This window comes from Pogonomyrmex barbatus, unplaced genomic scaffold, assembly GCF_055798465.1.
Source record: "Pogonomyrmex barbatus isolate J1 unplaced genomic scaffold, ASM5579846v1 scaffold2, whole genome shotgun sequence".
In the NCBI taxonomy this organism is placed as follows: domain Eukaryota; kingdom Metazoa; phylum Arthropoda; class Insecta; order Hymenoptera; family Formicidae; genus Pogonomyrmex; species Pogonomyrmex barbatus.
Genome location: NW_028297116.1, coordinates 21,607,002 through 21,751,180, shown reverse-complemented (window position 1 = coordinate 21,751,180; position 144,179 = coordinate 21,607,002). Strand labels below are relative to the sequence as shown.

At 32.2% G+C, this 144,179-nt stretch overlaps 12 protein-coding genes and 3 non-coding genes across 34 annotated transcripts in view; 10 read left to right on the top strand and 5 right to left on the bottom strand.

Annotated features, from left to right (window-relative positions):
- LOC105430230 (galactokinase) overlaps positions 1-7,428 on the top strand; it is a 7,899-nt gene extending 471 nt beyond the window's left edge. The window contains exons 1-9 of one of the 7 annotated variants that reach the window (XM_025219082.2): positions 1,907-1,970; positions 2,067-2,144; positions 3,783-3,868; positions 3,962-4,164; positions 5,343-5,529; positions 5,698-5,840; positions 6,401-6,698; positions 6,858-7,179; positions 7,258-7,428. In XM_025219082.2, coding sequence (XP_025074867.2) covers positions 4,003-4,164; positions 5,343-5,529; positions 5,698-5,840; positions 6,401-6,698; positions 6,858-7,179; positions 7,258-7,327 — 1,182 coding nt within the window. In that variant the 5' untranslated portion in view covers positions 1,907-1,970; positions 2,067-2,144; positions 3,783-3,868; positions 3,962-4,002 and the 3' untranslated portion in view covers positions 7,328-7,428. Of the gene's footprint in view, positions 1-343; positions 481-1,906; positions 1,971-2,010; positions 2,145-2,852; positions 2,996-3,782; positions 3,869-3,961; positions 4,165-5,263; positions 5,530-5,697; positions 5,841-6,400; positions 6,699-6,857; positions 7,180-7,240 lie in introns of those variants that run through there. The other 6 variants (XM_089077626.1, XM_025219084.2, XM_089077625.1 and 3 more) reach the window with 6 other exon arrangements.
- LOC105430229 (uncharacterized) lies at positions 222-2,933 on the bottom strand. 2 transcript variants are annotated; one of them, XM_089077623.1, is made up of 9 exons: positions 2,792-2,933; positions 2,051-2,237; positions 1,847-1,982; positions 1,530-1,747; positions 1,410-1,470; positions 1,190-1,318; positions 796-1,134; positions 536-618; positions 222-471 (listed from the first exon to the last, which is right to left on the bottom strand). In XM_089077623.1, exons 1-9 carry the CDS (start codon positions 2,826-2,828, stop codon positions 345-347), a joined length of 1,317 nt encoding a protein of 438 aa, XP_088933749.1. In that variant the 5' UTR covers positions 2,829-2,933; the 3' UTR covers positions 222-344. The 2 variants fall into 2 exon arrangements, with proteins under 2 accessions (XP_088933749.1, XP_088933750.1); XM_089077624.1 differs by having other exon boundaries at positions 2,767-2,907.
- A 521-nt stretch (positions 7,429-7,949) lies between the features above and the next one.
- LOC105430231 (sodium-independent sulfate anion transporter) lies at positions 7,950-22,168 on the bottom strand. Of its 2 annotated transcripts, XM_089077622.1 has the most exons (11): positions 21,628-22,167; positions 15,245-15,576; positions 12,057-12,295; positions 10,938-11,139; positions 10,439-10,659; positions 9,709-10,054; positions 9,206-9,508; positions 8,849-8,994; positions 8,523-8,693; positions 8,284-8,437; positions 7,950-8,212 (listed from the first exon to the last, which is right to left on the bottom strand). In XM_089077622.1, exons 2-11 carry the CDS (start codon positions 15,429-15,431, stop codon positions 8,172-8,174), a joined length of 2,010 nt encoding a protein of 669 aa, XP_088933748.1. In that variant the 5' UTR covers positions 15,432-15,576; positions 21,628-22,167; the 3' UTR covers positions 7,950-8,171. The 2 variants fall into 2 exon arrangements, with proteins under 2 accessions (XP_088933748.1, XP_088933747.1); XM_089077621.1 differs by having other exon boundaries at positions 7,950-8,437; positions 21,628-22,168.
- Positions 22,169-28,821: 6,653 nt separating this feature from the next.
- Positions 28,822-28,903, top strand: TRNAS-GCU (transfer RNA serine (anticodon GCU)). Its single transcript has one exon. It is a non-coding gene; the product is annotated as a tRNA-Ser (tRNA).
- A 2,501-nt stretch (positions 28,904-31,404) lies between these two features.
- Positions 31,405-40,626, top strand: LOC105430233 (sodium-independent sulfate anion transporter). 5 transcript variants are annotated; one of them, XM_089075957.1, is made up of 10 exons: positions 31,405-31,561; positions 34,416-34,606; positions 35,066-35,203; positions 35,470-35,748; positions 36,129-36,288; positions 36,355-36,438; positions 36,768-37,070; positions 37,349-37,583; positions 37,863-38,095; positions 39,931-40,626. In XM_089075957.1, exons 1-10 carry the CDS (start codon positions 31,513-31,515, stop codon positions 39,948-39,950), a joined length of 1,692 nt encoding a protein of 563 aa, XP_088932083.1. In that variant the 5' UTR covers positions 31,405-31,512; the 3' UTR covers positions 39,951-40,626. The 5 variants fall into 5 exon arrangements, with proteins under 5 accessions (XP_088932083.1, XP_011641995.3, XP_088932081.1 ...); XM_011643693.3 differs by having other exon boundaries at positions 36,129-36,438; XM_089075955.1 differs by lacking the exon at positions 31,405-31,561 and adding an exon at positions 33,425-33,851 and having other exon boundaries at positions 36,129-36,438.
- TRNAS-AGA (transfer RNA serine (anticodon AGA)) lies at positions 32,012-32,093 on the top strand. The gene has a single exon. It is a non-coding gene; the product is annotated as a tRNA-Ser (tRNA).
- Positions 40,627-41,494: 868 nt separating the features above from the next.
- On the top strand, positions 41,495-58,039 carry LOC105430232 (uncharacterized). 3 transcript variants are annotated; one of them, XM_011643689.3, is made up of 8 exons: positions 41,495-41,937; positions 50,360-50,407; positions 51,084-51,351; positions 52,999-53,204; positions 53,683-53,884; positions 54,437-54,664; positions 55,192-55,502; positions 55,666-58,039. In XM_011643689.3, exons 3-8 carry the CDS (start codon positions 51,100-51,102, stop codon positions 56,171-56,173), a joined length of 1,707 nt encoding a protein of 568 aa, XP_011641991.1. In that variant the 5' UTR covers positions 41,495-41,937; positions 50,360-50,407; positions 51,084-51,099; the 3' UTR covers positions 56,174-58,039. The 3 variants fall into 3 exon arrangements, with proteins under 3 accessions (XP_011641991.1, XP_011641992.1, XP_011641993.1); XM_011643690.3 differs by having other exon boundaries at positions 51,072-51,351; XM_011643691.3 differs by lacking the exon at positions 41,495-41,937 and adding an exon at positions 42,121-42,324.
- Cluap1 (clusterin associated protein 1) lies at positions 58,031-61,330 on the bottom strand. The gene is made up of 6 exons (XM_011643695.3): positions 61,185-61,330; positions 60,903-61,099; positions 59,609-60,007; positions 59,151-59,389; positions 58,879-59,060; positions 58,031-58,676 (listed from the first exon to the last, which is right to left on the bottom strand). The coding sequence occupies exons 1-6, from the start codon at positions 61,204-61,206 to the stop codon at positions 58,387-58,389; spliced, it is 1,329 nt and encodes a 442-aa protein (XP_011641997.2). The 5' UTR covers positions 61,207-61,330; the 3' UTR covers positions 58,031-58,386.
- Positions 61,331-61,478: 148 nt separating this feature from the next.
- On the bottom strand, positions 61,479-62,676 carry LOC105430234 (large ribosomal subunit protein mL62). The gene is made up of 3 exons (XM_011643694.2): positions 62,408-62,676; positions 62,085-62,270; positions 61,479-61,938 (listed from the first exon to the last, which is right to left on the bottom strand). The coding sequence occupies exons 1-3, from the start codon at positions 62,558-62,560 to the stop codon at positions 61,681-61,683; spliced, it is 597 nt and encodes a 198-aa protein (XP_011641996.2). The 5' UTR covers positions 62,561-62,676; the 3' UTR covers positions 61,479-61,680.
- A 14,102-nt stretch (positions 62,677-76,778) lies between these two features.
- On the top strand, positions 76,779-105,791 carry LOC105430236 (uncharacterized). Its single transcript, XM_089076098.1, has 8 exons — positions 76,779-77,921; positions 90,109-90,188; positions 91,926-92,004; positions 95,320-95,492; positions 99,760-100,688; positions 100,994-102,646; positions 103,134-104,186; positions 104,394-105,791. The coding sequence occupies exons 1-8, from the start codon at positions 77,899-77,901 to the stop codon at positions 104,661-104,663; spliced, it is 4,260 nt and encodes a 1,419-aa protein (XP_088932224.1). The 5' UTR covers positions 76,779-77,898; the 3' UTR covers positions 104,664-105,791.
- wmd (serine-threonine kinase receptor-associated protein wmd) lies at positions 105,763-108,486 on the bottom strand. Its single transcript, XM_011643698.3, has 5 exons — positions 108,053-108,486; positions 107,178-107,476; positions 106,861-107,090; positions 106,393-106,529; positions 105,763-106,312 (listed from the first exon to the last, which is right to left on the bottom strand). Exons 1-5 carry the CDS (start codon positions 108,165-108,167, stop codon positions 106,098-106,100), a joined length of 996 nt encoding a protein of 331 aa, XP_011642000.1. The 5' UTR covers positions 108,168-108,486; the 3' UTR covers positions 105,763-106,097.
- A 2,219-nt stretch (positions 108,487-110,705) lies between these two features.
- TRNAF-GAA (transfer RNA phenylalanine (anticodon GAA)) lies at positions 110,706-110,778 on the top strand. The gene has a single exon. It is a non-coding gene; the product is annotated as a tRNA-Phe (tRNA).
- A 537-nt stretch (positions 110,779-111,315) lies between these two features.
- On the top strand, positions 111,316-123,346 carry LOC105430239 (uncharacterized). The gene is made up of 4 exons (XM_011643700.2): positions 111,316-111,786; positions 117,945-118,087; positions 118,617-118,905; positions 119,333-123,346. Exons 1-4 carry the CDS (start codon positions 111,717-111,719, stop codon positions 119,539-119,541), a joined length of 711 nt encoding a protein of 236 aa, XP_011642002.2. The 5' UTR covers positions 111,316-111,716; the 3' UTR covers positions 119,542-123,346.
- A 1,434-nt stretch (positions 123,347-124,780) lies between these two features.
- On the top strand, positions 124,781-139,608 carry ENGase (cytosolic endo-beta-N-acetylglucosaminidase). 6 transcript variants are annotated; one of them, XR_016139021.1, is made up of 11 exons: positions 124,781-124,835; positions 125,234-125,555; positions 125,629-126,075; positions 126,158-126,332; positions 126,725-126,943; positions 127,072-127,463; positions 127,906-128,091; positions 128,164-128,273; positions 132,762-133,043; positions 133,143-137,513; positions 139,379-139,608. XR_016139021.1 is itself a non-coding variant. In XM_089075965.1 (10 exons), exons 1-10 carry the CDS (start codon positions 124,796-124,798, stop codon positions 129,419-129,421), a joined length of 1,965 nt encoding a protein of 654 aa, XP_088932091.1. In that variant the 5' UTR covers positions 124,781-124,795; the 3' UTR covers positions 129,422-129,708. The 6 variants fall into 6 exon arrangements, 2 of the variants coding, with proteins under 2 accessions (XP_088932091.1, XP_088932090.1); XR_016139019.1 differs by having other exon boundaries at positions 132,762-133,300; positions 133,558-137,513; XR_016139020.1 differs by having other exon boundaries at positions 132,762-135,238; positions 135,796-137,513.
- Positions 139,609-139,847: 239 nt separating this feature from the next.
- On the top strand, positions 139,848-142,824 carry LOC105430241 (uncharacterized). The gene is made up of 5 exons (XM_011643702.2): positions 139,848-140,265; positions 140,478-140,764; positions 141,025-141,330; positions 141,511-141,648; positions 141,854-142,824. The coding sequence occupies exons 1-5, from the start codon at positions 139,992-139,994 to the stop codon at positions 142,097-142,099; spliced, it is 1,251 nt and encodes a 416-aa protein (XP_011642004.2). The 5' UTR covers positions 139,848-139,991; the 3' UTR covers positions 142,100-142,824.
- The last annotated feature ends 1,355 nt before the right edge of the window (positions 142,825-144,179 follow it).

Below are 144,179 nucleotides of genomic sequence, written 5' to 3'. Positions count from 1 at the left end.
ATTGGTATATATGAGAAAATGAAAATAAAAGGTAATAACAGATAAAGTGTAAAATGTTCATAAATTTTAAGTAAATTGAAACATTAATATAAAAGAGAGTTATGTAGTTATATTTTTTTTTATTTCTGTATGGAATTAATTTAATAAATGTTTTCAAAGTTTGATAAAGACATATTAAATATAATATAATTTTATAATAAATTATTATAAAACAAATCGGTCATTAATAACATGAATAATTTTAATGATTTTATAGAATTCTTTGGTCTCACAAATTTAGGAAAAAATATTAACAACACAGTTCAATAAGTCCATCTATATATATATATATATATATTTGTAGTTTATACTGCAAAATGAGTACGATGAAATCCTTGTCCCAGACTCTGTAAGATTTGTTGGACCTCTGTTTCATTTCGATGATAGAAGATATAAGCATCAAATTTTGTTGCCATGTTACAATTTGTTTCTCTAAAAACGGTAATAGATAACACAAGTAATTATATATGCATGATTTTGATTTGATAAAACTCACCCTGCAATGAATGCAAAATAATCTGGTATATTGATAGTACGTCCACATGATGAGATTTCCATGTAACTCTGTTTGCATATTGTCTAAAATAGAAATATTTTTCTTTGTCCAATGTATACTTCGGAATATTATATTTTATTAAAAAATTTTTTAAATTTAATATTTAAGATTTAATATTTAAGATTAATACTGCATTTATAACTTAAAATTTCAGAAAATAGACAATAATTTTAGAAAATCTGCTATGATAATTAATTTACCTGATTGTCTACTTCTCGAGTTACTATAATTCCAATTTCTAAACATTCAAATCGCACAGGCACTTGTTTCATTTCCCCCGACTTCAATAAGCGCCAAATAGCTTTCTCAATTTGTTTAACATCTCCTTCTGCACCGACATGCACAGAACCGCAATATTTCACGAAGAATCCGCCGTTTAATGTTTTATTTCCCGATTTAGAAATCTGACTTTTTTTAGTGTCTTCTTCCACCTGATCTGATCGTGATGCTTGTATTAACGACTTCATACTCTCAATACCTGAACTTTTTATAAGATGCACTATTGGTTCGTAAAGCTCACAGGATTTTTTAGTATAAAGCTGAAAGAAAATATTGACATTAGCATCAATTATTGTTTGGCAGAATATATGGTACCTTAATGATATGTAGCATTATCGGTTGTCCACTAGCCTTCTTCATAATTTTACGTAGTTTTCCCTTGCTATCGCCATTGATCACATTCTCGTTTATCTCATCCAGTACATCTCCAATCTCGACTTTATTCTGATTTACATGCGGCACATAAATAACACTAAATTTAAAGCATTTATAATTTTGAAAAATTACATTAGATACTTAGAGATTTTGATCTTACATCTTCAGCAGCTACTGATTTCTCATTGACGTTGACAATCAATGCTTTTTCCTTAGTAAAACTGTAATAACAACAAGTAAGCTTTACTGATTCCTTACTTTTACCAAAATGAATACTTACCATACAGAAATGCCTAAACTTTTGCAAGGTACCAGTTCCAGAAGTGCACATTTTGGCATTTGCCAGGTGTCATCTAAGAAAGTTGCATTTCTTATATTTAGTTTAAAAGTAAATTTACTGCACTGCAATAACACAGAGAGTAGTATTTCTCGTAGAATGTCATCTCCTAAAATGCTCTTTAAGTTGTAAAATTCCGTAGCTAAAGTTGGTATTCTGGACTAAAAGAGTATACAACCATAAATTTCTATAACTAATATATATATATATATATATATATATATATATATATATAAGTTGTATTTGTTACAATGCCTCACCAATATTTCTACTGGCATATGAAGGCATTTTCGCACTAGACAAATTCTTATCAAGAGACGAAGTCGTCCAATAGGTGTATGCACCTTCGCATTTTGTTTCACTTGCTCAACTACCAAAAGGAAGGTATTGTAACCGCTAAAAATCACATTGATATTAAATAACACACAGTGCATATTAAAAAAAGAATGAAAAAATTATTTCACCTGTAATTTTTCTCAGCAACATATTCTAACCAGTGCCAGGCATAAGGTATTTTTAAATATCCAACACTATCGAAACAAGGCAGTAAATCCTTTTGTAAGCAATTTTCTAAGCATTTACAGAAATGATACAGATCGTCATTTTCGTCAGTGATCTCTTTAGCATGCTCAATTAGCTTTCGAGTCCATCCTAAAAGGACAAAATTATTCTACAAATTCATTTATTTTGTTAAATTTTTATTATAGGCACAATAAAAAATTATCAACAACACTTGCATGAAAATAATAAAGGAATATATATTTTTGATAAAATTATTGACGAACAAAAATATTTCGTTTTTCAAAAATATATATGAAAAAATATATATGAATTCTAATACTGATTATCGACATGTGATAATAAATTTCGACATTCACAATACTCGTAGAAAATAATGAATTGACGAAGTAAATATTTTAAGTTAATTAAAAAATGCAATATTCAATCATACACACATGCACATTTATGCACATTATTTTATTTAAAGATTATTTACTATTAATTAAAAAAAATATTGGAAATTAAAATTCAATATTTTATATAAATATATATATATATTTTTTTTAATATATAATAAAAGTAAATATGATGATTATAAATATCATACATTTTAATCTAGAAAAAGAAATCGTGTGTTCAATCGTAAAACAGAATGGTGCCATAAATCTTCTGATCTAACCTGGCCTTTTTAATTGCGGCATTACCTTTCAGCTCCTTGATGAGAGGATCCGAGACCGACATGGCACATTCTCCGCGGAATATTGGCGTTAAATCAACCGCGGCGCGTCCATAGCAAATTCTCGCGTAAAATTATTTTATTGTCGCTACTCACGCGTCAACCGAGCCCTGTCAACGAGAACACCTGCATCGTGTTGGCCAGGGCTGTGCAAAAGGGAACGGAAATAAATGTGAGAAAAGGATTTTTATTCGTCCACAAATTCAGTATCAAAGAAGTTTAAAAGGAATTAAAACAACGTAACCGGAACTTGTAATGTTATCAGTATAATTAAAAAATAATCAATAAAATTTATAATCAGTACAAAAATAGAAAATAGTTACATATGATGCACCCGCTGCATCCCCTATTTACACGGTCCTGGTGACAGCGCGGGATCGGTGAATGGTGGATGGTGGATGGTAGTGGTAGAGTCGCACAACTGGATCACGCTCGCTAGAAATCGAATATCGCTTTTGCGGCAACACTTGACGAGATAGACTATTATAAAAGCTGATTATTTTAAGCACACTTTGAATGGCCTTATTAAATAAAAATAATATTCCAAGATTATTAATACTTTCTTAGATATTTTTTAGATACTTAACATAATTCATTTTCTGTGTCACGATATTATTACAACGTGTCCAGACATTACGCATGTTTAAAACACATATTAAAAAAGACATTAAAAATCAATAAAAATCAATAAAATTATACACATGGAAAGATCGGTTTCGCTAAAACGTTCAAAAATTCGGCCAAATCTGAAAATAATTTTATTACATTATCAAAATAAGTAGGATGCTCATATTGGCTGTTATAAAAAATTAAAAATTTTCGCAATATTATTAGCATGCTTAAGTGATCTGTATAATTATTTTGATGGTTTCAAGAACATTATTTTTAGATCTATATTTCATAAAATTTTTAGAAAACCGTTTTTCCCGAATACAATAATATTTTATAATTTCTTGCAGCGCCATTGAATTCAATTTCTCGTGTGGAGGCACATACATAGCCAGCGGTCGCACTGATAACAACATCGTTCCAATCCCCTAATCATGTAAGAAGATTTATATTATTAGCATCAGTATCTTCGCGACTGTTGACCACGGTGATTATCTACCTCGTCGCTTAATCTCCACTTCCGTTGTAGGTCGCCGTCGTGAATTTAAAGTGAAAAGAGTTCCGAGAACAATGGCAGAACCGATCCCGGACGTCAATAGCATTAAAGCGAAGGCGTTGCAGACCTTCGCCGAGAAATTCAGTGAGCAAGCCGACGTTTGCGTGTACGCACCGGGACGCGTTAATCTCATCGGTGAACACACCGATTACAACGAGGGTTTCGTATTGCCAATGGTAAATCTCTTGGAGTCATCACGTATGCCAGTTCACGCTTTCCTGCATTTTTCCCTCATCGTCTCACTCGAAATCGCATGCGTCGCGACATTTTATTTTGTCTTAGGCACGAGAGTCTTGGCATAAAAAAAAAAAAAAATGCAATGCGAAAGCAGATTCAGATTTTGAGTATAAAAGTTTTCCCTGCTCCTTCGTTCTCCTCTCCTCCTCCTCTCGAAATATACTATTCGTAAAATGAGAGAGAACTCGTGTGACGCAAATGAATTTAAATACAATCCGAAGTCGATCTTTATTCATGGATTACGTAATTAATTATGCAATGTTGAATTGTAATGTGAATTATAATATTATTTCATTATCACATATGTGCATTACTCGAAGATATTTTGATATCTGGCATGTACATGCTTACATAAATACACGCATGATAGACACTGACACAGAGTTAACTTGCGTCAACATCGGGATATCACGGCCACGTGATATTGTTGCAGCTTTTTTTCTCGCGCTGAATTGTCAGTTATGTAACACATATGTAACACAATGGAAGAATAGAAATAAGATTTATAGTGAATTATCCATGATATTTTGCATGCTATATATGAAAGTATTTGTTAAATGCAAAGCATAAGTGTTTGACTGATAAAACATCGAATGTAAAATATATGTAATATATTAACATGGGGTATTTTGTCGGTCAAAAGGTTTATATTGCGTTTTTATAATTAAATAATTGTATTTTAACGCGCAGAATAATTCAAATGATTGAATTTACTATTGTTTATCAAATGTCCATTTATTGTGCCATGTAATATAATTTTCGTGTAACATAAACGCTACTGAAATAACATAAATCAATGAAGCGTCGCTGTAAAATAATATTGCTATTTATTATAACATATCATTGATTATTCATAATTGCAAAAAGCTGTTATTGCATTTTTTTTAATTAGAAATATTTTCAGAGTTTTCTTTTTATCATATATTACTCGATGACAAGCACAAATATGGTTTAGAGATCTTTATTACTGATAAAAATGTAACAGCTATTTTTTAAATTTACATATATACAAATACAGATTTAAAATGATTTTATTAGGCTTTCCTGCTATCAACGTGCACGAGAAAATCTATCTTTACTGAAAATAATAATTTAATAATTTCAAAATAATCATTAGGCGTTACCGATGGTCACGGTAATAGCCGGCAAGTCTCACGGTGGTAAAAAAACGAGAATTCTTTCTTTGAACGACGTAGTCGGCGCTACAAACGAATTCGAGTTCGAAGCGGGAAGTCGAACTAATATAAAACCGGGAGAGCCAAAATGGGCGAATTATGTAAAAGGATGCATCGCCAATTTTATTTGTGAGTTGTTCACGATTTCAATTGTCATATAACTTATTCAAGTCCGTAATTCTGCATCGTCGATTAAATTTGTAAGAAATTTTTAATAAGAAAGGGTTGAATTATCTTTATTTGTGCAATTATAATAGCCTTGGGATATTTTTGTAATCAGCTAATCTAATATTTTAGGTGACGTCCCCGCGTTTAATGCCGTTATTATATCGACTGTGCCAGCAGGTGCCGGACTTAGTAGTTCGGCAGCTCTAGAAGTAGCCACTTATACTTTCCTGGAAACTTTGAGCGGGAAGAAACCGAAGAAACCAGAACAAAAGGTAATTGCAGTCTTTTGGTGATTGCTTTTTTCCTAACAATAATGACATTATAATGTGATATTAGATAAAAAAATTATAATTTAAAGAATTTAAAAAAAATTTGATTGACAATGTCTTGGATCGGACATAATGATGACAGCGGAAATATAAATGAAAACTTCTGTTAATTTATCAATAATTAAATTACAGAGAATCGGGAATTTGATATTTGTTTGCGCTTCATTTTATTTCAAATGATAATTAATTGATGTATCGGAAATATTTTTACCCATAAGTATTTTTATGCGTATTATTATACATACACGGAAAGAACACTTTTGCTGGCAAATCTAAAAATTTGGCTAGATGGCAGATCTGAAAAACGATTTCGTTAGGCTTTCAAAATTATTATATATGATTTCAAATTGATTGTTGAAAGATCAAACATTTTTGCAACATTATCATCATATTTAAGTGTTCTACAAAATAATTTTGATGGGCCAATAAAATTATTTTCATCTGTATCTGTATTTGATCAAATTTTTAGATTTGCCAGTAAAAATGTTTCTTTCCGTTTGTAGGCTTTAGCATGTCAAAAAGCGGAGCATGAGTTTGCTGGAGTCCCCTGCGGTATAATGGACCAATTTATTTCGGTGATGGGCCAAGAAGGCTGCGCCCTTTTACTTGACTGTCGCGATCTCAATACTAAACAGATACCCATGTTGCACATAGATAATTACATTTTTCTCATAACGAATTCGAACGCACCGCACAAATTGAGTTCGAGCGCCTATTGCGAGCGCAGAGACTGTTGTTACGAAGCTGCAAAAATATTAGGCAAGAAGAGTTTGAGAGACGCAAATATAAATGATATCCGAGGTAAGATAGAGAATTTCATATGTGTGTACTATTTAATTTTCTTCTGAATTTTATTATATTAAATAAATAATTATTTTGTATCCATTTTATTACAATGAAAATAATTAACGTAATCGCTGCCCATCGGTTTTCTATACATGGTATACTAATATATTTTAGCGTTGATATCGCAAAATGCGTCCGATCGTATTGTAAAAAGAGCTCGTCACGTGATCACGGAAATTCAACGAACTCTGGACGCCGCGGTCGCACTTGAGAAAGGCGACTTTCAGCAGTTTGGCCGATTAATGAATGAAAGTCACGATTCATTGCGCGACGATTACGAGGTTTCGTCTGAGGAGCTTGATACACTGGTCTCGGCGGCCAGAGAGGTGGACGGCGTATTAGGAAGCCGTTTGACAGGCGCGGGCTTCGGTGGTTGTACCGTAACTTTATTGAAAAAAGACGCGGTTAACAAGGCGATCCAACATATGAAAGCAAAGTTAATATCTCTCTCATTTACATTTAAAATTAAGTTCTTATTTTGTTTTATAAATATTCAGGTCATCTTCGTTTCTAGATATCCTGGCACACCTGCATTCTACATAGCGACCCCGGCCGGAGGTGCTCGAAAAATTGGTGTGAACTAATATTAATGTCAATTTCTTTACATACACATGTACATATTTTACAATAATGTTAACAATTGTAAGATGTACTTTGACATGATATTGATTTTTCAAGATTTAAACGTTGTGTGCTCCTGTTTATCGAACGCATATTCTTCATCATTCGATGCATATTAATACCGCCACAATTTGCGTGTTTATTTAACGTACAATGAGATTACGCGAGATAGTCCATTATTGTTACAAACGAAAAATGATCAAGATTACCATATATATCGATCAAAATTAAAATCATCAGCTGTCCTTAAAACGAATAATTACCAAACAGATTTAATTTCCTATATTTTCAATTTTATATATATATATATATATAATTTTATATACACACACACACACATATATATATATATATATATATATACACACATATATATATATATATATATTTCTATTTTATATGTATATATACAGAATTGACATATTTTCTGAACTACCAATAACTAACGCAAATCATTTTATACGCGTTTCTATCTAATCCGAATAAATTCGGAGAGATAGAATAGAAGTAAATTTGAAGTACACATTTTTTCAGCGTATAAACCGTCTTTCATCCGACCTTCCGTCTTTCGTAAGTACAAAAATATTATATCGTGTTTAGATTACATACTAATTTTATACTGGTTTGTGCTCATAAATATATATACGTACATATATACAAAATATTTAATTAGTTTTTCATTTGAAAACGTAACACTTTCATAATAATGTCTTTAATATACGTGTAGTGTCTTCAACGCCACGATATTTTCACTATAATACTGATGCTCTTTAAGGAAAAAAAAATATTATATCTTCAACTGCATATTTAATATCGATTGAGAGTCTCAGTTGAAGCATTCGTGTACTCTAAAATAAAAATAATATAATATTTAGAAAATTTGTACCAGAATTGAGGCATTCTATAAAAATCGATTTACCTTTAAGACAGTCGTTGAGTTCAAGTTCACTGGAACTGCACGTGAGCCCGGAGGGTTTCACACCTTTAAAGATCTCGATAACGCTCGGTTTCAAGTTATGAAAGATTAGAGGTTGGCCCCGTTTAGTAAAATCCTCTATCAAAGTTTTAATGCCCTGAAAAAAGGAAAAAATTAGTAATGAGTTTGATAGACGTTTAATTAATATAACAAACAAATTTTTTTTGTTCTACTTTCTTCACCTTTGCAGCGGTGAAATCGGCTGCCTGGATATGCATAGAATCTATTACAACAGGCACGGCGATACCTTCCCGCAAGCCTTGCTTGCTAATGACGGCACGCACATATTCGACACTTGGAAACACTAGACTTCGATCCGGAGTTATGACAAGATATTCACAACCACTAATACTCTGTAAAAGAAAACGATACATTAATGTATAATTTATAAATTATTATAAGAGACATATTTCTTCAATTGTTCTTAAATCTAGGATATAATGTAAAACGTTTACATGACAGAGAGTATTTACAATTATTTTACTATACATAGTAACTGTAAACTTACCGTAGCTTTATGAACTCGTAACGTCGGTCTGGCCGAGGCATAAAGTAGGAACAAGAGATTTATACCGATGCCGATCACGATGCCCAGTTCGAGTCGTATGAAAAGACAACATAGGAACGTGGTTATGGCTGGTATGAGATCAATTTCTGAAAATGATGATGATACGCTTTGTCAAAAAAAGAATACATAAAATCACGTTGGAAATGTAAAAATTAATTAGAATGATTTTATTCAAAATTTGCGATTATGGATATAATCGATAAGTTGTATTACAATATTTTGCTAGATAAATAATAAAAATTTTTGATTTTCAATTTTATTCCGATTGTTTTACCCATATGTCGATAAGAGACGTACTTTTACTTCGCCACATTGGCTTCACCACTTGGAACTCCACCATAAAGACAACCGCGGCGATGATGACGGCCGCTAGAGTGGCCTTAGGTATGTAATACAGATAGGGCGTTAGGAACTGCAACGATATAAGCACTAATAGTCCGGTGTAGACTCCACCGAGTGTCGTCTTTACTCCGGACGAGTGGTTGACCGCGCCTCGGCTGAGGCCACCACTCACGGGCATTGATGATACAAACGATGACACTACATTGCACACACCCAACGCCAACATTTCTTGAGTCGCGTCTATCGACTTACCCTCAGCTGTGGACGTAACATCAATTTAATTGTTTTAACGTACAAATTAAATTTAGACATCAACGTGTCGCCTTAAGGAAATTTTTATATTTTGCTTATAGTGTTAATTTCAAGTTTATTTTCTAGATTTTATCCCTCAATTATCCTTTAACGAAAAGATTTAATGTAACAATATTGAGCAGAATGTTGTTCGACTAAACACTCACAAAATACTTTGGCGATGGAGATGGTTTCTAACAGACTTAGCATCGGGACGACTAGACAGCCGGTGCCCAGAGAGGAAATCATGTCGATGAAAGTATAGGTCTCGTTCCCGACCTGAGCTTCGAAAGGTGGCAAACGGAATTCCGGTAATCCTTGCTTCACATGGCCCGTTAAAATGACGGGCGATTCTCCTAAGTGTTCCTCGAGGAGCCAGCACATTACCGCGCAGACGATCACGACGATAATGTTTCTGGCAGTGGAGATTAGCCAGAATAACTTTGTGATAACTTGTTGGATCCCCGATGGTACTTTGGTATTTTTTGGTACTACTGGCAAATCCTTTACTTTCTAAATAAGTAAAAAAATTAGCAGCTTGTATGTATCATATTTTTATATTTGTTTATATATATTATATTGTATTAAGAAGTAAAAATATCTCGAAACAACTTTTCCAATTGCTAAAATTTTCCTAAAGTAATAAATATTGTTACATTTTATTTTTTGGTACAACAAACAACTCATAATGACAAAATAATTAAAGTAATTTGAGCTAAATTGTATTTCTGAGAACATAATTAGAAATCGGAGTGAAATCTTAGTTAATTTTGATTTAATAAATATGCCATGAATAATCGAAGGATATAATTCAGTCATATCGTGCCTGGATTTGATTGCTTAAGTACCGAATGATAAACGGGCTAAACTGTCGAAACGCAGAAGTGTCGTACTTACTCGGAGAAGCAGAAGAACGATTATGCAGATGATTCCCAGAGCGGTATCCCAACGTCTCGACTCGGCGATATGCTCGAAGATACTTTGCCAGACTTGCACGAACTTGGTACCGGAAACTTTGAGACCAAGAATATCTTTCACCTGGCTGGTGGCGATGATAATCGATGCGGCCGATGTGAAACCAACGGATACCGGCCCCGATATAAAATCCAGTAAAAATCCTAATCGTTGAAAACGATACAAAAATACCACGCATTAAAATGCATTATAAACATTTTATATATAAACAATATATAAAATAAAATATGTATATGTAAACTGTATCATGCATGTAAAATATTAAATAAAAAATTAAATAAAAAATTTATCAACACAAAGATTAAATACGAATATATGTTGAATAATAAAAGCTATTAATTTGGAAGCATACGCGAATGCAGTGAATGCACAATATTAATTTTATTATATTAATTTCATTCTTTATGATTTATAACGTTACCTAGTTGCAAAATGCCCATTAATAAAGAGACACAACCCGAAATGAAACACAGTAAAACAGCGAAATCAGATCCTAGGTGGGCCTTTTGTAAAGTTTCTCTTGTTAAAATCGCGGCGATTGCGGTTGGCCCGACAGGTACGTCTTTCCAAGAGCCGAAAATTGTATACACGAAACAGGCCATGAAAGATGAATAGAGTCCATACTGTCCAAATAAAATATTTTTTATAATAATATTAATAATATTGCCATCTCATAAAAGTAGCACGCCATAAAACAATAATCAGATTCAGTTTGTTGCATGCGTGTGCGCCGTATTCTCTTGCAAAACTGTGAAGTTTTTATATCAAATATTTTTTTTCTACATTAAAAACAACAGAGTTATATGATATTTGATATTTTTTTTATGATGGAAAGTGATATGTTAAAATAGTCCACCCAATATAACCAATGCAATATAGATAGACAGTTTTTCATAGATAAATAAATATCAGATTTAGTTTCATTGTTTGCATATTTTAGATATCTCAATATTGCGCGTTGTGGCAACGTCTTAAAAAAGTAGACAAAAAAGAAAACGAAAACAAACCAGTTAATGACTAACTTTCATGCTAGGTGCCAATTTGCTTATGATCGTTACATGATAGCCAAGGTCAATGAGCTCCTAAATTGATGGATATTTTGATTTAATGATGTTTATCAAAGTTACGTCTAACAATAACTTCTAATTATTATATGATATTAATGAATGAATCTTTTTCATGGTTAATAAATTAAATTTTTTTATTACAGTCAAGATATTTTTTTAATGGTAGAAAGTAAATAAAACTTTTTGCATTAGATGTTAAGTTTTAATTAATTGTATTAGATGTTATGTTTTAATTAATAATATATATTATTGCTTTAAAGTTCTATTTAAAGATAAAAAGTTCTTAAATACGCAAGATTTAAATATAATAAATATATTGTACTTTAACTGAATATTTTATATAAAAATATTTAGAATATTTTATAGAATATAGAATTTTATGGAATATCATAAAATATTTTATATAAAATATTCGGTTATCTTAATGTCTTTTATTATCTTAAGCTACTTTGTACTTTAATGCACTTGCTTACCTGTAATGGTAATCCTGCGACATTAGCATACGCTATGGCTTGCGGTATGACGGTGAGGCCTACGGTGATACCAGCTACTAAATCGCTTACTATATATTCCTTCCGGTAATTTGGCAGCCACGTTAGGATCGGTATTCTCTTAAATAGTAGCTTCTTCCTACAAGACCTTCTGACTCGTCGAGAGAGCCATCTTCTTCCGGAAGTACATACAGCACTCGTACTACTAGAATCTTGAGGGACTAGAAATTATGACAACAATATATATAAATCGTTCTAAATCAGTCGCAAAAGATTACATATATAAAGAAATGTCGCAAATTAATATTTTTTTATAGAAAAATTAATAAATTTAAATAAAAAATTTTTAAAAACTGTGAAATTTAGCAGTTACAAAAATATTGTTTTAACTGAAGTATTTTCTACAAACAAAATTTATTGAGATCTCACAATGTTTGAAAAATACGATAGAGATATTCAAGAAAAGATCGACATTTAAAATAGTTAACAAATTAAGAAGTGTTATGTGTCATATAAGGAAACGATTCTATTACAAAACGTAATAATATTTCTACTTTGCATTAAACTTTGTGCACCGTTGTTACGTTGATATGTTAATGATGTCGATGCGGTTATGATTATAGTATAATTATAGTATAATTTATTTTTTTCACACTCATTAGTGTCGCTTCGTACGACCTTTCGTGTTCTTTAATTTTAGCGAAAAAAGTACGAGATACATAAGTTGAATTTAGGTGAGGCACACAAAGGTGCCTCAAGATAAATTATTATTTATATAAGCGTTTAAGCATAAACAGACCATTAAACGATTCAAGATTATTCGACAAGTGATAAATGCGTTAATTTTTTCAAACATTTTATAAAGTAAATGCTTATAAAGTATTTTTACAGAGAATACATATATGAAATGTAAGAAGGGATACTTCTACATGAATTAGAAAAAAAAAGTGATATCTTTTACATTTTAAATATTTTGTTCTCGATAAAGTTTTGCTATAATTACGAAACAGAGTAAATGTCAATGCAATTTTAATTAAAACATGACATGAGCCGTGTTTAATTTGTGTCACATCTCCAAGGATCGTTACGCACGAGAATTTAAGGATATTAAGTTTACGACGCCTGTTTCTATATTATTATCTGAACGAGATATCCACTTCCGCGAATCCCGCGTTTTCAATACGAAGAAAAAGGTTTCGTCGTATAATTGATTATCCGTGATGTAATATTACTTCACAATTTACATAAACATATATGTTTATTTTCAATTAACAATATTAGAAATTATCACGAGAAATGTAAATGCTATCTCAGTTAACAGTGAAATCTCGAAATCAAGATGGATAGCGCGAATTAAAAAACACAGCATTGCACTATGATAATTAATTCATATTTAGCTTTTTAATATAATCAAAATTAAAATCAGATGAAATCGCATCTATATATTGCAGCTCGTTGTATGTTTTGATAAAACTACATTTCATTATCCATTATACATAAATTTCGCTGTCTGCCATTAACCGAAGCAGACAAGGAAAAAAAATGTCAACAGCATTAAGCTAATTAAGTATAATCTTGCTAATTCAGCAGTAATAATAATAAAGTATACGTATATATATATATATATATACATACACATTTATTTCAACAATGCTATTATCGGGTCAAATTATCTTTCATTATACTTAATGCCATTCATACATTATTTTTTTCCGTATAATAATGACAGAAAGATATACAAATGAAAATTAAATTTATTACTGAAATTTTGTGTATTTAAATTAAAATAAAATATTTTTATCGTTATTTTCTTCATTATTGCAAGTAGACCATCAGAAAATATATCGTTTTTTAGACCATTCGTGGATGCAGTATCATTAATTTTTCTTCGATTTGAATATCATCTTGAATGATCGCACAAATGAAGGTATTTGTGATTGTAAATACGGATGTCGATAACGATCTGTATAAAGGAGTGTGGGAGATGATAATTTAGAATGCGATACGCCTGCGGCTGAGATGTTATAGATGCAAAATATTCCGCTCGAGATAAGCTTTGAAAAAAGTCGATTTAACAATGCCGACTTTAACATTTATAAAATTTTATTTTATATTGTTATATAAAATTTAATATAAAACATCTTATAATACGAATATGTTACTCTTTACAATATGATTATTGTAATTCAAAATATTTGTTTTTTTTTTTGTGTACTAATCAACATCCTATTATCAAAAATACAATTAGCAATATGCGAACGATGCACTTGGACAAATCTTTAAACAGTGCTCTATATTTTTTTAATGTGTATTATCTATATTTAGTAATCGCGTTATTATAAATTAGTTAGATTTGAACATTGTATTTGTCAAATTGCCGTAACTGTATTTGACTTCTCTGCCGCAAAGAAAATTTGTAGCACCTTCGTGATTTATAATATTTTATTATTTATTTCTCAAATTTCTCTAATTCTCATAAAAATATATCGAGAGATGTTTAACTTATAGAAAAAAATTATTTACGACTGACAAACGAGTCGCTGCGACGTTATATGTATAAATGCACATGCGCGATGCGAACGAAGGCAACGTGCCTTGAAACAATTTTTCCCCCTAACGCGAATATTATAAAACGCTATAAAAAAAACGACTGTTCAACCGTGAAAGTGAAGGTCGGTCTACGGTGCATGATTATTTTTGCAAATTTTTGTTCGATGTTCCCGCCACCCCGCATCTCCGCCGCGCGACGAGGTATCGCGCATTGAATCACACACCGATTATTTTCTCGTCTACTGTTGCGTGGATTAAACATCGGTAAAATTTTTTTACGCGAGTCATCGATGAAATCATGCATTCGTCTCCATGAAAATCATGTCGTTTAAACAAAATTTCTCAATTACAATTACAATTAAAGAAACAGCAAGATCGGTATTCGATCGGTCCATTATAAATATCTCATCTTTTCCCGAGCAAAAATCTGGAAAAACAAGTCGTTTTTTATTTCTCAATATCTCAATACAAATGAAGTGCTATTCCTAATTTTCTTCCAAGAGTAGGTGACCATACGAGAAAAGCATATTTTTCTTACAATTAATTTTCCCCATATAATTCCCCATATTCCAATTAAAATGAGATAGTATCAATGGTACGACAAATGGGTAACGACTTACCCTCGAGATTCACGATCTTCGCGTCTTTGGTGATGGCGTGAACGCCGCCAGGATTACCGTTTAGCGTATTCGGCTCGTTGTTGTTGCTGCGAAGAACGTCATCGAGCGCGTTGCTGCTGAAGCCAGTCAGCGTGACCTCCCTGCGGTTCTCCATTCCGAATTCCTCGTTGACGTTGTACCTGGACATGGTGCGACCTTTCGGGGGAGCGGCGAGATCAACGAAGTGCAATTCGGACGAAACACGTGGGACCGATATATAAACGTGCAGATCGGTGCGGAGCCTCCTCCTCAGGTGGACTCCATCCTGTCGGGAGCTCGTTTGCACAGCGACCCTGGCGTAAGAAAATGAACGGACTGATTTATATTACGCGTAACGATCCCGTTAATTTTTCACCTCTCGCCTTATCCTTAGATCTCCGTCAGATCACAGTCGCTGATAATTCTTGTGATAATCGATTCATGTATTTTTAATCTTACGTATCATCAGGTGCCCTCTCACTTAGAGCGCACCGATTTATTTGTCAACGGCAGATTCCATCCTATCGTGAAGCGCAAAACTTTTGGAAAGTCCATTTTTTTGAAGTATCAATTTTCACATAATTAATTTCATAATTTCTTTTAATTCTTTGTATATTTATAAATATAATTATGACGTTTTGCAACCTAGAATATAATGATTTTTACGATAAATTAAATATAAGGAGTTTAATCGTTTTTCTTTTAACAACTTAATGGAATAATTAGAAAATGCAATTTGTCTTTAAAATTTTTAATAGTTTAAACAATGACGAATAATAATTTAAAACTTTATACATTACGTTTCTTTCTTTCAGTAAGGCGAGTAAGGCATTTGCGTTGCTCTTGCGATTATTCAAACGCAGATTTCTCAAACGAATGGCAAAAAAGTGGCAATAACAAATGGTGAACGCGGCGATAATTGAGAAAATTTCACAAACAGCTTTGCGAAAACTTCTTATAAAATAATGGGTTTTTCTCTGATTGCGAGTACATGCAGCACGAATTAGGAAACAATTTATTAAAAAGAGCATTGCAAATAGAATAATTATCGAAACATATTCATAGGAATCCGCTAAATTACTTAAACTTTATAATAATTTTTTTGGATGTGGACAAATACATTAAATGTTTAAATAAAAAAAAAGTCTGCGGTAATAAAAAAAAGTCTACGTGACAAAGTTTAGAATGAAAGCAAAGTGGAAATTTGAAAAAAGAAACATTTACAATGTTATTTAAGGATCTACTTTCATCGATACTGCAGTTAGTTAGTGGTTATCGAACAAGATAATCAGCGTATACTTCGAAAGTATTGTAAATAGTCTGTAATTGTGCAACGATTAATTCGCGTTTTCTATTGGCGACGTGATTACACGTAAAGCTTATCGTCACGCTCGGTTATTCCGAATAACTGTAAAACACACGTAGCTGGGTGTGTGACACGCGATTTATTGTTTATAAAAAAAAAGCTTCAATGAAAGTTGTAATGATCGAAATTAACGGTCGGCAGGTAGGTTATTCATAGTCGAATGTGAGTCCGCGATACGACTCCGATAAAACACGGTTTCGCCCGTTAGCAGTTGACAGAATAATATTCTGAGATTTTATCATTGGTAATGTTACGGTCGTTATATCATCAAAAATGATACGGATGGGTAAAAGTCGTCACGTGACACGGCGAGGAAATCGATGTTACTTCGCCGCTTGTTCGAGCGCCGAGTTTATTACGAGGCGGAAGCGCGGCGAAACCGGAAATCGTATTTGATAGTATTTGATGTTACGGTAACGAATTGAAAAGCGTGCGCGTTCGGGAAATTATTCGAATTATTATATTACTCGTGTAATATAATATCGTCCGGTTTCACATACGAAAAGCGGAATAATATAATATTGGTTGGTATCCGGGATATATCGCGTGGAATATCGCGGTTTTGTTGAGAAAATTCCGCATTCGCGGAGCGGAATCTTGCCGATCTCGCGAGACGTTTACGTAATCAATTTCGTACTAAAAAATACTTCAATTAGCCATGCCTTCGTTGGATCGGATAAACGCCGCTCTCATTGCCTATCTATCGTATTAGATAATGCGATATTATGTAAAGCGATATCAAGCACATTATGGATGTCGTTTATAGAAATATAAGTACAATTGTTCGTAATTTCTTTACATTCAATGCATTCGTATGACATTAATATGAAAACTATGCGAAAACGTGGCGAACAAACAAAATCATTAAGAAAAAAGAAAAAAAAACAAACTTCACACGAATAAAATAGATTTCTTTGTTAGACAAAATTTAATTGAATCAATGTTTTTATTGTTAAAATATAACCGTATATATTATTGTAATATTAGAATGGAAATCTCATTTGCATTGGCGCAGTAATCTTTTTTTGAGATGATTAATAGAATATTTATGCATCGCGTTGCAAATTTTATTTACATGTGTACTTTGCACAGTCGTTATAAATAAACATACATTAAACGTCTTCGGATATGTTAATTTCAAATTCGATAAATTTGCATTTAATTACTGACAAGTTGATGTAATTTTGTAATCTCATTCAAAATTTTCTTCTTTACATCTGCTTATATAATACAGAAATGTTACAAACAAAGATATAAAAACATGTTGAAACAAAGATGTTGACAACAAACATGTTGAAACAAAGAAACATGTTGAAACATGTTGAAACAAAGATAAATGGAATTAAAAAATATTGCATTCTCAAATATTTTGAATTTTTTTAGCATTATAAAATAAATTTAGCATTATAAAATAAATGTCACTTTGACTATTCTGTATTGGATAATTGATTAATTGATTTTGAATACAGTTTTTTATTATAATTACCAAGTTTTTTGTTCTTGCAAAATGTAACAATAAAATGCGATTGTTATAATCAAACATTTTTTCCAGCCCAACATTTTTTATATCTAAAAACATTGTTTGATTAATTGAGGAATTTCTGAATATTAGAAATCTTAAAATATTCATTAGAAACATAAAAAGTAATTCAATATCTCAATAATGTACATATTATTTAATTACTGTTATCTTGATTACATTCTAATTACATTCTAATTACTGTTATTTTGATTTAATAGGTTATTTTTTTGTATAATTAATGGCATAATAGAAATGGTTATTAATATTCCATAAAGGTTTAACGCTATAAATGTATAAATGAAAAAAACAACTATTATTAAATTATTATTAAATTATTGAAAAATTTATCTCATTATAATAAAATCTGTAAATGCATATGTATATGTATTTACGCACAATAATATCAATGTTTTGTTTTAATCTAATTAGCATTTTTTAAATATGCTTAATAATTTCTTAGATTTTAACATTTTGCGAAGCATGTCATCATCATAAAATTCTTTGGATAAGATATTATAATATGAAAAAAATGTGTTATTATTCATTTTATTTCACATTATTGTTTAAAATAATATTCACCAATAGATTCTAAAGTCTTAAACTTTTTATAAACAAATGTATTAATCATGATGGCTACAGATTAAAGACTTATATCTCGTTTTACTTTATAATCAGTTGTAGTGATTATGTACTTATGCATAACAGGCTAAAAAAGTAATACCAGTTGAATAATACACATTAGCTAAGAGAGTTGAGAATTAATAACGAAAATAAGATAGAAAACTGATAGATTATATTAAAAGTATAAAATAACGTCTTTAAAAATTGTATTTGAAAGAAATGTATGATATCTGTTTTCATATAATTTAGGTACAATGATAAATGTTGCGCAAATTATTCTATTACAAATACACAATATAATATATTCGTATTAATCACTTAAAATTTTAGATATTTCGAATATTAAAATCTGTGTAAATCTCTTAACTTGTATTTTACGTTCCAACATTAATAAAAAATTATGTTTTTTATTTATATGCTCCTTGAATATTAATTTTTGTATTAGAGTTACATGCTACATATTAAATATAAGAATGCACTTTCTGTGAGAGTAAAATTATGTTTAAAATATACGAAAGAATTCAATTTTTAAATGAATGGTACCTTGCAATCGTAATTCAGCTAAGTTACAATTTGAAATGTCACAAATCATTTTTTTTTTTTTATGATTTCAAAAGTTAAGACGTTTCTGATGAATTTTTTAAATTTTACAATTGCAATCGTAGGAATAACTTGAAAACATTTTTATCATTATCGTTTTACTTATCGCGCGGTTTAATTGCGATTCATTGCTCAAGTATTCTGCACGTGACGAAAGAATGTTGCGGCGAATAGCTGTCCGTGTTTTTAAATGGATCGTCGATGAATCACTACCTGGCATTAGTCGAGGAAATGAATAGTTCACCTGGGAATCCTTGAGCGCCTTTGTGGTAGGCAGACGAGCGTAATTTCGAGTTTAAAGCTCGGAATGCCGAGCTATTTAACGACGCTAGCCAAAACGTTAAATTACCATCTCGTGTTTATGTCTAACTAAGCTCTATTATAAAGCAAGCGATACTTCCTTATTCGAACACGACACGATTCCCGCTAAACACAATTTGAAAAATCATTATTTATCGAAAGTCTCACGAGAAGAGCGTATTTGCGGGTAATATTGTTGATTTCTAATAACAAAGATTGCAAATTAATTTTCCAGTATTACTAAATAATTGTTTCAGGTGAAAAAAGCAATCACGCTGTTATATAAATAAATCAAGCAATAAAAATGTATATATAAGACATGTGTTCGATTTTTTTTCAACAAAGATATCGAGGTATTAATAATCTTTGTTAATAAGCGAATGAAAAAGAACGTCTTTTTGCAAAGTAAATTTCAGGAAGTTAGATAGAGTTTTTTTTTAATAAAAATCTAATTTAGAATTTGTCACAGAAGTATATGTCGAGAAAAACTTGATTCCAGATTTATCAAAACTTATTATAAGATATGGGAAGTGGAACGTTCTATATGTTCAGGATGGCTTTTAGATATCCCGGATATTATGAAATGTTTAAAAATTTTCGAACATTTTCCAATATTTGAAAAACTTCAAGAATCTAGAACACCTGTGAGAGAGAGACTTTCTAAGTGTCACAACTATTTTCAGATATTCTTTAGACATGATCTAGATGCCAACTCTGCGAAATTGCGATATTTGAAAATACTTTGGCGAGTGAAATTAATTATTAAGAAACATGGCTATGGTAGAAATTATATAGTGCCACATAGAAATTTCCTGAGCGCGATTGCAGCACGAGGAAGTGTACCGGAGGTCTATCAGCGGTTTTTACCTTTGATATCGTCAGACACCGTAACTGAAAAAATATCGCTTTGGTCAAGGCCCTCGCTCGTAAACGGAGCCGACTAATAGCGAATACGTTTACGAAACTCCCAAAGGAGACTTCCACGGATTTTGATTTTATCTCACGAGGAAAATACAATGCGTGCGAAGGATCAAATGCAAATTAGCGATTAAATACAGTGGAGACTTCATTTCCGCGTAATTTAAGTGAGTCCTTCCGAACCGACGGGAAATAGTTGGAAGTAACAATTCCAAACTCCTTTCAGAGGAATGCGAAGAGATATCGAAGTTTTGGTACACGTGGCGGTCAATAAAATTTGTCATTTCCAGGCAATTTAACATTTGATATACTCGCGTCGAAAACATCTGTCGGATATCCCAACCTTTCTTTGAAAGAGAAGGAAAAAGAGACGCGCGCGTGTGTCCGAGATTTCGTCCCTTCGCGAGCGAAAACGCGGCGATGAATTCGCTCGCGGTTCGCTCATTTCTCTCGTTTGCAATCGCCGCACGTAAGCGAGCGCGTACGAAAGTTTATTAGAAGGCCTATAATCCTACATAAGGCGGATGATGCTTTCTCTGGCGCGATTTCAACGCGTTATTTAGCCGCGTCGATCGATCCTCTCCTGCATAAGTTTGCATAAGCATAATGACGCGCAAAAATGCATGTTTCTCTCGCAAAAGTGTGCCGTCCGACTTCGTGATGGAAATTTGTGTTCGAACATCTTCGTTCTATACCCTTTTTATCCGTGCGAGCTGTAATAATCGACAAACCATATTTCTGACGTATATATATATATATATATATATATATATATATATATATATAAAAGCCGTTTGACAAACCATTTAAATAAACCCCCGACCGCGTTCACTCCCTTGGCGCTTCGCCAGAAAGACAGAAGGCTCCCATTTCATTTTATTTTACTTCACCACATTTTGTTTCATGTATTATTTTAAACTGACTCGCCTTCCTAAAACGCTCGCCTCTCAATCGTCTGTCTAAATTGACGAGATCTTAAGCTTATTTCTTTTTTTCCATATCTAATCTCCTTCTCCTGTCCTTCACGAAAGTACTCACTCCTAGTTTGCGATCGTGGTATCACACGCGCTGGCGAGGCGAGGCTCCTCGGCGTTCATCGGCGTGCATCGTCAACTCGGCAGAAGCGCGAAGTCCGGTGCAGCGCATCGTCTTCGCGACGACGCGCGCGTTTACTGCTCGTCCGTCGCGCGGGACCGCGGCTTTTCTCTCTTCCCGGTTTCTTCTCTTCCTCCACTGTCTACTTGCCTCCACCGTCGCCGAAACACGCTCTCTCGGTCCGTGCACCACGCGAATGTGCCCCAAAACGACGTGATGGCCGAGGGGCAGGGAGGGAAGGGGCGGGCGGGGGGGGGGGAGGAGGGGCTACCAGGGGGGCTCCGCGTTCGCGCGTCGCGCGAGTCACCGGATCTCTCGCAAGCGGGTCGTGTTCGCTCGCTCGGCTGCGGCCGCGCTTCATCTGACTCGCGGCCGCGAATTTACATTTGCACCGTACACCGCACGCCGTCCACCACCGCGCACGCCGAATCGCCACGTGCTCGCCGCGGCCTCTCGAAGGCGAGGTGCCGAAGTCCTCCCCCGCGTCCGATCCTCTCGTGCCCCCCGGGCATTACTTATCTCCCGCCGCCGCGTGCGTGCGCGGACTCGGATTCTTCCCCCGGAACGCGGGCGTCCTGACCGCAGACAATTTGCGATGCTAATAAGAACCGCCGGCAGATTCTCGAAGCTCATTACTCGATAATTTGCGATCAATATTCGGATTACTAATTCCAAAGTTGCTCAATAATGATTGGCATAAATAATTCATCATTCCTAAATAAAAAAAAGTTAATTAGGCGATCGTGTGAAGTATAGGGACACGTGATTTGACGTGTGATTTAATGTAAAATATGCCTCTCTTGCTATTATTCGAAACAATCGAGAGATAGGATCGTAACGTCAATGCTTTTTTGAATGTTAAAGTGCCGGAAAAATCGATTCTCGCGTAAAATCATCTTTAAATAGAACAGAGACGCATCACCGTGCTCAGTATAAAACACCTCGAAACGAGTGAACAATTTGCGAAAAACACACAATCGACAGACATAATAAACGTGATGTGCTCTACGCAAAGAATATTTATCGGAAAATCTGTAATTATCGTTGAGCACATTTACGCAAACGATCACGATGCCCGCCGGAGATATATCGTGTATTGTGAATTTGATCTTTTATAATACTTACAATATAACTGACGACATATCTGATTATGTGATGTTGCATTCATACGAATTACGTTAGAACAATTCATGTTCAAACCATAATTAAATGTAACAGGAAGAAGTTTGCAAGCAGATGTAAAATCACCACATGTTTACAATCAGAATGATTTATGTTTATTTCTCTGCTAATGTCTATTATTATATCAATCTAATTCTTATTTTTCTCTAAGTCTTAGAATTCTAAAAGAAAGAAAGTTGAACTAAGATTAAAGTTAATCTATATTAATAGAAATGGACATTAGAGTATCAATGCAATAAAGAATATATATATATATATATATATATATATATATATATATATATATAAATTTATTATTGATCAATACGGACAAATACAAATGTTAAAAAAACAAAACATCACAAAAAGATCTGCAAGCAATACGTAATTATACTAAGAATTCGTAGCGCAGCGTGATTTTCTACGCGCAATCAGTCTCCGCAGTGAAGTGTAGCGATCCTGAAAGTTAATCAAAAATACTCGGTACTCGGTATAATTCTGTTGATAGTGAAAAAATACGAATAATCAATAATAAAACGATGCAGCGATCAAATCTCATAATGCACTTGCATTTTAATAAGCAAGCAATATGTGCGATGTTTTATTGATATTCATCTCATAAAGCGATAAATATATTTACAACGTACGTATCCTTAAATCGTATAATTATAAGGAAAGAATCGTGATAAAGTAAAATTATTATATAATAAAAATTTTATATTAGTTTATTAATGACATTATTTAAAAATATCTATATATCTATATATTTCATAAAATAATATTATATAGTAAAGATTGTAATTTAATTATATATCTCTTTTTTATTTACAACACAGATATTCTTAATGAAAAACTGTTTCATTATTTCATATGAATTAAAATGTTGTTACAATAAATTATAAAATTGAATATTAATTGACATTATATGATCTTTTAATACTGTTATAAAAATGAACTTTTCTATTTGCCAATGCTTATGTTCCTTAAAATAAAAAGCTTTTTTAATAATTATATGTATAAGATAAAAAAATGCTTCTCTTTCTACATCTTTCTACATTTTTATCATATTATTTAAATTTCTTCAAATCTTCTAAAATAATAAGAATTTGATTTTTTGGAAAACGTTTTATATAATTATCTATAATTATTGTATTATTTTATATAATTATTACGAAAATAAAATTTTCGTTTCTCACAATAAGAGATTTTAATAATATCTTTTGTGAAACTTGAAGCTGAATGCGAAGCTATAAGCAAAATTTTGAACATTCTGACGGCATCTGGTGATAATCATTGTTTACCAACGGCGGCATTACATAATTTAATGCTCGGCATGCAATGTTAGCGATAAGGAGCGCAATCTTCCTCTAGTGACCAAAGATTTTTATGCCTTTGCGCTTGCTATCTCGCGATTGCTTCCGTTCTCTTACGTCACCACGTATGCACATCTACAATGTAGTCACATATTCTCGCACGTGTATTGCAGACAGAATATAATTATCATAAGTCAATCATAATTCAATAAAAATATTATTCTGAGAATACATTATGAATATTGAGAATATTGAGAATATGAGATTATATGTGAATACAAAATTTATGTACAAATGAATTGATTTTCGAAATTTATATGTTATACATAAACGCATAATTTAAAGGAGGATTTTCTTATAAGAGCAGTAAAAACTACGTATTTTTTTTAAAGAAAATGTTATATTGTAAAAATAAAAAAATGTACGTAATAAAAAATATTGTAAAAATTTTTCATTACGTACATTCATTACGCTCAATATGAACATATCGGAACTTTTGACATACATTTTATATATATATTTTTATAATACCGTTATCTCTAAATCATATAAATGGAAATTTAATTAAAGTTGTGTCTTGATTTGTTGATAAATTCTGACAAATAACTCGAAACAATTTGATAATTAAATTCATAACGTCCGTTTATCTTCATAGATAAAATATCTGAAGAGAAATAAATACGCTATTATTTCGTTCTTGAGATATATTTTAATATTAATACTTTCTTAAACGTTTAGGAAATTCTATAATTTTTAAGAAATTAATAATCAATAATGGGAAGCTGTTGGCCATACAAAAGTTTCAAAATAGAAACTAGATGAGAAAATCATATTTTTCAATTAATTTCGGTTAGATTTTAATTAGATTTAGTGAACATTTTTAAGCTCCGTTTTGTATACAAATGTATACAAATACATAGAAGTTAAGTTTAACATTTATTAACACAAATTTTACAATTCTATTGATATAAAAGTAAATATAAATGAAATATATAATAAAATATATAAAAATTTATACGCATTTTATTTAAAATGTTTTCTTTTTATATCTACATTGAGACAAGGATCTTAATTAATTTGATTATCGAATTGCGAAGAATTTGTTTGCCAGAATTTATCGAATCAAGATGAGGCTTCAATTAAATTCCGATTTATCCGATTTAGGTAGTATTACGTGATTTATACGTGAATATACATAACGTGATTCGGAAAGCAAGGCTTATATCTATATGGACCGTAACAAAACACGTAACGCAAATTCAAATCACGTCATTCGCGTAGTGCAATTGCGTAAGAGTAAGCACAATCCAATTTTCAATAGGAATACTACGCAAATGTATCTTATTACCATAAAGTTTTACATTCCAAGATATTATCTCTTCCGCTCGTTAAGCTTCATCACGGGATAAGAAAGAGTAGCTTAAGATGAGAATAATGTTAAAGGAAACGCCTTTCTTCTTCGTACTGAAGTGCTGTGTTTCTGCGCCAAAATTTCTCAAAGTTTGTCCCAGCAAGCGCGACCTTACAATTCAAAACTTGTATTATCGAATTATCTGAATCCTAAAATTATCCATATTTTAAACTTCAATTTGAGAAACATAATACACAAAGAAAATATAAAAAAGAGATGAAATAGTCAACAAGCAAATCTCGTTAAATCTTTTATTAGTAATTTTTTATTCTTCTTATTTTTCTTATTGTTTGAGGAACGAGTAAGGAATAATGAAAGTAGTAGTCCCGTTTATGCATAAAATATATTTTTAAAAAAGTTTCTTTAGAAATTATCCTGCAATTAATTTAAATTAAATTTTATTATTAAATTATGAAATCTACTCTTTTATTCAACGATAATTATGTTATAGAATAGTTGAATACTTTTTGTTACCTCTCTACCTCTCGTTGTCTCTGCACTTCAAACATAATTTGCCCCCGTTCCTCTAAGCAATTAAAGTCACATGAGGATCGTAGGCTTGTATTGAATTCTTTTCAGTTGAAAGAAAATAGTTTCACAACATGTTTTGTGCGTAACACTACGTTGATACGCGAGAACGAGAAGTGTATATCAATTAGCTGTTCATACATACGGACAACTCGCATAATTGAATCACGAGGGACATTATCGCAAACATATGTAAATACAACGTACAACGGAATTCGATCGCATTACATGAGTCGCATCACATTAATCGCATGCCATTTGATGTTTCAGCAACTATTGTTCGATTTTATCGATCATCTTGCAGTCGTACGGGGCATTGGGAAATTTTTGCCTCTTTATTTCTAATTTTTTTTTTAGAGCGTTAATTCAGATGATTATTTTTATGATACATCTGATTTCAAATATTCGATATATAACTATATTGAAATATAACGTACGTCAAAACGAAATCTTGTACAACAATTCCAATAATTTCAGTAATAATTGTTGCTTGCAGTAGTTGGTTTTACAGCAGAAAACAAAAATTCTACCTGCTAAGATTAAATTAGATCTTCGATTTTTTTAAATTATAAGCGTTATTATATGTATATATAAACAATAAGAATTTTTTACTATTCTTAATAATACAAACATGTAATAATAATTGTGTTATTGAACTGCTGAAAAAATATTTTTACATCACATTTACTTCAATATTTACGTTATTTAATCCACTTTATATACAACCTTTGTAACTTCGAAATGAGAAATACAAGACAGATATCCTGTTTAGACTAGAAAGTAATCTAGGACGTGAATTTTATTTCAAATGTACTTTACGTCTTAGCCGTTAAAGCTCAGTTTACATAATACTTTTCCCGGACAACATAAAGTCCAAAATCGAACATATGACACCTTAAAATAATCTAAAGAATGCCTTAAAAATATTCTTACGTCTGGAAGACATCTTTTGGATTTTGTGTTGTCTGGATGTTTTACAAATTAAATATATAAATTTAAAAGATATTGAAGAGATCTCTAAAGATAAAGCAATGCTGTGTGCTGTATATGGAAAATTTTATTTTCGTATATTTTTTTGAATAAAGACATGTCAACGCCTCGTGCAGGCTGTAATCTCATGTAACGCAGTATATGTAGAAAAGAACTATTATTCAATCAGGTGCTGACGTCACGAATACGGTAAAATTCTTAGCTTCTTAATCCGCTTAATCCTTCGATCGGTTTGTTGGCACATTCTTTGAGAAACGATGTGCATCTCGGCTTTTCCGTTAGCGCTCGAATTCCTGGTGCTCCTTCCTCTTACCTCTTCTGAATTACCGATGAGATTGCATAATCCAGGCTTTTCAGCGCATCCGCATTTTCTACAGACCGCTTGACTGACCATGTATCATGACTTGCAGTGTACATGACAGAATGATTTGTCATTTTTTTATATCTCGCAGAGATAATTCTGAATTCATCTGATATTGATTTTATCAGACAATATTGAGTTTATATCATGTGCAGATTATCTTTAACCTATCTGATAATACGAGAGATTTCAAATGTTTATAACGCAATTAACATAATTGACATTTTATATATATTAAATCTAAGGAAAAAAACACTCTTCAGAAGTTTTTTGATAATTTTCTAATTTTTTTAAACATTAGTTCTTTAATTATATAGAAAATGTCATAAATGCAATCTTAAACTTAAAGCAATAGATTCCTTCTCAAAGAAGGAATTATTCATTTTTTTTAATTTACAGGAAAGATTAATCTCTTTTAATTCTATTGCAGTTGTTAATTTAATTAAATTTTATTATACGAAGTACGCTTGGAATTATTTCTTTTAAATGAAATAAACAAGAAAACGTGAAATAAGAAAGAAACAAGAAAGAAGAATTAGTGAACTTCTATTCAGAAGCAACAAGTATCGTATTTGATTTGAGACGTTCCTAGAATTGTGTCGGAATTGGCCCGATCATACCAATTATTCGTGGTCGCTGAAGCGAGACAATTAGATCTCACACAATATTCCAGCAAATCTCACGTTGTACATACGATTGCGTAAGTTTCAAGGTTGTGCGATGAAGCTTCACATGCACAATGATTTGTGTGAAATGAGCTATTAATTAAAATTAGTCGCGTAGAATATAAAAAAATATAAAATAGAAAATATAAAAATGAATAATAAAAATAAAACTGTTTTCTATTAAGTATTTTTTTTAAACTAAGCAAATTTTTCGATTTTTAATCAACCTTTTTATAAAAAAAGTGAAGATACAGCTTTAAGTCCATAATTTTTATTTTTATATCGTAGAAATAAAAAAGTTGAAATTGTATTTAAAAAAATAACTAATAACTAAACAACTAAACTGAATAAATAATAAAATAAAATTCTTTATTTAAATTTAAATGAATTTTATTTAGATAAAGCATCCATTTTTTTAAATTTATTTTTACAGAAATAAAATATATAAAAAATAAAATATAGAAAAATTAGATGATAAATAATGATATTTCTCAATAAAATTTTTTAAATAAATGCTTAACTATAAATTTTTTGTTATTAAATTCTGTAATAATTATATACTCCATGAAACCAAAGGCAAACGAGACGGTTATACATTTTTTATATATTAAATTATTATTATTTAAAATATTCACAATTTCAATTATGGATGATTTAGGTATTACAACGGACGAATTGCTTCGGCAAATGCATTTCCTCTTGACACGGGACGAGGTGGCCGAGTGGTTAAGGCGTTGGACTGCTAATCCAATGTGCTCTGCACGCGTGGGTTCGAATCCCATCCTCGTCGTTCGCTTTTTGTTGGCTCGCGATGATTCCTATCTAAAGCTACGTTCAAGAATTGTGATATCAATTGAAATTTAAATTAAATTCGCGATTTCTGTTAATTTATCAATAATACGTGTAAATAATTCGATTCGACATTGTATACTGATTTAACGAATAAGATACGCATTTAATAACATATTTTAATTACTTTAACATCTCTGTAATTATAGGAAATGATTTGCTGTGAAATGGCAGTACATTATTCATATGTTTTTTCAAAGATAAAATAGCGTTTTTTCTTTTTTGATAAATAATTTTTGTACTAAATAATTAAAAATTACAAGGCTCCAATCTTTTCGTAAAAAATTTGTATTTAATTTAACAAGTATATGCCTTGCAATAATAGGAATATAAATATTGTAAAATACTGTTAACATAATTGTAACTGTTATGAATACTTATATAATCCATAATTTGCAGAAGAACATGTTTGAATGTATCTCTAAGGGGAGACATATCCGCAAAAAGATTACTCGGGAATAGTCAAGCGATATCTTACATAATATATATCATTATTGAGTTGCATGAATGATTTGTTGCAAAATCGATAGAAACCTTTTTGTCATGAATCGTGTAAGTAGGGAATGGAACAATTGATTATTTAGTACGTTCTAAAGAGAGAAGGAAAGCGATTGTTATTAATGGCAATGGCATGTTTTCTATAAATATATCGATACAATGTATATGTGATAATATATATTTATAAATGATGAGATATAATTTATTTGAATCTTATTTGATATCAAATTTTGATATCAAATGGTCACGTATTTATAATACATAGTCTACTAATAATTGGTTATAAGATCAATTTTATAAAAATGAAACATAATAAGAAAAGCAATTAATATGTGGTTAATATAAGAATAAATAAATATTCATATTTTTGATCGTTGAATGAAATTACATGTAATAATAATAATAATAATAATAATAATAATCATGCTCCAGAAAATAGAGATTCACAAAACTTGATATTTTTATAACAAATTTCTTGTATGCAATAAATTTCTTATATCTTTATTAACATCACAATATGAAATTGTAACTTAATTCTAATTTTGGCATAAAACTACGTTTTGCAACTAAATATTCATTTGTTTAAAACAGAAAGCAGAGTGTACAAAGTAAACAAAAAAAACGATATTGATTCCGCACGATGACAAAAACGTCAATATTTGTTTATTCTGTAAAATAAATTTTAAAATCATTGACACCAATTCGGAATAATAATCATAATTGTGTTTTCATACATATTTTTAATAAGTTATGCAAAAAAATATCATATGTTTGTAAAAATATACGAAATATTATTTGGTCAAATATTTTTTACATTTTGTCACTCCAAACCGTTATTGATACTTTTCTGTTTTGTTAAATATACGGTGATTAAAATTAATGTATGGATTTATTTCATTTGTAATTTATATTTTTTAAAAAGTATTTCAAAATAAATAATATTTAAAAAATATTTAATCTAATAGAAAAATTATTCAATAATTATGTAACAACGGTTACATTTGTTTTCATCTTTCTTTTTATGAAATGTTATATTTTTATGTTAATTTTTATGAAATAACAAAACCTTTTATATCAATAATCAAAGATATGCTGAATACAAATTAAATACAATCATAAAATTGTAAATAAATTTTCTTTATAATATTTTTTGCTTTATTTTTCTTTGCTTATTTTTTCTCTATTAATATTCCCTCATAATATGAGGGAATACCCTCATAATATGAGTTTTACCAATAATACATAAAAATAAATTGCTCGTTGCATTAAATCTCATGCCTTAATAATACGTTAAGATTATATATAATTACCTTGATGATACCGTACTGATAGATTTTTCTTGCAATTTCTTGTGTTAATTACAGCTTATAATATAATGTGCTGCTAATTTCCTATGACGTGATCGGATAATTACATAGTTCAAATCGAGAATTGATTTACATCTTAGAGCGTGAAATATATTTTTTGCAATATTAACCTTTAATCAATATATTATCTTCACATTTTTGCTTTATTGATCAATTAAATTAAATAAAATTCTATTTGCAAAATTTACACACATATTACATGTAATATAGAAATATTAAAAAATAAACTTTCTTAGTCAATTCTTTTTATTAATATAAATACAATTACTTTTTTTTATATCAAAAAACACCTAGAAACATAAGAAACACGCGTATTTTTTATTTTAATCTATACCATATCGAAAATTCAAAATCAACAAAGGGAGGAAGTGTATGTTTTCTTGTAAGTTATTCTTGAGAAACTGGTTTTATTATCGAAGCCATTATTCTGTCTTTAGGAATTAGAAAAAAATTAATAGATTAAAGACAGGCATGCGTATCACATGTATATATATATATATTCAGTGACATGACTCGAGGCCGCCACGAGGATACGCCACGTTTTTACGTTATCGTGGAGTACGCACGTGATCGAGCTCGATAGCGCGTGTTCTGTTTTATCGACCTTCTCTAGTGTATTCACAATCAGCCAAAGGACCTACTCGGTTGGGACCTTTCGTTTCTCTAATGCGTCTGATGTGTCGATATGTCACTTTCACAAAGAAGATTCGAAGAGACAATACCACTCCTTTCAAGTAAGTTCTGCTCTGATTTTTTTGGATGCTTCTGTTCTATCGACAATGATTCTCACTGGGATTTTCGATCTATCGAACTGTCACTTCCGTGTTATTCTTAATTGCATGCATCATTAGAAGCATTACTACGCAAAAGTAAACTAAGATTTAGTCTTTTCAACTTATGAGCATATACTTTTATATATATATATATTTTGTATTTATATTTGCAATTTGTTTTTATTTTATTTTAAATGATTTCTATTTTAAGTGGGAATATTCGCGCTTGGTTTTTGAGATATTATTTATTTAATTAATTTTAATTATCTATCGTTTTTATTATTTATTATGATGGGCCTTATTAAGTAATATTATATTTTGAAAGTAAAAAAAATTAAAATAGATTTATTCAAAATATATTTGCATCTCTTTACTTAATATTCTTGCTAAAGGAGGTTTCTCCTCGTCGTAGCAGTCGTGGCCGAGTGGTTAAGGCGTCTGACTAGAAATCAGATTCCCTCTGGGAGCGTAGGTTCGAGTCCTACCGACTGCGAAGTTGTCAAGTTTTTTTTATTTTTAATAACCATGGATATAAAATATGAATATAATAAATATAGAGTTCTCATAGGAAAATTTATATGCTATTTTTTCAGAAATAAATTTTTATTAAAAATTTTATTTGTGGAATTATTGTAAAAATTGAATACTGTTGTTACTGTTGAAACAGTGGATTTTTTTAAAAGAGAAAGTTAATTCAAGTTTTAAATAATTTAATGCAGAAATAACGAAGTCATGTATGATAAAATTAATGATTTAAACGCGAAATTATTTTTATATATTTCACATCTAATATATATATAATCTAATATATATATATATATATATATATATATATATATATATATATATATATTTATATATATATATTTAATAAAAAAAATTATTTAAATAAATATTTTGTATTTTACTTTGTACAAAACTGTTTTTACAATTTAATGTGGATCACATCTATAAATATTAAAAATATATAAATGTCACATTTTCATTTATAACTTTCAATTAATAGCCTATATGAAGCAAATAATTAGGAGACAAAAGAAATTGGCTGTTATGTCAAATAACTAACAGACAGTGCTGTTTCTTTGTTTTAAATCGTTATCAGAATCTCGCAGACAGCGGTGTATCCTATAACTGTTTATTTACCTTCTTGTCGTACGTAATATTCATATGTGCTTAGCAAATATGTAAGATCATTGACGCGTGTGCTGTGGTGATTAATTAAAATCCCGCTACTACGTACGATATCTCAAAGAGAGTAACTAATTAATCTTAGCCGCTTCGTAGCCGTTTTTCCTTCCTCCAGACAAAAGGAAAGTTTGATAATTATATCATGGTTGATGTTTTATATATATATATATAATTTAAATAAGAACATTTAAATATTTTCTCTTTATACAAGAAAATATTGACTTTATATTTTCTGTATAAGTTTCTTATATATATAAAAATTTGATAAACTTGATAAAAGATAGATAATATTTACTTTTTAACATCTCTTTAAAGTGAAGTTCCATTTTTCGAATTTTCAAAATAATTCAAATCAATATACATATATTAATAAAATATTTGCAAAAGTTTTTAATATTATATTTATGAGATTTAGATATTTTTTTAAGAGATTATATATAAATATAACACTTGCACATAAAATTTTATGATCTGAATGTATTTATAAAAAAATTTTCAATTAGAATTGCCAATAGATTTTATCACCTTAATTTTATATCTTTCATATGATCTCACGTGACGCTCATATATTTTTCACTGAAAATACGATGGCATTATCCGTTGCGACATCACATGACAGTTAATACTTCGCGAATCATGTCATTGTTAAACATTTTGCGGAGATGAGATTGTAATGCTAAAGCGACTATGTCTTCCGATTGTGGTTTGTTTGAAGAAATCTTATCTCGAGAATTATTTAATGTACCGTATGGTACATTAAATGTTATCACAATCTACTAATCAAGCACTTAAAAAATTATTGCATTCCTTCTCATAGTGGATTATCAAGAGTACTAAAGGTATCAGTGTTTGATGAACTCTGTGATGAATAGGAAGTCTTTTATCTGTAATTGCTATATTTCATAGACCGCGTTTCTTCTTTTAAGATTCGCTTCGATAAAGCTGCAGGTTTAGAAATACACATCAATCTCGCGAATTGTGAACAATTTGAGCAGTGGGAATTATTTTATTCATATAACGTGCTGAGGAAAAATTAAAATTCATCGAAAAACCATGGTTTTGTGTATGTATAATTAATTAATATAGGTTACCTAATTGAATGTATTACATTAAATTTATTTTCTTCAATAATTTAGATTGTGATTAGTTATTAATAAGCTATTAATAAGTTATTAAAGCAGCATTTGCACGCATTGCAATTTTAATATCATGTTTGCACAACTTTCGATATCGCAACTATCGTCAGAGCATTGAGAGGCGTGACCATGATTAGTTAATAGTTTTGCACAATTCTTGATATGACACAGCCGTGATAAGTTGACGACGTTTAGACCTCGGTGATGTATTTAGAATTTGACAAAAAACTCATTAAATAATATAATAATGTCTATAATAATAAATAAAATTCACATAACTTATTTTTATTTAATAAAATTGAAAATATATTTAATTATTATTATTCTTTTTAAATGTTTTATTATCATTAAACGTAATCGGATTGAATTTCCCACTTGCATTTATATTCGCATATAAATTTATTACAAGATTGGTCCTCGAATTTTTGTTATTTTAATTATCTTTGGAATTATTTTTGTTTTTACACGTTTGTCCTGTTTACAAATCATAGGGCCGAATGTTACTCTCCCTCAAAGTTGCAACCTCAAGGGGCTTCTCCTGCGGAGGATACCGATTCTAACATGGCTGCCTCTGTACAGTTGGGGCAAACTTCTGCAGGATACTTTGGCAGGGTTGACAGTGGGTCTGACCGCGATACCGCAGGGCATCGCGTATGCAATAGTAGCTGGACTTCCAGCTCAGGTGAGTACACGATACGAAGGTTCTTGCGATCGTTACATTGCTGCCGCATGCAGATTTTCTTCCGAATGAATGACACTCGAATTAAAGCCATTAATTTCAATGAATCAAGGTAAATAATAATATTCTCCAAAAAAATCATGATGAAAGCTAATTAAAATATACTATCTTAAGGTATTCTTTTAAATTAATTAAAACTGTTCGGAACAGTATATCAATTTATATTATGCAACTCTAAAAATAATTATTGAAATAGATTGTGAAAAATGAAAATTCGGCCCTAAAATTCACGGCAATCTTAATTTGAAAATGAAAAACTTGCGCAACTTGTCGAACTATTTGCAATTTTTCGCTCAGTTAATTGAATCTCTCGAGTATGTTGAGGAACTCCATCGAGTAACCGATCTAATCTACGGTAATTGGAAAGACGACTCTCGTTAGGTGAACTTTTGAAAACTTCAGTATGGCCTGTACAGCAGTTTCATGGGTTGCTTCGTTTATCTGGTCTTCGGTAGTAGCAAAGATGTCACGGTGGGACCTACCGCGATAATGGCTTTATTGGTGCAAAAGCACGTGATGAGTCTGGGAGAAGATCTCGCCGTAAGTGGCGTTTATTAACCTCGTCCAGCACTTCAAAACTCAATTTTCCCTCTTCGCTTTGTACAATTGTTCTTATTTCATATCTCTGATATTGTGATCAATTAATACAACTTATTTATTTATTAATATTAATAGTTTATTAGTATTAATATACTTTTGCTTTAATGTTGTTATTTTAAATTTGAGTTTTATTTAATTTATATAATTTTATTGCAAAGTATTTCACTTTAAATTTTCATATAAGATTTAGATAACATTATTTTCAGGTACTCTTATGCTTTCTATCAGGCATTGTGATCACAATCTTGGGAATGCTTCATTTGGGTTTTCTCGTAGATTTTATAAGTATGCCTGTAATTTGCGGCTTCACTAATGCCGCGGCGATTATTATCGCTACTTCTCAGTTAGGTACTTTATTAGGTATAAAAGGACGCAGTGATTCCTTTGTCGATTCCATTTCAAAAATTATCGATCATATACACGAAATCCAGCTTTGGGACACAGTGTTGGGAGTGTGCTCGATGATAGTGTTGGTTCTCCTCAAGGTATGATTGATTAAATAACTAATAATTAAAGATTGCTTTTAAATATTTTAAATATTTTCTTAATATTTTTTTATTAAAATTCCTTAAATCAATACTTTTCATTTACCCATGAAATATATCTGAAAATAGAATTATTAATCATCAATATCGCTTGTGGGCACTATTTATCAGTTTTCCCTTTAGTCATACAATTTTTAATCAATTCATTAACATTAATTTCTGAAAGATCCTATTTTTACTATTATTAAACGTCAAAATAATCCTTGTAGAATCTCTTTAAATTTTTTACTATAATAAATGTGCATTTAATTTATGTGCCATTATTTCAACGAGTATAATTAAAATGTAATTAATAAATCAAAATTTTTCATCGAAAATAGAAATTGCCCGGCAAGAAGACAGGAAGTCCTTTTGAAAAATTCATGTGGTTAATGTCTTTGGCAAGAAATGCCCTAGTCGTGATGGTTGGAATACTTATAGCTTATATACTATTCTCTCACGAAATCAAACCTTTCCAAATTACGGGAAACATAACCAAAGGTTTGCCACCGTTTGCTTTGCCTCCATTTATCATCGAACACGAAAATCGTACATATACGTTTGTAGAGGTAGTCGGTGAACTTGGTAGCAGTGTTATTTCAATACCACTCATTGCTATCTTGGAGAGCATCGCTATTGCTAAGGCCTTTGGTAAGTAAATATTGAATCACTTAATTTTGATTAAATAATAAACGTATTGCGATCGATGAAGATACCTTTCTCTGTAATTTTGTAATAATTATGAGAGCAAAAATCAATTATAAATCGTTCTCTCATCAGTCTCATCAGTCTCTTGAGTAAAACGCAAATTTTCTAAACTGTGTGATTCCTTTGGAGAAAATTTCTGTTTATTTCTTTGTTTAGATTTATACTTGGATCTCACAAATTGTTGCACTTTTGCATTGCTCTCTTTACTAATAATTATTTAGGCAGCAAAATTTTTTTTGCGTTATATTTGAAAATTTTCGGGAAATTTGCAGCGAAAGGGAAGACTCTTGATGCCAATCAAGAGATGCTAGCACTCGGCCTTTGCAACGTATGCGGCAGTTTTGTAAGATCGATGCCTACGACAGGAAGTTTCACTCGTACCGCCGTTAACAATGCGTCCGGTGTTAAAACGCCAATGGGTGGTATTGTCACCGGTAGTTTGGTGCTTCTGACATGCGGCCTGTTAACATCTACTTTCGAATTTATTCCGAAAGCCACGTTAGCAGCTGTCATCATAATCGCGATGTTCTACATGCTCGAATTACATACTTTCGTTACTCTTTGGAGAACAAAAAGTAAGATATTATTTTTCATAAATATATCCAGGTATCAGTATCAATATTACGCTACTTGTTAGATGCTTTTCGTTCTAAATATTTTTTCGGTAATTCGATAAGACTGTTCTTTTTTTTTATTGCAACTACATACATCGATTCTATCATGATTAACATGAGATGCAAAAAAAAAAATATTCGACTAAAAAAGCATTAAATATAGCTTATAAATTATCCGGTTAGTGATTAATTTAGTTTCCTTGAGATTAACCGTTTTCTCTTTCTCTGGGGTTGAACAGAAATCGATCTAGTGCCGTTGATAGTGACGTTATTATGTTGCTTGGCGGTCGGTTTGGAGTACGGTATGATCGCCGGGATTGCGGTAAATCTAATTCTCTTACTCTATTTCGCGGCTCGGCCCGGGTTATTGATCGAAGAGCGGATCGTTGATGGCTTGACCGTGCTTTTCGTATCGCCCAAGCAGTCCCTGAGTTTCCCAGCGGCAGAGTACCTCCGAGAGCGAGTAATGTCGTGGTAAGTCCCACCGCAAATCCGCGTAAGAAATGATTCGGACGCGCGCGTATACCAGATGTTTCGAAAACAAGTATAAAATACTTTCGCAATTTTTGCAACCCTGGCAACTTGAATCAAAAAATTTGATTGAACTCGCGCGACAAATAATATTTCTCTCGCGCGTGGATGAGATTGAATCTCGTAAAAAGCAACGCCACGCATAGACTTGACGTTTCTTCCGACGAAGGATACCTTTGATAAAGATTTATTTCGTATTTTGCGACTTTGTTGCGTGTCTAGGTGCGACAAGAGACCGGCAAGTTTACCGGTGGTAGTGGAGGGCCGTCACGTGCTGAGGATTGATGCCACAGTCGCGAAAAACCTGGCGCTACTCCTGTCGGATCTCGCCGCGCGGGATCAGAAGCTCATTTTTTGGAATTGGTCCGAGGACGCCAGACGGACTTTGATAAGTTACGACCCGTTACTCGCGACCTATTGTAGATCGTGCGCCAGTATAACGCAGATATTTTCAGGTAACACCTCGATCTCTCACTTTTTTTCACTTTGCGTCTCACGAAATTGTCCGTTTTGACATAGAATTTCGTGGAATTGTAACAGGAATCTTTGAGGCATTTATATGTCACCGATTTATATTCTATATTCTTCTAATTTAATTTGATCTTTTATAAAGAAAATTATATACTTCAAAACAAATTAAAAAAATTTATCGCGTAATTTTTAGTAATATGAATAATTTGGCATTTTTATACAACTAATATACTTTACATTTATTGGTAAGATAAATATAGCTGGCTTTTCTTTTCTTATCGAATTCTTAAATGAGGATTTATTATGAAAAACATTGTAAATATTTCATGACAGTCTGAAAACACAGAAGTAAAATGAACTTTAAAAAGCAGAGTTAGTTCGAAAATTTATATAAATTTGACTACTATATTAAAACTATAAATGTAATCTATTTTAAAAATTTTAACTTAATCGAGGTAATCTTTTTTACATCGAGTCCTACTTTCATATCATCAATCGAGATTAACGCCATGACGCATTAGTTCGCAAGTTTATGAACTGCATATTTCTCTTCCGGTTACTCAAGGAAAGAGGCCGGAAGGCGTTTCGAAATTTTCCGCGCTTTATCAGGCTCGACGTGACGCGCACGAGTTTGCAAATTTACGAGCCTCTGCTGCTCCTGCTTTCGCGGAGGACACATTCTCACACTATTCGGGAAGTTAATGGATTGTGGCGTCTCTGGAAATTTCCGTATTATGAGGCACGACGTAACGTTCGACAAAAGCACATTCGCGAATAAAGTCTATATTTTCAGAAGAAAAGAAAAAAAAAAATAAAAAAATAATTTCTCTTGAAAACTCAGTAGCAAGTAAATTTCGGAAATTACAATCGGAAGAGCTTCCCCGAAGCATCGTGAATTCACGAAAAATGCTGTTTCCAAAATGTCATAAAATACAATATCGGGAAAAAAAAATATTGGATCTAATCCAAGATAGTTTACTCGTTGATTATAATTGAGCACACTATGTATGTAACTGCGATCGAACATCGTGGGCATTTACGCAGCGACCTATATCATCACGTATGCGCATAGTGAATCACTTATGACAACCCCCTCTTTCTCTTCTCCTACCGCTGGTACCGGGGAGTATTACACTCTGAACGTACACCACATTGTTTCTGTCGTGTAACAGCCGCGACGGGACGGCGGTTGATACAACATCAGCCTCGCAGTGTTCTAAACTCGTTTCATTTCGCATAGAAAACAAGTCTCCACTTCAGACATACACAACTCACATTAATTAGCCTTAAAAGTGCCCTGTTGGAATCGATCAGTTTATTCTGAATTATACTCCATTTAACATTAATTATATATTATTATATTATAATATCATTAAAATTATATATTATTATATTATAATTACATATTATTTTTTAATATTATATTAAATGTGGAAAATTAAATATGAATATTGATGTTAAAAAATAATGAGATGACATGTACAGCCCATCCAATGTAATATATATGTGAGGCCTTTTGTCAAGATTATTTTATTAATTTCCCGATCATTCCGCTTAAAAATTTTAATATGATTAATGATTTATTTGAAAATATTTCTATGATTATTTTTTAATTATTTATATAAATGTAACCGACATTTTTATATATTTTATAATTTTAGAAAAAAAATTTGATCATATATCAAACAACTTTATATACAGCAAAATATTTATAAGAATTTTACGTGTTATTTACGATAATTATGAAATAATAACGATTTTATAATATAAATAATAATATTTTTTAGACAGTAATCAGATATCGCTTTTCTGTTTTCAGATGAAACCGTAATTCACTAATGAGCCGATAGAATTATTGCCACAACAGACATGTGTTCATTCCGTTTTCTAGGACAAATTATTAAATGCTATTTTTACTAAAATTTTTTATGTATAACATTAATATACACATCATGCAATAATATTAAATATAAATTTTACAAAGAATTACAAATTGTTTTATATATATATATATATATATATATATATATATATATTTACAGCGTTCTCTTTGTGCATTCCGTAGGAAATTGAAAACACGAACGCTGGTGTAAACGATAATGTGATCACCCGAGAAACACGTAGATTATTGACAATATTATTTTTATCGTCAGGAAAGCGACGAACGGATTATATCAACGACAGGGTTGTTATCCTTCATTTTTATTATTTCCCATTATAGAACGAGTGATCTTTTTCTGCGTCAGTTGTTAATACACTATCCAAGATTATTGATTGAAAATGTAAAAGACTCTCTGACCACAATCCTTTTCTTGGCTTTCTCTCTTTTCTTATATACACAGTATGTCCTGAATTCGCGGATTAAAATATTACAGCAAGAAAATAAAAACATTTCAATTTTTTTGTTCTTAGTAACCATAAGTAATGTTAAAATGTAAGAATTTAAAATTATTCAAGCGACAGGAGGTTAAATAATTATCTGTCTGTAAATAATAAAACTCATTTGATGCATTCATTTAGATTTTTAAAAAAAGACTGTTACTCTTCGTTTAAGCGCATTATCGCGTATAATGATCACCCATCAAAATATTGATCGCGAATTAATATGCATAAGCGAACGGCAATGTACTTTTTTGTATAATGTCAGCGAACGAGTGAAATACATGGTCATTGCACGATATACATGCAAGGTAATCGTTTAATATAGCTAGTAAACGACCATTTTTAAATTTCTATAATTTAGGAACTACTTAAAATAAAAAATATCATAAAAAATTTTATTACTTTATTTTTCAAGATTATAATATATTTAAATTTGTAAATTTATCATCTGGTATATGTGAGAATATAAAGCGTCTATTAAAATTATTTTAAATTCTATTAGCGTTTTCGAGTGAATTGAAAATGATTTAAAAAATCAATCAATAATAATTTAAGTATTAATTTTGCAGAAATTACGAGTCTCTGCGTACTGCGTTTTTTGATATTGGTTGCCGAATAAAAAAAATATAATTTCTTTTACTCCGATTTCGTCGTATAAAAAAATTGCCGCTTGTGTGCGACGTAAACTTTGCATTTGCATACCTGCATGGAGGAACCTTCCTCTTTTCGTCGAAATAAACAAATATCGTTTGCGAAACAACGTATATTTCGCGCTGCGAAATTTTGCCGATACGAGAGATTGTTTCTCATTCGTTAGTCGACCGTGAAATCTGTATGAAAGGCGGACGCGGCCTCCGGCAAGTTCCGTTTCGCACGCGCCCTTTCGATTGCGGGCGGACGCGCAGGCGCACGAATGGCCAATCGCAGCGACGGGTTGGTAGAGGGTGCTCCGATCGATGCGACGGCGGCCGAGCGCGTTCGCATCGCCGACGTTGGTTTGGTTTCGCGCGGCTCGCTCGGCGTGGTATTCCGCTGACGATTGGCCGATCGACATCGACCCGGTAGGCAGTGCGTGCGTGCGTGCATGCGTGCATGCGTGCGTGCGTGCGTGCCCTCTGCTGCACGCCTATATTCTCAGCGTGTCTCTGCGTGCTTATTTCCTCGGTCGTCCGCCTTTTCGCGAAATCGGCACGATTGATGGTGATCTCCACTCGTTGACTCGTCGCGCGAAATTTTCTCTTCGCCACCGAATGTGCCGCGGTAGCGTACCGTCCGTTGCATTTTTTTGTTTATCCACCCGATGGTCGGCAACGCTCGAGATCGTCGTCGCGATATGAACACGAGGCGCTCGGCCACGGCCGGTGATGACAGCTGTCACAGGGACGTCGGAGTCAGGACACTGCGGCCAGACGACAGGACACCGCGCGGACGTCGGGCGCCGATCGTGAGTAGCGTATCTTTTCCGTGATCTCTTATCGCGCGCGACGAGGGGTGGCTCGGCCCCGGAGAGCCGCTCTCCCTTTGCCCGTCTCACGAAGTGGCGTGAGGGTTGCGCGAGGGTCGCACCGCTCGCTGCACCGAGGTCGGCGTACCGCGCGCGCGAGCCCACGGCACGCTCGATATACCTTCATTTTCACCTGCCGCTCTTCCGCCCGTCTTCCTCTCACGCGAAGCGAAATTCACTCGAGAGATTTCTATCGTGCGAGAAACGCTTTTTCCTCCCATCCGTCTTGAGGATCGGCGCGACTCGCGGACGGTGTCGAATTCATCGAGCGTGCTGCGCTTCCTGGCTAGGGGTGGCATGGAGGAGATCGAGCTTACCACTCGTCAGGTAGAAAATAATGTTTAAGAACAGTTCCGAGAAATCTGTTTATATACGTTTACATATCTATTTATATATATGTATATGTCTTTCGACTTACAATGAGATTGAACAATGAACTCGTTCGGTTATGTGGTCATTGTACCTGTTTTTGGATTTCACGAGTTTTCGCAATTAGCGCGCGCATGATTTAATGCTGTGCATACCGAATTTTTAATACATTTCGATTTTCTTCCTCTTTTACTTCGATACTTCGCAACTTTTCCAACAAGTTGCAAGGAAATCCTTTATGAATGTGATCCTTTTGATCTTCGAAGGACCGTGAGAATGCTGAACTTAGTTACAGCATCTTAATTACTTCCCTTCCATTTTCATTTTTTTTTTTTTTTATTGCAATCTGTTTCTAGATTTCAATCTGCTTTCTTATTTCGAGTATTCTTAACTTTTTGATGTCGATGTTTCTCTTATAAAATTAAATTAATAGTCTGTATATTGAACTTTACAGCATGAGTTTCTTTAAATTTTTAATATTGTCAATTAAACTCTTGGATAATTTTTGTTTCTTGTACATTACAAAATATTAATGAAATATTGATAAAACATTAATTTTTTCTACTTGAAATATACTAAAATGTACGAAAAATGTCAGTGAGAATGTGTTTCAAATTATTAATAAATATATATACGTCTTATTTCTCGGACATTTTTTTTAACAGTAGAATTCTCGATAAATCCGAAATCAATTTTTCCATTAATGAGAATATCGGGAGAGAGAGGTATAAAAATTTTTCAATTCAATTTTTAATAATATAAAAATTCAATTTTTAATATTATATATTTTCGTTGATTAAACTTCAAATCAAAATCTTATTAAGATACATCCTAAAATGTGCTAATAAACGTAATTTTACAATTCACAGGCTTTCTTTTTCATTTGCTTGAAATTATAAATATTTTTTTTTATTAAGAAAAAAAAGCCTTTCTAAATTGATTGAAGGAACGTATTATTAAAAATAATGCACGAAATGTGGGTCACGCCCAGTAATATCCTTTTCGCATGCGTGCGTGTATATGTTTAAGATATATTTTTTTATATAATCTACCATTTATAAGTTCCCGATACACTTTTTTAAATCGAACACACATTCTTGTGTAAATTTCTTTTATTTTAGCAATAATTACAATAGTTTGATCTTTTTTAATTATAAAACAACAAAAGTATCTTTCACGTATTTGTCTTTGCTGCTTGGAAAATTTACAATTTACAATTTCTATTTTACTTAACTTTTCTGGGAATTGTATATGTCAACGGTAGGTGTATTTAATACACATATATAAAAAATACATATACCTCGTGATTCGTGTCATTTCTACTGCAAAACATTGTAAAATATTGAATGTTACATTAATAAAAAAAAATTACGCAAAATTATTTGCTTAACTATTCGTACCGATATAATTATACGCGTCTTTAATGAGGCATGATTTCTCGTTTTTATCATTGTTTTATGTCTTGGCAATATATGTGTATTGCTGATCTGTATTACATGTAACAAGATAAACTATAAGTTTAAACTACACAGAAGCTTGCGTGACAGGTTCGTGTATTTAATACGAAAAACCAAGTCGAATTTTGTCTTATCACCGGCGTCAGCTTTTACGTTATCGCACGAATCATTCTCTTAACACGATTTCCACATACGATATTTGATTGTGTCATGGTTTTAGCTAGATTTCGCCTGATTTTCATCGCAGGTATCACCGATAAACGGTTCGCCGATAAATGCGAGTAAATATCACATGATACTATTTCAATTGTCGATAGTGTTTTACCCGATAATATTTTGCTCAACATCAATTTGGGTGCTTTATTGTTTCGCTATTACAATTTTTTTTTTTTTGCGTGCCACGGCACGTATTTGCGTATTAAATAATGAAATTATTCAAATACATAAAATAATGACAAAAACGAAAAATCATGCCTCATTAAAGGCGCGTATAATTATATCGACACGAATAGTTAAGCAAATAATTTTGCGTAATTTTTTTTTATTAATGTAACATTCAATATTTTTCTTGATTATATCAATGAAATCATATAATGTGATGTTTTATCAATTAAATGAAAATGTTGTTAATTTCATTTACAATTAACAAGGATGGATAATAATATTATAGAAACATATTATTCTTTTATTTATTTATATATTCTTTACACACACACAAACACACACTTTCCTTTATTTCTATATTATTTTTATATTAGAATAATTCGGGAATATGCCGAGTATGATTAATGGGATATGTGGCGCTGTATAATTTTAAATTACACGGTATAATCTAAAACCCACGCGATACATTACAATATTAAACTCCCTTTTGAGATAACGTCTTCTCTTCGCTTTTTCAGAGATACGTCCGATAACTCGGAAACGTAGCAGAAGATAAATCATTTTCACCGCCATCGATAGCCACCGGGACGGTTTAGCGACCGATTTTTCCCGCTTTATGTAATCCCAAGCGGGTGAAACACACGCTCGAAACGACGAACCACGAACGCGTCTAGATAAAACAACCTCGAGATAAGAGGATTAAGTGTCGCTTACTCGCAACGGCCCGCTTCCTTTTACTCGCGCGCGTGTCACTTATGAAAAATCGCGTCCTTTTGTCTTTTCCCAACATCACGAGAGCATCTACGTTGTGTCGCGTACGACGAGGAGATCGGGATTGCGATACGAATATCGAGCAAGAATGTCGCAGAGGCGTTAACATTTAAATGAGCTCGTCGCATAGTCCACCTCGCGATTCGCGCAGGCGATAACGAAAACTCTTATTTTTACCTTTCCGCATGATACTTATTATTATAAATTATAAACGCGCAGATTATAAACTCGGCTTTCGACTCGGTTTTCGATTGATATCACCGGCGGATTTTTACCCACGGTGATTATCACGGTGCGGAAATTAACTCGAATGTGTAAGGTAATGTGTAACGTTTGTAGAAAGTTTATTTTCTCCTCTCAATGCCGAGGCATCTTATTCTCATGTCTCTGATGTTTACATGTATGTCTGATATAAAGGATTCTACATCATATTTTTTTTCGATTACGTAATCAATAACGGACCATCTTGTGTACAGACGGCGCGCTGAGTAATCTCCTCCAATTTTAAGCGGATACGCGAGCGTTATTGAAGGTTATTGATTCTTTTAATAATACGAATACGTGCACAGAGTGGCATAATAGGCTTTTTCCAGACGATCGATGTGCAATCAGAGCGCTCGAGGACACTCAGCATATTAAATATGCATGTAAAGATATAAATTAAAAATTTATACAACATCGCCCGTAAACCGAGTGAAAGCAGATAAATCGTGGAAAAAGTTAACACGGGAATTTATTTATGACACTCTGTTTCGTGTAAATTTTGATAAATTATTCAACCTCTCTAAAACGAGCCGCAAAACGCTAAACTGAAAAAGATTCATTTTATAATTTATATTATATTATATGAATATAAACGTAAACAAAATACACATGTTGCAGAATGATTGTGAAAAAGAAATATAAATAATATAAATAGTTATCCGTTTTGAATTTACTTCTATCATTCCAACTTTCATCATTTTATTGTTATATAAAAAAATTATATAAAACGCGATTTCTAACACAATTTCCTTTCTAAAACTTTTTCTCTTTATTTAATTTTGCTTGACTTACGCAGTTTGAAATTAATAATATTACGTTCTTCATTTCCTTATACTTTTTTACTCGTAAATTAATTTCTCATCTGCTGATTACTTTCGTTTCTTTTTTCTCTTTTCCGGATAATTCTTTAATTATAACCTTGATTACCTTTGTTTCCTTCCACAAAATATCTCGTTACTTAAATCTGCAATTAAACTGTCAGCTGCTGTCGTTGACGAAGAACTACTGCCGTGCAATTAGCGATGACGACGATTTCATTGTCAGTGCGCGCGTCGACGACCACTTTATTGTTTCCACCGTGAAATAAATCATTTCCACCTCTATACCTGCCTTAATGAATCGTTCATTTTCAGCGTCGTTAAATATCGAGATCTCGGCCAGGAACGCGAAAATCATAACGCTCTGCAAAATAAAAAAGCATCCATAACTCATTTAAAATCGAGACTACTGAATACAAGAATAATCATCTGTATCACGAATTTATTTTCTACAGCACGCTGCATATTCGAGTTGTAAAATTTATATATTATAAAAATTTACAGAATTTATATTTAAATATTTCTTTTAAACGATTTTAACGATATTTAATCTTGTTTTATGTTTCCTTAACGAATATTATTACACGTTAGTTATGAAAAGGATTAAAGAACGTCGTACGATATAATTCCATTCCGTCAGAGCGAACGAATTTTTTTACGTCTCTAGTTTTGCGTTCCGAGATTTTTCAGGACAATCGCTTCCAGTAGATTCTTTTGAGACGACGTCCTAACATCACTGTCAGGTATACAACGGCGGGATGGAAGAAACGCTAGTTTACTATCTTGGACGATGTCTCGTATTACCTACAGGTCACGACGTCAGAAAGCAGAGGAAATCTTCCGATGTTGGAACATATTGTGGCCTAGTAAAGAAATCGATTGGTGCAACAGGCGGAAGGAAATAATATCCGTTGCGGTCAAACTGACCAGATTGCCCTTAGGCCCTTCCATATTCATTTCCGTATATAAACGTTAAGAAATATATAACTCGAGGGGAAAAAGAGGAAGATGACTGTTGATTGCAATGCCACTATAATTTTCAAGCGGACACTTCCTTTTCACACTTTGTCATTTCACCGCTTTGGCCACGAGAGTAGCCGAGAATTTAAATAAAAAATAAAAGAGAATTTGTGAAAAGTTGAATAACTTGTCTTTTTAACAAATTTATTAATTTAAAAATGGATGTTAATTCGGCAATTTTAGCTTGATTGACTCAGAGTTCAAATTCCTGTAAAATATGCTACGAAAAAAGTAATGAAATATCTATAATTAAATTATTTTTTTTTTTATAAGTGAGCGTACGTACGTAGAAATGAGGAAATAAAATGTTTTTAATGAAAACGTAATGTTGGAAACTTCTAAAGATATATATTCCATGCTTTCAACGTAACACATCTTTACCTAAATTCAACATCGGTCATTTTCAAGCTTGTAATTTTGCGTTGCATTGCGTTGCGTTGCGTTGCGTTGCGTTGCGTTGCGTTGCGTTGCGTTGCGTTGCGTTGCGTTGCGTTGCGTTGCGTTGCGTTGCGTTACGTTGCTTCGCGTTGCTTCGCGTTGCTTCTTTGATGTTGCACGTGATTAAATAGAGGTCCGTTGTTCATTTGCATTATGATGTAAAATTATCCGTCGGCAAAAGCGTTAAACGATGTTGCTAATTCATCGCGATATCGCTCGGCGAGCTCGGTTTTAGGTCGCCTTCTTCATTTATGCAAAACCAGTGCAGTACAGTCGAAGCAAAAACCCGAGTGGTTGCTCCTCCGGCTTTTGTAAAAAGAGAGCGGATAAAGCTACGAAAAGCGAGTGAGTGAATGGAAATGGACAAAAGTCAGTACCGACCAGCTCGTACTGGCTGACTACACGAGGATTTATTCACTGCGGCTTTCTGCTGACGAGTTATGTCACCGCAGCATCACTGATCTCTTGTGTCAGATTATGTATCCTGTGTAATATATATATATATATACTAAAAAATGTTTTATGTTTAATAATTACGTATTTATACTTTTTTCTTAATATGTGTGTGTGTGTGTGTGTGTATATATATATATATATATATATATATATATATATATATATATATATACACGTGTGTATATATATATATTATTAAGAAGATATATATATATATATATATTATTAAGAAAAAAGTATAAATACGTAATTATTAAATATAAAACATTTTTTTAGTCAGAATAATTTATATTAAAGATATATAATATCGTTTTCTTGGATAATAGTTTTATAATATTATTCAAAAGGGATTTTTTAGAGTTTTTTTTAAAGACTTGTTTTTTTATAATTAATTTTAGTTCGGAAATAATGTAGAGAAAAAATATTAGGAGTATTGTTTTAAAACCTATCAACTTAAAATAAAATATAAAAGATAAAGTATAAAAAAAAGTTTTTATACTTTTATTTTTAATATTTTTAATATTTATTGCTAACTGCTGTTATATCCAGAATCGGATATTTTAGCGAGATTAACATGATATTTTATTTATTGCAACTTTTTAATTTAACATTAAAATTTTTAATAATAAACTTTAAATAAAAAGTCTATTGAAGACTTGAAGTTGAAAAACGATTAGAAGATAAGATTTTATTTATACTTATAAAGTTAACTGAATTTTCAAGTTACGATAATTTCTATTTTTGACGTAAATTGTTAAGATTTTAAATTGTTTTGCTAGATCCGAGACACTTTGTACGTATATACGTCGGATCTGTATTGCCCTTTTTACAAAGCGCCTTGTGTAAACGACGAAACCCGTCCCCGAAAGATAAATTGCAACGTAAATCTTGAGCGGCAAGAGTGACTTCGCGCGAGAGTGTATTTCTTTATATAGAACGCTCTCTGGAAACAAAGCAAGTCCACAAATGATAACGATTTTATTACAACGCAGACTGATATAGATTAGTTTATTAATGCCATATTTACCATGCTTATTCCATGATTTTTATTCTGCAGAATACATCTCGAATATTTCAAAGAGAATTAAACTTATATTTGCTACTTTAAATATACCTTCATTTTTATCATGAAAATCGTCTGAGAGCCACTTTATGCAATAATATTGTATGCTTTTCTTCGTAAAATTAGTTATATCGTATAATCTTAGGATAAATAATATATTTGATGTTTCCTTCGATGCGACGTGCAAAACATAATAGAAAAACAGCTTTAATGATATAATAAAAAAGAAATTAATTTTCTATGTGTTTGGACTTTGAAGAATTGTCGGCGCAGCGTGGTTTTCTATTATCTTTTTCTGTTTTTTTTATCAAATCACTCTGCGGTCGCACGCGACCCAGTCATTAAGATTGTCAACTGTCGTTAAGTTCTCATATAATTCGTGCTGAGATCTCCTCTTGAACGCTTGTACTGTTATATTAGCGTTATAACTTCAGCTTTAATCAAATATAAAATAAAATATTTTTATTTTATATTTGATTAAAGCTAATTAAATATTAAAATATTTTTAATGTTTACGTTTCTATATTAAATTAATTGTGAAAGAAATTTTGTAAGGAATTTGTTGAAACTTTAAATATAATCAATTTATCTAAATGCATGTGCAATTAAAAAAGATTGACCAGGGGCTAAAATAGGATCTAGGGGCTAAAATAATTCCAATTAAATTTGATTCTAATAAATTAGTGATATATAGAAGACCATGTAAATATTATAAATATTATAAAAAAATATAATTTCAAAATTATTGATTGTGTGTTTAGTTTAAAAAAAATATGATTACGTAAAATATAAACGCAGGATATATTTTGAAATATAACGTCACTATTGAAAATTTGTAGTATATATAACATGGACGTTAGTTATTTTTAATATTGTTATCTTTGTACGCATTCATGGTTAGTTTGAATGCCGCAATAACAGATTAATATGCATGTATATGTTAATATTACATAACATATGCGGTAAAATACAAATATAGACTCAACCAAAACTTTATTCTATAAAACTAACAAAAAAAAATTAATTTTTGTAAACTTTCATCATTTGTAAAGTTTATATTGATATATTTTAATAACACATATGAAATATTAAACATATCTAGATAGATAATCAATATTCTAATTAAATAATTAAGTTTTATTGTTAAGATTATTTTTAGATGTAACTGTACGAATTTTTAATGCACACAAAGTCAATTGCGTCGTAGAAATAGCCTCGCTCTGAAATGCAATTGCATTATTCCGTATAAATTCTGATAAATGTGCAAATTGCAAAATATTTTCTTTGGAATAAAAACTGAATAATAATGTAATTATTTTCAGGAGCTACTATCCCCATGCTTGGTAGCGGTTTTCTTGAAACCACTTTAAGTAAGTAATCAATTAAGCAAGTAATATAATTAAAATTTTCTCCATTAAGTCTTCTGTTTTTATTGTACAAACAGAAAGCTATCCAATAACAAAAATTATCAAGAGTGCAAATCTTAAATTAATTTTTTATAGTTCCACACTTTATTTTATTTTATATATGAACAAACATATATTTATATTTTTATTTTTGCACACATTTCTTGCAATAATCCATTCTTTTTTCTTATCTATTTCAAGTCAAGATTATAAATAAAGAATTTAATCTAGATATCGAAATAAATCGAGATACGGAAGATTGTAGAAGATTATTTCTAAAACCGAGAAAAATAAAAGTATTTCATTGTATTTTTCATGCTTGTGTCAAGTTGATTTTTCTCGACATTTTCCTCGTTTGTATTTTCCTTTCCGATCGTTTCCGTTAACAGTTTATCAGTTTCCCTTGATTTCCATTTATTTTACAATGTGCAATTTACTTTATGCACATATCGAGTACATGTAACGTTTTCTTTTCTTTTCTTTTTTTTTTTTTCTTTATTTTGTGAATTTTGATACGAGCTCTGGATAAGTTTGTGGACTTTGGTGCAAGCTTCCGTGTCGTCGGAGTTATCGAAACATTCCCGTATTTTGATTCGGGCGAGAAGAGCACGAGTGACTACCTGCGAAGTGTCGCTTACAGAAACTACCCCTCGAGCATGGGCTCGAGCAGGAGATCCGGCTCCGGCGGGAGCCGAGCGAACGCCGGCGTTCTCAAGGAACGCGCCAACATGTCGTTCATGCTGGTCGTCATGTTCTTCGCCGTGTTCGGCCTGATCGTCCTCACGGAGATATTCCTGATCGACGAGAGGCGCGGCGTGAGCATCGGCGGCACCGGCGTACTCGGGGGTCACAGGAGCGGTCATCGATTGCCAGCTGCGCCCGATCGTCCGGATTACGGGGAAGTAGGGGTAAGTGTCCGGAGACACGAACTATTCTTCGCCACCGTAGCGAGAATTACGTAGATCGACTTTGTTGATTCCGCCACGGACTTTAATTATTATCTCTTACCTTCTCCTCCGGAATTTATTTTCACTTCTTCTTTGTGTCTCTGACGTAACTTTCCTTGTTGACTTAGGGCGTGTAATTGCTACTAGAAATTGTAACGAATTATTACACTAGAGATATTATCTAGAATTTGATTTAAAATTTAGATTTTTTTTTTTTTTTAATGTGAGAAAAATTTCAAGTATTTGGAAAATGGAAAAAAGTTCATACATAAAATGCTCGTCTGCATTTTTTATTCTTATAATTATTCTCCAAATTGAAATTTTTTTTGTTTTTCTGCGTTCTTTGTAATGAAAGGTACAATGAAGCATATTTCCAGTCTTCATTAATTAGTGTTCTTTTAGAAATTCTCGAAACATTCCTTTGTTGCAAGTAAAGAATGGAGAATAAGAAATGAGGTCGTTGGCTTTATACGTTTCTCTCCTTCGTATGAACACGAACAAAGCGAACACATACAAAGCAATGGTAAGAAAGAGGGGGGGGAGGGAAAAACTCGGGTCGGGAAAAGCCCGAAAACTTTACTCACCACGTACAACATCGATTTCTCGAACGTACGCCTCGTTCCTTTACCCCTTCTTTCTCTTTCTTCATCGATATCTGTTACAACGTACCTGCTATATAGTTTATGCACCCTTTGCGTCTAGTACCGGACAATGATTCACGTGAACCTCCAAGAGCTTTGAAGGAAAAATAGCCCCGTACAGCAGCTTGCTTCAACGACGATTCTCAGCGTGGGTCGAAAAAAAAAGACATACTATCACAGTGGAAAAGTTTAACCGGATACGAGCGAGCGACCACCTGACAAATTAGTTTTCTCGATCCCACAGAACTTTCCTCATCCGTTTATATCTCCCGTCGAGATAAGCCGCGAGAAAAGCCCGAGTATTTTAAAACTCGTCTCGCAAGTCGACCGTCTTAAGAATCTTTGAGCTTGAGACCTGACTCGATCTGACTTCGAAAGGACAAACTGATTTTGCAGGCTTTTTGAAGTTGCTGTATTAATCAGCCGTGCAATAGAATCCTCTAGTTATGCTAATTGCAGGATCATTTCTGATTAAGCGCACCACATTAAGAGTATTAACAATTTTTTAATGAAATCGAAAATCTATAAAATATTTCAAATTGAAAAAATATTTCATATACTTTTTTTTTTTTTTTTGAACAAACTTCTGTATATTTAAAATTAAAAAAATATTTTATGTACCTTTTTTGAATAAATTTCTCCTACAAAGAAAAGTCGATAAATAAACAATAAATAATAATTTCTAAATATAACTTCTCCTGTTATAGAAAAATATAGTAAAATAAATTAATATCTTTTAATTTGAATTTTGAACGGAAGGCCTTTGTGAAGCATTAATTTTTCTCTTTTTCATCCTTATGATAAAAAAAATGAATCTAATGAGATAGATTTTGTATTGTTACTTTTCAAATGCAGACATATATTTATCATTTACATATATAGTGTTATCACAAAAAAAAAATGATTAATTTCGACATATCGATTGCTATTAACTTTGAAAAGAGAGATGTACTCTTGATGTCTTTAGGCCGAAGATTACGCCGGTTTGAAGGGTAGCTTTGACGAGCATGTCGGATTATTAGTACATGGGGAGGACGGGGGCCAGAAGACGGTGATACACCCGGATCCGCGTGGCTTACCGAGCTTACCCCCCAGCTTGGAAGCTCGTTTACCACAGCTGGATCAGAACCTAAAGGTCACGCATGCCGAATGGTTGCCGGTCACTAACACGAGGTGCATCCATTTGTACTTTATAATCACACACAATGAAATTAAGCACGCCCGTAGTTTTCTTTGATTTTTTAATTCCTTGAACTTTTCACATATTAACCGTGCAATGAATAAATTTTTATTTGAGGACATATCGTTTTTTACAGCTTTATTATTATTAAGTTTCTCTTTGAAAGTTTAGCATATTTTTTTATGTTTAAGCAGAGAAAATCGGTGTAATATTTCAGGATTAAAAAATGAAACAACAATAATACTCATGATTTTCTGTAAATAAGTCAATTATTATTTGTTTTATAATTTTTCTTGCTCGTAGCATTTTAGAAATGTTGAATTCGCTGAAAATTCAATTACGTTGCACAATTTCGCCTTATATGCATGTGCTGCATAACAAAAATTAATCATTGTTTTAAATTGCATCACGTATATTTTAAACATACATAGAGGATTGGATAGAGGATAATGAGATGTGCGTTTGGTCCAGGTTTAAATTTTTCGTTTATTCGGCATACTTCGACGACAGAGTTAGCGGCGCGGGCACGCCGGCTGGCAAGAGTCAAGGTGTAGTACGTGTGATTAGTGCTACTAAAACCAGAGGACCAGAGCGTGTCTGGTGTAGACTCTGGTACCGACAGCAAAACGGCGCAAACGTCACTGCCTCGGTTACAGTAGCTGCCAAAGTTAAGGTAACGCTCCTTCCAGAGAAACCATTTTGCTCCAAGATACCGAACTATTCCAAACTGGGAGAAGAACGCAGTGCCATAATATTATTTCAATATTAATATTCCAATCATTGTTGCTCTAGTATTCATTAGAATTCTGACATTAAGTCCATATGCAAACTATGCATAAAATAAAAAAATAAAGCAATGGTGTAATAACTGAAAAATTGAAACTTAACGTTAACAAAAAAGGAGTTTTTATTGACTGGATAATGAGATCTTTTTAAAAAAAAAATATTAAGCAAAATTAGTACTTAATTGTAAAAATAATTAGTATTTAATGATAAAAATAGAGAGAAATATTTGAAACTTGTAATTATTCCTTCTTTGTTTTTTTTTTTTTTTTTTTAAATATTCAAGAAACTTTTGGATATTATACATTCAAGATTGTTGAAATACACCCAAGGTACTTTCGAAAATTTTTTTATTTTTAAATAATATTATAAAGAATTCGAAACTTTTATCGTATGTTCGAAATAATTCAATGTGTCTCGAGTGTACTTTCGGTACTTTCAGGTGATTCGGGAGAACTGGAATCTCAAGTACAGTGCCTGCTTCGTGATATGTCCGTTGCCTAAAGAATCTCCGACGACGGATAGAGTACCGGAAGCGGTCAGTGTCGTGGCGAGATTGCGAGCGGTCCCGACGAATCGTATTCTCATACAAAATCGTCTCGAGAGCAGAACGAATGACAAAGAGGCTTTGGCTGTTTGCGTCAAGCCTTTGCATTATTATTACAATAGGGTACGTTGTTCGTCCTAAGTAGCGTCGTTCAATATTTAATGAACCATTATACCCGTAGGTATAAGGAATTTATAGACTTGTGTATTGTGCCTTTATTTCTTCGCGCTTTTATATTTTGTTATTCGTTTCTTAACATTAAATTTATGTATTGTCCACGTATCTATTATTATCATTTACGCTTTTGCACGCTATAATGCGTGCATTTCCTGAATAAAAATATTCTACTGGAAACAAATATTTTGCGTTTCTCTTTTATTTTTATTTCTCAATTATTTTTATTAAATACGATAAATTTAAATTTAAATAATTTAATAAATTTTGAAGGAGAGTATATATATATATATATATATATATATATATATATATATATATATTTATGTTTGGAAATAAAAACAAATTATTTTCTACGCTAATAAAAAAGTATATAATTTTAAATAGACATATTCTATTATTATATTTTATATTCTGTGAAAATTTTGAATTATATTCATATGAGATCATTCGTATTTTAACTTTGACATCTTTAGGTTTTGCAATTGGTGGAATTTATCGAATTGCACAGACTCCTGGGTGCCACCCACGTCACTTTGTATAACGATACTATAGGCGCGGCGGCCAGCTGTGCGCTGAAATATTACGAGAACAAGGATCTGGTCACTGTGTTACCGTGGCATCATCTCGACATGATTTCCCAACGGGAAATTCGCACCGAAGGTCTCTTCGCGGCGCTTAACGATTGCCTCTACCGATCTATGTACAAGTACGAGTACGTGGCGCTCGTAGATCTCGACGAGTATATTATACCGAGGCATAACGACACTATAATCGATCTGTTACGGTATGACACATTTGACCTTAATAAACTTTATAGTCAATACATTAAGGTAAATAAGATATAACATATCTGGAGTGAAGATGAAAGATTTAGTAACGATGTCATAAAATGATAATATGTAAAGTTATAAATAAGCGTTAATATTTTATGGAAAATCCGTTTCTAGGTGGATGGGAAATCGAATTAACATCAAGTCCACGGGCGCATTTTCTTTTCAAAATGCCTTTTTCTACCTACAATGGGCCGATGATCCATTTGTGGTAACTAGTCGTACTCCTACCGAGGCCGGTTTAATCACTCTGAAGAAAACACGGCGCAGGGCCAAGTTACATCCGCACAAGCAACGCTCCAAGTATATCTGTAAACCGCAGGACGTGGTGGAGGCTGGTAATCATTTCGTCTGGGAGTTTATTCCGGGTCATGGTACCCTGAATGTGCCTTCCGACGCCGCGATCTTGCACCATTATCGTGTCTGCGAATTTGGCGGCGACGACTGTATCAAGACACAGTCGACGATTGATAGAACGGCCTACAAGTATAGGGAACGGCTTGCCACGAATGTGGACAGGACGTGGATGGAACTGCGCGCCGAGTGCTCGCTTCCGGAGCTTGATCCAGTCCCAGCGTTGACACCGCGAATCAAAGCCAGCCCCCTAGACAAGTCGGTCAGGTAGCGAAAAACCATCGTTGAGATTCTATGGGACAATTTTACCGGCACGCCGAAAGTTGCGAGGACCTATTTCTACAACTACGGCGGCCCTTAATTTTCTCAAACTGAGCTAAGCGAACTCTCGTCTTTTTTTTTTTTTTTTTTATAAAATTCTCACTGGACCGTGTTTTTAAATTTGCGAAACAGGAGAATACGCTTACCAACGTGGTAATAGAGATTGTCGTGAAAATAAAAAAGTAAAGAGAAAAAACGAAACGCGAATTAATCATATTTTTCTACGTGACGGCTTCTTGAATGGTTAGCAAAATTTGGAAACAACCTGCCAAGTCTGTCGAGTTTGACGCTAAGATAGTGATGCTTCTCTCTTACAATTTTATACAAACTCTTATATCTGTGTCTTACAGTTTTTTTTGTTCATGCAATAAATGTGATCATCTGCGACAGATTGTATTATCGTTAAGAAAGATTGTTACGGAAGGCCTAAATTACGGGCTAGATGAATGAAGTTGGTGATAAACGACAAGTAACACTAAATATTATTCCTATTGTACCGTTATTTCGAGGGTTAAACCTTTTTTTAGATACTTGTAAATCCACACAACGTATCTTATGCATATCCATAGAATCAATAATTAGCATAGTAATATATGTATAATATGTATTTAGGTCTGTTAGAAATTAAATCTGCAAAGACAGCCTAGAATACAATATGTCCTGGAAAAAAACATTACTTCAGATGCAATCCATTGAAAATTTTAAAATCCAATACTAGAAAAAACACAAATTTTTATTTAAACAAAGAGAAATATCAAATAGAATGTTTTTCTCAATTCTTCCAAGATATTACAAATTTGTTTTAAGGAATAGAATCTTTATTTCCTTCAGCGTTATGCCAAGAAGAGGTTAAATTTATTTTAAGGATCTTGCTGGCTCACTGCAGCCATGTTTAATTATATATAATTAAGGATTAATTATATTTGATCAAGAAAAAAACAATTTAATTTTACATATATTGTTATTTATGATTTGATTATCAAAACAAAAGAAGAATGTTTTGCAAGTTTGTTCTATTAATTAAAAATATTGTTATGATGAAAAATATTTTAATATATTTGTTTATTATCCTGCTTCTGACATCGTTAATTCAAGATAGCTTCACTGAACCAACAGCAACCTTGATATAAAATTAAATTGAATTCATTTATTTTTACTCAGATATACAATATCTTTTTATACACAGAAGTATAAATGGCTTTGTGATACAATATATATTATGCAATTCGTCCGCGTTTGCAATTGTCTTTAGTCGAAAAAATACATTAAAAATTTCACACAATGCGAAATGAACTTTTTATATCTAAATGTTTTTTAAAACAAGATAACAACATAAAGAATATTGATTTTGTTGCGTAAAATTCTATGATTACTAATTCTCATTACTAACAATTATTTAAGTAACAAACATCGAAAATTTTCGTTGGATATATACAAGTAAATCAATGGTGAGACTTGAAAGAATTGCATAAGGGAATTTGATAGAAAAATTAAATGTTTGAAATACAATTTACGAGATGATAAAAAAAAGATTTTTTTCTCATCAACTGAATTGATACTTGTAACGCTGCTGTGGCAGATTTAATATGAAATAATATGAAAAGTCTTTCTATTTATTTGTTAATACAAAAGAATTATGTTTCTAACGCATATACAAGTTTATGTATATATGTGTATACATGTATACGTACACGATATGTACATGGAATGTAAAATAGATTTAAGGTACATGTGATTGGTGCTGAGCTATAGTATCGACGATGTGTCGATACTGATGATTATGTTGACGAAATTAATAAATATAATACTAGGATAATATGTATTTTAATTTTCTCGAATTTCCATTATTTTCACATTATTTTTTAAAAAACTGACAAATTACATTAATTATTATTTATTAATTGTTATAAAAGCATTAAAAAAAATGTGTATAATGCTAGGGAGTGATGTTAATTGGGAATGAAAAATAGACATTATTATATGTATTAAAAATTTATAACTGTTATATAACAATTTGTTATATATTGCAACTTAATTAACTGAATTATTTATTGAGTTAACTGAGTTATTTTATTAATAGTAATAATAATTTTTTGTAGCATAACAATGACAAGCTGCTTCGATCAGTCCTATTTTATTAATTTGTTAGAGACATCTTACTCATTAAAAATCATCATCCGAATGCCTTTCTATTTTACTGACGGCTCGCTTTTCTTGAGCAGCTTTGAGATTATAGTTGCTCATATCTGGTGCACCTACGGAATTCAGAAGATCTTCATCATCATCATCATCATCATCATCATCATCAAGATCGCCGTCAATCAATAAATCGCTATCACTGTCCAACGAGCCATCGCTGTCGTTTGATTCCTGAATCGTACCCCTTTGTCGTCCAGACATACTACCGTAAATGCGCCGCTGAGTATATTGCATCTTTGACGCTCTTCCAGTAGCTGGAATATATTTTTAATTATTTAAATTATTATTATAAATTATAATTTAGTTATTTAAAAAAAAATCAATTTAACACATATCTATTATACTGAAATATTTTGTATTTGATTTGTATTTGTATTTTGTATTTGATTTATATTATATTGATTTTCAGAATTATGATATATATCGTATGTTATTTTTTATTATAAAAATCATTACTTGGTTTAACATGGGCAGATTGACCAGATTTTTCTGTCGCCGTGGCTTCTGGATTTGTAAGAGGTGTAACTAGAGATTCCTGAAGATTCGTAGCGAATATAGAATCGTTTCCTTCTATCATGCTCTCGAAGCTGGAATCCTCAGCTCTCATTTGTTCCAGTTGCTTCTTGGTTGCAGCTTGTCTACAATTGCGAATAGTATCGTGTAACGTGTAATTCTATGTTCTTTACGATATGTATCTATAATGTATATATAATATTATTGACAAATACCGTCTTTCAAATCTCTCTTGTTCCATCTTTGCCGCGTCTTCATACAAATGTTCCAAATACGCTAGATACCGGAATTTCTGTAAATAATTATCGTACAAAGCTCTGAACTCGACTTCGAGCTTCTCGAACTCCTCCATGAATGCTGGACGGACTTTCTTCAATGTATGCAGTCTCTTTTGATTTCTATCGAGCTCCGTTCTCCTTCTCTCAATTCTCGCATCCAAGTTCTGTTCTGTATCCTTCAAAATTAAATTATATTACGATACATCCCAAAACCCAAGCATTGTATTTACAAAAAAATGTAAAAGATATATAAATAAATATAAATATAATTGTAATTACATTTATCCATCAGTAAAATTACCATTACATCATGGATGGAACATTTCATAAACGAGTAATTGAAAATATCAAACAAATTATTTTATCAGAAAAAGACGAGAAGAGGAGCCTTGTACCTTGACATTGTCGATCTGCTTTTTGGTCTCGTCGATCTCTTTGCGCGTGCTCTCAATAACATCTTTTAGCGCTACTTCTATCTCCGAGGTGTCGAACTGCCTCGCGATTTTGATATTGCGAATCTCGCGAAGTTCCACTTCTCGTCCGAGTAAGTCGAAGAGGGTTGCCCCGTTGATGGTCAACTGGCTCGCCAGCTGCCGTGTTGTTTTCAACTCATTAATTTTATCGGATATGTCGAAATTCATTGCGTTCTGATTACCGCCCGACTGATCTTGTTCAGTACTGCTACTGTTTTGTGCGTCATAAAGCAGCGCAGCAATCTTCAACATCTCTTTCACCGCATAGCCGTCGGCTTGATATAGCTTCTTTGTATTTAACTTTATATTTGTTTTCAATGCCTGGAATGCATAGGGTATGTTAAACTAATTTCTACAACAAAAAAAAAAAAAGAAAATTGAGAGAACAATTTCCAATTGATGAGGGAACTCTAGAAATAAGAATAATGTTCAGAAAATGAAAGCATTTTTTGCTTAAGGCTCCTGACTATTCAGTTAAAAACTCCGCATTGACAATAGCGACGTACCGTCGCGGTGAAAAAATAGCTCATTCATCCTTGTTCATCTCATTCTTGTTCTTCATCTTTACATAAGTGACGTGCGGGTAACGAAATTTTACGCTACGCTTTATTACATTATTTTGTGCTTAATCGTGAAAACGTGAGTTGTTGTGAGGTGTTTATCAACGTCGTAAAAACGGAACACTACAAAAGTTATCTTTCGATTTTATATGTGAAAGCATATTTTTCACAGCTCTTTCAACAGCTGTCAAATCGTGCCGGAATAGGCTTCATTTCACGTGCCTTTTATGACTATTTATTGACTGTCAGGAGGGAAAAAGATTGTAACGTTCCGTTTTTACAAGTGTCTTAAAGTCATCTCAAGTGTTATTTTATTACAACGTCTCTTTATTTGCAGGAAAAGTGTAGGAAATTTTTATGTGTCGTTTCTCGCTTATGACGTCACGATTCCAATATGGCCGCGATGACTAGTCAGGAGTCTTAAATTTATTATTAATATTATATCTGTCTTGTATAAGATCAGAATTATTTTAACTACATTTCAAGATTTTATGTATAAAGATTTTATGTATAAAGAATAAAGAATGTGATGTTTTAATCTAAACAGATGATAATGTAATCTCATTAAACAACTTATCAAATTTAGAGATCAGACAGGAGAAACTTGATTGAGGTAAAAAATCTTACATTATATATAATGTTTAAATTTCATTTACCATAAATTCAGCGATACTACGTATTAATGCCACACGTTGTTCCTCGGTGTCATGATCGCTGAGCATATCAACATCCGGATCGAATCGTTTAACCAGCCAGACCAAAATTTCTGCGACAAGGGGAAAATTCGGCACGCGAAAATTCGCGATAGAAATTAACCTGGGATAGCCCAGCACCCTCATTATCTCCGTGAAATCTATACAAGTAGACGAAAAAACAGTCGCATCATGGCTATACTTATTATATCTATTAATAATATAATTTTGATATCATTTACATACTGCGTAGATCTCGGTAAGACATTCTTGCGATGATGAATTAAAATTTAACACTGTAGTCAGCTGTAACTGTGCTTAGCGTTACTGACATAATTCTATGTTTTCCTATTCATGGCACGAGGGTTACCATAGAAACGTCGATCTTTACGGAAAATCGCGGGCGCAGAGTCGACCTTTTTAATTATAATAATAAATATACAATTTAAAATTGCAATTTTTCGTAATGTAAAATAATAATTAATCGTTACAAGTATACTTTTAACATGAATTAACAAAAGAATTTAATTCCAATTTAAATGCTTTTCAATGATCTTATTAACATAACATTTAATTGTCTTCTTATCCTATATATTACATGAAAATATATTAAATGTATTAGATATAAGGATTATATAAATTTAATGCAATACATAAATCCTTTTTTTATTTTATTTCTATATATAATTATAGTATTTGCATATTTAACTTAATAATTGATTGAATAGCTAAATTAATCAATTTAAAAGTCAACAGGAACTCGTCTGTTTTGCTTGATTTGAGAACGAGTTCTCTTCTCATGTAATCTCTCCCTAGCAGCCTTTAACAAATTTTTCCTCTTCCTTTCTTCTGATTCAGGTGATGGTGTAGGTGGCTCTATCAAAGTGGCTCTGATCATCGCTCTTAATTTTTCAAGCGCATCTGCCAGATTCAAATGCTGAGATCTCGTCAAGTCTGACTTAATTATTAAGTAACCTTCTTTGTTTATCTTATTTTTATGCTGAAATAATAATTTAATTTTTGAAACTATTTTATCATATTACTTTATAGATAAAAATTTGAATGGATACTACTTTTAATTTTAATTAAGCATAGATTTTCTGAAAAAATACATAATAATGTAATATTGTATGTAATATCATCTACCTGTTCTGCTAACTTTGTTCGAATTTCTTCCAACAACCAAGTAGCACTGCTCAAGTGGAATCTTAAATCTACTTTGGTATTTACACAATTCACATTTTGTCCTCCTGGTCCACTACTACTGCTATATGTTATTTTCACTTTGTCCAAGGGTATGTAACCACTGAATTTCGCCTTAGGATCTGGCACCTGTAAGTAATGATCATCGTTCACTCGATATTGAAATTAAATTATTTAAAACAGAATAAATAGTAGCCAGAGCATTACGTTATACGAAAGATTCAATTTAGTATATAAATTTTCTAATAAATCAGTATAAAACTAACGAAAGTTGGAGTGTGCAGCTTCAATTTGCTTCCTGGATGCAAGTTCTCCAAAGATAAAGCGCTTTTAAAGTTGGAAGCTTTGCCACAACTGTACGATATATTTCTAACATTATTTTGTAAAATTCTTAAACATTGTCTCCTGACAAGATTCATCTTGTCTCGATTCCTATCACTCTTCAATGGAAATAACTTCTGAAGATTTGTTTTGATGGAAAGACACTTAACCTAACAACATGCTACCTTTGTCTTACATTTTTTTTTTGGGAAAAATTATCCAGCACCATCTAGACACAACTTACGAACTATTTGTGTTGTGAAGTTCTGTATTATCGATACTTTGTGAAGATAGCATGGAATACAACCACTCGTGGATTAATTATGTTACTCATTGAAAAACTTTACGAATATAGACACAATGAACCGGGAATATATGGAATAAAAAATAAAAGGATAAATGTTAAGTTTAGGAGTCTCACCTCCAATTTTCAGCAATAAAATAAAAACAATAAAAAGCGGAAAATTTCTCTCGACTAATGAACATTTTGATACTCATTGATTGTGTATTCAAGCGCAATTTCTTATATTTCAAAAAAATTTAATCTTCTATTTCTAATTTTATGCAATTAATTCTTTGCTCCTATTTCTTTATTATTGTGTCTGGGACTCTAAAGTTCTGCATAATGAAGAAAGCATTAGGAAATAAATATTAAATTTTGAAAAAAATTAATAATAAGAAATGAAAATTAAACGTAACGCATAATTTTTTATTTTCAAAATTTAATATTTCCTGTTCCTCATATTTTTTTCATTATATGCCTTGTATTTCTAAGAATACATATGATTTATATTTTCATTACCAAAACTAAAATGAAAGAATAATTGCTGAGAATTGCTTATTGCCATCGTAGTTAGTAATAGTTGACAGTGGATGGCAGTGGTCAGCGGTAATTTGTCAGATATTCGATAATCGATCGTCGAGGATGCGTATCGATCTCCAAAATTCGAATGATATCGCGATAGGAAGCGCGGGAGGAAGTCTGAAAACGATGAAAATTTCAGAAACGTCATCTCGAGATGGCATCATCCTTCGAGCGTTCTCTAAGAGGGCAGAAACGGCAGAGCGTTACCTTTTTTTTTTTTTCTTTCTTTCTACGCGCACTTCGACTTAAGCTGCGAGACGTCCCATTTTAATAATCGAATGGCCGGCCGCCGACTTTCGCGGTCGCGCAAAGACCTTTAACAGTCTCGTTGTTGTGCATACGCTTTAAGTATTGGCGCAATAGCGGTTTTGCAAGCGGATTGCGGCACGGAGTGCATTCTGAAAATCACGGTAATAATCGACGCGAGCCTTGCGATCCACCGCAAGGACACGGAACTCCGCGACGCGGCACTGCGTTTTTTCTTTTTCTCTCCCCGGCGAAATACTGTGACGAGGCCACCTCGCTTCGCGGGTTAACGCTCCGACACGGCGAAAACTGTCGATCTGTTGTTCGCCATCATTTTGTCGAGTTTGTTTTTACGATTTATTATCGAGGGAAAGTGAAAACGGATCGACGTCGAATTACTTCTTATAACTTCTTGTGAATGGGACATAGTAAATGTTATGTTCGTCGCCCGATAATGTCACCGGTAATAAATTATGAGAAGAATGAGATACGATATTCGGTAGTTAATATGATAATTTCCATTTTTCATGAGATCCAAGTCAGAAAGTTGCAGTCGGAATTGAGATGGAATATTCTTTAATACATACAAATTTATTTATGTTATATATTTTATTATACATAAGATTCAAATTTATCATGCAGTTTTTATAAAATTATATTGTATTACGAAATTTATATTGTGACGGAAATTATATCGTGACGAAATTGAATTTTGTTATACGCCACGAGTAATAAACAAATAAACATATGTCATATTATTAATAAAACTAAACACCTTTCTATGCATTTTGTTGTTTTAATTAATACGACAATACACTTTTCTTTCTCTTATTTTCGCATTAAGTATGTACAAATTAAATATACTACTTGCATCAACGTGAAAATAAGTGAAATAAAAAGCTGAAAAAAAAAAACATTATCGTGTGTAAGAGAATAATTAATTTTATTAGTAACATGTTTTTTATCCGCCCGTCAGTCTTTCATACTCTCGTGGCTTATAACAAAGTGGCGAGCTCGCCACGTGATTTCGGCAGAATTTTACAAAGTCAAGAACCCGAGTTCCCCGCGATGCGTTACGTAACGTAATTAAATAACGCCCTCGTTATTTACTCGTTATTTACTTGTTATTACGAAACCACCGTTGCCATAGCGATCTGAATGCGCACGTGTGCGCGAATACTTTTCAATTAATTCAGCGAAACGTGTTACACATGTTACACAGGGGGAGCCTGCGTTTTTACATAATATATCGGATTCAAGCGTAATTTCTTTATATTTCAAAAAAATTTAATCTTCTATTTCTAATTTTTTGCAATTAATTCTTCGCTCCTATTTCTTTCATTGTGTCTGGGACTCCAAAGTCCTGCGTGAACGCTTGAAATTACGCTTGCATATCGGATCTTAATTCCGCGCGGTGACGCAACGCCATAGCACCGCATCCCATCTCGTGCGAGATTTCCCGCAGGCCGTTAGATAACGGGACGATCGTTGCGGTTTTGTCGTCGCGTTCGAACGATTGACGCGATACGCCGCGCGTACGATTGATGCGCGAGCTAAGAAGAAAAGGATTAGCGGATTGTACACTTTGTCGCGTGATCATAGTCCGATGGAACGTGTGCTCCAGCCTCGTGTATGCATTACGATTGTCAATAATGAGCATCTAGAAATTTATGCAAATGCGCGAAATCCAAAAATACCGCTCGACGTTAACTTATCTCTAAATGACATCCTAACGTATAATTATATATAATTCTAGTTTAATTTATAATTTTTTAATTACACATCGTGCATTTATATCGAATCTCGCATTTTAATCTGATATCTTAATTAAAACAATTTTCTCTCTCTCTCTCTCTCTCTCTCTCTCTCTCTCTCTCTCGTGATAAAATTCAAAACTTTCAGGAAGGCAAATGAAAAGCCAAGCTTCGAAGGAAGCTCGATGGATATGATGTGGTATCTTGATAACAAGAATGAATGTAACGGAAACGGATAGTTGCACTTTGAGAAAAAGTGCAAAAATAAGTAATGATTAATTTATAGTAACGCTCGTCATTTCCCTCGGCCGAGGGAACGCTTAGATCCGGTTCCGCGAGCGGAACACGTGAGACGCCGCCTCTTCTTTGCCTGCATAATTAATTATGGAGATACCGGCAAAATGCCGGCAAAGACGCGTCGGCTGTGTGTACCAGGAACAGGCGCATCATACAATTAATTAGAATAAGATACAACGAGATCATTAATTCATCCGGCATTCTCCGGCTGACAATGTGTCGGAAAACTTAGTCATTTGCATGAGAGTGCTCGTCGCCGTAATATACCATTACGGGAATCGTAAACGCGCGGTTTTACCCACCTGTTGACGCCAATAACGTGACACTGCTACCTGCCCGATGACGCCAATAACGATGAGAGACTTGTTAATGTGAGTGATTCGTAGGACTTGTTACCGCCACTTTTCGTATATCCTTCAAATTTAATTATCGCGCTCTTCGCTGAAACAATTTAATCACGCGGATACGTTAAAGGATAATGTAATAAAAGTTGTAAAAAAATTGTACGGCAATAATTTTTGGACTTATAAACTATTGCAACATTATTTGCGATAATAATAAAAACGGGAGGACCGTTATTTGTTAAATAACGTGATTTTATGTATGACTAAGTTAATAATGTATAGTTGTTGCTATTATAAAAATATATTTTGTCTAAGCTTGATAGCTTTACATAACAGTAAGTGTAATATTTATTCTCAAATTTATTTGTAAAGGTAACCGCAACGTCAAAGTAACATCTTTGTATTTTGTTGCATTCTTGGTCGATAAGATTCTTGGGGTATAATTTACAGCTAGTTGTTCACGCCACGTTTTTCTTTCCTCTGCGACTTGATGTACGATGCAATCGTGGCCTCCGCGAGCTTCGTAGGAATGATTTCGGAATTGGAGACGAGATAGCGCACGTAAAAACTATTCCACGACCTCTCTATCTATTGCTGCAATGATACTTTCTCTTACAATGACGGAACGCATATATTTATAGAGAACTCGTACGCGGCATGTAAACGGGGAGCTGCACGATCGATAAATATACGCGACTATTTGACATTTCTACGGCAAGTTTGTAGGGAGCAAACTTGCGCAAATTTCGTTTGGAAGTTTATTTTTTTGCATAGTAATAAGATCGACGTATATAAATGTGATTCAATTGCACATGTCTAACGTGTCAATCATGAAATGATAGTGGCTTTTCAAGGTGGTAAATTATTTTTAATGCACAAATTATTTTATTATTTTCGTCATTGTAATAATTCGTCTTAAGTTATTAAAATTATAAAAGTTATTTATAATTTGGAAATATATATATTATTTTTTTTTTGTAATTTTGTATAGTAAATATATTTAAGTATGAAGATAACAAAGTAATAAACAAAATAATAAATTTGATACGTACGTACGTAAATATATGCGAAGTGTATTTTTAATTTGCATCTTAAAAACATTTCGTTGAATTTTGCGTGATGGAGTTAAAGCATATGCAAAAATACATATACATAATAAACGTTTAGCATTCCTTTCAAAATTGCTAGCCGTGACGATGCAACTAAAAATCGGTTTATATAACTGTCACTATTCTCTTTCACTCTTCTGCGTTCGAATTTCGAGAAAGCGTTGACGTTATATTTTGGGCATTTATTGAATGAATAATACCGAGAATACTGTTATCGAAGTTGATAGTAAATTTTGCGTAGACATTTTTATTACACGCAGCATTGGCAGTTAACAAAATTTATTTTAATACTAACGTTTTCGCTTTCGAAACGCATTTCAATAAACGATTTGCGATAAATATGTTTAATCTATATTATACACTCCTTAACAATAATAATAATAATAATAATAAAATGCATTAGGATAAGTGCATTAAGATAACTTAAAATATTTCAAGTTATTATATAATTTTACAGTATTATAATCACGCGATACTATGTTATATAATGGTATATAATCATACTTACACTTATTACATAATCATGTTTTTATCAGTACTAGTTTATTCTGACAATTTTAATGTTTTTTTAATAATTTAGAATAATTATATAATTTTGTTATTTTTGATTATTTTTTTAATAGATAGCATTGATAGCAAATAAGCATATTTTTTAATGAAAAGTAACTATTTTTTTATTATTTAGCGAATTAAATCGAAGTAAATTTGCAATCTTGCTGTCCGATAGAAATGAGCGTGAAATATATTCTATGTAAGAAACCGTTCAACTATGAAATACATAAAATAGAAACCTTTCAAATTCTACGTTCTTACGATTTCGAAAAATGGTCTTCTTAAACAAGAAGTACCAGCAAAAGCATTACATAAGCTTTCGACATAAGTTTTCGACGACGATGATGTTTCCCATAAAGATTTGCTCCGTACATCTTGCGATACGTGAAGTAATGTCACATTGGGTCAAGCATGGGTTCGGGTCACAATGAATATTCCGCTCGTGTGTAGATAAATATTAGCTATATTAGTATCTTGACATTAAGGAGACTTTTGCCCTTACGCATTTTTGCCAGATTATTTGCGGACGGAGGCGAGGTTTAATCTTTCCTTAAATTACGAGTGACGAACGATGATTAGGTAGTAATGAAGCTGATAAAAAAATCTGCATCGTACAAAAATAACGAAAGACCGGTGTGGTTGCCATTCAGTATGAATCTCAAAAAAGTATGATAATGATCTCAAAAAGTGAATCTTTTGCTTCTTTTTCCGGAACCGGATTTTACATCTTCGGAAGCCGCGTAGCACAACCTTCGAGAGCGGCAACCATTGAGAAACGGGAGGATTAAAATAGATTGAGAAGCGTTCTGAGAGATTGAATACTTATTCTTCAAAATCCGGAATTGTGATCTTGTGATCTTTATAGCGCCGCGATAAATCTTCGCGTTCCTTTTAAAATTTATATTCCGAGGGAAGGAAGAGAGGGATCTACCTTTAAATTTTATTTCTATTTATAGATGATCTTTACGATCGACGATTTTTTTCAAGTTACAACGAACTGTCCCCCGTGAAAATTTTGTTTATGTCGAGAAAGAAAAAGGATATCCGGATTGTTCCTTTTTCTTTTTTTAGAATGTAAAGGCCAGTCGTTGCGTCGACGGAACGCCCCAATATTATTCAGAGTTTCGAGGTAGCTCTGAATAATGCATCATCGCTATATATTACACTGTTCAGAGCTACATCCTGCTAGTCTTCGTCCAGCCTGAGATCACGTGTGACACGATTGTCAAGGTTGTTAGCGTTATATTATAATATTGTCCGATGCGCACAACGATGTGTAAAATCATCATTTGTGAAGCCGTGCAACATCTTAAATACGATTATGTTAAACTGCAAGGACGGAAATGTCACGTTTCGTTCCTAGATTAACTGAATTACCATATTTCGGCGCTATAGGATATTCGACTGAGGTCTTTCGACAAATCTCTGGATTTTATGCAATGGTGGAATATGTCGAAGTCGTTAAAATATCTTACGTTTATCTTATAAAGTTGCAACTTGTAAAATTTATTACACGTTACATGATTTTAATGTTAAAGGATCATTCCTTCGTCCCGGAACAACGTATACTTCGAGGCAAAAAATAGAATAGGTAGAATAAAAAAAGAAACAACATTTTCATTTATATTTCTTCCTTTTTAATATTAATACAATATCGTCAAGTTGTAATTATAAATATCACAGTCCGCAATAAAAATCAAGAAATCTTTCCATATGACTTCTTCTATACTTGGAATAATGTAAAAACCACTGCTACCCTTGAATCCTCAAGGATACCAGCGGCCTCGGGAATTTAAATAAAATTTGTATTTGGCATATAAGGCAGAAAGACCGTGAGTTTTCCTAAAGAAATACGCTTAATGATGTTGACATTTCACGCGATGCTCATCGGGAAGTGACTACGACTCGCTGCTGCTGACAAAATTGAACGGATGCACCGTTACATTTCCATTCACAGAATCCGCATGTGGCGTTACGTTACTTCGCACATCCATTTTCATAGAATTTTCGATAAAGGATATCAGAATCATTTGCAGGAGAGAGAGAAAGAGAGAGAGAGAGAGAGACCACGGAGCGTGTAAGAAAGAGACGCAAAAAGACAGATAATGGAAAGGTCATCAGAAGATAAGCCGGGATGTGGGGGAAGGATGGGCGAAAGATGGGAAGCGGAGGTGATAACGAGCGTGTAGCGAGAATATGCGAATTAATTCCTTATCCTTTCATTCTATGTAGCAATACATAGGCGATGCGGCGAGGCGCCCGGCGCATTACGAAGCGTATCTCGATAATCATTAACCGGCCGATCCTACGGAATGACAGGAACGCCGTCTCTCTCTCGCGTCTCTCTCTTCTCTTCTTTCCCGCAGCCGCGTTGCTTGCGTCATTTGTGCAAGAGGTGCTCCCCGTTGGTGCTGTGTCGCCTCTGCTGTACCACTGACGAGCCTGGTATCATCGTGAGCGGTAACGAGCGTTGACTAATGTGCGCGCGTGACAAGAGAGGAATGCGTGTTTCTTCTCAACCCTTTCGGAGGCATAAATTTTGCCATTATTCTGAATATTTTAATTAAATGGTACAGATAACAATAAACGGAGATTTTATCTTGAACCCCGATCTGATCTTGTCCGGTGAATGATTTGAAGCTGTGATTTATGACAAAAGAGCTTTAAAAATTTATAACACGTATGGTTAAAGGAGGAGTGCATTTGAATGAAAGATTGTATTTTTGAAATGTATAAAATGTCATGTAAATTGACGTTTTTATCATTTTTTGCACATTTTTGAGGTATATAAAAAGATTTTTGAAGATATTTAAATATCTAGAGTACAAACAAACTTTAAACAAGTAATGTTCTCCCTCGAGATCTATATGATCAGAATGACGTAACTAAAGAAATGCTAAAAAATTTGTGTTATACTTTGTGTTTGTTCATAGCATTTTACATGTACTGATATCACGGATATTATTTTATACCAAATGAGTATTTTTGGCAACATTTATTTTCGACAATTTTACTGTCAATTATTAATAGCGATTTATATCAATTCTAATGTTCTAAATTATATAATATGTCGTCTCTTTCGTATGTGTCTCAGCTGCCATAATATATTTCCTAATAGCAGCGAATATTGTAAGTCGAACTTTAGCCGGTATCAAGAGAACATCTGCATTACGAAACAAGAATGTCTATACGGAAAGCGGGTCGGTGTACGGTTCGTTTGTCTCTTTATAGGTTCCTGAATTCCTGAAGGCATGTTTGTTATTTTATTGGGCTGTCTTGTTAATTATCATATTGATAAATTAAAAATAAACGGAAAATTATATCGACTCTTTTATTCATAATTACACAGACTTTTTATGATGTAAAATATTACATTTTTATTGCATTTTATTACTCAATTATGCGGGACGAGTTACGCAATTCAAATGAGTCATATATTTTTATGGTAATAGAAAAATATAATAAAGAAAACAAACGAACGGAATTAAAATATAATGATAATATGATAAATTATATTAAAATATTTATTTTTTTTTATACTTGAATAAAAAAATTTATCAAAAACGTGATGATAAAAGTTTTCTGAATTTAAATCGTATCGAGCATCGAAGAGAAGTATAATGAGCATTCTTTTTCTCTTTTTAAATTTTTATTTGCTAAATTTTATTTAGGCAATTAATTTAAGGAATTTCAGATACGAGAAAGAATTTCGTAGCAGCCGTGCCCTTTTCCAAGTTTAATAAATTCACGCTGAGTTACTAGGAGAGAGTTTGGTGATTGAAAAAAAAAAATAAACTGCATGTCCTTGCTATGTACGAACTCGTCAGTCCTTGACTAACTTGGAATTGAATTCCTTCGAGAAGATATTGACCTCCTTCCTTCCGTGACAATCTGGTTTACCAACGCCGTCGCAATGACTAAACTTTTTCCAATCTTTAACATCCGATATCCTCTCACCGCCGCGCAAATGAGCATTAAGTATATGCTAAAATATCTTCCATCTCGCATATGATTTCTCTCGGAAGATCTATTATCTTGTTGATATATTTTCGGAAACGATCTCCTCTCAACCTTCTGCTGCAATTCGCCTCTTTTTCTTTTTATTCACAATCCTCTGGATCGAACCGACTGGCGGATTTATACGTAGAGGAGCAGACAGGAAAGATTGCATTCCTTACTAAATTTAAAAGACTCATTAATTATTACAGCATCGATTTATCATATTGTTAGAGAACTTGAGCGATGACTCGACGAGATGTTTTTGTATAATGATATAATACGTAATGATAATTAAGCCGTTACTATGCAATGGTACGTAAGGATAATCCGGCGCATATGTGCACTTTCTCAGAGTTTCTGCTCACTGTCGATGAAAGTAAATTGGACACGGGAGACTCGTGAATTGTCGCTCGTACGATATAGAGCCGGTTTCTAGTAGTCTCGTGACACGCCTCACGTAGATGTTATCCTGAGCTGAAAATATGATTTAGGTTCCCAGCCGGATACAGAGGGATCAACAAATTAATTATATGTCGGAAAGGTAAACAGATCCTACTGTCATTAATTGTGAAGTAGGAAAGGCTGAAATGAACCGAGAATTATAATTATTACACGAAACAGATTGCTATGTGTTGATATTTTAGTAATGATAAATGACAATTATTGCTGAGAAAGTAATTTTAATAATCGCTAAGGCAAATAAAAAAGGATCTACTTTCCTTCCGATAATAAAATGCTTTTATATCGAGTGGGTGTAAGTGTCTCTCGAAGTCTCTACTAAGTTATGTTGCGGCGTGTAATGTACTCGTTGAAGCTATTGAGCTAACTATTTGAATCGTCAGAAGTTAGGAAACAGCGATTGAGCAATTAATTTTCTGTCACGTGGCAAATTCGTGACGATTAATCAAAGCAGCATGGAATCAGGAAGCGTCGTGTATTCGAAGGAAAATTATACTTGCGGTTCGAACGCCTTTGTCCGACACTTTCGCTCGACTCTCGGGTAAACGATGATGATGATGATGATGATGATGATGATGATGACGACGATAATGATGGCAATCGTTAGCATCCCGACGTCGCTAACGACGGCGCGCTGGCTTGCGCGGGTAGACTCAAATCATTGATCACAGCGGCGAAAATCGCGAGTACGACTCAGTTACGAGAGACGTCGCATGGGACATCGCGCGATTACATTGCTAGTCACATGTGGATCGCCAGTCATTGAGTAATGCTCGTAGACACTCTCGCTGCTGCCGTTGCTGGTGCGGGCATACACGTTTACCCTGATACATATACAAATTGAATTGGCAAAAGCGAGACCATCGTTGGCATTTTTTTATTTATTTTATAAAATGTGATATTTTTTGACATTATTATTTTTGAGAGAGAGAGAGAGAGAGAAAGAGAGAGAGGGGGGGAGAGAGAAGGCAACAACGTGTGAAATATATTTTTTGAATTTCTTTTAAAATGATATTCTTTACTTTGTTAAAATCTATATATTTATTAATATATTTTAACAGAGTATAGAATTTATTATATATGAAAGTATTAATATAAATATGTATGTATGATGTATATGTTATATATGATGTATTAATATAAATAGCTATATTAACATAGTATTATTTTTCATATGCAATTTTTTCAATATGCATTTAGTTCTTCTTGCATTTCTTGCTATGAAGCAGAAGAAACGTGGTCGCGCTGCTTGATATTTTTTTCACGCATTCTTACATGCATTCCACACTTTCAATTTCAAGTTGAAACGGTAGTTAACAATGAAGAGTTTAATTGGACAAATTACATATTATATCACGCGAAGTTTATATTTAACGTATCACCCACTGCACTTGCTGCACTCGCACATATAAAATGAAGAAGCCCAAGTTTAACGGGAGAGAGGAGATTTAACAAGCTTAATAAGCAAACAAAAAATAAATTATTTATAAATTATTTATATTTTTATTATCATAACAAATGTTCGCAGACGTAAATATATATTGTCAAATAAATTGTTTCAGTTACGTTCTTGTATATTTGTGGAATTCTATATGTATTTTAATAAAAAAAAGAATCTCAGTTTCAGTAAAAAGTTGACTCGATTAACCGGTCGTCTATCGATATAAAAACGATAATATAAAAACATATTAACTATGTTATTTATTTTGTGACATACATACTTTGTGGAGCGTTTTACATAAAGTCACGATGGAAGCGTGCTACGATGCAAGTAACCTCAAAAAGACGAGTTCTCGAATTTCACATCACCTCAAATATTCCTCTTCTTTTTTCTGCGCAACGTCGTTGGAAAGGGATAAGAGGAAAGATGAAATGTACAGCCGTTTGTATTCGCAAATTAAATTATTTGCTCAGTGAAATCAGAGAAGATGTGACAGCGACCGTTTCATCGGTATATTGACTTCGTAATTTAATTGTTTATTTAAATGATGAAATTAATTACATACAACACGCAAACAACATTATATTTTTTCAAATAAACAAAATAGACTTAACTTTGTAATTATAATAAATTTAATTTATGATGTATTTGATATCAAAATATTGTGCAATAAAAAGTACAATGATAAAAATAATTAATAGCTGAAATAAAAATAATATAACATCAATATTTTAATAGAAATTCTTCTGTGATTTAAGATTATTTCTAAATAGGAAACGGATTGAAGATGTTAAAGATTTAAAATTTCCGAATTTCTCGTAAATCTTCACTTTTTCCTCTTTTATGCGACATTCATTTTCTTTTATCCTTTCATATGCATGACATTTTATTCCAATGATGCAATAAAATATTAATTATCTACAAATTTACTGGCGCTTATTAATGCGATATTCGCGAATTTTTATCGTTATTTTATCGAATCTCGATGAAAGTAGCTGAACGAAAAAGGAAAGAGAATGGGTGACTTCTTTCTGTCTCATTATAACACTTTCACTGCAGATCTCGTGATTGTCATCTGTGCAACTCGATCTAGTATCCTCACGACTTCTGCTTTTTAGTCCTGATTAGTTCTATGCGATTCTCGCAATGGAGAAAAGAGAATGAATTGGCAATGTAATAAAACATTTATTTTATTTTTAGTTGGTTTTTATTTTATCGACTTTTTGTTTATTTTTATTTTTATTCCTCCGTTGTATTATACGAAAAAAATAATACTTTTTATTAGGACCAAAAGCTAGACACGAAAATAGATTCGATGTCTCACGATGTATCAGGATTCAAATCAGAATTCAAATCAGGATTCATATTCAGAGAGTCACGAACTGTCTTGGCTTTAGAATAATCCAAGACTTCTATTCTGTATTTTTCTATAAAAGATGATATTTTCCCATTCATTACTTTGAGAATTCGTATTTTGATCGGAACGAAAATCATTTCAATACAACACTCGAATGAATGAATATTGTCGCAAGTGATTCATATGCAAGTCTTGATCGGCGAATCATCAAATAGTCAGCTATCAATTCGCAATTCTTAATCTTTAATTTTTTATTTTTCAACTTTCAAACTCTCGATTCTCGATTCCAAATTTCCAGCTTTTCACTATCCACTATTTATTGTCTAGTCTGAACTTCCAACTCTTAACTAATCGGCCACTCGATTTTTACGGAGAAATCTCTCCCGATACTTGAAGATTATACGTCAACGAGTACTTTTTGACTAGCTTCTTTTTCTTCAAAGGTCAAGGTCACAACGTGACATCAGGCCTTCACTACACTTACGTACTACTCATAACACTTGTATTTGGATGAAGACCCGTCTGCTTATCTATTCCATTTTACTGACTGCATGTTCCCGTTCAGTTTGCTAATTTTTTTATTGAATAAATTAAATCCATCTATTAACTAAACATATCGAGAAAGAGAAAGAGAGAGAAAGAGAATAGTGAGAGATAAAGAGAGGGGGAAAAAGAGGAAAAAGTTAAGTTAATAAATTAGAATAAATTAGAAATAGAAATTAATCATTAAAAAATTATTAAAAATTATGATTATTTTATACATATAAAAATAATTAATTTATTAATTTTTTAAATATTTTAAATATTTTTAAATATTTTAATAATAATTCAATATTTTAACATTTATCTACAATTTTTACACAAATCTGTAAAATTATCTGTAAATTTCTATTAAAATCTCCAATTACCCAGGCAGCAAAGTAACATTTGTCGTCTTCTTGATGTTATTTTTTATCAAATGACGTCTATTGTCGTCAAAATGACAACAAATAACGTCAACTTGTTATGTAGATAATGTACTAAAGTCTTCCGGTGATTAGCATTTCTATGCATTATTAACAGCTATCGCAATCATTTATACAAATACGTCTTTAATAAGATGAAGTGTCAACATTCCTAATTTCGCAACACTCATAAAAGCGGAAAATATTATAGGTCAGAATATCCGTTCGATGTTCCCGATATCGCGCGCAAGCATCAATCGGTTTCCTTGGATGGCATTTATTTGTGTGTGTGTGTGTGTGTGTGTGTGTGTGTGTGTGTGTGTGTGTGTGTGTGTGTGTGTGTGTGTGTGTGTGTGTGTGTGTGTGTGTGTGTGTGTGTGTGTGTCGTTGCCTTTCTCATGCTCATTATCCTCCTCTCGTTGCTGTTTCTAAGAATTTTTGTGATCTTCAATTGCGATCCGTCCCTCGCCATTCCTCGAACTATAGCCTGTCAATCGATGCGTTACATTGTCGTATCGTCACGGCATCCTCTCGTTTCCCGTATAATTTATTGTACAAAGATTTCGGAATGATTTCAAATCCAGCTTTTTACGCTTTTAAATATCAAATAAGCTATAATATATCGCACTTTGTGAAATGCGCTGCATTCTTGTCAGTCGCAAAGAAATATTCGCAATCTTCAGGAATTGTTTTATATAAAACGTAATTGAAAATTTCAAAAGGAGAATTAAACCATAAAATCGAAGTTGATTCAGAATCATCATTACATATTTATATATATTTACCAATATATATCAAATTTAATCTCAATTTAACAAATCTTCAATTTTTTTTAGTCCTAAAATTATAAAAAGATGAAGAATAAATTAAATCGATGTTAAAGTTAATCTATACATAGGTTAGAAATAGACAATAGAAAATGCTACAATTACAAATATTTTTGAATTACATGTTAAACGTACATTTCATCATATTCTTCATTTTGCAGTAAAGACACATGAAGAATGGGCTCCGCCCGGCGTAATTTACATTATTTCCATTTGTCCGCATTCATAAATTGTAACTTTTCATTTATTGCGGTAGAATCGCCATTACACTCGAGTTCAAACCGCGGGTTACCTAAGGGTTGATTACAGGGAGAGAACCCGTGTAAAAAGGTGGCCCTCGTTATCGCGTTTATTACAAACGATAAATCAAGCGGAATACGTGCCGAAAGATGTCCATTATCTCTCCCGGCATCGCTGCCGAGTACGAAACTGCTTTTGCATAAGTAACCACCCTGGATACGCGGCGAAACTTCCTTCTCGCCTTTCTTGTCGGGCGTGAGTCGACGGCCTGCCCTTTCTCGCTCTCACCTCCGCGCACGGAGACTTCAACGCCGCGCCGAGCTGACAGTTCGCATCGCGTTCGTTCCCTCTCCGTCGTTCGGATGCACCGGCGTATCTTCTCAGTCGCGCTCGTCGCGACGATTTTGAGCCGAGCGCTGAGCCGCTTTGCGCTGAATCCCTCTCTCCCTCTGTCTCTCTTTCTCTCCTCCCCCCTCTCTCTCTCTCTCTCTCTCTCTCTCTCTCTCTCTCTCCCTCGTACCCGCCGCCCGTTCGCTCTTGTATCTCTCGCTCTTGCTCCTGGCGGCGGCCGACGCGGCGGCAGCGGCGGCGGCACCTCTCGCTTTCACTCGCCGCGTGGTTGTGCAAAGAGGAGGCTATCACGGCGTCCGCGACGGGGCCTCTCAGTATTCGCCGGAGAGTCGCTGAAGATACGTGCTTCTTCTCGATGTTATCCGTACGACATCGCGATCAGTGAAACATCTGAGAGAAGAGAAGAGAGAGAGAGAGAGAGAGAGAGAGAGAGAGAGAGAGAGAGAGGAGGGAAGAAAAAAGGGAGAGAGAGAGAGAGAGAGAGAGAGAAAGAAAGAGAGAATAAAAGCTTGTGTGAGCGAGAATTTTCATTGAGTTTCATCCCTCTGTCGGAGGCGACAACAAGGAACGCGTGGACCGCGGCGTGCGCGGGAGAGGGCACGCGATTGTAAGAACGAAGACACAGACGAGCCAGTTGAAAGGGTGACAGAAATGGTGACAGTCGGCCGGCTCAGGTAAGAGTTCTGGTCATTAATCATTGAGTTGTCGTCAAAAACGAATGTATCCTACGGATCATCTGTCTTTTATACTTGTAACTAATTAACACTTAAGCGCATCATGCTTGGGATCAAGAGAGATAGCAACGGTCTCGCTTGCTATGAGTCTTCTTTTTTAAAAGATACAATTTTGTTGTGATTAAATTTACGGAATTGAGCCACGATTTCTTCTTCATTTGATGAAAATGAAGAAAATTGTTCTTTCACCGGAAAAGCGCGGAGCGGCATCGGTAGTGCCAAGGGTTCATCGATAGGCGTTACGTGGGAGATGATTAGTATGAGTTAACGCTTGTCACGATGATGGCTAAGTGTTCCGCAAAGCATGTAAAAGTAACTTTCTAATAGTCAAACGGTACTTCAATCATCCACTCGTTGAATTAGGGAGTCTGCTCAACTTCGGTAAATAAATCTCTTTCTCTTTCTCTTCCTCCCTCTCTCTCTCTCTCTCTCTCTCTCTCTCTCTCTTTCTCTTCAGTTAAATATATCTCACTTCTAATTGTTCGCAGCTAACTCTAAATTGTGAAGTAACACACAACTAAATTTAAACAAATTACTTCATTCTAGGTTACGTCAAAAAAAAAAACGTAGTTATGCGAGAAATAAGAGATAGCACCCGCATGCGTGTAGTATGTCAAGTCAAATAATAAAGTGACAATTTCATTTCGTAATTTCCAGTGAATATTCGCTGATAATTCTGTTTAATCTTCTACTTTTTATGTATAAATAACTAGAAAATCTGTTGCTCATTCAGGTATTTTTTTTAAATTACTTCTGGTTACGTTCAATGTACGGTCACATGCCGCGATCGCTCACTGGATAATAATTAATGATAAACAGTGAAGTCATAGCGTAGTTGTATATTCCGCTTTACTGATGAAGAAACAATCGATTGCTCATCGAATTATTCCGAGGAGATCAACATTTTAATTATACTCACATTGGCATACTTGTTCCATTTATTTTCTCTATTCTCTACACACACATGTCGATCGAAATTTTGCTTCTTTATTATTTTATTACTATTAATTAACTTTTTATATAATAGAGAAAACTAAAAATCTATTAAAAGTTTATATCTCTAATGTATCCTACCAATTATGATAGTCGCTCAATGGAGCTTAGAACACTATATTCTAGCGTAGATCGAAGATTCAAGTAGTGCAAGTATCTAATTAATCAGACGCGTTCATGTGTATCGTCATATGCATTATCTCACGTACAGAGAAATTCCGTGCTTCCAATCTTATGATTTCTATCTTTAATATCGAAGATATTAAGGATATAAAATTTAATTTACAAGAATTTAAGAAGTGAACGGAATTTAAACAGAAGTGAAGGGATTAAAAAAAGTAACATTCAAAGATTTAAATATCTAATGAGTTATCAGTGTTGGAATCCGGCTAATTAATTAATATTTTATTTCAAGGAAATAATACTTTTGACGTTCTCATAAAATCCGAAGAAATTTCCGTATTTTCGAGGAGATTCAAGGACCAAAAGTTCTAAATGCCTTTAAATTTAAATAATTTCAAATAAAAAACATTGTAAATCAAGAATTTTCTCAAGATAAATCTAAAAATTCTGGAATTTCGAAATTAAATGCGTTAGATAAAGCGTTAAGATCTTAAAATCTTAGACTAATTGGGTGGGTCCTATGTTATGTTATCAAGTACATGATATATCATGTAATTGGTAATGCTTGAACATAAATCAAAGATTAATTTTACTTGCACATTTCAGTCCAGAAATTACAGAATAACTGCAATATAAGAGAGAATCAGCTTACATTAGACTAATGGTAGTCCGTCTGTAATATATAATTATTTGTACACGCCGGATACAATTATAGTAACATTTTTTTTTCTTGTGCAATATATATATGCTTTTTATCAGTAAAGCATAGAATATAATAATGGAAAATCGAGAGTTGATCGAGTAGAAAACTGTTATTAATATCTTTACGTTGTGTAATATCATACGGTATTATAAATAACTACTGCAAAATAAGGTTAGTAGTACTAATATAATTTTATTTTAAATGAAAGAAGATTTTGTTATGTAACGTTGAAAAAAATTAATTGAGGATTTCATAAATATGGAAGACATAAATTTATCTTCTCGAGTATCTTTACGCTCTGTAGCGCAAGATTATTCTTATCGACATAATTTAACTCTCGTCTTCGGATGACACGACGTTTCGGTGTTAAGTAATATTTTCTGAATATTTTGAAGAAGACGATGTCAATCTCCTTTATGAAATATATACCTGTTATAACAAATTGATTAACATTAGTGAGTTGTATTAAATATCGTGATGTGGCAAACCGTAAAGTCGAGCATAATTAAACCGGATAAGTTATGGCATGACGGTAAATCTTTCAGCCGTGTAATTATAGAATCGACGCTTTTACGCTTCGCTAGCAAACATGCTGCGATATTACTCTCTTCGTCATCGAGGAGATACAATGCTTAAAAGGAAATAAAAAGAAAAAGAGTACTGTTACGTTTTTATGATCGTAATTGAAGGAAGCTGTGTATTTCGCGATCGATATGAAGTATCTTATTCTGCATTTTTCGTTGAGACTTTCTCTCTTGATTGCCCTAAGTATTATTATTTAGGATATTCTATGTATTAAATCATATGTATTTTATAATTACGCTTTACTTTAGAAAAGCCAGCTTGAAATAATTTGCATATCTAAAACGTGTTGGTTAATAACAAAATAAAATAAATCTGAGTAGAGTAAAATTTTAGAAAACGTTTTTTTTTTTTATGAAAGATGATTTTATTTTTAAATTGTTTAATTCGTTATTTCTTGATCTTTTAAATAAAAAACATTTTCGATTGTTTTTTTTTGTACAATTGTCGGATATGCATGTGTACATACATGTATACATGATGCCTATGTGTTATTATAAATAGAAAGTTATAGTTGTGCTTAAGGCCGCTATTATTGTTATTCTTATTGTGACTAGAGCTGTAAACACAACCGTTATTTTCATGCGGAATTTTGTGTGGTGACTAGTAATGACATTTCATTGCATAAATAACGTTAAGTACTATTTGCCACAAAGCTCCGTTTCTTACGGCCTACGAAGGCGGAGAATCTGTTTTGCTGCATCGCTAAAATAAATCACGTTCTCCTCTCTTCTGTCAATTTAAAATTCAGAAAAGATACGTCAAGTACGTATAGTTATGTTAACGTTAATGGATGCGTTAATGTTTTCTCCTAGCAGCAGCAAAATTATCGTTATGTGTATCAAGAGAGCAGTGAGTTGTACGTATTTTTTTCTTTACATAGAAAGGGAAGGAGAAAGCATCCGTGGAAATTACGAAACTATCTAAACCTTCTTACTGGCAACTTTTACTTAAAATTATATTATTAATAAAATATATTAAAAATATATACATATAGTTTAAAACATATCAAACATACATGAATATTATAATATTTAATATTAAAAATACATTTGATATATTAGATTATTGAAAAAAAAACATAATTCGTTCGAAATAGAAAAAATACTGAAAAACTGCAGAAGTTTTATAATTACGAAAAATGCGTTAATAAATATATAATAATTATATTCATAACACTATAATTTTTTAAAAATAAGTTTATAAAAAATTTATGAGATTATATAAATTATTTATGAATTATCTACAAATTTTATTTTATATATCGCTGAGTTTGTTTTCTTTATTATTTGTAGCATGAATGCTACACTTTAGATCGTTGAAAGATTGTATGATCGTTCTTACGTTTTTATACAAACTAACATCATACGATTCATGCACTTTCTCTCTCTTTTGCCGGCAATGTCTCTCCAGTATATTGTAATATATTCCAGTATAATTCAGTATATCGAGGTCTCTCCAGTGTATCTGTAATCTCAATCATATCCTTATATAGGACAAATCTGTCGCGTAATAAAAAAAATTATGTAGAAAATAAGAGATATTGTGCACTTGCAGCACGATCGTATAAAACATCCGTTTCGCCATCTCGACCGGCGGATGTGATCGATACGCTATATGTCGCAAATATTTTAGGAAAATATTTAACTGAAACAAGATCTGAGAATTTTTTATTAAAAATTAATTATAAATAAGGAGATAAATTGGTTTTTATGCGAAAGAATTTTTTTTCATACTAATTTGACACTTTTTGATGAAATAATTTGAACTTTAGTATACTAAATATTTTAATACTGTTGATATAAAGTAATTGGAGTTCGATTGAAATTTTTATTTGCCCGTATTGTCTAATCGCCAATCGACAGTCGTCCGTTCAATCAGCTAAGTTTTCGCAAGAAAAGGAAATGATAATGTTCAACAAACGTTTGTCTTTCTCTATGCCGTCTTTTTCGCCGTACAAGAGATTCAATCGTAATAATCACACCTTTTCGTCTTGGCCTGGGTCGCGATGCAAGCCGCGTTTACGCAATCATAGACGTCCACGAAGTTCTCGATCAATCGACGAGACGTGCGCACGAGTATCTACTTTCTAAAACACGAGGAAGAGCCAGTGGCAGCGCGAGAGCATGAGATTCACTTTTTGTCGAGAATGAAGAATCTTTATTTTATAGAAAGTAAAATTCTGTGCGCCAAAAATTGTCATAAAGCTGCGCTTTTTATTATCGGTCGTTTTATTTCGCGTCTGATCTGATTCCGATTGGCGATTAGGTAATAATTGTCATTTTTTTTATAAATCGCATCCGTTATACAGTCGGGATGAAAGTCCACGCGATATTCGAATTTCGAAAGTTTCTCCGTTGTTCCTGCATTGAACATCGTACGCGGATGTTCCTGCAACCGTAAGGTGTAGACGCGTCTTATTAATTGCCGGATGAGGTATTGTACGCGGCTCATGAGATAGAAAATCATGTACAATCGCAAATGATCATGTTCAATTGTCAGTGATGGATTTAGCCTCTGAGGGACCATATGTGCACAATTTCTGTTTTCAATTCTTATATATATATATATATATATATATATATATATATATACACACACACACAAAAGACAAACAGACTAGTCAAATGTGTAAAAAAATGTTATCGATTCGAATCAATTCGAAATTACAACAAGTATAATATAAAAATAGAAATTTTTTTTATATGAAATTAATTGAATAAGATAAAAAGAATCTAGTAATTAGAATATCTAAGACTAAAATTGAAGTTTATAAAAAATATAATTTCAAAATGTTTTCCATTAATTTTTTGGAGATTCTTTTATATGTATAAATAGTGCTACGATTTTTCTGTTACTTTACAATCGATTTCTGATTTATTTTTATAATAATTATTTTATTATATGTTTAGTAATCCTGTATAGTATGTAATAACAGATTAAGGGAATTTCAATGTTCTGGTATTCTTAAACTTTATACTATTCGTGCATACCCTTTATGTACGACATCGTTAATTCCGGACAGAAATGGGAAAGTAACGATACCCGACACGTTGTTATTAGCATCATCGTATTGTACAGGTGCAAGGTCAGTGATACCTTTCCGTTGCACTAACCTATCACGATCCACGTTAAAAGCCGTTTATCTGGCAAACGCCGTCTTGCGAATCATAGGTCACTCTTCTCGCAGAGTACATTGGCACATGAATGTGTGTGTGTGTGTGTGTGTGTGTGTGTGCGCGCGCGCGCGCGCACACACACACACACACACACACACATACACGCATCCAGTGAGCATTAAGTCGGCGATTAACAAGGTTCTATTGTGCTTAGAAACATTTCATAACGTAATCATAACAGTTTCTCTTAGATTCCGCTAGAGATCGAATAAAATGTTAAAACAATAATAAAAAGAAACGAGAGGAAGAGAAAGGTACAGGCAGCGCAAATCTATATAAAATAAAGGGAGTTAGACAATCATATCTGAGGACGTGTAACTTTGTTGATAAGAATAAAATACTTTCTCTGAAATTCCAAAGATTAGCCTTGGTTTCCCGATTAAATGTGACATGTATTACAAAAGTGTGCAAACATTTCAGTAGACGTGTGAAACTTAATAATCAACTTAACTGTCACTCGCGAATGTCCGAGAATAGCAAGCTCGAGGAAATTACGATACTAATTTCGTTGAAATATATGCAAACGTAACTAGAAATATATTCATTCACAGAAGCTAACAATTACGATTAATAGAACGTAAGTACTGATTACTACCCAAAGATTATACTGGTGATTAATCCTTAAAAAATTGTTTACAGTCTGTCAAGTAATATTGATTATAAGTTCTTCTTCTAATTAGATCGATAATGTCAGTATTTAACGGGACGTGCATGTATGTTCACAATAAGAATATTAAAAAGAATTGTTAATCTTTTTTCATCATTATAAAAAAAAAAAATCTTACTTTAAATTTATAATTACATTAAAACATATTTCTTCATAGATTAATATAAGTAGATTTGGGAATAAGAAATGGTTAATCTACCAAACAATGAAATTGGTTTAATTGATTTGTTTAAATAAATTAAGGTTTTAACGTAAATTATTCTATACTTAAATATACAAACGCAGCCTCGCATTCTCTTTCTCGCGTGGAAGTTTAGCAATCCATTTTCCTCTTTTAGCATATCGGCGCTAAATTTCTGTTGCACAGCGCTAGACGTCCGATGCAATAAGACGTGAGTTTTCAAATGCATTGCGAAGCGAGTAGATTTATGGGCTGATCACGCGCAATAACAAAGGAACGCGGTGATTCGCAATGAAGAAGGCTGCCGCGGACTTTTGTGCACGGCGACACAAGTCATTAGATCATTGTTACGCGGGCACGTCCAAGCGATTATCGCGGTGAATGCGGTAGATGTAATCACGAGTGTCACGATGAGATGACGATGAAATCAAGGAGAGCGGCTTTCCGTTACGAAGTCATCTGCATCTCTTGTCGCATTGTACTCGGTTGCAATATTTTTCCCTCCCTTCTGCGCACAGTTCGTTATTGATAGAACGACGCGGCTTTAACAAATATTAATCCCGTACTACACTCGCACGATTCTTAATGAGATAATTATCAAATTCCTCCTCAAAAATTTTCAAGTAATTCTATCATACGACGAGTTGAGCCTCTCTTTGAATGTGATTTCGTAATCGAAAAATTTTTCATATCTTGAAACATATATGGGCAATTTAGAATAGCTTTTATATTTTTTTAAAAATTTCTCCTTGGAAACTTCTTTAAATATCTGACTACGCGTTTAAAAGATTTCTAAAATAATGTCATTAACTATATTTGTATATAACGTAGAGAGGAAATTGGAATGATAACAAAATTTTATTTAAGCGTGTAGTGATTTATTTATAAAAGAATTACACACTGAGAAAAATGTCTGGTTGAAAATGGACAAATCAAAATTCCGGTTATCTCAACTTTTGACAGATTTAAAATTTTGACAGATTTAAGCAGATTCTGATTTATTCATTTTTAATCAGAATTTCAATTAATCCAACCAAACATTTTTCTCAGTGTAAAACTAATATCGAAGAATAATGTAAAATACTGATTATTAATTTTCATGTAGATTGAGATTTTCATAACATTCAAGATTTTTAAAACTTAAAATCTTAAAGAATTTCTCGGTTTTAATATTTGGCACAATTTGAGATTTTTGTAACAAAATAATATTCATGAGAAGATATGTTTTAAGATTAGATTTATTTTCATTATTTTTTAATAACGTACAATTATTGTATTTCGGCAATAGAATTATTATTCTATTTCATCAAAGGATTCCTTAATGTTTTACATTATTTTAATAGATGTATTGTGTTAATATATAACATTGCAACTGTATCTACGCAATTACTATGAAAGCAGTAAATGAAAATTCGTTTTATATACTCTCCTTTTATTATGCTCTACCTGTATTGCGACAATGTTCATTATCGCCCATTGATTAACAAAATGCCCATTTACCACTATTGATTCGCATAATTTGTCTTTCGTAAATGTTTATTACGATGACTAAATTGAACGTAATAAAATGGAGAAACCCGGAGACGGAGGCAGGATGATGATGTTATTCGTGTCGGTTACGGCAGTCTACGATGTTGTAACACGAAAGAATTCGTTTAGAAATGTTCCTCGCTGGGGCAGTCTCGATTCGCAAAACGATCACGTATTCAAATTAAAGTTCTCAATGTCAGCGCAATGAAATTTCTATCGAAGTGTCGAAACGCGTTGACCTTTACCATTGTTTTCTCGTCTGATGAAATCTGCCAAAGTGAATTCCTTTCTGTATTAACCTTCATTTCTTTTTTTCAATCTAGTAAAAATTTAGATTCTGCGAAATATATATATATATATATATATACATGTAAAAAAATTGAGTTACTAATGTCTTCAACTTAGTCTTGACATCCGGGATGGTACTGGATGAGCCAGTACCTTAGACCTTTTAAATCTTAATTCCAGCTCGAAAGAGCTCTTGATTCTACGATCGTCCGATGGAATTTCGTGAATTTGTGAGCAGAGTGTCGTAGTAGTGACATTATTACGATCTTATGAGAGATGACCTTCAGATATCACAAGACAGTCGTACCTTGTATCACGGGCAGGCTGCTTTCCTCATGGGGCGAATGTGCTGTCGAGATGGTCTCTAGGCGAATGTCCTATTAGCACTTTCACTCGTGCGTATTTCCTCGAGAGCATCGCCGTTATTCGCTACTTATCGTCTCGAAGAATTTACCACTGTTATATTCATTCATAGCGATCCATTTCATTATTTGATTACACCCTTGAAGAAGCGTCTTTAAACTTCATGTCTTTTATTGTTTCAATAATATCTTGTGATAAAAAAAAAAAATAAAAGATCTGTCTAATGAAATTTTTAAGTTTATGAGTAATATGATTGTTATTATAATATGATAATACGCACGCATGCAAACTATTAAATATTGTTATAAAAACATACATTGTATTCGCTAGATATTTTTTTAAATTATTATAAATTATTATTATTATTATTATATTTTTATTTTATTAAAATAGGCAGAATTATAGTTTACATATATGTGTGTGTGTGTGTGTGTGTGTGTGTGTGTGTGTGTAAACTATATAATAATTCTGTCTATTTTAATAAAATAAACATATAATAATAATAATAATAATTTATGATGATAATTAAAAAAAAATATGTAATAAATATAATGTACGTTTTTATAACAATATTTAATAGTTCTCTATGCGTTCTCTAGATTCACTTCTTTGACATCGTATTATTTTATTTGAAGGGAAACATTTACAGAGAGAGAAACGGCGCTCTTACGTGGTAGAAATCGTATTCTTAGGCGTATGTATGTCTAATTGGAATTCGACTTCTCTCGATGGCACTTGAGTTACCGGTATCACCGCTCGTGCTCGCCGGGACGATGCTTTTCGGACGTATGGTGGTCATCGCCGCCCGCGGCATGAAATCCCGCGGACCCGCGTGCGTATCGGATCCCCGAGAAAGATTTCTCCAGTTTCCGTTGACCCACTGACACTGAATTATCATTTGTGTGTGCACGCGCGCGCGCGCGTGTGTGTGTGTGTGTGTGTGTGTGTGTGGGTGGTGTGCGCGCGCGCGCGCGCTTTATGTGTTGACCTCTTGCAGTACGTACAACGGAAAGCTGTCGGATCTGCCATCTGTGCCTGTGTGTTTTATTTCGTAGGACGGCGATGTCATATATTACATTGTCGTACCGTACACGGTGGACCATTATTAAGACTGCCATCAGATAATCTTGCATGAAAATAAATAATTGCATAGTCTTCTTAAAGCTCATATATCGTTCGGTATTACCATAAATTTTGAAAGGAAGAAGAGAAACACGCACGGTATTTTATTCAACAATTTAAATAATGTTTAAAAATACAACACTTTTCATATTACATTCTATCATTTCTTTGTAATCAATCTTACGCTTTGATTAGAATTTTTTTCTATACAGATAAATAAATGAATGAAAAAGATAATATATAAAATGATGTACTAATTTTTTTTGGTTATTTTAAAAGAATTTAAAAAAAAATGAATTATAAAAAAATTAATGAGTGGTCGACAAGATTTCAGAATTTTAAGAGAAGTGAAATGCCATCTTTCAATAATTGTATTATTCTTTCTTCTTAATTATATTATCTTGTGTTTATTATCTAATCAATACAAGTAGCAATACAGTAAAACATACATACTCTTTATTTCATACGTATTTTTTGTCTTTTTCTTTGTATATATTCTTTTCTCTGCAGTCTACATCTGAAGACATCACGCGAAATTGATTTTTGCGCACTAAATGTTTCTTTGGGAGATTGGAATTGGAATTTCCGATTTCAGACCTCGTGTTTGTCTTTAATTTGACATATAACAATAATATGATTATACTATTTTATTATTTTTTCATATGTAGAATTATGTCTTCGCATTGAAGACACATAGCAAAAAATATAAAACTTTAAATATGCTTAGCTTCAATAGTAGTATTTTTATTAAATTTAATAACATTATCAATCTGTGTTTCCAAATTTTTTATATCTTTTTAAAAGCACACACATACACACATACACATATACATGCCTTGAAAAAAAAAAGACTTGTGCAAAGCGGCTACTCTCTCTTCATCTCAAGCTGGCCCAGCGAGCCTGCGGATACAGGAAGGAGAGGAAAAATGTGAGAGAAATTTTTTTTCTTAATCTTAATACTTAGGAGAGCTTAAGAAAATTCATAGTCTATCATCTGATTTCGATTAACCTGTAGATGTCCATTGAACAGGGAGACAACTATACATTTTACAGGTTCCTAATGTGTGTTTATTGTTGAAAGCGTCAAGACAGCGATTCTCAATCACATATAGCTGCATACGTGTCTCTATAATAATCTTCCGAGAGAATTATCTTTCGAGATGTGATTTGAAGTACATTCTCTCACGTACCTATCGTTACTTCGCGAATAGGCGACATATAAGAATTTGTAGAAAAGAGCCCTACGGCCAATGAAACGTTCTCCATGCAAATGAACTTTTCCTCGGTGATCATTTATCAGAGACATATCCGGTGAACCATATGGCCGTAAAAGATTGGATTATGCTTTCTCGTAAATCTGATATTTTATGAAATCTCTATTAAAGCGCGCAAAATTTCGCATTCGCATTTTACCCGAGACTCCATTATCTTATTACGGATTTCCTTTAAAATTGATTCCAAATATCGAACCATTCGATAATATAATATTGATTATTTAAATACTTTTATATATTTGCTATTTTATATTTTTACGGATTTTTTATGAAGGCTATTTATTAAAAAAAACTTAATTTTTTATGAATGTTATAGATTTTTTTAGTGCCATCATTACTGAAACGAATCGTAAAAATTATTTTATTTTAACTTGTGCAAAATGTAATTCGATTAGAGTAGTTCGAAGTCAGTATGAAAGTCGGATCAATCCTTATTGTCCGTGTGTAAGATCGAGCCTGAAATGAACACCGGTCGTAGCGGGCGCAAGCAGATTCTCGTGTCGAGAATGTAGCGAATTTTTCAGTCGGGTTGGTCTTGATCTTTTTTTCTCTTTTCTTTCTCGTTTCCCCTCACAGAGAAAGTTCATACCTGCAAACATTTATGGTGTAGTTGTACGCCATATATTTTCACGAATACGACAGATGATCCCGATACATTTTTTGCACACTTTTTCTTTTACATTTATATAATCTTTTCATAGACGTAGACTATCATACAAGAAATTGTTATCTACAATGAAAAATGTATTAATTCATAAATTTATTCAAAAATTTTTGTGATTTTTATTGACTATGCTATTAAAATATTATTTTATTAAAATGTTCATATTTTGTTATAATATATGTGCTAATATTTTTTTCTTGATAAATTATAATGGCGTCACTATTAATAGAAATTTACTTTTTATATTTAATTTAGCAATGTGTTTATTATGTTGTATTAAAAAAATCTAAAAAATATTTTAGTTTTAACAAGTTTAGATATCTTCCAAGCAACTTTTTAGAAAAATATAAGTAAAAAAGAGAAAACATTTATAATTTTATTGCATTGCTCAATCATCTTTGTAAAACTATTTCAATAGAATGAAAAAATGATAAAAATGATCTCTATTTTGGTTTCAGAAGCAGCCTGGTACTGCTGTGTATATTGGTAATCGTTGTGCCAGCACTTTTGTCGACAGTCAGCCAATTCGATATTTCCGGTAAGCGCATTTTATCGCAAAAATAAGGCATTACGTCTTGCGTTAATACATTACCCATTCATCTCGTACGCCATTCTTAGCGAAGTGACGCTAATACCCTGCGGCCTGATTTCGCCATGGACTTGCATCGCCGTAACATTTTCAATCCGTATTCGCGACATCCTTGCAAATTATTTAACAGTCTTGAAAGAAGAACTTCGCATGCTTAAAGTATCATTTTCTTTAACGTATAATGTTGCATTCGTCAAGAAAATTAAGCCGGACATTCTATGACACCGAGAATGATTTATGACGTATAGAGCTAACGATAATTATAGTTAATGTATGCATGCAGAAAATATGGAATCTATTAGGCGTATATATTTACTGAAATGAAATGATATATTTAATAAAATCTTACTATGTTGTTTGCAAACGCAAATATATGTAACATTTGCATTTTTAATGATAGAAAAATAACAATTGTAGAAGAAATTTTAAAACTTCATGGAAAAATTTAGAAGAGATATGCATATTAATGTTTTGTTGCATAATTATTTTTTAAATCTTTTTACCAATAGGATATACGCATAATAACGTAACGTATAAAAATAGTATATTTCATTTATTTGTTCTAAAAATATATTATTGTGACATTTTGATGATTTATTACACTTGGATAAATGTAATATCAATTATGTCATCTTTGGACAGAAACATTTACACAGAATAATACAAGAAAACGTGTATTGATTAGCCTTACAATTCTGAGAAATTGCTTGGCATTTTTCAAGATATATCTGTCAAATTGATCTTCTGAAGATTACGAATATATGATTAACGAAATAGCAATCTATAATTCTTTTATCGGCTTTTGATTGAATATAATGGAAGTTTTATAAAGAAAAAAAATCTTCGATACATGTATGTTGTATTACACGTGTATTGCGCTCTCTCTCTCTCTCTCTCTCTCTCTCTCTCTCTCTCTCTCTCTTCCTGAAAATAAAATATCTAGAGTTAAAATATTTTGTAATATATAATATATATATATATATATATATATATATATATATATATATATTAACATGAATTATTTGTGAAATATTTTCTATTTGCTTGATTTTTTTTGTTTTTTTCATTTGAGAATGAATTGCTGAAATACTAATTATGTAAAGAAGGAAGCCGACTGGTGTTACCAATTTGAAAGAAACGAAGAACAATAGTGAGATTGCTCTCACGTTGGCACGTAAAATCGGTTTATGAGACATCAGAATCGTAACATTGTAAGATGTACGTTACGAATCGAAAAGAGAAGAATCTTTCGTTAGGAATTTTAATAAGCGTAATCATTTATCTATGCTCTTTTTTCATTCATTTTTATCTTGCCACGTGTGTACGTGTTTGATGATCAATATCACTTCACAAAGATTTTAATTCAAAACAATGATGTTCATATCTTTTTTATTTATCTTCTATTTTAAATACATAAGTAAAATATACATATATAAAAATTTTTAATTCTTTTCATAAAAGGAATTATTGTTGATAGAGAAATTTTAAGATCTTTAGTAATAATTATTATTTAGGGAGCTAAATTTACCACTTAAAATGATACTTGAAATAATAGTATAATTTTTCATTAAAGAAGTAAATAATTTTAGATTACAAAAACATGTACAATGCAATGCGACTTAACTTCTAAATATGTAAAGTAAAATATGCAAATATTTGTAACAATTGGTACATTTTTTGTTACAGAATACGTTTATGGGATAGATCATGATTTGCAAGCGAGAGCACGTTCGGCCATCGAGGCGGAGAGATTCGCCTATCGATCGTAAGTTATTTTCTGTTTCGAAAATACGTTCGCTAAAAAAAATCTTTGTCGCTCGGTCATAAATTCTTGAGAAATGCATCCCGGTGAAAACGCGCGTACTTTCCAGTCATGTCATACGATTAACGACCGTAATACATTATGATCCGGTTTATTTTACTTTTACAAATTCGTGACGAAACGCAAAATTTTACCAAATTGGCTTTTATATAATCTGTCTATTCCAATAAAATTCCGCGATAGCATAGGAATTCCGAAGGCCGCGTATGCGCGCGCGCGCGCACGCACATCGCCGAATGTATAATGAATAATGAAGTCGGGTCACGATCAAATCGAGAAAAAAAAAAGAGAAAGAGAGAATAAAAAAAGATGCCATTGTGAGCGTCAAGGATAAACGGATCTCTCTCCGATCTGTAATTAATAAAAAATTGATTTTCTGGTATGCACAAAAAGCAGAAGTATTCGACTTCTAGCCGGGATGTTATTTCTCTATTATTTATACTAGACGCTTTTTTATAGCTTGGTATCGTGATACTTATTTCTTTTTTTAAGTCTCTCTCTGAAATTTACAAATGAATGGGATTTGGATATAACAGGTATATACATATATATAACGAGGAGAATCTTTCGAATAATCATACGTTAAATCTGATTTATTAGTCTTTATTATAAATAATTTAATATAAATTTATCAGACTTATTGGAGATAATAAATTATTTTAAATTGTATGCATTTATACGGATGTTAATGTACAAAATACTTAACAATTTTTAAGAATTACTATATGGAATAATCGGAAATGTCTCAATTTATATGACGTGATGATTGTGTGAATAGCAATATGAATGATAATGAAGGCGGATAAAGTGTTTTTTGCATCAAATACTGCGAAATTGATTTTATAAAATGTATTCTTTAAATTTGTTTCATCTCGTAAAAACGATTCTGGGGAGAATTTTTTTGAAGTTTTTAAAATACGCTTGATTATGCGATGCGGATTTTTAATTGATGTATTACTATCTATCTCATGACTGTCTGTCAGTGACATTCGCGGAAATTAACCAGATAGTCGGCCCGTCAACATTCTTATTTTAATGATTAAACATTTATTAACGGCAATCGCTGTAAAGGCGCATGAGAATGCAATCTATTTGCATCCCGGACATTTCCATAAAATATCGAGATATCAGACGTAACATAAACAAGATGGCTCACGTTAATATTATATAATTTATAATTCTTTACAGTAACTTAATGATTTCTCCCTCCCCTCCCCTATTTGAACTAAATTGGTATGCATAATAGAGATTGGTATAAAAGACGTTGACGTAGATATTACTGTAAAATTGCCAATAAGCGAATAATCGACTAAATGTCATTAGGAAAAAAAAAATTGATTTATGATTAAAAAAGTTGCTAGATCTTTCTTTTAAATAAATTTATTTTATTTATTTATTTCTGATAAATTTCTGTTTATCTCTCATCTCTACAGCAAATGTTATTTTTTTTTCCTAAATAATTTTAATTGCCAAAGTCCTAAATATAGTGCTCCAAGACATTTTGAATAATGAAAACGAATGGAAATATGTTTAATGTAGATTAATATTTTATGATATATGTCACATTCTCATGTTTTAAATTCCAATAAAAAAAAAAAAAAAAAAAAAAATATTACATTTCTCGCGAATTGTTCAATAGTCTGTTATTCGTTTAACTTCACATAGGAACCCCCCCCCCCCCGATCGCCGATCGCGAGCAACGGAAATAACTCATTTATCAGCGGTTCCGTCAACTTTTTTTTCGACGAGAAAGGATTTCTTATTTATTGACTCGATCAACGAGTTGTGTTGCACGTGCTGGCGACATTAGAGAACGACAGTGACGGTGGCGATCATGGCCACGTGCATACCGCGATGTTCGTGCGTACACGCCTCCTCCCGTGACCAGCAGCCTTCTCGAGGTCGAGGAAAGGGAATACCGACGGCAATGGTTGTGCGAGAAATCTTCCTCGTGACTGAAATGCCGATGCACAGATCGGCCGACATCGGCGGCTCCTTTCCTCGGCCATGAAAGTAAAAGCGCGCGCCGGGCGCGAGAAAAAGGGGGAAATGGAGCAGGAAGGACGCGTTCGACTTCTAGCGGAATTGGATTCCGTTTCTTCTACAAACGAAAGAACGCACACAGACAGCGAGATCCGAGGCGGGAAAACAAAGTTTCCTCGGCACACAGAAAAATTATTCTTCATACAGTCCTGCTAATCATCTATAATATAAATAGCTATGATATAAATAGTAAAGAAAAGCCTTAAATACCGATTTTATTTAATAAAGATTAATTCACTGAATTTGGAAATTATTTTAATTATAAAATAATTTTTATTCAAGGATGTCGCAGCAGTAAAGTCCATTTGCTGTGGATAAATTATTTTGCTTTAGCAACAAATTAAACATTTTGTTAGGAAATGTATTTAATGTATCTTATTTATTTTACGTACAAATTTCGCTGTTATAGTTAAGTTATGATTATAATAATGAATTCCATCACTTTCACATCGAATATGTAACCCAGTGAAACTTCCGTATTATTAAGATCTCTCTTCAGTACATCTCCATGTGTTTAACATCTTTTTTATGCTACTCGTCTACTCACAAATACAAATACGGTTCTTCATATTTTTTATTTGTTTACTTCGATGCGTTATAATTGAGACATTCTGCGTATTTGTTATATAAGAAAGAGATTAGTTAAGATAAGAGGAAGTTATAAGGAAAAAGGAGGAAGAGGAGGTTATAAAGAAAGTTTCATCCTGATGTATTAAAAGTATGGAAATTTTATTATAGAATGACCATAATTTTATTTCGACAGCCAAATATTCATTTTTAAAAAATGCAGAGAAGAATTCTTGCGATAATATCATAACGATAGCAATCAAAGGGAAAGGAAAAAAAAGAGAAGAAATATGTTATGTAAAAATGAAAGATATAATGGAAAGGAAAGAACAATGGAAATAATTAATAGCTATATTATGTTAACGAACGATTACTGTTTTATAGGAAAAAGATTGAATATATTACTGGGGCAAAATTGCTATCTTCATTTTATGATGTTCGAGTATCAAGTAATAATTTCCAGTAATAGACTATTACATATGATGTATTAAATTACTAGCGATATTCTTAGAAATTTTGAGTGACCTTTACGCTTTACGTAATGTTATTCTAAGTAATTTAATTTAATTTTTCGTGATTGTGAAATTAATACCGACCGTTTAATTGTTTGTTCAGAAAAAAATTCGCAAGGTTCGCTTCTTTTTTCAGGCAGGTGAACAAGTTACAGCCGGTGAACGCAACATGCAGAGTCCGGTCGGAAAGACCCTGTCCACCGAGCAAGTACAGAACGCCTTCCGGTGCTTGCAACAATGTGAGACACCCCGCCTGGGGTGCCAGAGGCTCCCCGTTCCTCAAGTTACTACCGTCGGAGTATTCGGATGGTAAGGAAATGCACAATGTACCTTTTAAACGATTAAATCAATCCTTCGATAAAATAAACATGTAGGATACTTTGTTATTAATATGTGAAAGAAGCAAATAATGAAAGTATTTCGTAAAATTTTCATCTTGTGGGTATGCCAGCACAATTGAAGAAAAGCACAATTGAAAAAAAAAAAAAGAGATATTTAATTCTGGCATACTTAGAACTCTAGCACTCTTGGAACATATTTGTTAAAAATCTAAGCACACTATCTTTTCCATTTAAATTAAAACTAACAGGACAAATTAAAGCTTTCAGAGATATTTTATTTGATGTGATGCAAGAAAAACTGTAATAAGAAACAATTTATCAAGTTCAGACATTTGATAAGTAGTGTACGGACACTTGATCTTCAATCAAACTCCTAATTATTAAAAAAAACTCAGCCTAATATCATTGGACATTTTTCATTCTTCTAATTAACCAACTTCATTATCGAAAATGAAAAGAGAACCTGCCTGCGTTATTAAAGAACGACAAATCAATAAATGAATCACGAGCTCATTTTCCGAGCCTTCGAGATTTCGCTTCATCTTGATCACACATCGGCGTTTACGAGGCGTTACGACCGTCGTTATAGTAATCGTATAGTATCACTGCCATCCCCGTGCTTGTGCGGCCTAATCGAGAATGGAAAGTGAAAATTGGAACGCGCGTGCTGGCCAAACGAGCGAGCCTAGATCCACTTTGACGAGCCCGTTTGGTATGGCGTTTGGTTTACGCAGCCGTTCTGAGGCCTTAGACAAGACGGATTAGCATGCGGAAAGGCGCGTACGCGTGCTCGGGGAGCCCGTTGAAATAGAGAGTTTCATGAGCGTGGGTCTTCTCCTTCCCCGCAAGTGTACACGCTACGTGTAGATCGTGGTTGCGACACACGCGGTACCTACGCGAACGCTATAAAATAATAGAGGATTTCGCCCGTGCACGACGCACGCGGCACGGCGGATCGTTTGTACCGGCCGTTACGTGCTCGCGCCGCGTAACCGACACCGTTACTTCTCTCTTCCATTCTCTCCCGTTTTTCCCGGAAAGAAAAAAGCCTCTTCCTAGTCCCGGTCGCGTGCTTCTTCACCGCGGCACGAGTATCGAGCACGAGTTTATGTCATTTAATCGATCTCCTCGATCACTTCCATTTTTGCTTCCGCGTATTCACTTTCTGACAGATCATGATGAGTACGTATATATATATATATAAATTTTGTAACGTCTATATATATATATATATAAATGTATATGTATATATATATAAACAATTTTGTAACGTCATATTTTCTAAGAAATAAGCGAGAAAAGAATATTTGACGCTTATCTAAATTTGTAATACGTATGGTAAAAATTAAAATTTAATCTGACATTAAAAGCACATTAGAAGCGATTTTATATATATATATATATATATATATATATATTTAATTATATATATATTTTATATATATATATATATATATATTTAATTTTTATCATACGCATTACAAATTTAGATAAGCGTCAAATATTCTTTTCTCGCTTATTTCTTAGAAAATATGACGTTACAAAATTGTTTTTATATATATATATATGTATACATTTATATATATAGACGTCACAAAATTGTTTATAATTTTGTTAAAATATCTGAAAATTTGCTCATGTTTAGATTAAAAAAAAAACTCGTTGAACTATTAATAAAATAATTATGTAATAATGTGACGTTTAAGCATAACGATAATACAGCAAACATTTTTTGTATTCTATTAACAAATATTTTACAATTAATTTTTTATATTTTACAATTTTTATTTAAAATATCACAATTTTTAATATTTTATAATTAATTCATAATTATTTTAATGGTGCAACCAAATTATCTTAAGTTTTATATCTGACCTAATTTTTAAATATTTCAATGAAACATTCTTGTTATATAGAAATCAATGAATGAAAGGATCAAACCTATAGTTACATGCGTTAGATTTACAAGTGTCAATTAAATTGATTACTTCAATGGAAAAATCATGAAGTTGAGTAACTCACAATCACTTTGTCGTAAGATTTTATAAATTTAAAACTTATAATTAACTTATAATAAACTTATAATTACATAAAATTACTCATATATTTATATATATATATCCGTATATTTTTATATGTTATGTATATATCATATATTTTTCCTTCCTTTTCGCGTACCGCAATCGCTGATAAAATTGTAAATAGAATTCGCGAATTCTTGTCTAAAATAAGCTAAACTTCGCATTAACTCAGCAGAAATTAAATTCACACTATTGAATTATTCGTCTGGACTTTCGACGATATTTGGCTACAGGAAGAGAGGGAAAGGCAGGCATCTGACGCCCATCTCTGGGAAAAGAATTCAAACGAAAATATGAAAGTGAGAAGACCGAAGAAAGTGACTGTGGTCTTCTGGGCAGTGGTTGCCAGACGGCGCCTTTCAACGTCGTTGACCCCAAAATACCTCGACGATCATTGAATGTCTTTCTATAAATTTTCATTACGCATTTTACGATAGAACAATTATTAGAGAAGCTACACTTTGTTATGTGTTACGAAACAGATAATTCTGCCTTAAAAATTTTTCAGAATCATTTCGTAAAAAAATTGGTCATTTAAGCTAAATTTATGTAAAATAAAATCGTCTATTATTTAATATAAGTCGGAAATTTTTAATTAACATGTATAAATATTACGCTGAAATTTGAATGTGCAAAATAATAAATGCACGATTCATCGTTTGTGTTCCGTATTCATAGTAAATTATTTCTATCTCGCAATACAATATATATATGTGTATAATTCTAAATGTGTATTATATAAACGAAAAATATTTAAAAATATTAAAAAAAATTCTAAGCTTATCTCTTCGTCAAATATGTGTATTTACCATACAAATAAAACGATTTGTTAAAACGATTTATACATCAAGTATAAATATTAGTAAACGATTTATACATCAAGTATAAATAGTACTTGGATCTTATTTTTTCGCCATTAAAAAAAATCTTGTTGACGAAAAGTAGTAGGTAGATAGTGGGTGCAGAAAAAGTGAAAAAAAAATCAATAACAATCATTTTCGTCGTAAACGCATTGTCGTCATCAATGATCCCGCGAGCGGGGAACGAGTTGTGCGCGTCACGAATGAAAGGTTCATTGTGTAGGAAGAAATCATGGCGCTGTGTAACACTTACTGCGTGATCATTAAAGAGCGACGCCTGTGCGTAACCATGACACAGAATTTTGACACACATTGCACTTTTCGAGACCCAACGAAGAGCCGCCTCCTCATGGCTTCTTCATCGGCAGTGTGTGCGTGAGTCATCGCGCATCCGCATTTGAAATATTTATTATCAAATTTCTTCCCACAATTGCATACATTTTATGACTTTAATCTTACATTTTCGACTTTTAATTAACGTAAATATACATAATGACATATTTCTGTATCTTTTTCTATGATTAATGCATTACTGCTGCTAATTATATTTTACCATGGGACCAGCTAGTACTATTTGATTTTATTAATCTCATTAGTGCCGTTCATCCTTTGTAGAAGAGAGTTAATAATTGTTTCAATAGCTGTACTCATTGAGAGAAGAAATTATTTTTACCCACAGCATAAGAACAAAATGAAATAAGCCCGGTCGAAAGTTGTTTGTTCGGAAAGTATAAATGAAATTTTACACCTCCTATGAGAGTATTATCTTTTATAAATTCATTTAACTATTGCATTAAACATATGAAGTAAATACTATACTATAATATTTTTTTTTTACTTCCCATGGCTTTGCATAACTTTCTTTATTAATATATCTTTCAATAACATATATATTTTCTCGTTAATAAATAATTTTAACTAATTTCTATATAACAAATATTTGTGGAAATTCATAAAAAAAAATTATTTATAAACGGTAACAAACAAATAAATTTCAAAGAGACTTTTCGGTTATTAACATAACCGAAGCGTCAGCACGAATAACGAGATAGAAAGTTAACGTTACTTTTTCTCCATTTTAAACTTGCAATTTTTCAATGCCATTGTTTTATTAGTCTATAAATATGTATTAACAGTAATATTTACAGATATAAATAAAAATATAATATATTCCGTTCAAGAATCAAGAGAAAGGGGAAAGAGAGAGTGAAAGAGAGTGAAACAAGATGACTACCACAAAAATTTCCTAAACTCTAATACCTTCGTTTTTTTTTTTTTTTTTATGTTTACGTAGGCCTCTCGAGACCACGTCAGTCGATGGGTACTCACAGTCTACCTGCACCGAGCGACGTCGTCTCCAGGATCCTGACGTCCACCTCGAAGGTAGGAAGCCACGAGGGCTTGACTAGTCTGTCCGGGATCTGGTCGGAGCTGGTGCTCCAGGATATCGCCGCCACCGTACGCTCCTTGGGTCCCGAGGATAAATGCTGCTCCGAGACGCAGCAGCAGCATCCGGAGTGCTACGAGATGCGCGACGAAAGATTCGGCTGCAGGGCCTACTGGCGATCGGTGCCGAGTTTAACGGTGCACGGATGTCAGTTCGAGACGAGGGAGCAGATGAACGGCGTCTCGGCCTATCTGGACGGTTCCGGTATCTATGGCGCGACCGACGACAAGGTGCATCTGCTTAGGACGTACGACGACGGCAAGGTCAATCTGAGCGCCTGCGAGCTGTGCAATCAAGCTGAACAAGATGTGCTCGGTTCGCTGCATCGGGTATTTCTAAGCGAACATAATCGCGTGGCGGAGAAGCTGGCGGAGGCAAACGTGCACTGGGACGACACGAAGATCTTTCTGGAGGCACGTCGCATCGTCGTCGCTCAACTTCAGCATGTCACCCTCAACGAGTACGTGCCGGCAATATTGGGGGAGGCGCAGATCGATCACGATCTCAGACCGCTCGCGAACGGCTTCTACACTGGTTACTCCTCGTCCAACAAAGCTGGTACATACGATGCAATCGCCCTGGCGGCTTTACGCGCTCTTGTATGGACGCGCTCCAATAAAAGCGGAGATCTCCCGGCTCACTTCATTTATTCTGCAAATGGCGTTGGTCTCGCAGCCGCCCCGGACGCAGCCGCCTGGTCCATACATGTCGCACGAGATCACGGAGTACCTGGATATGTCAAATTCTTGACTGAATGTTTGGGAGAGAACGTTAAGGTAAAACTCGATATTGAAAATAAATTCTTACGATTAAATTCCTTGTTTTAAAAAAAGGTAGCGATTACTGTTTTGGAATATCATTATTATTTTTATACATTTAAAAAAAAAATTAAAACGCCATAAAAATGTCAAATTATTTATATAACACAATTGCTCTTATAATAACACAAGATCCTAAATTAATCGTATATTATTGAATGTATAATAATACTGAACGCTATTGGTCTCCATAAAAGGAATTAATACTTAAGGAAATGACTTACTGTGATAATCTACATGTCTCAATCTTTGTTTCGATGCAGATCGAAAACTTCACGAATCTAGCGAGAGTAATGCGACCCGAGCACGCGCAGCAGTTAAGTACGATTTACGCGAATCTGGAGGACGTGGATCTTCTCGTGGGTGGTATTCTGGAGACTCCGGTCGCAGGCGTCGCTGTGGGTCCAACGTTCGCGTGTCTTCTCAAGAAGCAGTTTCTGACAATGAGAAATTCCGACCGCTTCTGGTACGAGAACGACATCCCGCCATCGGGTTTGACGGCGACGCAGCTGGCCGAGATCAGGAAGATGTCTCTCGCAAACATTCTGTGCGCCAACACCAACCTCCGCAGAATTCGCTTTCAACCGAGGCTCTTCATTCAACAGGACCAATATCTGAACAACAGGATTTACTGCGAGCAGTATGAAGCACTGAACGTCGCGGCATGGGCCGAAGAACCGTTGTCGTTCTCCACGGTGCAATATAACTCGATAAGCATGAGTACGCGCGAGCCGAAGCAACTTTTGCCGGAGATCAGTCCGGAGTTGCTCGCCGCCGCGGTGAAGAGAGCGGAGGAGGAGCTAATCGAGCGGAAGCAATTGGAGTACAATGCCTGGCTGGAGCAAAAAATCGCCGATCCGAAATCGGCCGCCGGCACGGCGGCCAGCTTTTCTAAAGCCAACAAAGACGCTCTGCTGCTCGCCAATTCATCCATCATGTACGAATTGGCCACGAACGAGATCCTGAATGGCGTGCACGGTCTCCGACGCAGGAGGCGCCAAGTCTTCGAGAATACGGAGAACATCCTGGGTTTCCCCAACTCGAACGAATTCTCCGATTTGCTGCAGAACGTCGACATCTCCGGCTTCCTGAATCATCATCACAAACCGACGAATCACGAGGAGGTCCACTGTCCCGTGGATGACTCCCCGTGTGATCCAACTACGCCCTACCGAACTCTATCGGGTCACTGCAACAATCTGCGTAATCCTAGCCTGGGCAAGTCGCTGACGACCTTTGCTCGCCTGCTGCCGCCTGCTTACGAGGACAACGTTTCCAAACCGAGAAGCACTTCCGTCACCGGTGCACCTTTGCCGAACCCCCGTGTGGTCTCCACCGTCATTCATCCTGACATATCAAACTTGCATAATCGTTATACTTTGATGGTGATGCAGTTTGCACAGTTTCTGGATCACGACCTGACGATGACACCCATACACAAAGGCTTTCAGGAATCGATTCCCAGCTGTCGATCCTGCGACTCGCCGCGTACCGTTCATCCCGAGTGCAATCCGTTCCCTGTGCCGCCGGGTGATCATTTTTATCCCACTGTGAACGTCTCGTCTGGTGCACGAATGTGCTTCCCGTCGATGCGATCGCTGCCGGGTCAGCAGCACCTGGGCCCGCGCGAACAGGTGAATCAGAATACTGGTTTCTTAGACGCATCAGTGGTCTACGGTGAGAATTCGTGTATCTGCAATATTCTGCGTGGCTTCAATGGACGCATGAACGTCACGGCGAATTCAGGTCGTGGCAGAGACCTGCTGCCACAGTCGGCAACGCATCCGGAATGCAAGGCCCAATCAGGATACTGCTTCATCGGTGGTGACGGCCGTGCTTCAGAGCAACCGGCGTTGGCGGTTATGCATACCATGTGGGTGCGCGAGCACAATCGCGTGATGGATGGTTTGCGCCAGGTAAATAAAAAAACAAACAACAAAATTACCTTTTAAAAAAATAAGCGCGTGAACTTGTCATCGAGACACCACCGTGTGTCTTGATTTTTTTTTTTCTATAGATGACTAGTTCTTTTTCTACAAGTGACAAGCGAAAGAAATAATTTATGTAGAAATTGAATTCATGAGAATATTATATATCGCGTGCTCTCGTCTTAAGAGTAAAAAATCAATTTAATTTTTTAGTAGAAAAATTTTTTAGTAGAAAAATAAGTAATTTAGAAGATATTTTTTGATATGTCTTTAATGCATATCTTTTATTTGACATTATTAAATTAAAGTAATTGAAATATGAATGTATTTTCTCTTTATTTCTCATTTGTTATTTCAATCTCAAGAATCTCTTTTTTTATTTATATTTATTTGTATTCTAATTATTTCCCAAACGGGAATTTCCCAAATGAAATAAATTGAATTTTTCTTTCATTAATACAATTTTCTTAAATAGGTGAATCTCCACTGGGACGGTGAAAAGCTGTTCCAAGAGACACGACGCATCATCAGTGCCATGCTGCAGCACATCACATATAATGAGTTTCTACCCAGGATCCTCGGCTGGAACGCCGTTAGCCTGTATGGCCTTAAATTATTGCCCCAAGGCTATTACAAGGAATACTCGCCCACTTGCAATCCCAGTGTCCTCAATGAATTCGCGACCGCAGCCTTCCGGATCGGTCACTCATTGCTGCGACCGCACTTGCCGCGCATGGATCGCAACTATCAGAACATCGATCCGCCCATCTTGCTGCGTGACGGATTTTTCAATCCGGACATGCTCTATCAGGAGAACATGATCGATGAGATGATACGCGGCTTAGTAACCACGCCGATGGAGACGTTGGACCAATTCATCACTGGCGAGGTGACGAATCACCTATTCGAGCAACGTGGTATCCCACACTCCGGCGTGGATTTAATAGCCTTGAACATTCACCGAGCCCGCGATCACGGGCTGCCGTCGTACAATCACTACAGAGCGCTCTGCAATTTGAAGAAGGCTACCACGTTCGAGGATTTGTCCAGGGAAATGGCGCCGGAAGTGATAGCTCGTATGAAACGCATATACGCCTCCGTGGACGATATCGATCTGTTTCCAGGCGGTATGAGCGAGCGGCCGCTTCAGGGTGGCCTGGTCGGACCCACCTTCGCCTGTATCATCGCCATTCAGTTTAGACAGTCGAGGAAGTGCGATCGTTTCTGGTACGAGACCGACGATCCAAATATCCGCTTTACCGAGCATCAGATGGCAGAGCTCCGGAAGACCACTCTGGCCAAGGTGATGTGTGAGAACATGGACCACCAGATGGACATGCAGAGAGCGGCATTCGATCTACCTAGTAACTTCTTAAATCCACGTGTACCCTGCAGTTCCATGCCCCACATGGATTTCGCTGCCTGGCGAGAAACCAGACATGGCTGTCAGATCGGCGGTAGAAATGTCGCCGTCGGCGAATCTGGTTTCCCTACGCCTTGTACCAGCTGCGTCTGCACCGCCGAAGGCGTAAGTATTCTGCCTGAATGAAGTTACGTCAAATCTCTCTGTTCTTAATTCCGACTACATAAATTTGATGATTTTGATCTTCTTCAATCTTCTTCACAAGCTATTGCCAAAAAAACATTCATCGTTTTTCTTCTATACAACCTAAAGAAAAGAATCATCTAATTGCTAAAATATAGAATTTAAAAACAAGCTTTTTTTTTCTTTCAGACGCAATGCGCTTCGTTGAGAGTCACGGATTGCAATCAACTTCTACGAGAAGCTTCCCGAGAAGCGATTTTACGGGATGATGTCTGCACCGCTCAATGTGGTTTCGTGTTGGCAGCCTCGGAGAGCAACGCGAGGCTACAACAGTTCACTACACCCAGCGGCTCAGGTTTCTCTGGTTTTCCAACGCATACGAATAATCTGAGAAGTTCATCGACGCCAGTCTCATTCAACGGCTTCAAGTTGCCCGATCTCTCGCAATTTATTGGTTGAATCAAAAGAGATAGGAAGACTTAAAATTCATAACTCTTTGTTTACTGATTATTGTATTGTATGCAGGAAACACACTGCCTTTACTTCAAGAGACTGTACGACAAACGCGATCCCAAAATTTCATAACCGGTTGGTCGTGCTCAAGCTCAATACTATAAAGAATAAACAAATACAGCGGACAGAGACAAGGAGACAGTAAGCATATTTTGAATATATGCATGACATAAAAGAAAGATAAAAGAAAGAGTACCTGTCGGCATGTAAATATAGATGATAAGGCGCATGTATTTAGTTCACTGAAAAAGAACGAGATCGCATCGTCGAAAAAACAAAGGAGAGCGGAAAGACATGCGAACGGGATACGCGAACTTCTTGAATTAGAGGAAGTAGTGATGGTTTTAAAATATAATTTCGAATACGATGAAAGCTTCTTCTCAACGAACTTTTGAATATTATTCGAAAGAAAAAAATTATTGAAAGTCTTGAATGCGTTGAAAAATGTTTCTTAAATGCTTTGAAAAATATATTTTTCCTTTCATAATACTTCATTGTTTTATTCCTTTATTTTAAATACACAAATAATAAATATATTCTTAATCTTTCAGATATCTAAACATCTCAAAATTTTCTAAACATTTAAGAGTTAAAGTGTTTCATAAGACATTCAAGTCTTCCAAGATTTTTTAAGACTTTGAAAAGTCTTTAATTTCGAGTAATGTTCGAAGAGCAATTTGAATTTTCATATAATTGAATTATTTGATAAATTTTTCTTTCGAAAGGATTCAAACATCCATCATTACCAGGAATAACACAGACGAATGCGCGAGCAAGACTCGTTATTGTCACATTGTACATTATGGTGATATTACGTTACCATGGAAATTAAGATCGAGAATGATTATAAGCATATCAAATAGATACGTGATATCATATGTGCTGTGTGGTACGTGTCAGCGTCACGTATCGATACGTTTTATATGTTTAAATGACGGACGGTATCGGCTCGGAAGAAATGCAAACGCAACGTTTGTTACGAACTTGTCTTTCTTTCTCTCGTTACACCTCTACCTAATTTTGTATTATAATAACGTGACATGTATAATGTTAATAAATGTTAATATTTCTTTTTTTATTGTTGTTTTTCCTCATAATATAAACAGCAATATTATGTCACCCGCGCCTCCACGGGCTCTGGAAATTGGTCCTCACTTTTAATTTAATTATAATAAAGCGCGAGGCCACGGTGGAGGCAAACAATCTCTTTCTAAAAAGATCTAAAAAATTATTTACAAGGATTTCTGGCAGCCCGAATAATAAATATTCGACATGTTTTATTTGCAGGATATTCATCCACTCGCTCGAGTTTGATCCGAGATGCTTTTACGCTTTCGGAAAACGTCTAGAGTTTTTCTTATCTCTCTTTAAAGTTCAAGTTTAACTGGGAGCAGGAACTTCTTGTTTATTATTAACCACAGTGGTATTTTCCTGTATTGTAGGTGTTTGTTCAATACAGCGCCACAGTCCATAGGTTTTTCCGACTACTGTTTGCCATAATCTTAAAGTACCATCTTCAGATCCGCTAGCATACAATTCACCATCCGGTGAAAATCGTATGCAGTGTACAGGCCCAAAGTGTCCCTTGAATGATTCTAAGAATGCAAATTTTATATAAAATTAATTAAAAAATTTTTTTTCATTTAAAAATGCTAAATTTTCAAAAATTTTTTACCTAGTTCCGCTCCTGTATTGTAGTCAAACTTGTACATTTTAAAATCTTCCCCACCACAAACAAAAATAGTACAATCCGGATGCAAGCTAGCACTATTTACTTGAGTTGGCACCATAAATTCCTTTATCTTGGTTAATCTGACAAAAAAATTTAAAGATTAAAATTTCATTTCCATATAAAAATAACGTTAAAATTTTCAGTATTTCAGTCGTTTGTAAAAGATTCGATTTTAATTCTTAGAATTGCTGTATATGATATTAGAAATTCTGACTAGTAAAATATTTCAGTTGGTTCTACAAAGTGGAGATTAAATCAAAGTTCACAATTTTTTATATCATAAAAATTGAAACTGTAATAAAACCAGAAAAAAAGCCTATGTAAGATGATTTTTCCTCAGAAGACTAAGATTCTATTTAGGTTATAGTCTCTCTTATTAAAGAACGATAACGAAAAGAAAATGCCACATACTCCTTGCTATTCCAAAAAGTAACAATATTAGAATGAGTAGTAGTAATGACATTCCCATCTTTCGACACCTCCATAGAACTTGGAATCGCAGGAAAGTCTAATCTCTTAACTTCTTGCCCACTGTTTCTGTCCCATACCCTCAATGTCTTATCGTCTGCACAAGTAATTAAGGCAGAGTTATTATCAAAAAAGGTAACATGTCTGATGCCACTCGTATGGCCTGAAAAGATCTGAGAAATAAAAATAGTTTTATATATTAGCCTGTTATATATTCTATTGCGATCATATTTACTGCTAATTCATATAATTTCACTTACCTGTGGAGCAGCATCTGGTTTGTTAAGATCATAAATACGTACAAGCTTTTCATTAGAACCAGTACACAAATGATTAGAGTCTGTACTAAAGTTGACAGATTTAACTATGTGATTGTGTTGAAAGGAATGAACCTCTTCTCCTTTAATCGCGTCCCAGACTTTGGCATTAAAATCTGCTGCACCAGTCGCAGCTCGTGTAGCTTCTGGATTTAATGCTACGCCCCACACAGCTCCTTTGTGTCCTTCAAACGTACCGATCCAATCTCCAGTGTCACCTTGTCGCAACATAGGTTTGCCATCTGAAAAAAAAAAAACATTATTTCAAAATATTTTGTCTATGTAAATTATTATGTTAATAATTTCATATAATAATTTCATGTATAACAATTAAATGTATCTCTCTCTCTCTTTAATGTTATATAAACATACATAAAACAAAACACGCACAAAAATATCTAAGATCTATTTAACTCCAGAAATAGTATATCAAATTTAACAAAATCTTAATTTTTTTCAAAATTTTAGCCTTCTCCATATATTTCATAGAACAGATATACCTTTAAAAAACAAAATATTTCACATAGACATTAAATAAGAACAAATATAAAATATTTGGAGAAGCTGCCTTGACGTTGCCTCCCATGAACAGGCAGGAAGAGATTCGCGCACCGTCAAGAGCACGCGACGTCTAACCTCGAAGTTCGGAGCCTTGGGGCAACCGGAAAGAATCGGGCCAAGGCGATCGAGAATCGAACGTGCCGATCATGTTGTACATACGATCGGGAGGAAGGAAAAAGAAAGACGCGACGATGCGAGCGGAGCAGCTTTGGAACATCCAACCGGTTCGATTCTTGGCGAACGAAATTTTGGGTTACCTTTGCACGCTGAGATGAGATAATACCCGGATTCGGTGACGTCGGAGAAGGCGAGGTGGACCACGGGTCTCGTATGACCGCTACATGTCAACGGGGTTTGCCTCAGGCTGGCCATTGTATCGCCGTTTGTATCGCGTCTCCAGGTTTTCTTTCCGTCCTCGCCTGCTGTCGGCACGTCCGTCCACGACGTAGCTTTGTGATGAATCTCACGAACGAACGAATAGACGAACGATGAGATCGGTAAAACACGCACGCCGCAACGACTTGCGACTTCCGATAGCTCCACATGCGCTCTCGTATCGCCACAACGCACCGTCACGAAGTGTACGAGGCTCGACGCTCGACTGACTAATTCTGACGGTCACAGCCGGTTGGTCGTGTTGTCCTACCAATCGCCATTAGTACCGGCAATTAAGTTCCGAGACAGGAAGAGCGGCCGTGCGCGCGCGTGACCTCGCCGCGTCCTCGTCTCCCTTTTTCTCACTCCTTCGGAGCACCGCTGCGATCGTTATTTACACGAACGGGAGTAGCATAAACTCGCCCTAACTTTGCAAATTTATGCATTCCGCGTTGACAGATCCTACAATTGAAATTTCCAAGGGACGCCTTGGCAATATAAATTGTGAAACTTGAAATCACAATATGAAATCATAATAATAATTTAAGTAATATGACAAGAATAATATATGTATTTATTATATAATAATAAATTGTATATTTAACCTCAAACATTTTCAGAATCTACACATAGAATATATAGAATATATAGTTATAAATTACGTATAAAAATATTATATATTTATAAATATATAATTTATTACATTATATTTACTACATATAATGATGAATATAATTTATTCCTGTAAAATAGAAAAGCTTATATTGTATCATGCGAGATATTTTCATATAGCGAATAAATGATTTAAGGGGATTTACTTCAAATACGAAAGAAATCTCTGTCGATTCTTTTTGAATTTAATGAAATAACTTCCCACGCGTAGAATCTTTTCAATTTGTACATTGCTGCACTGTAATTTTGTTTTGAGATTGCAGCGCAGCATTGCTGCGTGTAGAATATTCGCAATCTTGTTGATAAAATTAGCACAATAATGATATATTAGATCTAATTCTTTATGCATTACAATATACTTTCCGCATTTGAAATGAAATGAAATATACAACATTAGACATTCGAAAGAGAAGAACGGGATGAAAAGTATAAGAAGTTGAGTTATACAAAAACGAACCAATGATATTCGCCTTTTTGCAATGGCAAGAGAAAGATCTAAAATGCAAATGTAAATATATTCCAGACAGAACATTTCAGAGGTAAGTGTAGCAACATTGAGATTCCAGATGTTACTGCAATATTATTGGAATTTTCTGTACAAGTATATTTGATAATAATAAAAAAAAATTGTGAGAAATTACAATTAGCATTTATTTTATTTTTCTAAACAAACGGATTATTTTCAGTAATTTAAGTGAAGCATTATTGTTCATTATACGTTACAGCTAACGTTGACAGAATGTTTAAATTATCACATACAAGAAGCAAATGAGCAAATATATAAAGCAAGTTATATGTATGCTGCGAATAATAACATGTTATATATTATTCCACAATTGCGCAGTTATTCAAGGCTGAAACATATTTCAAATATTCAAGATACAATCGAGAAATGCTTTTAGTATAGATGGAATCAAAATAAAAATTAAATAAATATTTCCTTTTTGCTTATCTATTTTCTCCGAATTGAAAATAAAACAATAAACATACATTCGTTTAAGAAAAAAAAAAAATAATAAAAACATCAATGAGCACATCTGAGCAGACCTAAGACTTTTTTCAAGTCTTTATTCTTTAATTATATATTTTCGCAATTCTTTGATTTCTTTTTTTCTTATTACTACACTTTTATCGACATGGATTGCGTTAATCGTAATATTGGATTATCTCACCTTGACCTTCTAAATTGTTTCTTTCAAATCCTTCTTGAATCACGACCATGAATTAAAACAGCTCTCCCTCCTTTCTAACCAGTAACCTTAGCATTTCATAGAACATGTGTTTTTGTAACGTGTATTGATTATCAATCGTTCGATATGCTATATCCGAAGGATATAGCAGAAATATAAAAAAAAATTTCAATGCGACATATGACATATATAAATTCTAGATTATTCTAATTCATTTTAGAATAATCGATATACATAATATAATAATTAATGTAATAATTGTGTCACTTAATAATATAATTTCACTTAATAATATAATATTACCAATAATTATCTTAATAATTACACAGTATTTGCAAAGAAAGACAAAAAAGTAGAGTTTTCAAAAAAATATAGATATTATATAGATTATAAATTAAATATTATTTGTTATTAATATGATGAAAAATATTTTTTTATTTTTACATATTGTTTGTAAATGATAGAAAATTTCGTAACATATAAATATAATAATAGGGATTTAATATAAAATTTATTTGTTAATTAATTCGTGCTTTTTACAAAAATTTAGGCAAAATAAAAATTGAATCGAATAAGAATTATATAACTATGCATATGCTATACATAAATTTGTAATAAAATAGTATGTATAATATAGTATATATATCAATGTCTTTAAATAAAGTACAGACGAGCCGAAATAGCTCAGTTGGGAGAGCGTTAGACTGAAGATCTAAATGTCCCCGGTTCAATCCCGGGTTTCGGCAGTAGCAATTTTTTTTTATTTATTAAATTAATAACAGTCATTAACAAAATTTAATAATACAAATAACATACTTCATAAAAAAATATTAAATATTTTATATAATCAATATTTTATATAATCAAATTATAATTCTCTCTTTAATTTTTTGTTATTCTACATCTTCAAAGTTTAACTACTCGAAAATACTAAGACACCGAAAATGTGTATTTTAAACGTCAATTTTAATTAAAGATTATAAGATATACTTTTTAATAAATTTAATTTAAGATATATTAAAAAAAAAAAAAAACAGAAAAATCATTGAACACTTTGAAAACACTTTGAAGATTAGTTTCTCAAAAATATTAAAAATGTAAGTCGAGCTTTTTAGTATGTATTTTCCTCGGACTTTGAAAGCTGCATGCCGGACGCGCTTGTGAAAATCTGTTGTTTCAGATATATCGGACGTAGCCAGGCGGCAACGACAGGAAGAAGACGCGAGGACGAAGGGATGCGCGACGGCCTCGTCGTGCGCACACTCCCGAGGCGTCGTTAGACCCTCTGCACCTGCAAGCGAGGTTCGTAGCGAGACGATTGGCCGCTCTCAGTTGGATCCTGAGTGCGCGAGGGGTGAGAATGTCGACCGGTGGTAGACGCGCGTACACGTAGGGTGAGAAGCTCTATCGGGGAAATTACCTTCACGCGGCGACGGCGGTGGTCGCTGTGCCCGCATCACGCATCTCGAAGATCTCGCGCGCGCGCGCGCACGTGTCCGTTCGATCGCGGATGCAGCCAGCGTGAAAGCGTGGACGCGGAGGGGAAAAAACGCGCGTTCGAGAGAGAAAGCCCTTCGTGTCGGGGTAGCCGCGACGCGAGCTGCCACGAGGCTCACGTGCCTCATCTCTCCCGATCGCGGGGACTGGATTTAATCGGCTTCCCCGAATTTCACGCTTCGTCAGGATGAGACTCCCGCGGATGCTGCTCGTCATTGGTTACCTGCTGCGCTATCACGTCGCCCGCTCGATAGCCGGTGAGTATGTAATTGCAAGTATACATATGTTTCTCCCTTGCAGCTGCACGCCTTCAAGGTCCTAAATCCTCTCGCTTTCTAATCGTCGAATGAAAAAATTGTCTCAACTGCCTAATACATTTTTATATTTGAAAACGTACAAATTTAAAAACGCATGTGCTTGAATTTTGAGAGCAGGAATCACATTTAATGCTATCGGGAATTGAATTGCAATTCCCTTGTGAATTGCAAATAGATAAGCTTTTTGCAATGCGAACATTGGATATCAATTTTGCAGATTTAAAAGAATCTCTTGATAAGAGTACTTCATAAATAAAATGTGCAGTGTAGAAAGTAATAGATGAGATTTTTCATTTTTACTCTCACATTTAAAACTTTTCATCATACACCGTGAAAAAATAACGCGCGTTTTTTAAAATGTAGCATGTAAAATGCAAAATGTAACATGATATATTACTTTAGTATTAATATTATTTACTCTTTTAACTTAACATAAAAAATAATATTTTTTAGATACTATGAAATAAATATATCATAAATTGTTTAACCCACACGCGCATTTGTCTCTAATAAAATCAAATTATTAAATTAATATGTTTATTTAATTTATGATAATATATGTACTATATTTTATTATAACTTTTTTCATTATATCATCATATATTATTATATCACTTATTATCTAAGATTATTATGATATTCCTTGTGCACAATTAGCGATGAATAATTGAGAATGATGAAATAAATTTTAATATTAAATTATTAATATTTTTAATCCTAAAATATTAAATATTTTGAGGCAAGAATATTGATTCGTGGATTCTCCGTTGTATTATTATCTGGTGCGCGCGAAATAATAGCAAAATGCAGCGCAGATTATACGGACATCGGTGGTCGCTGCATATCATAGATAAGGTGCTTAACAATGCCCGCTGTTGCATTTACAAGTACATTTTAAGTATTCGCGACACTTGTAAATCCGCTTGCAAATTCGCAATGATCGTAGCATATCCGGGATATTCTCAACTCGAAGATTTTTACTTGTAAAAAGTAGACATTTTATTTATTTTGTCGCACCGCAATTTACAAACATATCGAATAAGATAGTTTGACCGGCAATACCGAATTAATAACGCGAGTTATAATAGCAATTATATTATGTTAAACCATTACGTTTTAATTGCAGGACATACTGTATCGAATTAATTAATTTTATATGGTAGCGCGAGGAAGGAGGTGAGGAGAAGTGAAGGGATAAAGCAACGGAGTTGATTCGCTGAATTAATGACGCTTTAGTGGACACCTCGCTAACGAGGAGCCATTGTTCACGATTTCAAAAGAATCTTCGAATGACCATCCCGTTGATCAAAGAACCGATTTGTTAAAAAGGTGAAAAAGAATCGGGTTGTTATCTTTTTTCATTCATTAAAAATCTTGTATGACTATATTAATTGGCACGCGTGCAAGTTACACGTAATAATATGTATGCATGAATATACGCATTATTATTATTTAAGTGAAATATGGTCGTTAATTAAATAACGCGTCTCTGATATTACACGATAACACAATGTAACAAATATAAAAAGTGGTGCGGCGTGCAAAAGCCAAACAATTTTTATTACATATTCATTACATGATAATCATTAAGAAAATAACTCATATGTATATAAATACAATACAAATTTATTTGTACTTTAATTATATAAATTATAAAAACTCTTGATAATTTTAAATACTTTTTTTACAATGTTTTATTATAAATAAATTAATATATTAATATATTATATATTAATATATATTAATAAATTATATATTATCAGAAATTCTTACTCTTCTTTTATTTTTAACAAATTAGTGCAAATAGTATAGTTATATATTAGTAGATGAGATCTATTATGCTATAGGTTCCGGGTTCGATTTCTGGCAGAACCAAAAATATTTACGCTCGTATATTACGAACGTAATATTTACATTCTTTTCGGAAGGCAATGGCAAATCACCGAAAGTGACTTTGCCATGAGCGTCTCTCTACCAAAAAAATTTGCCATTCGGAATCGGCGTTAAACATAAGGTCCCATACACCTGTGTACAATCACCATACGTATCACATGTATATGTGAGAGATCGCCATGCTCGGAGCAATAGGACAAATATCTATACTGTGATTACTAGGGTCTAATAAAATTTCTCAGTCATATTGTTGGAATAACTCGGAAATTTTTGTATTTTTGCTTTTTCGAATATGTATTCCTCTATCACATATTTCCATTAAAATGAACTGACGCATAGCTTAATACAGCGGTTGATTGATAAAATATTTTCTATTCAGACACATTTATTGAAAAATTCGCTGAATCATTCCATAATTTTGATATTCTAGATAACTAAAGATCGCAAATATGCGCAAATATATATATATTCAAAACAAAAAATACTATCTTTTTTATTTCTTTGCTCTCTTTTGTTAATTAAAAATTTGAGTGATATTCTAATATCCTAGTCCCAAGCCTTTGTAACTCATCACATGGTACTACAATGTTTATCTGTTTGCTTGACGTGCCATCCTATTTCCTTCACGTATCGATCTTTTGTCTCGCTCGTTACCTACACCACGCTTTATATCTCTCTTCACATTCGTCGCTTTGGTATACAATATCTCACCATCTGTGGATGCCTCAAAATCAATAGAGGTCCTTTTGGATATTGAATACTTTGAAATATTTGAATACTTTGATTAATATAAAAAACGATTTTTCAGTAAAAATGTTATATAATTACTAGTTGTTTTACAATGAATGAGTTGCAAAAGAAAAATTTCCAACGGAATGATCTCATAAAAGTATATAATAGTAGAATCACATCTTTTAATTCACTTTTAATTCACTTATTTTCAAAGAAATATTAAAAATACGAAAATTTTCAAAGTAAATAGAATAGCAAGCAGAAGAAATTTTGACAAAATGTTATGCAAATAAAAGTTAAAACAATTTTAAAAAAAGATTTAAATATTCATTTAATTAACATCCGCATAAAATAGTGATAATACTGTAATCATTTTGAAAAGAAGATTAATTGTGAGACTTAATTAAAATGCCTTCCCATCTATTTTTGATAACTGTTTATTTCTATTACTTAACATATTTTTAAATTAAAAAAATATATTATTTAAAATAAATATTATTTTTTCATAAAATTTGTATTTAGACTCTTCACAAGCATAAAATTGATCGAGACTACACCAATTTTATTCCATCTTATTCGATCGAACGACCGACCGATGAACTTTCACGATTATCTAAAATAATGACCTAATATACAAATAGAGCTCTCATTTAACAAGATAAAATATTTCAATTTTAACACAATTTTACATAAAATCATTAAGAAATATAACGATCTTTCTCTATCTTTTGCATAAATATTTATTTAGCTTTAAGTAAAATGAAAAAAAAATTCTAGCAAGTGCAAGCATTGTAATCTATGTTATGTTTTAGTAAGTTTTACAGTTATATATGTATTTATTTAAAATATATAGTGTTAGAGAATAAGTGGCACGCATGAGGCATGTGTTTGATGATACTCAAGTGAGATAAATAATAAATATTAAAATATATAATTTTTCATTAGTAATAAATTAAGTATAATCAAAAATTTTTGTTTTTCTTTTATTCGTAAAAAATTAGTACACAAATAGTTATACATTAATAAATAAGAATTGACTGTAATTATTTATTAATGTTGCTGTTTAAAAGAGATATTTATAAATCTATTATCTATTTTATTGTTAATATATCAGTATAATTAAGAACTTTCTTGTTATTGAAAAATTAATTCCGGAAGTGAAATCTGTAGAGTTTTCTTTTGAAAAGAATTCTTAAAAATATAAAATATAATATAATATAAATATACATTATATAATGATATAATTATATATAATTATTATAATAATTAGAATAGTAATTTATTAGACACTTCGAAAAGAATAATTATATTTAGTGATATTAATACTAGATATGAATTTTTAGAATTAGAGAATTATATTTGCAATAGAAAATTAAGTACATAGTACAATAATACTAAGTTATTTTTCATATTAAAAGTGATTATATTAATGCAAATTCGAAAGGTCAGTCCTTTACAACGAATATTATTTTTACTTTTATAATAGTAATAAAGGCCCCGGATGTTACGATTTCTCGTGCCGCGCGCGGAGCACCGCTGCGTGCAAATGAAATAGCAATATTACTCTTTGTCTGTTTGTTCTAAAATATGCCTTTCTTCTGTTGACTGTGATTTGTCCTTATCTTTATCAAGCAACTTACAGTCTAACCCAGAAGAATAGTATCCGAAGAATAGTTGATGTTCCTCTTTTTAGATAATTTCGTAACCATACGATTGGCGAACATTCATGTTCTTTCCATGATTTTGAAAAACTTTTTGGACTCTTTCTGTTTGAAGTTGTTTGAAGCCCTTTTTAGCAAATCTATTAAGTAATACGCATAAGTACAATACGTACAAGGTTGAGAAAACTTCCTTAATTCTTGTCATAACGATTCTTTCTCTGCATCATTTAAAATCCTCTTTCTTTTTGTTGTATACTGCTTTTACATTGAATTTTTAGCGGTAACGATTGACGATAACGATTAACTCATTGATTGAGAAGATGATAGGCAAAATAGGCATTTTGACTGAGAAATTAACTTGGAAAAGTTTATGTTTTTTTCTCTTTTGGGGTATGCGTAATCACTTTGATGCAGACCGCTTTTGCATCCGTGATTTTGGACAAATAATATTTCTTTTTTTGGCGAAAATGTACATCATATCTTGTACATATTTTTCTAAACAATTTACGTGACAAATACAATGTGAGGAAACTGTTTTTAATTTACTTAAAATCCAGTTGTAAAACAATGTTTCCTCTTCATTAGGACTTTTTTACTTAGCGATGGATTACTTTGAAGCAAAGAACAATTTGTCGAAGGAAATAACTCGGAAATTCTTTCATTTCCCTTTTTTTATATGTTGCGTAACTAATACACTGACACAATCTTATGTAACTTCCATGACATCGGACATTCTTTATTTAAGTATCTTGAAACAATTCATAAATCATTTTTCTCATACAAATTTCTGCGAGCAAATCTTTCGTTGTTGTCGTAATAAAAGAAAGAAGAGTTATTTAACATTCAAATAAATGAAACACAGTTTTCATAATTTTTTTAAAATCTCAGATAGAATATTTAATCTAAGAAATTTATTTTAAATTTCTCTGTTGAATCTGCGGAAAATTTATTTTAAATTTCTCTGTTGAATCTGCGGAATTGGAAAAGCATCGAGAATGTCGATTATACGTGTCTTTTAAGAGGAAGAAAAATAAAATCTATGAAATATTTGGATATTTTATAAGAATATTTAAAAATATAAGCGAGAAATACAATTAAGATAAAACAAGCAGTGATACTTATCAAATAAATTCGAAAACAGATTTTAATAAAGAAAATTTAACAAATTTATAAAATGTACTAATTAAGTTGGAAGTAAATAATGAACTAATGTTAAGAACGGACAAACTTAAAAATCTAAATAGATACAGTGTTTACCGAATGATAAATTTCCCTTTGTAGCATTATCCCTTAACCGAATGCGCCTCCCAACCGAACGTTGTAATTTCATTCGATTACTTCAATCTTAAAAACTGCTTTCTACTTAAGTCGTCGTAATTAATCCTTTTGCTTTTTTAGTAAGCTTTTTAGCGACGACTATATTGTTGGATTTTCTAACCGATGTAACCCTAAGGCGCAGTCTTAATTGCTTGCTCTAATTACGAAATTGGGTTATGGGACTGTATGAGTACGCATTCATATTACACGTACAAATTTCTGCAAACGGATTTAATTAAAATATTCCAGTTTTATGCGATTTCATTGTTAAAGAAGATAATGCGCGCTATACAATTGAAAGATTGCATGGCAATTATGATTTACGATTTAGCAATTATCAAGCGAGTTAAAATAACAACTGAGTGAGGTGAAACAATTTCTCATTTCTCTGGAAGAAGCAGTGATCTAACTAAGAAAGAAAATTTATTGATACAGTGACTGAAGGAAGCAATTCTTCAACTATTAATGAACTTTTGCTTATCATTTTGATTACAGCACCTGCAAGAGCGACAAGTCAGACTTTATTAAATAAAGTTGATAATACACTTTGGAACGATGACGATAAGGATGTCACGACAGAGGAGCCGCTTCTTAAAAAATGCATTGTAGACGGAAATTTTTATTCTCACAGTCAAACGGTAACTGGACAAAATATACTGACAATTTTCAATAGAGAAATTCTCCTTTCAATAATATTTCTTTCAAAAATAATCAAAAGATGGAAAAATCTTTTCTTAATATTAAGAAGGATTGCTATTTATTACAATTTTAGAATTTTTAGCATCACAATTAAATCTCTCAGATTAGAATTCTATTCCAATAAACTCCATCTAAATTCCATCTAAATTCCATCTAAAATTAACTAATGAATATAATTTATTTGGCTTTCTGAAATTTCGTTCGTAAAAAGACTTTTTTCTACAATTATTCATAATTGAAAGATCTTTGTTTGTATTGAGAAAAATTCTATTCTCAAAATTGATAAGAAACTATCATTAAAAAAAAAGTATGAACGTAAAAAGTAGAATTGCCATGTATTTATATAATATTATTCTAAAATAATTATCTATGTGAATACTAAATTTTATATACTGAATTTTTTTTATTTTATCCTCTCGTATTTTTTTCATCAACTCATTTATTAGACACAGACATTTTCTCTTTCAGATACCATCTTATGACTCAAATTCGCATTGCCTATGCGTCGCCGGTGAAGTTTACTGTTGGTGGCAAAATTATAATCCGAGTACCGCCTCGTCGCTCAGCCCTTCTGTGCGATCGACCGCGATGGAAAGCAATTACACTTCATCCCTGGGAACGAGTACGGATATCGTGGATGACTCCGAGGCTTCCGGGGATTTTGACTCCTCGGTCAGCAGCCAACAAGGACACATAGAAATTAATACCACTTTGTCGAACACAACGCCTTCTATACCGACCACTTGCCTCGTGATGGGTATTCATTAATTTTCCCTCTTTAATTATTCTCGTAATATTTTAATAGATTTTTTTTTTTTTTATACAAATCGATGTTCCTCACATTAAAAACATATTTTGAAAGATAAATATCATGACATGACATGTTACATATTCGTACAATTTAATTTAAGTAGATGTTTTCTAAGAAATTTTAATTGTAGCATAAAGATTCACTTTCCAAAAATTTTTTTTATTTTTATTATCCTAACAGACAATGCAATTTCATATTCACAGTATTCGTCTCGACGCGAAGATAAAAGCTTCCTTTTGTGTACTTTAAAAACCTATATTTTTCTTTTATATATATTATAAAAGCCGCGCATTCGTACGTTCTTCGTACATACGGTGGCTCCGGCTCTTTTATTCGTCCGATATTCGTACGCATCATGGGATTTGAATTATAGGAAGAGAGTATCGCCAGGGTGAGACACTACCACACTCAACGGGGAACTGCGTCGAATGCAGCTGCGGCTCCGAAGGGCGCATCGAATGCTCGCCGAGAGACTGTGTGGCACTGCGACCCGAGATATTAGTCGCGCCAGATATACCCGAGATACTCGATTTCGAAGTTTTCAACTTAGCGCGAGATCGGGACATCGAGGAGAATTTCTAAAGCATCCTCAAACTCGCCCAGTTCTGATTGCCGCGATATCATTACGACATTGTAAAAAGTCAACTAAACGTTTAATTAAATGCGATCTTGAAAAGACTGTTCCGTAAGAGGGTAGATTTCTGTAAAAGAAGATAGATATCTTGAGAATAGATTGATTCTAAAGTTTGGCGAAAGTTGGATTACCGGTTAACAAAATGAAATATAAAAAATAAAAAGAAGCAGATCTTGAATTAATAATTTATTAATCAACTAATTTATAACAATTTATTAATCAACTAAACTAATGAGTGATTGAATTATACATTTATATCGAATTCTAATTAATATTTATTTCAGATGTAATAATATCATGTTTTTTTTTTTAAATAATTCGAAATAATGATAATGATTGAATTATCAAATTTGCACTTGGTGGTGAATTTTGATATTAAAACAAAGTTATTTTCTTTCGATCAAGGACGTGCCTTCAATTATTTGTCTTATGCCATGGATGTAATCAAAACGACGTGGAAGGCATAGTCCTAAAATGTCTAGAGTGTCTAGATTCTTTTTATAAAATCTTCGATGAACGAGTGAGAGAAAAGTGTCTATTCGTTTTTTACATAGACGGCCTTATCAAGAATTCTTTTCAGATACTAATAGATTGAATATTCTCCATGTAGAAATTCCTTGATAATTTATTCATCTATTTTACCAATTGTAGAAAGTAGGATTTATTATCTTTCATGTAAATACTGCGTGAAATCGATCTTATTTTAATTTGTATGATTGGAATTCGATTCCTAGATACATATCGTAATTAGTCATTTGATGTATTTAGTTTATTTAACAAATAGAAATTTTATATTTATATAGATCCGAAAAATGTTTTTGTAGACGACGGCCTATAATCTATAAATTAATCGTAATATGTACATGAGCCTTATGTACATGGACGTGTGGAAAACAATATTACTGACAATGAGCTTAGGCATTAATAGGCAACCACAATAATTAATAAAAAAATACTCTTTGCCATACCTCCGTCATATTCCAATATTGATACATAATCGAATATTTTAATGGAAATCGTGTAATTTATAATGATATAAATTACACAATCCCCATATATAACATAATATATAGCGCCATATATAGTCTTATATACATAGAATAATATTATAGAATATCAACGAATAACAAAAATCCCTTGTTGCAAGTTTATATAACATATTAGTTTATATAACATATACAACAAATTGAACAATAATAGAAGTTTTTACAAGTTTTCATAATTATAATTTCTTTTTTTTCTTACATATGAATTATTCAAACGAGAATATCATGTACCTATACTTATTGTTAGTATCAAATACAGTATTCGATCTGAACTTTATTTTACGTAAAGTTTACATCATTTACAACATTTTATTAAGTTAAATATTTATTTAATGTTTAATGCCGATAAATTCGTATAGCTATATAAGAGCCCAACTACATAAATGCAAGAATTGCATTAATGAAAGAAGATATCTAAAATCCCTAACATATATATGCATGATATACATTAAAGATATAACTTTGTACGCGTATATAAAAACAGTATAATATATAATATATATAATATTTTACTTATATTTAATATAATATATCACACGAGAAAAACCAAGTAAGAAAACCAACTAAGAAAAAAAATAACATACACTTGTGCATTATAATAACGTGCGATCGTAATTACAGTCAAATCTTCATATTTCTAAGATATATTAAGACCAAACAATCTTTGCCTTTAATTTCCACTCATATTCTAATGAAATACGCACAGAAATATCGTTTTAATTATTGTGATTATAATATTTTTATTCTAATGTTATTAAATAAATAGCATGTGAAATAATGTAAAGCAGTATAAATGTTAAAGGAAATGTTAAAAATATGAAAATTAAAAAGGCTAGAAGAAATATTAAGAATACAGGTATTACAGATTAAAAGATAATTAGATTACAGATATTAAAAATATGAAGATTCGATTGTAATGAAACCACAATTTTATATAGATAAACCGCGATGTTTACTTTTATAAACATCATGCGAAAGTCACGATAGGACTGTTATACATATACTTTTGATGACGACAAAAAAATCAGTTGTTTATAAATAATTATGTAGATGAGTAGTTTCCAAAATAATATATATACCACGAAAATAACTTTGTCTAAAAGTTTACAAGTTTAGAACAGAGAATTTGTTCTTTAATAAGGCCTGATGAAACATCTAATTACTGCTATTTATTTTGACAAAATTAAAAGTAGAACTATAATTTAAATGATAAATTTATTTCACAACGTTTATTCCTAATAATTGGAGAAACAAATAAATAAAAAAGTAAATTAGATTTTGTGTCTTCTCGTCTCTATTTAATAAAATAATTTAATAAAAATATCAATAATTTAAACGGAAAGTAGAAAAGAATTGTAATAAATGAAAAAATAATTTTTTGGAATTAAATAATTATTTTTTGCACTTACAAATTGATTAAAAGGCTTCTGAATATTAGCTTTCGCGAATATTAATTTTCAAAGAATATTATCTTTAATAAATGTTTTTATAAATTTTCTATTATTCTTTAAACCAAAATTAATAGAGAGATACAAAATCCAAATTTAGATTTTTATTTATTTATCTTTCTTGGAAATAATACATATCAATTTTATCACGCTTCTTCAATTATTATATTTGTTTAATATTTAGTAAGATTCGTTTATTAATCATAGTGTTTATGAGCAGAGTAATTAATAGCGTACATTGGATTGTTACGAAAGACATCGTAAATAGCAGAAAAAGTCGAAAAATATTTTTAAAAATTCCTCTACAAAAGTTATTAGTTATAATTAGAATATCTTCCAACACCAATTACTGACAATCCACATTCATCAAAATGATCATAATATAAAATTTCGACATAAATTCTGTCAATACTTTGAACATGTATTTATGAACATAATAGAAACATATTATTTTAAATGTGGAACTTGTATGCTTACAAATTACACTTTAAAAGTATATATAAATTATTTGGATGCTTTCTGTTTCTGTTTTTAAACAAAAGTATAAATGTCTTACATCAATAATGTTCGCAAATGTTAATTATAATTTCTAAATTTTGCCTAAATTTTTTGAGTTTCTATTTTTTAGAACTCCGAATTTATATGTTTTCTCTTATACGTTTTTGTTTCTCAAGCTATAATTTGTAAGAATTAAATTTGTAGGATTTAAATTTAAAGGAAAGAAGAACTTTAATAATATGTTATTCGTATACATACAATATACATTTCCAGAGGATTTTTGATACTTTTCAATTTTGTTTTAATTTATTAATTAATATAAAGAACAAATACATCTTTTCTATTCATAAATCTTGATGATTAAACATACAATTTTGAAATGATTAAAATGTTTATTCCTCTCGTCTTAGTTTTTTTTGCGTAATAGATTACACAAAATGCATTTCTAAAATCTCAACAACTGTAAGTTATTTAAAAATTTATTGACAGAATTTATAATTGTGTATGGTATTCTTCGCATATGTAAACATTTATAAATTTTTTAGAAAATTTCTCGTAAGACGAAAGTCGCACATCATCACGGGACCATTTTAATGAGAATAAGTAGATTATTCGTTACTGTTTTTGTTCATACCTAAATAACGATCTCGTATGTCTTCCAGTCATCTTACGTGGAATTGTATCTATATTGTATTCCTGAGATTACATGCTTATGTCTTCATAGAAAAACTGTATTCCAAATAAAGAAAGATCTCGTGAAATATGTTTGAAATATGTTTATTGTGTATTTTGCTATCTTTCATAGTAAGAAATATTCTTCTTGTATAATTTTTAATTGCTCCTTTATAATATCATTTTGACTTATAATATCATATTTGACTTAAATTCAAAAAAGGAAATGAATGGAGCTTGAGATCCTGTTTGTCGAGTAATATCATCTATTACATTCTCTTCTTTGAATATTCTCTGCTTATTACATTGCATGAAAATGTTTATATACATCAAAGAAATTGCTCTTAATTATTGTCGGTATTATTTATTGTTCTCATTATCTGTTCATTTTCACTTGTAACTTTATTTTAAAAGGAAATCTATCGTTTAACGCTGTGTGTATATTTAACGTTAGACTTTTAATTTTTACATGATATAACACCTTGCTTAATAATTTTTTGGTATAAAAATTGAAAATTATTTTTTTTTAATTTTATTGCACAACAGAACAATTTGGTAAATAGGTTAATGATATATGCTTTTAATTATCGATCAAGAAGCGGCAAACTTTTTCAATGTCTAATAAATGTACACAGGAATAAGTTAAATCATACATTGTTTTTTAAAAGAATTTATTATTTTTATTAGCATATATATAGTATATTTTATTTTTATTAGCATATATATAGTATAAAAGAATATACTATATTTATTACTAATATACTATATTTATTACTATATTAAACATATTATTACAGAATTCTTATTTCAGCCAAGTTCTTCACAATTCTATATAGAAATTTAAACTTCAAGTTAAAGAAAGGTAAAATATCTTTCGTTCGAAATGTTACGTTTTCTTTCTTAATATTACTACCATTTTCGCTTAGAACAGAATACCATGCAATCTATATTTATTGTATCTGCAGCTTTATTACGACTTTACTAACATCTCATAGAATTATAAGTTATTTATATTTATATTTAATAATAAATATTTATATTCATATTTAATATTTATATTTATATCTAATAAATAAGAATTTATTTAAATTATTTTAATATAAATAAAGTAAAATTTTTGTTATGATTAATTTTTATTATGATTTTATTATGATTATTTACATTATATATTAACAATTTTATCAAGAAAATCTTCAGAATACACTTTAAACGCTCGACGACTTATGTAAGCAAAACACGTGATACAAAATCCTTCTTAGAACCAGTTTACTTTGGAAAGTAATAAGTATTGAGTTTATTTTTATTAATTAATTTTTGTAGAAAGTGCTCATTTAATTTCTTTTTGCCATTAAAAATTCAAAAAATTATATAATTGACATTCGATTTTATGATTAAAGAAATCATCGAACATAACCTTTTTAAATTGGATTAGGTTATATTAGGTTAGATGCGATGGACAAACTGATTTATTAAAATATTTTATAATTAAATCTTTTTTTCTAATAAATTCTAAATAAATTTTATATGTTTATTCATTTATGGCACTTAGCAACATCTATAATTTATTATTAATTATTAGTATGTTATGTTTTACACTCCAAGTAAAAACAAAATTTTATTTTCAATGCTAATCGTTCTTTTTACAATGCAATTAATTAATTAAATTCTTTAAACTTTTATTCTTACGCAAAGAGAAATCGAATAAATGTATTTTTCTCAAAATTTAAATTTATAAATTAAACAATTGTCAAATAATAAGAATAATTAAGAAAATAAAGAGGATTTTTTCTTCATTGGGTTAACACAGATTTCTATTTCGTTTGCTATCATTCTTACGTGATAAGCTAGGCAGATAATGGTATCGAAAGATTAGATAATTCATATTACGATTTTGCCACAAAGAGTAGTATCGCTATCAAACCATAAACTATTTTTTTAATTTGTATTATCATATTATGTATATTTTCCGGTGATAGCTGGACAGGAAGAATCATTGAGTCAGTTTGCTCTAGTCAGGAAACTAGTGCAACTATCAAATGCAACAATATCAGAAACTACTGAGATGGCAAGCAGGGAGGCAATGGAATCACGGCCCTTTGACACATTGGCAGAATTATACGATACTTTGGATAATGGATTAGTAGAGTTATCATCGGCATATATCACAGAATCAGTGGACTATGTATATCGAGGTTTAGATATTGTTGCACAAAAAATTCCATTGGAAAAAGTCAACAGGGATGAACAACCTAGAACACTAGTCTGTCATGACATGAAAGGTGGTTATTTGGAAGACAGGTAATTTGAGAAAATATGTCCTTAATGTAAAATAAATATATATAAATTGTATGTCATGGCTTTTGTCTTACAGATTCCTACAGGGTTCTACCTCTTATGACTCTTATATATTTTATCATTGGAGTATTGTTGATACATTTGTTTACTTTAGTCATCACTTTGTGACTATTCCACCTTGTGGATGGATTGTTGCAGCTCATAACCATGGTGTCAAAGTCTTGGGTACTGTAATTACAGAAGGAAATAATGACACTTGGGACACAATACTCGCATCTCAAGAGGATACAAGAAAATTTGCAGATGCTTTAGTATTGGTTGCCAAATGTTATCAATTTGAAGGCTGGCTTTTAAATGTTGAAAATAAAATTAGAGAAGAGGATATTGATAATTTGATTTATTTCATTAAGTATTTAACAGAAAGTATTCATAACGAGATTGAGGATTCTGAAATTATTTGGTATGATAGTGTGACAAATAAGGGTGAATTAAATTGGCAAAACGAACTCAATGATAAGAACAAGTACTTTAATTTAATTTATTATTATCATACATATTTTATTTCTATACAATTTTATAACAATAATTTATTATTTTTGTTTTAGAGAATTTTTCTTATATTGTGATGGTATATTTTTAAATTATAATTGGACAGAATCGCGACTTATTAGTAGTCGTATACTCGCAAAGGAATTGGGTCGCGATATTAAGGATATCTATGTAGGATTAGATGTTTGGGGAAGAGGTTGCCCAGGTGGTGGCGGGTTTAATTCGGCATATGTAAGTATTACTTTTGTTATATCATGATGAACAAATCATTCGGAATATGCCAATAAATTTACTTAGAATATGTTATCTGTGTTCACATTAAACTTATATTGTGTTAGAGAAACTTGATGTATCTTAATAGTAGATTAACTTGTAATTTTTATCTGCAATTTGCTATTTACATTTTATCAACAAACTTTTCAAACAAATATTTTTCTCAACATTTTATCATATTATTGTATATTGACTTCTATATTAAGTTTTAGTTTTAGCTACAGCTAAAAATATAACATACATTTTATAAAATCTGTTTAAGCGATTATCTAGAATATTATAAATATATTATTTTACTTTCATTCCAGTAAACAAATTTAGATAATAAAAACAAATTTTTATTTTTACAGGCACTAGATTTAATACGAAAACAAGAGCTTTCTGTAGCCATCTTCGCTCCTGGTTGGACACACGAGTATTTCGGTCCAAGTACTTTTCAAGTTTTAGAAGATTTATTTTGGGCTCAACTTTTCCCTTATTTATATGTACATGTACCTATTTATGAGGATGACACATTTAAAACTTCCTTCTGTCGAGGTGCTGGTATTTGCTATTATTATAATGGCGAGGTAAATAACTAACAAGTAAAAAATATTGAATTTAATTCAAAAATGATAAAAAATTGTCTATATTAAAATATTTATAATATTTAATATTGATCTACAATAATTTACGACATACATGCTTATTTATATAGGAACATTTTGAACCGTATACGATAAATGGCGAAAGTACACCCGAAAAGAAAGCATTTTATAATTTACGAATGCAGCAACCACAATTAACAATTCCAGTGCCATATTTGCAATTTACGCGATCCACGCAAAGAATTCTTACTGAAAATGTAGAAGATAAGAAGCATGATAATGATGAAGATAGTAAAAATAAAGATAATGAGAAACAGGAACCACGAATAGAACGTATATACGAAAATAAAAAAAACATTATACGAATATGTGACAATGTCATTCAGTTTGAAAATAAATTATCTGCCATCGATGTCAATACTTTCGAATTTTGCGATCAATTTTCCTACAATGGCGGTGGATGCTTGAAATTAATTACCAGAGATCATAGATTATATCATAGGTGAGAATATATCCATTAAAAAACAGTTTTATAAAAAAATGTAACAAAACATTATTGTTTAACAGCTAATTACAGGATATATTAATAATCATTACGCTATATTTTATTATTTTATTATATTTTATTATTGTTTAATAATTAATTAATTGCTGGTTAACAAATTTTATATCATAATTTGTATTTTGCTTAAATCTTGATCTTTTATTTTTAAATTTATATTTATATTTTGTGTTGAGAATTCAAAGTATAGAAAACGGTTTTCTTAAAGAGATTTTGAGAAAATATTCTTCTGACTATTATTCACTATACAAATAAAAGTTAAGTTTTTATTTTTAATTATTATATCTATGATCAATATTACAAAAATAATTAAAATTAATTGTTTTCACAATATCACAAATATAGTTTTTATGTTGTATTAGTGTTATGCATGTTATTACAGATTATTTTTGGTTCACATTAATTTGAATCAAGATATTCAGGCGACCATCGTTTATGCAGAATCTGAAATTGATGTCTTTTCAAACAAAACTGACAAGAATCCTATTTTGATCTTGGGTAGCAATGGTGAATTAAAATCGATCCGATCTTATAATTCCATCAGAATAAACTCCAGATGGAAAAAATGGTAAGCTTAAAGCGTCATTGACACATTAGCGTTGACAATCAGTTGTTTTTTAACTGATTGTATTTTTTACAGTATATATCTGACGAACTTGAGGACCGTGGATGAAATCGGCGTGTCCTTCCTAACAGAATGCGACTGTTATTTAGGCGAGATTATTTTGGAGAAAAGGAATCTCTGTTTCGGTGAGTACGAAATATTTATGCATGACTTAACAGTTACATTAAAATTCTACGCGACGTCGCGACAGCGCGACAGTTGCGCATAACAAATGGATGATGTCACAATAAAATAAACATATCACAAGTCCTCGATTGCATGCTGAACCGCTTCTCACCGATTATACCGTAGATGCCCTTACTCCTACTCCTTTTTCGCGATTCCCTCCCGATTGAGAGTCACTTGGGTGAAAGGCACATATAAATTGTTTCACGATAGACTAGTCATTTGATTTTATAGATAAACACTTCGGCGCTCCACTGCGAGATCAGGTACGAAATTATTGCAACGAAAATATTTGTCATTGATTCTCCATTTCAATAAGCAAATTGTTCATAATGTCAGCAGATTAGTAACGAATTTGATGAGAAACTGATCTGTACTTGCTTTATATTTTGGCTAATCTGCCAACATAATTTAACAGCATATTGATGATAGGAACCGAATAGAATTTGTTAGACACAATAAAATTATGTAACTAAATTTACTTAATTTTTTAATTAAGTAATTGTTGTTTTGACAAATTTTATTATGTTATTTTTGTCATTATTTACATTATATCTTTTAGATGTATTAGATATATTAAATCTGTAAGCCATTCTATTGACAAGACTTTGCAGAATTTGTCCTCGGCAAACTTGGGAATGTTATTGAAAAAAACAAAATTACTCGCTCGATTAGCATTTAAAGATAATATTTCAATGGCGAAGCGAATATCTTTGATATCCTAAGTAATTTACGTCCTTATTAACAAGATTTCTATTACAAGGATATCTACATTCCTTGATAGCAAAATGTATTCCATAATGGCACGGTGGATGCAAATTCTATTATGGCGACTTAAAGAGAGACGCAACCGATTTGTTACACCGGATGTTACAAGTCATTGGCATTTGCATGCTCCCACGTTAAAACGAACGATTATCTATTCTTTGTGTTCCAAGACGGTCATGCAGCTACGTGTGTTTATTATTCACGTATTTATATATACATTGATTACGATGATGTGCCACCTACTGTCGAGAAGATGACACAGAAATATATTTGATTGCATGAAGCCTCTTTGTTGCAGTGCCAATCGAGTCGCCAACGCTTTCTAGCTTTGTGCAAATGACATACAGTGTTTTTGCAAACTCTCTTAAGCCAGACGCGAAGTTTTGAATTAATTTCCATCTCTTTAAAAAGTTTAAGAGAAAGAATAACCGCATCATATATATTTCGTATTTTTTAATTTTTATTAAGAAAATTGTATTACATGCGGATTACTATTTTGGTAACTTCAGTCTCTGTGGAATACAACGCGTGTGTATCTTTATATTTTAACACATATTTATAAAATATTTTGCATATGTATGTATTCATATTTATTCTCGATATATTGAAAAAATTCTTTTTTTCTTATCTAATTCTTTTTCTCTTTCTCTCTTTTCTCTTTATTCGTACGCGCGCCTACAAGCATAATAAAATTGAATGAATTAATATTAAAACTACTGAATAATGCCTAAATAAGGCAAATAGTACAAATTAAAAAATAATAATTGTAATAGAGTAAAATAATATTTTTAATATAGCTACACTGAGAAAAAAATGCTGTTGAATCAATAGCATTAGTCTAATTGGAAATAATTTATTTTATTTAATTAGTTAATGACATTATTATTGAAACGAAGATCTTGATTATTAAAACAAGAGCATGATATATTGTTTCATTAATAATGTCATTGAATTAACAAAATTATTTCCAATTAGACTATGCTGTTGATTCAACAGCATTTTTTTCTCAGTGTACCTTGCTAAAAATTATTTAAAAATAATCAGTAGTTTTAAGGAGTTTAATAGGATTTTTTATTGAATATTAAAAAAGAAAAATCAGGAAGGAAAGACGCGTTTGAAAGAACGTCCGTTATTTTCTTCCGGTATGAAATGTATTTGTAACGTGAAAAGCAAGAATTTCTTCCTATAAATCATTAATTTATGAATGAATTATTTACAAGGAATGAAGCGACCGTAACGTTTCCTCTGATTATTCGGCATATTCTGAATTTTTCGCGAAAAATGTTAATTATTCATCATTATATGCGTGATTATCCTATGAATGTCGGCTTTAATCGTCAATACTTTTTTTTTCAGCATTTCGCTTAATGACACATTCTTAAACGCTTCAGTCAAATTAGTGAATTATTGCGTAAAAAAAAAACGGAAATTTATTCAAGTCTTTCTAATTTATCATCCTCAGATCATTTGTAGTCAAATGAGAGAATTCGTCATTCAAGCTAGATATACCATTAATTTAACAAATTATAGCCAGGATTTTGAGAATTCCGATGAATATAAATAAATTTTATCTCATTCATATATAAAAATATAATTTTCTTCTTAGATGCTTTTTTTCATCTTTAAACATAACGAGGATATTTAATTAAGTATGTTCTGTTCCTTTTTTTTTTAGTAACTCAATTTTATGCATACTTGCGCATACTTTCTACTTTCCTAATTGCATTTATTTTTACAAGTTTTAAAACATTCGGCTTATAATAATTTATCTATCCATCTATTTGAGGAAATCTAGCGACCCGTTGGAGCGCGAATAGATCGCGGTTTTCTCAAACGACTATACGGTGCTTATGAAAAAGGTCAGATTATTTCATCCTTTAAGAATGCTGAGTCGCGAACATTCCCTCGCCGTTACGAAAAGTACACGTTCAACACGATCTCTGTTATTTTTTTAGATTTTCTTTATCTTGAAGTGTTTTTTTTTTTTTTTATTTTCTTTGTTATAAATTTCATATACTTTAATTTGCAGAAAAGGAAATAAGAAAACGAACAAATTATATTGACTTTCGCGTATTATCCTGAAGATTTACGTAGTAACATTTGTTCCTGGGAGGTGCTATCACAATTTTTTGCGCTTATTATTCCGGAGGCGGAGAAAACTTTATTATCTTTCATTTACCTTACATCTTATACCTCGCATATATATTAATATATATTTAGAGTAATATTGTTATAATAAATTAATAATTATATCCAAAAAATGTACTAAATTACCGAGGACAGACGTGTAAAATAGCAGAATTGAAAAAAAAAAAGAGAGAAACATGAAAGTTTAATCTTATTCGTTTAAAGACTGGAGGGAATTAAGGGTAATATTTTGAACATTTGAAAAATTGAGGAAAGCGGAGCTTATTCTTAGAAAGGATAGTGATTTATTAGTGTTACTATATTGATGTTGTCAGATCAAATGAGCTCCTGAGAGTACAGAATGACCGCAGCACGTCGTGACAGAATTGAATTGTCGATCAGAGCAAGTTGAATGTCGAAAACTTTCTCCCGTGGCATGTACCGCGTGCGCATATTGTATGTAAAATGTGCAAGTAGGCAAGGTGCGCGCGAGAAATTGATTTTACAGTGATATTTGTCGTACTTTCTACAAGCATGTACGTAGGGTGCTCCTTCGCTGAGCGCATCCGAATAAAAATTACCGAGGCGACGGACTTTTGCATCGTCGCGTTATATTGCAATTGCGTCCGCCCCTTCCAATTAACGTAGGAAGAATTCAACCGTGGGCGATCAGAAAGAAATCTCTCACGTTGCACTATCGGTCGGATAATTGTCGGTTGCGAACAGCCCGTTTTCGGCGACTGTGAGAGAAGTTCCCTTGATTAATATAGTAATCACTCTTTCTTTTAATTCCCATGTAATTATGTATGTATTATGACGTAGGGGGATTGTTGTTTGGGAAAGAAAATGATTAAGTCTCATGATCGTTTTATACTCACTTTTACTTTTTTCGATAATGACTACTATGAAAACGACGCATTGTTATTTTAGTAATAGCGCCATGCACGATTTACCTATCGATATTATTAAAATAAGTCACGGTCGGAGATGATTCGATAGAGATGATTGAGCCAAATTGATTTTGACCCCAATCTCGATCACTTTTACTCATATAACGAAGTAATTCTTAAATCTTAATTTTTTTTAAACTATTCTATTTATTAGTTGAATAACTTTTTCTTTTTAATTTGCAGCCATAAAAATTTCAAACTTCAATTTATTTATTTATTTACATTGATATTTTCTACACGCAAAGCGATATATGTACATTGCATTAAAAAAAAATTTCAATCAAAATTGGATGGAATAGAAAATAATCGATTGCTTAGTTAGTATTAAAAAAAATTGATAACAAAAAATTTAAAAAGAAATATAATTATCTCTCGCAGTTTTTGTAATGCGCGATGCAATTTTTATGTTATATAATTAATTTTGGAAAATTTGAGGGTATTCGAGAGAAATTATTGCTCTTTCTTTTGAGTTCAAGAAGAGAAATTATTTTTTTCGACTGTATTATTACATCGCTCTTCCGATTAACCCCATGAAGAAAGATGATCACAGCGCGGAACTTTCGCTACATTGGTTCGTGATTGCAATTTTACGTATGCGTCTAGAAGCACCTCCGCGGACAAATGGATCGCTCCGAAGACAATTTACAGAGAAAGAGAGAAAGGAAGAGAGAGATCCAGACAGCGGCAACGGCAATTCCAGGGCTCGGCTTCTTTTCTTTCGCGTTTCTCCAATGGATGCCATTTTAGAAAGGCGGCGGAGAAACCTCTAGAAGCGCGTACCGAGAATTCATCTCAGTGGCGTACCGTGTTATCGAGTTTACACGCTTATTTTAACATATATCGAATGCCAACGAGAAGAAGATTGCGCATAGCAGCCAATAGAAAGTCAGTTTTATCTTTGAGGAATAATATTTAGATTTGAAGTATTATTAATTCCAGTGATGTTTTTGATGTTTTAATTATAATCTGTCAAATACTGTTTAGAGCTGTTTAATATTTTCTTCCAAAAAGTTGAAGGAGGGCAGTAAATATATTAAGATTTACTAATCCTGGTTATACGGCAAGAAAGTACAATTTTGAGAATGAATTACCGAATGGATAGAAAATTGCTCCCAAAATTGCTTTCTCATCATATGGTCAAAGTGAGTAAACTTTAATATATATATATATAAATAATTATATCATAATATAATAATTATAAGTATAAAATACTTATATATATTTAGTTTATTTTAATAAAGGTTTAAAAAAGTTTTACGTTGTGGAATTTTGACATAGATATATAAAATGCTAAATGATTCAACTATTTGTTTGAAGTAATATGTGGGTAATGCATTTGATTTTAATGATTCCTTTCTATTCGCTACTATTACGCACGCGAGACTTTTACTGTTTTCAGAGAAGGCGATTGTTGACGATTAGCTCTAACGAGAAAACGTGCGAAAGAAAAGGCACGATATTACATATTACATGTTTTTATAATACACAAATTAATAGGAAGCATCGATGACAAGTGGAAAGATAATTTATACACAAATTATACGAGTTAATATTAGGCGTCGATGACAAGCGGGAAGATAAATTATTCATCATGCGAATTATCGTTGCGTCAACATTAGAAAATCGGAAGTGACCATTAAGACGATAGCGATTTCATTAAAAGTGGCGCAAGTGCCATCATTGAGATTCCAAGCTGATATAATTCCGTTTTACTCTGATGTAAGCGTATGCCACACTTAATTTTGTATGCGAGATGTCGAGAAATCCTGCTTGTAGCATACTGTTAGAAGAAGACATTATTATGCAGTAGCAAACATAGTGCAAATGGAAAAATTGTATGGTCGTTCTTAATGTTTCGAAAAACCGATCCACAGATTTTAATTTAACATTCAGACAGTCCGTTTGTTATTTTTTTTTACAATTCCAGAGGATCTTGAAGTTCTCCCCTCTTTTTATTTTGATGTAATATAATGTTTTTGAGGCTTCCTCCCAGTGCGTTCTATAATTTTGACTTTTACTGACGAAAAATAAAATTGAGGATTGAGGGAACAAGCGAAGTGGAATTTACGTGATACGTGAAAGATATATAACTCTGTCGAAAAGAAAGAATGTATTATTCTTCAGGAAAAAGAATTCTCCCTTTTGTAATTTCTCGATACGGATTCTTCCTCCTTAGAAAGAAAATAGAGTTTATTAGAGCGGAAAGAAAAATTGAGGATTCTAAGCTACGCAAACACCAAAATATCAGAGAGAACATGCCGCACACATCGCTTTCCCTCTCTCCAATATAAAAATGATTATACATTAATCGATTAATTAAAAATTTTTTTATGTTAATGCAAACTAAAATTATGAAAAAAAAATATTTAAATACTGAACCATATTATTTTATAACATGTCTATTATAATTTTTTCCAAAAATATATTTGTGAAGATCTAATACAAAGTAAAAAAAAAATATATATATAGTTTAAAAATATAATTAGTTAAAATATAATTATAAATTAAAAAACATAAGGTTATTAAAATTTTATTTTTTCTAAAAAGACAGAGCAGATATTGAATGTTTTTTCTGAAATTTGAGATTTTTGGTGATGAAATGTCAAGGTTCTTCTTGTTTTCTTTTTTCCTCTCTTTTCTCGCAACACACGAGCAGTGAAAAGTGAGAGATTCCATTGTCGAATTGTCGTAGATGTTACGTGCGTTTAACGGTTTCGTACGGCACTGTATACGGCGAGCTCTTGCCGCATGTAGTACGTACTTATGTAGAGGTAATGATGTGCAATGCGTGCTGCACATAGACAGGAGCAGACATTTCAACGACGTATATACCAGCAAGGAGGATACCGTAAAGAGGCGCGCGCGATTAACTTTTCAGTGTGCCGGACCGCATCCGACTACGTGGCGTTGCCGCGTTGCGGCTCGGCCTGTGTATTCGCCGTGTGCATCGCGGATTACTTACACACATATCACTCCGTAGCATTTAGCTTCGCCAGTTATATTTTATACTTCATGAAAAACTTCATGAAAATATATATATATATATATTTCTACATCATAATCTTTATCCTATTTAAAAGGTACTAACTGGAAAATGAGTAAGAAGAAAGTTTGATGTTTCAAGAGAACATTCTGTTCCAAAAAATTGATCCAGATTTATTGTTAAAAATTCAAACGCCCAAATAAGCTTTCATTTGATAATTGTTGATTTTACAATTCCGATTTTAAATAGAATGATTTGATTTGGGCTAATTTCGTAGTCTCAATAAGAAGAATAAATAAATTCGAAATTCTTTCAACAAAAAAAAAATAGGTTAAATATTTCAGTTTTGTTTGCTTTTGAAGCGTTACGAATTTTGTATTCTGTATACGTGCTGGTGTGTTTAACTGTAATAGTTTTCCAAAAATTTTATTTAGCTTATTGGAAACACGTATATATAAATAATTTAATTTTTTACTTTTCAAGATGGTATATGTTCCTTTAATATGACATAAAATATATTTTGACAATACAGTACAATACGGATAATTATAATGTATAAAATATAACTTTTTTGTGTAATAATTGAACATTATCTTGATACATGAAATGTTGTCAAAATTCTCGTGATTTACTATGAAAAATAATAAATTCTAGGTTGCAACATCGTGTTTTTGGAGCGCAGCCTTTTTACTTACTTTTAACTCTGTTGTTGTTACATGCATAAGTATATACGAGCGATACACGAAAGTATGTGCATCAAGTGCCTCGAGGCGAGAAGATATGCTCTAGAAGGTTACAAGAGTTCTTGATGTGTGTATGTATATGTTCGGAGCATAAAGAAAACTAATTAGTTAGGTACTGAAAAAAAGAAGGAACGGATGCCGAGTAAGTTCCTGTATAATGATTAGAAATAGTGGCAAGAGAAAAACATAGACTCTTTTAAAACATTTACCTTCAGATTATTTATCCTCTCTCTCTTTCTCTTTGTAATTTATGATTTGTCAAATATTTTGTACTAATATAATTGCAAAAGATAGATTTAAGATATTGAATATCTTTTTGTTTTTGAAATTGAAATATGTATTGAATCTTCTTTCTAAAAAATACGTAGAAAGAGCGAAGTTAGTAATGAAAAGGTTGAAAAGTTAAAAATTCTAATATTAATAATTTTATATCAAATTTATCTCGACAGTAGCTGTGAAAATTTAACGATTTTTAAAAAAAAAGATAATGAAGATAATAATAACATTTTACATGTAATTTTTTAAATAATAAATTATTGTTATATTAAAATTATATTTTTTTTAAATTGTTTTAATAGCTATCGAGATCAAATTGATAATACAATTGTAATTAAGATTCTGCCAAATTTAAGAAAATATACAAACATGTTATAAGTTTTTCATTTTTAAGACCATGTTTACGAAAATATTTATCAAAACTAAAACAAAACTTTTATTTATTTTACATTAATTGATTTTAATTAATTTCTGCATATACATTCTCTCTTTTCCAATAACGACGGATCGTTTCGCAAGAAAAAAAAGAACCGATTACTGAACAATTTTAATTGTCGAGAAAAATAGCACAGGAATGCGATTAATTCCTGTCGTAAAGCCGAATACGTCATAGTCGCATAACTCACGTATGAATGTATATTAGTGCATTTTCCATCGACGAAGATATGCGGGGTGATCGATCTCTCGCGTCAATTTCGCAAATTCCAGCGCGCTACGGCGCGGAAAGGAAGGGATGAAGGTAGGAAAAGCGGGCGGGTGAGAGCGCAAGAGAGAAGGAACCTGCGAATTAGGCAGGAGAGGAGAAAGAGAAGGAAGAGGAGAGAAAAAGAGAGAGAGAGAGAGAAAGAGACATAGAGGCAACAGATAGGAGCAGCACATACCTGCAATCTACCTGTATACTTACTTCTCGACGCGTGACTCCAGTTGCCGATCGAACGCTCGACAGATCGGTCTCGCGATAGATCATCGCGACTGCTTCGTCGTGAATCGACGTGCGAGAGGCGAAAGGAGCGCGAATCGCACGCGTGTGAACGTTTTCTTTAATTAATTTTATATTTGCGATTCAGTGTAATCGATGGACTATGTGAGGGATAAACGGTGATAACGCACGATGTGTTAATTCGCGATCATTCGCGAGAATCGTGGACCTTTAACTGAGAAAACGCGAACGTGTATAAAGGTCTTGTCACGTACATATGGCTAAGATGTATTTATGTTTATCTTTGTGTGATTTTTCGATATTATAATTATCCAATTGTATGAATTCGCGATTTACAATGAATGGATCGATTACGATTGCCCGCAAAAAGAAGAAAGTATTACAGAGCAGGAATTGGAGCCGATAGAATGTCGGTGAGTTTGAGTACCATTCGAAAATTATTATGTTTTTATATTGTAGTTTATATTCTTTTTATGATTATTCTGTAAACAGTTAAATGCAATAGTTGACTCGAAAAACCGCAAATAATTTTTTTTATATTGCAGGGATATGTTTATATATATATATATATATATATATATATATATTGATGTAAAAATGTCGAAATATATTTTAAAGAAAAGTGCAATTACATATTTCGCAGATTTGCATTACATTGAAATATATTAATTGTAAGCCAAAACAAATAAAATATCTCATCGTAAAATGTTCATTTTTCAACAATTTTATTTTTACAAATAGAATAATGAGGATTTATATATATAAATAATAGAAATAATTTTGAAATCTCGGAGATAATTCTATGCAGAATAAAAATTGCCTATAAAAATTTCTCTCGAAAAATTAAAACAGTTTCTATTGAAAACGTTTTCCCAAGGGAGATTTATTATTTTCAAATTATTTATTATTTATCTGCTCATTTATTTAGATTTAATTTTAAATGGAGCGTGTAATAAATTGAAAGCAACGAGATGTGTGAATATAAATTTTTGTTTGAATTGCAAAAAGGAGTAAATGCGCTTTCTGGCCTCGTAGAAAGCGGAAAGTAAAGCTGAAAAGGCGTATTGCGAGGTACAAAAATTCCGCGAGCACTGGCCAGAGCGCTCCGGTGAATGTAATAATGATCTCCGTCAAGCTCTCGAAACGCTTCGAGAAATGCCTCGCAGCCGTAAGAACGATCCGTTACGTATGTTTATTCACGAGCACGAGAAGTGGAAGGAGCTCGGAGCTAGAACGTTTACTATATAAGTATTTTAGATAATCATAGCGTATGCGATTCCATAGTTTACGATATACTATATATCCATGTTTTTTAAATTTTCGAAAATTTCATTTCAATTGCTCTTCAATGGAAACTAATTTTTATCTCGACTCAAATCTTTCTCAAGCAGTGCTTAAAATGGAGATAAATATACGTGGAAGATGTTTAGACTACATAAGGAATATAATTATGTCATCGCACAGATGGATCCGCGATCACAAGCTTGCGTTGACCCAGATTTTATTTGCTACAATTAATTAAATGCGTATAATTGAGAACAATATTTATATACAGTTTCATGTGGGAAACGTGCGAATGATTACTTTCATATCATTGTTCAAAGCTAAATTTTCTTGTATAGAGAGCTTGAAAGATCATTAGATAAATTGTCACGCTATTACCATCTTTAATGTGTATATCTTTTATTATATATATATATATATATATATATATATATATATATATGCTCACGTATGTACAGAATCATATTTTAAAGTTCACATCGATAAAAAAAAGTTTAGGGAACAATTGTTCCAGCAAAAAGTTTCAATATAATGCAATTTCAAATAAAACCATATAAAGATATAAATACACATATAAAATTTTTATAAATCAATTTTCTTGATATTGCATAAAAAAATTAATGTTATTTAAAAATAAATAATTTACAAGAAATATTTCATCATTTATTTTAATATAAAATATAAAATATTTTATAAGTTATTTATTTTTTATGAATTCTTAGTATTCTTCTATAGACAAAATGAGAGAGAGCAACTGATCTAAACAAAAGATGTTAGAAGATTTTATTTTAAATTAAACTCATTTAATTTCTTATTTTTCTTCTCCTTATTTCCCGTATCACCAATAAAATATTATAAATAAGACAAATTGTGTCATAACTATATATGTATACATATAAAATGATATATAATTTAATTATCTATGATATTAAATTTGTTTTGTTACTTATTTAATTTACAAGTGAGAATTATAGAATTTTTGCTTTATTTTCAGATAACTGTGATCCTGCATACGTTGCCAGCCGGATCAGCGATTACCACATTCCACAATCTGCTTTGAATTCGACGCAACTTTAATATTAATCCAACAGTTACATTTAACCTATATATTACAGCCTAGTGAGGATGTAGTATAAAGTAGTATTTTAACGCTGATCTTATATAATTCCAAAATATTTGAAAAATAAAGCAGTTGATTATCAACGATAATCAACAAGAATTGAATCTTTACTTTTTTACTGTATATAAAATATATATACGCCATATATAAAATGTATAAAATTAAATAAATCAAAAGAATATATGAACGAAAGAGATCAATGAGATTTTATATATGAAATCATTATCACTACAAATTAAATCAACGTTATATAAAGATATAAAATCGACAAAGCTATGCTCAAAATAATAACAAGTGAAAAATTTTAGAAATTTTATAAGTCGACTGTCGTCAATTAAGATATTTCCAGATTCACTTTGAGTTTTAAATAATAATTTTAAATCGCAAGTGAGCAGTAATTGCCGACAGAAAATTATCTTGAGCGAAAGTGATAATTCGATGAAATTCTTACAATAAAAGTCAGTGATTGATTTGATCGAAGAAAATCATGGAAGAGACAGCAACGATCGCGCTTGACTCTACGGTAAGAAGTCAAAATTCGAGTCACTCGAAGGAATCGAAGGATTCAGTGAACTCGGAATTGAAGCCAGAGAGTTATCTAGAATCAAAACACTCGAAGGATGTTCTTATATCGGAAAAGCAACAGCTGCAACAGCAGCAGCTATCAAGATGCGAGGGTCAACAGGATCTGCGAACGGCTGCCGAAAATAAGGACGATTCGAATTTATTGATGTTCACATCCTGCGGACAATTACTTCTCGGTAAGCCGAGAGAGCTTTTTATTAATTCCACTAATTATCACGCTGATATTATTGATATTATTTTTTGTATAATTAAAGACATTTTTGTTGGATAAATATAATGTCGAATATATCGAAATGACTTCTTTCAAGTAATTTTGGTAATCATATTTTGAAAAAATAAAGTTGTAAAAATTAAGAACGTAATATAATTTGTTCGTTTGATCTTGCAGGTATTGTATTGGTTGTCTTTGGTATCTTGGTGCTCGTCCATGGAGCTTCCTTAGGTGGTTCTGGTGCAGGACTCTGGGCAGGTGCGGCTGCCTTGGTTGCCGGTGCACTTGGAGTGGTCGCGACATTAGCGGCGTCCTCCACCAAAACAAATTCTGCTTTCTCTTCTGCTCATCTCGCGTCTAGTTTGATTGCCCTTGCCCTCTCGAACATGGCCACTATAACGGCACTAACGGCGGTTGTCAGGGATTCGCAAAGAACACCGGAAGTGTCGTTTCTCAGCCTTTCGGTACATTTTTTATAACTCTCAACTATTTAATATTCAAATATGTGATCTTTTGAAAAGGCTAGTTCTAATTTAACTTTTTATTCCAAATCGAGCCTTTTCATTAATCTCAAAATAAGGCAAAATTTTTTGAAAAATGAAAATTAAAAAAAAATGATTTCTTTTTATAGTACCTTTTATTTTTAATGTTTATTATTGAACTGAATTGGTATAATTGTAAATATTATTGCGTTGTGGATTAGGAATTTCAATATATGTTTCAGGATGATGATAGCAATGTGATGGAAGTAGATAACGGTTTGGCAGGCTTACTAGCGAGCATCGGCTTATTGATAGCTAGTGTGGCAGAGTTATTAGTATCCGGTTATAGCTGTCTAACTTTGACACCGAAGTTATGTAGTTGTCTACGGTCAAACAGTACTGATGAAATAATGAGCGATGGTCTGAAGACGCGCAATATGGTTCATCAATGGGTCATCACGCAGAATCATACCATGCCGACTAAAAACCAACAGTCACCTATTTACGTCGTGCATCCAATGCCAGTGCCGATGCATCCAATGATTCAGGTAAGTGTCCTCAATTTCTTTACCCATGGCCTCAACTTCTGATTCAAGATTCAATTTTTTTAATATTTTCTCTGATACCATTTAATTTATGGAAATAATAATTCAATATTCAATTATATCTGTACATGTGTCTAAAAAGATACAACTGTATGGAATTAATAGAGAAAACATTTATTATAGTCACCATACGGCATATCACCGGCGCCCGGAGGATTTGTACCTAGATCCTTTCCGATTTCGACGCCAATGCCATATGGTGCTGTGCCCATGTTGTCCCATATGTCTCCCATATACTCTGGACGTCCTCAATCTGAAACGGTGAGCTTTTGAATTATATAATTTGATTTCAATAAATGATAGAAAAGGTGTTTAAATAAAAAATAACGAAATTAATACAATTAAATAAAAGGTATTATAAATATTCATACTTTTTGACATAGACTTTTTGTATTTTAACTTATATGCAAATTAGTTTGTGTATTAATTTATTAAAATAATTCTTGTTTAATATGTATTTATATAGTTTCGACCAAAGCACAAACGTCAGCAGTACGCAGATCAGGGGGAAACAAGAAGACATACTGAAATTAAAAACGAGTCTCCAAAGATGTCACTAACTAATGAAGATCCAGTTGATTTAGCACAGACTTATACAGGGTTGGATAAGAGAATTTCCGAGGAATTTATTTCGATTGCGATGGATCCTGATAGAAAATCGAAAGTTTCCAGCCATCACGGCAGCGAAATTGGGACTACAAAAACTTTTTGATGGCTTTCAATTTCAGCAATGAAGAATTTGATTAAAAAATGAAGGATTTGCTCACGATTTATATCTATTTCATATTTAGGATGATTTTGTATTTAAGAAAACAAAATATTAAGTCTTATATTAAGAACTCAAATCAATCTTGCATACTTGCATTAAGTATTTTAATCTCAAGTATATTAAAGTTTTATCTGTCGAATGTAATGAGATTTCATTGTAATTATCGCTTTTATTTGCAAGAATTTATAGAACGAAATGTGCAATTTTGAAAAATGAAAATCGAATCATCATTATTAATGGATAAAATAATATAATGCTAATTTCTTATTGTAAATCTTGGGCATACTAAATCTTATTTTATTATATTTATTATATTTTTTTCTTTAAAATAATATATATATCTACAAAAATACTATTTATTTATGTGCTATAAAAATCTTTGATGAGAAATGAAAGTTGAGTTGTACTGCATTAATTTGTTAAATAGAATTAGAAATAATACTTTATCTATAATTAAAATACATAATAATATATTTTTATTTTTTAATTGTTTGTTTATGTTATCTATTTCAATTTTATTGAGATAAAGATGTTATTCATTTAAACTATTAATGTACAATTACAGTTTACTTATTCATATTTTTATGTTAATTTAACACAGCTTTTGTATATGCATGTGTAATATATTTTGTTATGTAACATAATATGAAATAAATTTTTAATTAAAATTATTGTATTCTGAAATAATATAAAAACTCCAAATTTATTAGTAAGTGAATTGGAATATTATCTCATAATAACATGCGGTCTTGAGAGTAGAAGAAAAAAGATAATTAGAATTAAAATTTAAAGTATAGCTCAAATAAAAAATAAGTTTCGATATTATCGATACAAATATTTGTTTTATAATTCTGTTTCTATATAATTATTATAGAACAAAATTAAAAACAAAATTAAAACGGATATTTACAATCATATCGTCAATATTGATAATAAAGATAAAAAATTAGATAAATTTTACATTATTAATAACATTATTACCTTTTTATATAATACGATATATGTTAGATTTAAATATTCGAGATTTATATATTATTAATGATTGTAATATACATGTATATTAATTTATATTATTAATACAATACTTGTTCGTATTAATTCTTCTCCTCATTTATGTTTCTATACAGAGAGAAATATTTGTTTAGACTTAATAAATTTTGATAATTATTTTTACAATTTTTGCAAGAAGCAACTCTATGTAATTTATATTACGTAATAAGTTAGACTGTAGCAACTTCATACGTTAATATTTTATAACCCTTTGTCAATAAAGATTTACAAGTAACATGTAGTATAAATAACATATTTATTTTATTTACTTTTATGCTAACATATCATGTTTTTGCGCAGTTAAATATTTTTATCGTTTTCAAACTCCATAGATATAATATAAAAACTTTCTCAAAATTTAAATGTTTAAATTTAAACAACTTTAGATTACAAACTGAAAACATTTAATATTCTGTTTTATATCAAAATATTTAAAACTTATAAAATGAGAAATGCTATATATATTTTATATATAGAATTATATCGAAAAGATATTATTATTTTTCGTATTATATATATGTATTATAATTAAATGCTGAAAAATTCTAATAGTTTTAAGAAAGAATATTACATATAAAATCTCGCATAAAATAAGCTTTTATATATATATTTATATATATTTATATATATTTTAATATATTTTATATATATTTCGTCTTTCCGAATCTATTCAATAATAAAATTATAATTTAATCAACATATTACTTAAAATTATTAAAATTATTACTCACTAAATTTTAATATAAATATACATAAATATAAATATCAATAATAACAATAGGCTTTATTTTAACAATAAATTTCACATTATTATTAAACTGAAGTACATATTATTAGGTGAAAGCCAAATCAGTTTTTAAAAAACACAAGTACACGAAATAATAATGAAATTGATGAGATATTTGTTGGCATTTTCAGCAGAAACGAAGAATGATTTCTCGGGAACCTAACCGATTATTCAGAAAGGAAGAAA

Coding starts and splice junctions, on each gene's coding strand:
- LOC105430229 (XM_089077623.1), bottom strand. CDS start 2,828: ATGTCGGTCTCGGATCCTCTCATCAAGGAGCTGAAAG. Junction 1,135..1,189: donor TAATGCTACATATCATTAAG/GTACCATATATT, acceptor ATTTTCTTTCAG/CTTTATACTAAAAAATCCTG. Junction 619..795: donor CTCGAGAAGTAGACAATCAG/GTAAATTAATTA, acceptor TTTCTATTTTAG/ACAATATGCAAACAGAGTTA.
- LOC105430231 (XM_089077621.1), bottom strand. CDS start 15,431: ATGTCCAGGTACAACGTCAACGAGGAATTCGGAATGGAGAACCGCAGG. Junction 10,660..10,937: donor AATGGGCATTTTGCAACTAG/GTAACGTTATAA, acceptor TTCAACGATTAG/GATTTTTACTGGATTTTATA. Junction 10,055..10,438: donor TCGTTCTTCTGCTTCTCCGA/GTAAGTACGACA, acceptor TTACTTATTTAG/AAAGTAAAGGATTTGCCAGT.
- LOC105430233 (XM_011643693.3), top strand. CDS start 31,513: ATGTCACTTTCACAAAGAAGATTCGAAGAGACAATACCACTCCTTTCA. Junction 37,071..37,348: donor TACTCTTTGGAGAACAAAAA/GTAAGATATTAT, acceptor GGGGTTGAACAG/AAATCGATCTAGTGCCGTTG. Junction 37,584..37,862: donor CGAGAGCGAGTAATGTCGTG/GTAAGTCCCACC, acceptor TTGCGTGTCTAG/GTGCGACAAGAGACCGGCAA.
- LOC105430232 (XM_011643689.3), top strand. CDS start 51,100: ATGGGCTCGAGCAGGAGATCCGGCTCCGGCGGGAGCCGAGCGAACGCC. Junction 51,352..52,998: donor CGGATTACGGGGAAGTAGGG/GTAAGTGTCCGG, acceptor TGATGTCTTTAG/GCCGAAGATTACGCCGGTTT. Junction 53,885..54,436: donor CAGTAGCTGCCAAAGTTAAG/GTAACGCTCCTT, acceptor CGGTACTTTCAG/GTGATTCGGGAGAACTGGAA.
- Cluap1 (XM_011643695.3), bottom strand. CDS start 61,206: ATGTCTTACCGAGATCTACGCA. Junction 60,008..60,902: donor GTAGTATCGCTGAATTTATG/GTAAATGAAATT, acceptor TATGCATTCCAG/GCATTGAAAACAAATATAAA. Junction 58,677..58,878: donor ATCTGCCCATGTTAAACCAA/GTAATGATTTTT, acceptor AATATATTCCAG/CTACTGGAAGAGCGTCAAAG.
- LOC105430234 (XM_011643694.2), bottom strand. CDS start 62,560: ATGAATCTTGTCAGGAGACAATGTTTAAGAATTTTACAAAATAATGTT. Junction 62,271..62,407: donor AGCTGCACACTCCAACTTTC/GTTAGTTTTATA, acceptor CATTACTTACAG/GTGCCAGATCCTAAGGCGAA. Junction 61,939..62,084: donor GAACAAAGTTAGCAGAACAG/GTAGATGATATT, acceptor TTATTATTTCAG/CATAAAAATAAGATAAACAA.
- LOC105430236 (XM_089076098.1), top strand. CDS start 77,899: ATGGTGACAGTCGGCCGGCTCAG. Junction 90,189..91,925: donor CAGCCAATTCGATATTTCCG/GTAAGCGCATTT, acceptor TTTTTGTTACAG/AATACGTTTATGGGATAGAT. Junction 92,005..95,319: donor GAGAGATTCGCCTATCGATC/GTAAGTTATTTT, acceptor TTCTTTTTTCAG/GCAGGTGAACAAGTTACAGC.
- wmd (XM_011643698.3), bottom strand. CDS start 108,167: ATGGCCAGCCTGAGGCAAACCCCGTTGACATGTAGCGGTCATACGAGA. Junction 107,477..108,052: donor TCTCATCTCAGCGTGCAAAG/GTAACCCAAAAT, acceptor TTTTTTTTTCAG/ATGGCAAACCTATGTTGCGA. Junction 107,091..107,177: donor AACCAGATGCTGCTCCACAG/GTAAGTGAAATT, acceptor TTTATTTCTCAG/ATCTTTTCAGGCCATACGAG.
- LOC105430239 (XM_011643700.2), top strand. CDS start 111,717: ATGAGACTCCCGCGGATGCTGCTCGTCATTGGTTACCTGCTGCGCTAT. Junction 111,787..117,944: donor CGTCGCCCGCTCGATAGCCG/GTGAGTATGTAA, acceptor TTTTGATTACAG/CACCTGCAAGAGCGACAAGT. Junction 118,906..119,332: donor GACCACTTGCCTCGTGATGG/GTATTCATTAAT, acceptor TTTGAATTATAG/GAAGAGAGTATCGCCAGGGT.
- ENGase (XM_089075964.1), top strand. CDS start 124,796: ATGGCACTTAGCAACATCTATAATTTATTATTAATTATTA. Junction 126,076..126,157: donor GAACTCAATGATAAGAACAA/GTACTTTAATTT, acceptor TTTTTGTTTTAG/AGAATTTTTCTTATATTGTG. Junction 128,274..139,378: donor GAAAAGGAATCTCTGTTTCG/GTGAGTACGAAA, acceptor CTTTATTTTCAG/ATAACTGTGATCCTGCATAC.
- LOC105430241 (XM_011643702.2), top strand. CDS start 139,992: ATGGAAGAGACAGCAACGATCGCGCTTGACTCTACGGTAAGAAGTCAA. Junction 140,266..140,477: donor CTGCGGACAATTACTTCTCG/GTAAGCCGAGAG, acceptor TTGATCTTGCAG/GTATTGTATTGGTTGTCTTT. Junction 141,331..141,510: donor CGATGCATCCAATGATTCAG/GTAAGTGTCCTC, acceptor CATTTATTATAG/TCACCATACGGCATATCACC.